At 53.4% G+C, this 121,896-nt stretch overlaps 6 protein-coding genes across 34 annotated transcripts in view; 3 read left to right on the forward strand and 3 right to left on the reverse strand.

The window, feature by feature from the left end:
- UBALD1 (UBA like domain containing 1) overlaps positions 1-4,621 on the reverse strand; it is a 5,746-nt gene extending 1,125 nt beyond the window's left edge. The window contains exons 1-2 of the mRNA XM_010992736.3: positions 3,726-4,621; positions 302-364 (exon numbers count right to left, since the gene is read on the reverse strand). Coding sequence (XP_010991038.2) covers positions 302-364; positions 3,726-3,845 — 183 coding nt within the window. The 5' untranslated portion in view covers positions 3,846-4,621. The remainder of the gene's footprint in view (positions 1-301; positions 365-3,725) is intronic.
- A 4,716-nt stretch (positions 4,622-9,337) lies between these two features.
- On the forward strand, positions 9,338-54,252 carry MGRN1 (mahogunin ring finger 1). 7 transcript variants are annotated; one of them, XM_064478410.1, is made up of 19 exons: positions 9,338-9,575; positions 25,722-25,840; positions 27,318-27,406; positions 27,866-27,940; positions 28,065-28,211; positions 29,475-29,592; positions 34,678-34,744; positions 35,528-35,577; positions 37,246-37,293; positions 38,431-38,499; positions 39,663-39,822; positions 42,492-42,601; positions 44,785-44,850; positions 46,354-46,580; positions 47,158-47,257; positions 47,575-47,620; positions 48,926-49,024; positions 51,240-51,284; positions 52,670-54,252. In XM_064478410.1, exons 1-18 carry the CDS (start codon positions 9,488-9,490, stop codon positions 51,278-51,280), a joined length of 1,719 nt encoding a protein of 572 aa, XP_064334480.1. In that variant the 5' UTR covers positions 9,338-9,487; the 3' UTR covers positions 51,281-51,284; positions 52,670-54,252. The 7 variants fall into 7 exon arrangements, with proteins under 7 accessions (XP_064334480.1, XP_031303547.1, XP_064334479.1 ...); XM_031447687.2 differs by lacking the exon at positions 51,240-51,284; XM_031447693.2 differs by lacking the exon at positions 27,866-27,940 and having other exon boundaries at positions 9,339-9,575.
- Positions 54,253-56,309: 2,057 nt separating this feature from the next.
- NUDT16L1 (nudix hydrolase 16 like 1) lies at positions 56,310-62,182 on the forward strand. 9 transcript variants are annotated; one of them, XR_010377656.1, is made up of 6 exons: positions 56,311-56,512; positions 56,591-56,851; positions 57,593-57,823; positions 58,690-58,862; positions 61,252-61,355; positions 62,052-62,182. XR_010377656.1 is itself a non-coding variant. In XM_010992706.3 (4 exons), exons 1-3 carry the CDS (start codon positions 56,315-56,317, stop codon positions 57,812-57,814), a joined length of 681 nt encoding a protein of 226 aa, XP_010991008.3. In that variant the 5' UTR covers positions 56,311-56,314; the 3' UTR covers positions 57,815-57,823; positions 58,690-58,990. The 9 variants fall into 9 exon arrangements, 4 of the variants coding, with proteins under 4 accessions (XP_010991010.2, XP_010991008.3, XP_064334492.1 ...); XR_004135539.2 differs by lacking the exon at positions 61,252-61,355 and having other exon boundaries at positions 62,052-62,112; XR_004135538.2 differs by lacking the exons at positions 61,252-61,355; positions 62,052-62,182 and adding an exon at positions 60,672-60,810.
- ANKS3 (ankyrin repeat and sterile alpha motif domain containing 3) lies at positions 59,199-85,615 on the reverse strand. Of its 7 annotated transcripts, none has more exons than XM_064478412.1 (17): positions 85,461-85,615; positions 82,485-82,875; positions 80,102-80,300; positions 79,784-79,905; positions 78,640-78,721; positions 69,832-69,967; positions 66,536-66,694; positions 64,596-64,733; positions 63,984-64,090; positions 63,471-63,638; positions 62,032-62,156; positions 61,420-61,561; positions 60,809-60,981; positions 60,424-60,509; positions 59,900-59,983; positions 59,645-59,736; positions 59,199-59,550 (listed from the first exon to the last, which is right to left on the reverse strand). In XM_064478412.1, exons 2-16 carry the CDS (start codon positions 82,652-82,654, stop codon positions 59,657-59,659), a joined length of 1,971 nt encoding a protein of 656 aa, XP_064334482.1. In that variant the 5' UTR covers positions 82,655-82,875; positions 85,461-85,615; the 3' UTR covers positions 59,199-59,550; positions 59,645-59,656. The 7 variants fall into 7 exon arrangements, with proteins under 7 accessions (XP_064334482.1, XP_031303543.1, XP_064334481.1 ...); XM_031447683.2 differs by having other exon boundaries at positions 63,984-64,093; XM_064478411.1 differs by lacking the exon at positions 85,461-85,615 and adding an exon at positions 84,553-85,012 and having other exon boundaries at positions 63,984-64,093.
- A 28-nt stretch (positions 85,616-85,643) lies between these two features.
- Positions 85,644-102,941, forward strand: DNAAF8 (dynein axonemal assembly factor 8). 8 transcript variants are annotated; one of them, XM_031447684.2, is made up of 11 exons: positions 85,644-85,898; positions 86,568-86,655; positions 87,507-87,664; positions 88,139-88,267; positions 90,584-91,000; positions 92,680-92,797; positions 94,341-94,482; positions 95,364-95,507; positions 95,937-96,053; positions 96,686-96,952; positions 99,891-102,941. In XM_031447684.2, the coding sequence occupies exons 1-11, from the start codon at positions 85,761-85,763 to the stop codon at positions 99,982-99,984; spliced, it is 1,812 nt and encodes a 603-aa protein (XP_031303544.2). In that variant the 5' UTR covers positions 85,644-85,760; the 3' UTR covers positions 99,985-102,941. The 8 variants fall into 8 exon arrangements, with proteins under 8 accessions (XP_031303544.2, XP_031303545.2, XP_064334487.1 ...); XM_031447685.2 differs by having other exon boundaries at positions 96,873-96,952; XM_064478417.1 differs by having other exon boundaries at positions 96,873-98,201; positions 99,891-99,974.
- Positions 99,094-107,887, reverse strand: ZNF500 (zinc finger protein 500). 2 transcript variants are annotated; one of them, XM_010992703.3, is made up of 7 exons: positions 107,691-107,887; positions 106,539-107,036; positions 104,776-104,959; positions 104,509-104,576; positions 103,401-103,509; positions 102,062-102,175; positions 99,094-100,975 (listed from the first exon to the last, which is right to left on the reverse strand). In XM_010992703.3, the coding sequence occupies exons 2-7, from the start codon at positions 106,938-106,940 to the stop codon at positions 100,383-100,385; spliced, it is 1,470 nt and encodes a 489-aa protein (XP_010991005.2). In that variant the 5' UTR covers positions 106,941-107,036; positions 107,691-107,887; the 3' UTR covers positions 99,094-100,382. The 2 variants fall into 2 exon arrangements, with proteins under 2 accessions (XP_010991005.2, XP_010991004.2); XM_010992702.3 differs by having other exon boundaries at positions 103,401-103,512.
- Between the last annotated feature and the right edge of the window lie 14,009 nt (positions 107,888-121,896).

Consider the following 121,896-nt stretch of genomic DNA (forward strand, 5'->3'; position numbering starts at 1 on the left):
GGGGTGAGCATCCCTTTCTAGGAGGGCCCCGTGCCTCCGCTGCCTCCTAGGGGGAGACCTGTACCCCTTCCCTGGATGCACCCCAAATCCCAGGTGGTCCACCAGCCGGGAGCTCAGAAAGGAAAGGTGTGGTGCCCAAGATGGGTGGCCCACTGTGCCTGCTGTCCAGCCCCAAGGAAGTCCCATCCCAGGAGCCCCTCCACGGCTGAGAGCCACTGCACCTTCCTCAGGCCTGGGCGGCTTCCCCCTGCCCCAAACTCGGAGATCCTGCATGGCTGCCCTGGGGCTGCCCGGCACTTACCATCTGGTGGTGGTGGTGGCTGTAGGGGATGTTGGTCTCCTGAAAGAAGGCGCTGAGGGCCGTCTGCAGGAAGAAAGGCCGACTTTACCCTCAGGACCCCTGTGGCCCTGCCTACTGAGTAGGAGAGATGAAGTGCCTGTCAGCCCTGGGCAGGTCCAGCGGTCAGGGAAGACCCTCGTGTCATTCCTGCCACCTGGCCGCCAGGGGCTTCCAAATCATACCTACCTGGTATCGTCATTGTAACGTAGGGGCCTGTCTCATGCGGAAAGACCTCCAGGAGATTTCAACCTGACTGTTACCAAGACCATGGTAACAAGTCCCTACTCCTCTCTGAGCCTCAATTTCTTTGTCTCTGAGCCAGAAGATGGCAAAGGCCCCTAGGTGTTGAAGAGTCTGTGACCCTTCTACCCCTCTCCTGGGCTGAACAAGGAACCCTGCCCTGGTCTGGTCCTCAGTTTCTCCATCCACACCACAGGAGACTGGACGAGGTGGACTGCAGATTCCCCTCCCTTGTAGCAGTGACCTCCTAAGATCCACAGTCCTGCTGGGAGAGCCGAAATTAAGTAGGATGGTCTGGGTTTTGCACTCCTGTCCTGTCACCTGAGCCCTCCTTGGAATGCTCCCAAGATGATGGAGCAGGAGGAAGGCAGAGGTGAGGTTTGCACCCAGGATCCTGAGGAGGGGGTGGCAGCCCATCTAGTGCTCATCTAGTGGCCCTGGGGGGTTGGGGGGAGGGGCTCCAGGGCGGCCTCCGCTGGTGTTGGTGTGTCCTGGTTCAGCCCCTGCAGGAGGGGCGTCCAGAAAAATAAAGGAACCAGCTGCTCTTGCGAAAGCGCTGGGTGAGGGAGCCCGTCAAGTGTGCGAAGGGTCTGCAGGCGCTCTGCTCTGTCCTCTATTGATGCTCCCTCAGTCTCGCAGCCCCAGCCCAGCCCCGTCTAACATCCTCCCTACTCCCAACACACCCGAAAATCCAGTCTGGCTCCCAGGGCTTACTCTGGGGGTTTCATTATTAAAGTAAATTCAAATGAGTTATTCTGGGAATTTCCTGCTGGAGACGCCCTACCCTGATGTCCCCAAACACGAGTGTGGAATCTGGGGGAGGGCCTTGGTCTCTAAGCGCCTCCTTGTGACACGCCCCCCCCCCAGGAGACACACCAAACCATTCCTCCCCCAAAAGCAGCTCCAAAGGCCACTGCTGTGTATGAGGATTCCACAGAGAAACGGTTGCCCCTTTCCTGCCTTCTTAATGCTCTCCCAATCATAAAACACACTGGTTCCCTTCCCCTAGCAGCCTTCTGTCCTCATCAACACCCAAATCACAGAGAATGTGACCTCAAAACATGGCCTCCAGCTGGACCAGCCCTCAGCCCAAGTATGCTGCCAGCCAGGCGTGGAGGACACAGAGGGGAATTAGCCATGAGGAACCCCACTCACTCTCAGTAAGAGATCTGAGATCTGAGTGTTCAAAACCCATTTCACCTTAAGTGAACCTCCATACTCTCTGTATCCCCATTTTACACATGATGAAACTGAGACTCAGGGAGCCTGGAGCACAGGGCTCCTACCCTTTGGGGCCACCAGAGCCTCCTAGTCTGCATGCTGCACCTGCCTCTCCTAAGATCAGAGTTTTTCCCCAAGCATTTCAATCTTCAAAGCTACATTTCCAATTCCTGTGACCAAGCGACACCAACCAATGCTACCTGAGTGACTGCCTAGCTGGTACCAGGCTCTGTGACTGGGCTGAGAGTGCCTACAGGCAGGGCCCCTTCCCACCAGACACCTTGCCTTCCCAGCCCCAGGCAGGGAGGGAACCATATATGCAGATGTGGGACTCAAGCAAACTGCCATGAATGTGGTTTTGCAAGTTTTGCCACATCCAGCTCTTGAAACAAACGGGCTGATTAGGGAGCTTCCTGCAGGGTGGGGCTGCCAGGGTTGGGGGCAGCTGGCCATTCACTCCTTAGAGGTCAACACCCACCCACCCAGGTACAGCTGAGAAAACTGAGGCCAGAGGGTGGGACCTGCCCAGAGAGACAAAGTGGCCTCCCATCTTGTGATGTGAGGACCAGCCCGGGGTCAGCTGTTCCCCTAAGACCTCTGGTAGGAAAGTGAGCAAAGATTCCTCTGGGAGTACTGGCTACCGTCTCCCCTCACTGTCCCAACATTCAGGCAGGATTCTGATCCCTATCCCACTCGCAGGAAACTCCAGTCTCCTGCCTCTTCCCTGTTCCCCTCTGCGGCCCAAAACTTCCCGGGGCTGGCTCCTCAACGAGAAACTGGGCTCCTAAACCTGGACTGGACACAAACTCTACAGGCTGGCTGGGGCTGTAGCCTTACACCTGTGAGAGGCGGAGCTCAGGGGCTCTGGCCTCATCCCTAGATACCACCCTGGGTTATTTCTGGGGTGGCTGAGTTAGTGAAGGCCAGGTGGCCTCTTGGCAGCACAAGAGCACAAGGCCTGGACACTACTGCTCCCTGAGTCAGGGAGGCCTGCGGCATGGGGGCCTGGCTGGCTGAGAGCTACTGAACCGCGTACACCATGCCATGCACTGTGCAGGTAGACTCGTCAGCCAGCACAGAGGAGGGCACCCGGACACGCATCTAGAGCGGGGTACACAGATGCACACCTGCAGCTGTTGTGTGGGGCTCCAATACACCACCCATACACTCGTGTGTACGCACGTGGGCACCGTCTGCAAAACGGCGACGTGCGTGTGTACACACAACACACACACGCCGCACCCGCGCCCAGGGTGGACTGCGTGTTTACACACACGCCAACATGCCCACACGTAGTGTGGCGCGTGCGTAAACACAAATGCACATGTACGTGGACACGCGCCGCCCAGCTGCCCAGCAGGCACGCAGACTCTCAGACCCACACACGCCGGTCGGCTCCGCCCGCGGGCCCGGGGCTCCCTCATCCCGACCTCGCGGGTCCCGAGGTGGGGGAGACGCGGGTCCAGCTCAGCCCAGGCCTGGGGCGTCTTCCTTCCGGCCGTCCGCCCGACTGTCCGTCCGGGCCGCTGTGCCGCCCCGCCCTGGCCGTTACTCGAACAAAAAGTGTGTGTGTTGGGGGGGGGCCCTCCACGCAACCCGACCGACCGGGGACTTGGGGGGCGGGGATTCGGGGCGCTGCGGGGCAGGCTGCCCCTCCCGCCCACACCGAGCCGGTGGCGTTTCCGGGGGCCGCGTAGACGCGGCCGCGCGGCCGGGCCTGACCCGCACGCCGCGTTTGCGCGATAGAGCCCGGACGCCGGGGCGCGCGACCGCCGGGACACCAGGCCGAGTGCGCGGGCCTGGCCTCAGCGGAGCGCGCAGCGGCACGTGTCCGCACGTGTCCACACCAGCCCGCACACAACCCGCAACCCGCGCCTCCAGGCGTGACGGACACCCGCACCCGGGCCCCGGCCCGACAGCGCACCTCGAACTGCCAGTGGGCCGCCTGCAGCAGCTGCTTCGCCTGGTCGGCCGCGCAGCCCGCCGTCAGCACGAACTGGTTGATCATGACCTGGTGCTTGAGCTCGTCCATGTTCACGGACATGGCGCCACCGCCGCCTGCCCGCTCCGGCCTCCCGCCGCCGCGCGCTCCTCCACCTCACGCGTCCACCATTAGCGAGCCGGCTCCGGCTAATACAAATATTTACTGTGGGCTCTGACTCACCGTGCCTCGCCTCGCTCAGGGCCGCGGGGGGCATGCTGGGAGATGTAGTCCCGCGCCGCTTCCGCAGCACTGGACGGGAGCTGCGGGCCGGGCCCAAGGTATGCCTTAAAATTTGGGCGCCTACTGTGTGCAGAAGCGGGACGTGCACGTTGCTCTGGAGGCATCCACACTCCAGTCCCGGCACTGACGGGGGTCAGGAGGCGGGGGCCACAGACCGTGCATGAGTGCAAACACCAGCGAGCGTATTTGCCAAGACCCCAGGACCCCGAACCCTGCTGTGGTTAGCATCCCTCCTGTGTGGAGTGAATGCATCCTAGGGGAACGGCGGGGGCTAGGGATTTTGGTACAAATCGGCAGCACTAGGGCCGTAAGGTCCCAAAGACTGGCACACAGTAGATGCCTACAAATACTCGTTCAGTGAATGCATGAACCTGCCCTTTAGTTTTCTGCCCAAAGTCACCTCCTCCAGGAAGCCTTCGAGCCTTCCCCAACACACAGCGCAAGCTTGTATCGCCCACTAGGCCAGGCACACAGTAGGCCCGAGGAAAGTCTGAGAAAGGGATGGCGCCCGCGATAGACAGCCTCGACAGCCTTGGGGTGCGCTCTCTGAGATGCTCCGACTTTCCCACGCAAAATTTCGTGCACTTTGCCGGAAATCTCAGCTTTCAGCGTGCGGGCGCCAGGACCGCGCGGAGCCAGTTCCGGGGCGGCCCTGAACTCCTATTCCCAGAATGCCCCGGTTTATTTGCATCGTTCCATCCTGAGTGACGTCAAGTGAGTGAGGCAGTGCTTCGGCCTATGGGCGGTCGCGAGGTGTTAGGACCTGGCCATATAAGGTAAACAATGCTGGCGGTCCAATGAGGCGGCGGCGGGGGCGGGTACTGGGTCAAGGCGGGCGGGGGTGCATCACGTGGAGGGCGGGGGCGGGTCTGAATTGCGCGGCGGGTGGGGTGGGGTGTTGTGGACTGTGTTTACAGCTCCGCACGCGCTGCTTCCGGTTGACGTCGCGGGTCGGGTTTGTGGGCCCGGCGGGTTTGGAGCGGGAGGGCAGGTAGGGAGGCCGGGAGAGATGTTGGGCCGAAGTCCCGTTCGGTCACCCCCACTCTGAATGACCTTATCCCCGTTCCTCGCGCTCCCTGGTCTCCAGTTTCATTAGTTGAGCAACTATATCTCGGACCCTTTCTCTGTGCCTGGCTCTGACCTGGTCCTGGGTACAGAGAACAAATTCTAGACGGGTTAGCTGGGGGTGGGGTGGGGGAGCGTGTCGAAAAATCCCAAGGACAGATGTACAGTTGCAAGTGTGGAAAGTGCCCTCAGGAAGCAGGCACGGGTCCTGGAGGTGGTGGGTTAAAGGCCATTGAGGGTTTTAGTACATCTGATCCATTGTCCCCATTAGGATTACTGTGGCTGACCAGTGTGGAGACCAGATGGTGGCAGAGAGGTCCAGTACGGTTCAAGAGATGTCTTGGGTGTATCTGGTTACAGGGGAGTCTGTCCCTGCCCAGCGCCTCAGAATTGGATTGAATGGAGGAAACTGTCCCTCATTAAGGAAGTGGGAAGAGAACCTGCAGTGCTCTCCGAGGAGCCATTTCTGGGTCCCTCAACTCTTCTAGGGGTTCTGGCTTTGGCTAGTGGGAGGAGGATGATGGAGGACTGGTGGACAGGGACTGAAAGGTCCCAAGGTTATGGGGCCGTGGGGGAGGCTGGGGCACCGGGTTAGCTGGGAGAGGGAAGGAGCCCTGGAACTGTCGAACTGCTAAACTGCCTCTAAGGGCTGGAGTTCGGAGCTTGTCCTCTTCCAGGTGGGTGCCTCAACCCTGGCACAAGTCACGTCCACTTAGGAAATAAGGATTCAACCCCTTTCTGTTATGTGGGGATCACTCAGGCTCCACTACTTTTTGCAAACCCTTATGGTACCAGGAGATTTTTGCTCTTATTAAGAGTGGCCCCTCACCTTCACAAAGCATTTTAAGCATTAATTAATGTGGGCAAAATGCTCAGTGCACAGCACGTGGTAGGCAGCTCTGAATGTGGTTACCACTATCACTATTACTCCTGGGAGAGCAGCAGGACATGGTGGAAGGTGAGTAGGTTCTGTAGTCAAAAAGACTTTGGTGACAGTCTTGACTCTTCCACTTAAGTAGTCTGGTGTTGGGACAAGAACTTCCTAGCTTCAGTTTCCTCATTTGTAGAACCAAAGGTAAGAAGAGCTCAGAGCTCTCCCAGGACTGCTCTGGGGGATTAATCCCTGTGAAGTGCTCAGTATGGGCCTGGCGCTTAGAGCACCGTTTCTAGCACTCACCGTTTTGCTTCCATCTGCACTATTCTAGGCAACGCAAATCCCATTTTACAGATAGGGAAACAGGCTGGAATCAAGCTCTCCTTACGCTCTTGCCAGTGTTCATAGCCAGCGGCAAAGAGCAGGCACACGTTGGGCCAGCAGGGTCTGGGCAGGGCTCACGTGGGGTGGGGAGCTTTTTTTGCTCAAGGAGGCAGGAAGTACCATCACCCTTTTCCTCACCCTTATCTGGGCACCACTCAGGTACCTGCCCAGACTTGCCCAGCCCAGAAGGAGCTCTTGCAAGCCAGATGGCTGGCTAGGGTGGGGCAGATGGGGCTAGCAGGAGCGAAGGTCACCCCTCTGGCCTCCGCGGCCCCCTCAGCTAGCTTGTTTTCCCAGGGGCAGTAGGGAAGGAAAAAACAACCTTGTTTTCAGCCACGATCAGCCTGGCTAGTGAGTGGACTTTGGATTTCTTAGCTCAGATGGGGCCTGACAGCTGGGGCCAGAGGATAGTGGGAGGAGGGAATAAAGGGCATTTCTGGCAGTGCCTCACCTTCCCTGAGGTCCGGTGAGGTTGAAGGCCTTGCCAAAGTTGGCATAGCCAGTTAATGCAGGGCCTCCTTCTCCCTACCTTTATTCCTTCCATCACTCCACAGACGTGTTTATCAGACATCTACTGGATGTCTGGCTCTGGGACCACAAGAAGGAATAGGCAGGGATCCTGCTCCCTCAGAAGGCTGGAGAAGAGGTCCAGCCTTGAGAGACTCACACCAGGAAGCCATGAAGTGCGCCTGGAGTCTTTCCTTACATTTCAAAGGACCTATTGCTAGCTGGCTGAGGAACCTTGAGATCTAGCCACTGCCTCACTCCTGACCTCTGTTACTGAACTCTCCTGCCTACTCGATTCTAGCCACGCTGGCCTTTGAGCTCATGGATCTTACTCAGCTCTTCAGGGCCTGCTACCCCAGGGCCCTTGCACACACTGTTCTCCCTGCCTGGAACCTGGGCTGACCTACCCCCTCATAGTTTGCCTGGTTGGCTCTTACTTATATTTTAAGTCCTGGCTTAAATGTCACCTCCTCAGAGAAGCCTTCTCTGACTTGCCTATCAATAGTAAGTCTCTTATGTTATTTCACTTCATTCCCCCATAGCAGCCACCACATTTTGTATTTATACCCTTGTTCACCTTTTTAATGTCTGTTTCCTCACTAGATGTTCCATGTCTGGCAGTTTCACGATTTCCTCACTAGATGTTCTGTGTCTGGTGGTTTCTCGATTTAACCTCTATTGCCTGGCTCTTTGTCTGGCTCATTGCCTTTCACGTAGCTGCATGATAACTATTTGTTGAATAAATACATGAATCAGCCAAGGTGTTGACAGTAGAACCAGTATCAAATCAGAAAGGGCCTGTTTCCCAGCGGGGCATGGATAAGCACAGAAAAATACACCTGAAGTCCAAAGCTCTATTAAGAGGAATGTTTCACTAGTCAAACATCCAGCTCATGGAAACGACTGCCCTGGCCCACAATCCATATGGAAGACAAGCTCTTAGGGTTATTTTTCAGGCGGAATGTCAGGGCCCTCAATATTCTCCTTCCTTCCCCCCAAACAGGGAGACCAGTAAACTGAAGTCAGTGTTGGTATATTTGAGTGTATATATAATTCAACAGTGTCGTGTGATTCAACAGAAAGAAATTTAAAGGGAAGAAGCGATGGGGTGGGGGTGTCTTCAAGCCTATCTGGGAGAAAGAGACATGAAACCTGGCACTGGGGCATTCCTGTCTGGGGGTGGGGGAGATGTGTGGGAGGTGGGGGTGGCATTAAAAGGAGTGGCCTGGTTCAAATTCCAGCTTTATTACCACTTATCTACTATGTAAGCTGAGTGAGGTACTTCTCTCCCAGCCTCTTTCCTCTTCTGTAAATTAGAAATGCAAACAGAACCTACAACAGAGAATTTAAAAAGACAGTATTTGCATACCCCCCAACAGCAATGCCTGGCACATACTAGGTGCTCAGTAAATGGGGAACTTGTTTGTGGAATCCCAAGACCTGGGATCTCCCTTATAATCTAATAAGTCCCTCACTTCCTTTATTACTTTTGCCTTCCCAGTTTCCCCTGAAAATAGGAAGTTTGTATTCTGCATTCTGGCCTCTAGAAAGGTGTAGGATTCACTTTAATGTGGACTGTGGTGAATTTACCATCTGAGACTGTTAGCCAGCCTCTGCCCTCCCTAGCTCCTTTCTTAGTAGAAAAGGCTTATCTTGGGAAGTCACTTTCTTCTTATTACGACCGTTTCTCAACTGAAAAGGAGGTAAAAAACATTCTTACTTGGCATGCTTACAGAGTTTTGCATGAGTCAAAAGCCAGGAAAGTACACTGCAACCTGCGAGGAGGCTTTACCTGTAATCCTGATTCTTGTAAACTTGGGTTTAGCACCCTTACATGTGGCCCTTCGGTCTTTATGCCTGTTTCCGTATCTGTAAAATGGGGACAGGTCTAGTGCCTATGCAGGGCGGGGGGGAGGCTGTAAAATTATGCCTTTAAAGTAATTGTTCTGGACGTGGAACGGGAGATATGCCTAGAGTTTTGGAAAAGATGCCTCGCTTCTCCTAAGAGCACCGCTCGGAGTAATCCTGGATTCCACTCCGCCACCCCCAGCTCTTTCCAGGTGGCAGGTAAAGGTCTGCCCTCTGCTGGCCGGGCTAGGACACTAAACCCTGGGAAGTGGCGAGAACCGTGGTAGCTCGAGGAAATAATTTCAGAGAGAGAGTAAATGGAATGCATTGGATTCCTAGAATGTTTATGTATGAACAGATTATGAAAAGGCTGAAGAGTTATGATGTTAGTCTTGTGCTTGGAATGCATAAGGGAAGGATAATTTGCGGTGCGGTTGATGGTTCCTCCCCTCTGGATTCAGGTCCAGTTGGTTTGTCCCGGAGCGTTTGTCAACAACTTCAGCGAGCCTGGGCGTGCAGCATCCTGGGAAATGTAGTACTTGGCGGGATTCGTGAGCCTCTGTCCGGCACCCTCGGCGGCGAGGGGACTCCATTTCCCGAGGTGCCTAGGACTCGGGGGGCGGAGAGCCGCCGTGGCGTCGGGCCGGGAGCCGAACCGGCGGTGGGGGCTCGGAGGCCGAGCGCTCGCGGCCGTGGGCGAGTGTCGGCGCTGCCTGGTCCGGGCCATGTCCTGGTGAGGACGCCGCCGCCCCCTTCCTAGCCTCGGCCCGGCTCGCTGCGCACCATGGGCTCCATCCTAAGCCGCCGCATCGCGGGCGTGGAGGATATCGACATCCAGGCAAACTCGGCCTATCGCTATCCCCCGAAATCTGGTGAGTGGCCGCCCTGGCGCCGGTCCTAGCTTCCGGCGCGGACAGCGAGGCGCGGGCTGGAGCACTGGGCGGGCGGCGGGGCTGGGGCGCCGGCCTCTAGGCGGAGGGTGGGCTGGGGGCCCTGCTCTGCCCGCGGCCCTTCCTGCAGCTTCCCTACCCGGAGCTCTGCGCGCCCTCCACCCGGACCCCGGGGCGTGGGTCGGGGAGAGGGCTGACTGCTTTGTCCCGGCTTGGTGACCTTGGGTCAGTCGAGTCGCCCCTGCGTGCCTCGGCTTTCTTGGCTGCACAATGGGGAAAACTCCATGGGAAACCCCCAGGGCCAGGGTGAGGTTCTGGGGCGCGACGCTGGCGAGGGCATAGCACGGTGCCTGCGCTTCTCTTGTGCTTACAAAGTGGTCGTTGTTATAAGGATTGTCATCACGCCATGGCCGGTTTTCGCTTTCTTTGGTGGCTTCGTTTGAAGACCCAGCTGGTGGTCCCATCTGGTCAGAGGCTTAGCTCTCCTGTGACCTGGCGCGCGTGTTTGGTGGGTGGGTTGGGGGAATGAGGCTGGGCCCAAGGAGGCATTACAGTCGTTGGGAGAGAAGCAGGGAGTTTTTGCTGGAGAACAGAAGAATGGTTGGAGGGGACCTACCAGGTTCTCTGGTCTTCTTTTCTGTGACTGAGAGGCCTGGGCCACCAGGAAGGAAGTGACTTTCCCAAGGTCTGAGAGGTGGATGGAAGCACACATGGGAGCAGGACCAGGAGTCAGACTCCCATACGCGTTGTACCCAGTTTCTACTGCCACTAATGATGAGGGTGGCCTGACCTGGAACTTTAGTTTGGGTTCCTCACTTTCCATCTCCTCCTCTGGTCATTTGCTGGGAAAAGAGAGAAGAAACAGGACAGGGGATTTGGACATAATGGAGACTTTCAGACTGGGGCCTCTGATCCTGGCTTCTGAAACATCTGATCTGCTGTGGTGGTCTTCTAGGCTTCACAGTTGACCTGTGGGCAGCCCCCAGGCCAGGTTTCCTGGGAGTGTGGTCCAGGACCACCTGCTCTCCCCCTTGGAGAAGGTTGTTTAACATGTGTTTCCCAGGCCATGCCTCAGACCTGCTGTGGCCTACAAACCTGCATTTAAAACATTCTCCAGGTGAGTCTGATGTCCACTCAAGTTAACTGCTCTGCCCTCATTTTGGAAAGTGAAGGAAGGCAAGTGTCTGGGACCACTGGCAATAAAGAGGGTGGAGACCAGCACAGTTTGGGGCAGTCGGAAGGTAATGCTAGACAGAGGGCACTCTTTCCTATCTAGCATGGGAGATGTCTGTGTCTGGTGTGGGGACCCCCTGGAGGCTCTGTGGGCTGACATCCCCAGATCTGATGAAGCAGTTGTTTGAAGTCATCCTCTTCCATCTCTGGTGTTCTTCCAGCCTGGTGATCTTAGGCAAGCTGCTTAGCTCCCAGGTCACGGTTTACTCATCTGTAAAGTGGGTTGATCCCTCTCCAGTGCCCAGAACAGTGCTTGGCACCTAAGAAGTCCTTGAAAAATGTTAGCTGCTGTAATGGCTTAAGAAGGAAATTAGGTGATCAACTCAGACTCTAATAGCAGTTAGTGGTGGGTTGGCAGAGGTATCAAAAAGTTTAAAAGGTGGTATCTCCTGTCACCTGGGATTAGAGCAACTTGGTGTCCCTTCACTTGGGCATTTGGACAAAATCACAAGTACAAGGCAGTTACGGCATGGTTTTTGGACTCTGCATGGCAGACCTTGTCAATCAGTCAGGACCCCATTTTCTGCCAAGCCTAGACACCCCAGTCAGCCACAACTGATCGACTGGGTGGGTGCCATGGGCCCCCTTGGTTCTGCTGTCAGCAACAGCAGTGCTCTCCTAGGCCTGTCTAGTCCAAAGGCTGTCCTTTCTGCTTCCTTGTCTCTTGGGCCACCTTGTTCCGGGAGGCAGTTGGGGACCTAAGCAGTGTTCTGGGAGGCAATGGGAGCCTAAGTATGTTTCCCCAAGGGTGCATTGGGGACTGAAGGAGGGTTTGAGATGATTTTAGGGGAGTCCCCCATGAACTGTTCAATTGATTGTTAATCTTTCCAGGTCTCTGTCAATTTGTTGATTATGTTAAGGAGAAAGAATGATTGAGTGCTAGTGTTTTCTTTAACACCTCTGTAACACTGTCCATTTTTTCCCCAGCTTTTTTGCAATACAATTGACATACAAATTGTGTGAGTAAAGGAGTAGAGTGTAATGATTTGGTATTTATGTATATCGGGAAATGATGACCACAAGTAAGGTTACTTAACACATCCATCACCTCACCATTACCTGTGTGTGTGGGGAGGATTTTTAAAATCTCCTGCCCATATTTTACTTTGAAACTTCCAGCAGGCACCACAGCAGCTTTAATAACGTTTGCTTTGTATTCATTGTATTTATTTATTTTACTCTTAACAGCTTTGTTGAGGTATAGTTTTTTTTTTAAATTTATTTATTTTTTGGGGGGGTAACTAGGTTTGTTTATTTTTTTACTGGAGGTACTGGGGATTGAACCCAGGACTTTGTGCATGCCAAACACATGCTCTACCACTGAGCTGTACCCTCTCCCTGGGTCTTTATTGAAGTGTAAATTATGTGTGATACAGCTCATTCTTTGTAAACCTACGATCTGGCAATTTTTAGTAAACTTAGACAATTGTGCAGCCATCACCACCATCAGTTTTAGACACTTCTGTCACCCCTCAAAGTTTCCTGCCTTGTGCCCATTTGCAGGCAGTCTCTGTCCTCACCACCACTCCTACCTCATCACTGATCTGCTTTCTGTCTTTAAAATTTGTCCTTTCTGGACATTTCACATAAATGGACTCATTCAGCATGTAGTCTTCTTTGTGTCTAGCTTCTTTCACTTAGCAAATTTTTAAAAAATATATTTTCATTGAAGTACAGTTTACAATGTTGTGTCAATTTCTAGTGTACAGCACAATACTTTAGTCATACAGGAACATACAGACATTCGTTCTCATATTCCTCTTCTCCATAGGTTACTACAAGATATTGAATATGGTTCCCTGTGCTACCCAGTATAAACTTGCTGTTTATCTATTTTATATGTATTAGTCAGTATCTGCAAATCTCAAACTGCCAGTTTATCCCTTCCCACCCTCTTCCCGTCACCGGTAACCATAAGTTTGTTTTCTATGTCTGTGAGTCTGTTTCTGTTTTGTAAATAAGTTCGTTTCTCTCTTTCTCTTCTGTTTTTTGGATTCCACGTGTAAGTGATATCACGTGGTATTTTTCTTTCTCTTTCTGGCTTACTTTACTGAGGATGACAGTCTCCAGGTTAGCAAATGTTCTTGAGGTTCATCCGTGTTGTACTTTATTGTAGGGATCTAGTACATTTTGTTTATCTGTTCACCAGTTAATGAACATTTGGGGCGTTTCCACTTTGGGGCTGTTATGAATAATGCTGCTGTGAGCATTTGTGTGGTGTGTTCGGTTCTCTTTGGTGTATACCTACGAGTGGAATTGTTGGGTCACGTGGTAACCCTGTGTTTAACGTTTTGAGGGACTGCCAGGCTGTTTTCCATAACGGCTGCTCCATTTTGCATTTATTCCCATCGGCAGTGTGTAAGGGTTCCAGATTCTTGTCAACACTTATCATTGCCTACCTTTTTAATTATGGTTGTCCTGGTGGGTGTGAAGTGGTATCTCACTGTGGTTTTGATTTACATTTCCCTGATGACTGATAATGTTGAGCGGCTTTCTTGTGCTTATTGGCCATTGCATATGGTGTGTGTGTGTGTGTGTGTGTGTGAACACGAGGAGGGGAGGGGAGGGGAGGGAGGGGATGGCTGTTTTAGTCTTGTTCATTTTTTAAAAATTGGATTGTTTTCTCATTGAATTGTAAGAGTTCTTTATGGATCCTGGATGCAGCGATGCAGTTCATTTATCAACTCTGTGATTTGCGGGTATTTTCTCCCAGTCTGTGGTTTGTCTTTTCAGTTTCTTAGTGCTGTCTTTTGAGGAGCACAAGTTTTTTTTTTTTTAAACATTTTTTATTTTTATTTTTTTATTTTTTTTAAACATTTTTTATTGAGCACAAGTTTTAAATTTTGGTGAATTCATTTATCGATTTTTTTAAATGGTTAATGCTTCTGGATTTATATCCATAAAATCTTTGCCTAGCTCAAAGTCATAAAGATTTTCTCCTATTGTTTTTCTTGAAGTTTTATAGTTTTAGCTCATACATTTAGGTTTGTGAGCTGTTTTGAATTAACTTTTTTCTTTTTTTTTAAATTTTTGGGTTTTGGGGGGTAAATAGGTTTACTTATGTATTTTAAAAAATTATTATTATTATTATTTTAGTGGGGTTACTGGGGATTGAACCCAGGACCTTGTGCATGCTAAGCACACACTCTACCACTGAACTATATTCTCCCCGAAGTTAATTTTTTTCCATGTATGGTTTGGAGTGAAGATCTAAGATTTGAGGGGGAAGGTTTTGTAAATGGATTTTCACTTATTTCAACATCATTTGTTGCCAAGGCCATTCTTTTCTCATCCGTTGCCTTTGCACCTTCATCAAAAATCAGTTGACTGTAAATGTGAGGGTTTATTTCTGCAGTCACTTTTCCTGCAGTCACTTGCCCCTGTTACACAGCTGGCTGGTCCCCCAGCCGAGGGTCAAAGCGGGTGTTAGGACACTATGGCTGAGCTCTTTAATAGAAGGCTGGAGAGGAGACCCCAGAGTGCAGCAGGGACCCACAGGAGTGCCTGGTCGTGGGCGGCTTCTGCCGTGGTTTGGTTATTCCTCCTCCCACATTATTATTGTTACTTGTGTGTCTCAAAGCGACGTGGGCTGCCTGCCCTGATGTTTGGGGACAGGTCACTCAACAGAAGTGTCAGGAGGGGTGATCAGCCCTGTGACCCACCAACCCTGGGAGTGGGGGTGAAATACGCCTCACACCTAAACCTCGTGTGTATCAGATGTGTGTACTTTCAGAGTGTTTTCGCCTCCTTTATCTCATTGGAGCTTTGCCATGTCCTTGTAACACTAGACTTTTGTCCTGTTTGGCAGAAGAACTAGAAATCAGACTGAGCCCTTTATCTCTCAGCACTTGAGCCTGCACACAGTAGGTGTTTAATTAAATGCTTGTGCCCCAGGCCTTACAGAAAGCGAACCCCCTCTCCCTAGTGTCCAAGCTGCTCAGACTGAGCGGCATCTTATACCCTGGAGCGTCAGGTGCGGTCCGAGGACTCCTGGGCCTGCCGCCACGTGATGGGGGACCTGAAGCATGTGCGGGAGACTTTGGGTGTGTCTTTTGTGTTGGTGGCCGTCTAGAAACGTCCTCTCGTGAACACTGCTGCCAGTGTTGGGTTTACCTTTTCTACAGTGAGGCCTTGCCGACTCTTGGTTTGTTTGGCATCTGGAGGGAAGAACCATGGCAGGCGTTCTAGACGAGGGAGAACTTTTTGTGTCACGCAGGATATCCTTTGTCACTGGGGATGTTCTGGGCCCCTGGGTCCCATCGCTGTCCCGAGGCAGTGAGCTTGTGCTTTGAGCCCCATGGTCAGTGGTGGTGGGGCAGGGGATGGGGAGAAGGGGCTCCACCTGCACACGGGGGTTTCACCTTCCTGCTCGGATCCCGGCACCATCGTCACTGGGAGCCTGCCACCTGTGCTTCTGCTCATGTGAGCTCAGTTTGGATCCTGTCAGTGTGAGAGCTGTATAAAAAAGCTGTGTTTTCAGAGGTTCACGTGTTAGATTTTAGGTAAAAACAACAACGAAACAACACAAACAAAACCCCTGTCAGGTGGCCATGGAGGTGGGCATCTGGGGACCTGTTTCCCTGAAGGAGAAGCCATAGGTTGCTTGGGTTTAGAAGCCTGCCGCCGGCACTTGGGCCCTGTGGCCACTGGGGCTGAGGTTTGCCCTCTCACCTGCCCTCAGGGTTTTGAGTGGCCTGGAGGTCCCCACATCCTTCACCCAGCTCCTGGGCTGAGATGCGCTCTCCTGTTGGCCAGCTGGCTGGTGGGCCTTTCCTCCTGTGCTGGGATGTTGGCCATGGCGCCGAGGGCCTGGCTGCCCAGGATCAAAGGGTTACATTTGTGCGTGTGTTTTCTTCCTTACAGTTGGGGTGGCTGTTACTGTGCTTACAGCATGCCCTTCCACAGACAGGTGCGCACAGCCGGAGCTCAGTTTAGCACCAGGAGAGCGAGCTCACCATGTGGGGTCCTTTGCCACCACCCTGCCTGGAGAGCTGCAGTGAGAGGAGCACCGGATTCTGAGTCCAGAGGCCCTATATTAGCGACTTGCCCTGTGGCCTTGAGCCGGTCATTTGCTTTCTGGCCCCAGTTTCCCGACTCCCTGAGGTTAAGTTAACCTGTGGTCCCCTGGCATCTTTCAGTTTTGATTCTGCGAGCCCATGGGAGCTGGGCAGGGGGCGGGGCCAAGCCCCCGCCCAGCCGAGCCCCATGTTTTTCAGTTCCCTGGAAGTTTCCTGGGAACGTCCTGCTCTTCCTGGATGGCCCTGTGGGCGGTGACCACTGCTGCCTGCCTCACCTCCCAAACCCAGTGTGGGCGGGCAGGCTCTGGCATGGGGCCACATCCAGTGGGCACTTCCCATGTGTGCTTCCATCAGGCCTCACATTTTCATGTTGTCCTGTAAAACGAAGTGCAGCCCCCGCCACGCCTGCAGTGTTGGAGTCAGGTTCAGTGAATAAGGGTGGGTTGTTCAGTTCTGCCAACTGCCCCTAGTCTGCCTGGCTCCCTGGAGCTGGGGAGCCAGGCTCAGTCCCTTCCTGTGCCCTGGGGCCCGCACCCCTGGTGTGGTCATCGGCCTGCGCTCATAGCTGGGAGGGAGGTGAAGGCTTGGGAATGACTGACACGGGAGCATCTGTCACCCTGTGTCTGCAGTGGTTGGAAAGAACCCATTTCTCACCCTTTCATCCCACTCGGTGTTGACTCGGCCGGCCTCCTGAGAGGGGTGCTGGCTCTGTCCTGTCAGCCCTGGTGTCCACTGTTTTGATAACTGCCACTTTGTGTTACCTGGATCTCCTGCCCCTGTGGTAGCCCTGAGTGACTAGGCTCCGGCGTGCCTTTAGGGGGAATCGAATGAAGGAATGGTACTCAGTTCAGTGCTTTAGAAAAGGTATGTTCTATACACACGTGTATATTTACAATCCGAGCGTGCCATACTGAGGAAACGTACAGATAGTTAGCATTCTGCTTGATGAGCTGTCGCCAAGTGGGTGGGTTGGAGTAGAAAGTGGCAGCCCCTGGTGCCCCTGCCCAGTTTCTGTCCCCTCCACCCTGGGGAGCCCCCTCCTGACTCCACTGGAGGGGAGTTTTGCCTGTTTCTGAGCTTGGTGTGAATGGAACTGGACGGTCCTGGCTCCAGGCTGGGTGATGAGAGGCCCTGGTGCTGTTAGTGGGGCAGTGGGCGATTTCCTGTCGCTGCTGCCTGACACTCTAGTGTCTGCTGATGCACCGCGTGTTCATCCGCGAATTTGCGTGTAGGGCACTGGGGGCGTTCCTGGTTTGGACTCTCATGAATGGTGCTGCCACGGACACTCCTGTACCCAGCTTTGGTGCCCACGACTCTGATTTCTTTGGGTGCATTTTTTTTCACTTTTAAAAAAAACTGTGGTAAAATACACATAACAGTTACCACCTTACCTGTTTTAAGTGTGCAGTTCAGAGGCATTAAGTACACTTACACTGCTGTGTAGCTGTCACCACCATCATCTCTGTCATCCCCGTAACTCTTTGTCTTGTGAAAATGAAACTGTCCCCACTGAACACTAATTCCCTATCCCCTCCCTGGCAGCCACCACTCTGCTTTCTGTGTCTGGGTCTTGACAACTCTCAATGCTGGGCAGTGGGTGCTGGCCCCCTCGTGCACGTGGGCGGGGTCAGCAGCTTTTCCGGTTTTGTGGCGGGGCTGGGCCCCTCCCCCTGCCCCCCTGCGCAGAGTTGGGTCCCATGGCCGCTGTGTTCTTGCCAGCACCGGCTAGTGTCCTGTGTGCGTGTTCTGTTTTGCTGTTTCTTTTCCTTATTAGCCATGAATATCTTGCGGTAGTTTAAGTTTATTTTTCCCTGATGACCAATGAGGCTGGACACCTTTTTGTATGTAAATTGCCATTCATTTCTCTTCCACTTCTTGTGAGATCTTTTGTCTACTTAAAATTTTTATATTGGGTTGTCTCTCTTTTCTCACTTATTTGCAGGAATGCTTTTCCCAAGTGCCTTTTATTACATTTTGAGTTCTTTGGAGGTTGACTCTGTGGCATTTACACCAACTCGCTTAGGCAGGGATGGAATGCACTGGAGGCCTAGGGGTGGGGTCTCTGGGACCCAGGGAGGGGAACCAAGCATTGGAAATCGTGATAACCAGAACGCAGAGTCCTCTCTGGCCTCAACGTCTTGCTGCTGTGACAGGCATGAAGCCGACTTCACCCACTGGGGGCCCTCAAGGACCAAGTCCTGTGGTTCTGGGTCCAGTTCCATGGGGGGCAAGAATCTAGGGATGGCCCAGTACGGTCAGGTGTCCACTGAAGCCAACCAGCTGTGTCCAGGGGCTGGGAGCTGTGTGCTCTGGTGGAAGCTGGGGCCCAGCCCTATGGATTGTGAAGGCTATGTCCAGAAAAGAGATGAAAGCTGGGGAAGACCCCTCACCCCAAGATAGATGGCTACCACACCTTACAGGAACTCAGCAGACCAGAGTCTTTGCTTAGTCACAGCTGTTCTCAGCTCAGGTTCTTGCCTCCGTGCAGGGGCGAGCCTTTTATTTGCTATGTCTGCTGTGGTAAGGCTTTCACACTGCGGGGAGGTTGGGAAACACGTTTATCACATGTCTTTTCACCTGTGCAAAGCTCTTTCGAATATTCAGCTTCTGTAGCCTCTGGGCATCCCCAGCTGTCCTCTATCTGCAGTTTGCAGCCAGGGTGGTTCACTGAGGCCTCGTGTTACAGATGGGGACGCTGAGGCCCAGGGAAGTGGGGCTATTCTGAGTCTCCCGCCCGAGTGTGGGGGGCAGAGACGCTATTCTGTGCGCACGCGTGACCTCGGCCGAGTGGGAGTGGCTGAGCAGGGACCAGGCTCACAGGCTAAGGGGCTGTCCCCCCTGGCAGGGTTGTCTCAGGGACCTGGAGATGCTTTCTGAGATCAGCACTCTGTGGACGGTGACATTCTGATCTCTGCTGGGCGGTGGGGCTTAGCAGCAGTGGACGTCAGGAAGCTGGTCATTGGGAATATCTGTCCTGATACAGAATGAGAATAATTTTAAGCGAGTGGAATCACTGAACTGTTTCCAGCCTTCTTGCCTTCCCGCTTGCCCTCCATCGAGTGGGAATGGCACTGGGGGTAGCTGAGCGAAATCCACGCCCAGTGTCCCAGGTCCCAGGGCCAGCTGTGTTTCTTAGGGGGCCCTAGGGTATCCTTATTCATGTCATGGTTTACCCGGCAGGATTATCGTGATTTATAATGAGAAATACATAATTTGGTCTTCATCCATTTCTGGCACAGAACTCCACAAACCCTTGGAATTTCCTCAGCAATGAGTGATAAAGTGAAATGGGTGTCTTCCGATATTCTTAAGAAACCCCTTTCAACCACACCTGAGTTTGTATTAACGCGATGACTTTTGGAAGCACCTGAGGCGGGGGGCTGGTTGCCAGTGGAGCCAGCCATGAGCTTGGAGGGCTGGAGACTGAGGTGCTTACCTGTGGCCAGTGATTTAATGTCTTGCCTCCATAAAGACGCAGAGTGGCCAGGTTTGGAGAGTGTCTAGGTGGGTGAACACATGGAGATGCTGGGAGGGGGCACGCTCAGGGAGCTGGGGGTTTCTGCAGCCCTTCCCACACGCCGTGTCCTTTGCATCTCTTCCGTCTGATTGTCCCTGAGCCGTAGCCTTTTTAATAAGCTGGTCATCTAGTAAGTGAATTGTTTTCTTGAATTCTGTGAGTCACTCTAGCAAATTAATTGACCCTGAGGAGGGGGTCCTGGGAACCTCCTATTTATAGCTGGTGCGTCAGAAGCTCAGGTGGCCACCTGGAGTTGTGATTGGCATCTGAAGTGGAGGAGGGTGCAGTCATGTGGGACTGAGCCCTTCACCTGTGGGATCTGACGCCGTCTCCAGGTAGTGTCAGGACTGAGCTAAATTTGTAGCCTCCCTTCCCCGGCAGTGTGCACTGAGAGCTGGACAGCTGCTTGGTGGTGTTGAAAACGCACATCAGGCTGGCGTAGTTGAGGACGCAGCTCTGGGTCAGCACAGCTTTTCAGTGAGGACGCCACCTTTTTCTGATAGTGTGGCCCCAAGCGATTACTTGACCTCTGTGTGAGAACGTGGGCATGGTGTCAGCCCCTCGGAGACCTGGGGGCCAGAGGCACGGCTGTGTTGGATGGACGTGGAGGGAAGGTGGGCGGCTGCTGAAGGTTGAGGTAGGAGGCGAGGGGCGGCAGGCCTGGGAGCCACGCGCAGTATGGGTGGTGGTATGGGTGGGACTCTAGGGGGTCTGGGGATTGAGTGCAAACATCCCCCTTGCGTTTTAATTAGATCCTTCCAGGGACCACCCTGGCTGGCAGTCTGGTCTGAGGATTCTGAGGGTTTCCTGCCACAAGGGCTCTGCCTCTGGAGATGTCTCTTCACTCAGCTCTTGGGCGAAACTAGGAGTGAATGAAGCCATGAAGCTGCCCTGTGGCCCCGGTGGTGGCAGTGGCAGTGGCTGTCCCCTCAGGGATGCTGGGTGGCACCTGGCCTGCCTAGCTCCTTTCCATTGTGGGTGTTTCGGAGGTTGGCGGATTTGGGTGCGGATGCTTCTCCGGGGTTCAGATTTGGACTCTCTGACCCAGTGGGTCTGTCTTAGTCCATCTGGGCAGCTGTAACAGAACACCACACTCTGGGTGGCTTGTAAACAATAGACATTTATTTCTCATGGTTCTGGGGACTGGGAAGTCCATGACAGGGTGCTGGCAGATTCTGTGTCTGGTGAGGGCCCTCTTCCTTGTCTGCAGACCACTGTCTTCTCTCTGTCCTCACATGGCGGAAGGGGTGAGGGGGCTCTGTGGGCACTAATCCCTTTCATCAGAGCCCATCCTCATGACCTGATCATCCCCCAGAGAGGCCCCCCTCCCAACACCATCACACTGGGGCTTAGGTTTCCACGTGTGAACGCTGGCAGGAACACAATCATTCACTCTATAGCAGGGTCCCAGACTCTGGTCTGCTGATAAACTTGGGTTTTAATAAAATTCTGGGTGCGTGCGTAGCTGATGTTTTGGTGGAGAACAGGTTTGAGCCATGGCCTTCATCACTAGCTTTGTGACCTCTGAGCTCAGTTTCCCGCATGGAAAGTGGGGCCAGATCTGTCCCCCCTCAGTGGGTTCAGTGGGGAAATTGGGCTGGGGCGCTGACTCGGGGGCGTGGAGGAAGACCCCTGGGGGCTGTGGGCTTGGTGTCTCCTCTCTTTCTGTCTCCTATCTTACTTTTTTGTCGTTGCCCCCCCCGCCACCCCATTGTCTTGTCTTTCTGTTTCCCTTTTCTTTGTAGCCCGTCTTGGTCCAAGATTGTTCACACATATAGATGCACATATATGAGCACACACACCACCCACGTGCAAGACACACGTGCGCACACAACCACACGTGTGTGCAACACACCTACGGACACACCACACACACAGACCACACAGACGTACACATGCATACGCGTACTCATACACGTATACAGGCACACACCTGCGAGCTGCTCCAGTCCCTTGGATGCATGTGTTCTTCCTTTAGAAAAAACATACCAGAAGGCACAGAGAGTAATACAGGGAACGCCCTCCACCCAGCGTCCACGGTTAGCATTTTTCATATTGTGGATGTGGGCACATCCTTCCGCGTTTGTTTCTTCCTTCCCCACATGTGGGTGTCCCACCATCTGCGCTGCGGGGCTGCCTTGTGCTAAGTTCTCATGTCCTCCACGTCGGAGTCGTGTTCCTTCTGCGTCTGCTCCGCGCTGATGTGCGGAGACCCGGCCCACTCCTTTAACTGGTGTGTGGTCCCGTCTCGTCACTGCCACACTCTGTTTGTCCCTTTTCATTGAGGAACATGTGAGGTGTTTCCATCTTTCTATGCTGGAAAGTCTTGTATTGATCCCCATATTGTGTGTCTGCAACCAAAATATATACATAAATTAAAATTAGAATCTTAAGAGTGAGAATTTTTCTTCTGGTTTGCGTGGCCATTACAAATACCCAGTTGGTCAAAACATCACAAATATTACAGTTTTCATAAGTGACAAACATAAATACTGAAAAACACTGAACGTATTATCTGACGTGAGTGGATGGGCTGCTTTCCCCGCAGTTAATTCATGTAGTCACAGCTGAATAGAGCCTGTTGCTGGAATGAGACAGGTCAGCATCTATTCTGGTTCCTTTTTTCATTTTAACTTGAGAAACTTTTTCACATGAATCAAGTAGATGAGAATTAACATGTTTGATTTAGCAATAGCATCCAATTCCAAATTATTTGCCAAAAAAAAAATCACATAAAGATCTAATACCAGAAAAATATTATTGATGATTTACCAGCTAACAACTTACGTCCTTCCAGCTCCTAACAGCAGCTTTATTGAGACATAATTCACATACTGTAAAGTTTATCCTTTTAAAATGTACAATTCAGTGTTTTTTTTCCAAGAACATGGTTCCAGTTTTGTGATTACACAACCACTGCCCTAACACATTCTTGTCCCATGTGTTCAATCTTTTAAAAACAATTTTTCTTGTTTTAAAGTAATACACATTAATTTAGAAAATGTATAAAATACAGTTAAAGACAAAACAAATGAGAACATCTCATCAATTGCCTGTTAATCTAGAGGTTTTAGTTTGTAGCCTTTGTACCTCTGAAGTTATTAACGCTTCAGACTGCACTGAGACGTGGGGGCCTCCCGTGTATAGTTCACCGTCAGGTCGTGGAAGAGCTGTGGAGGAGAAGAAAGCAGAGAAGGGGGTCAGGGGAAGTTGGGGGAGGTTGCCAGTTTTAAAAAGTATGATCAGAAAAGGGATTGTTGAGATAGAAACGTGAGGTCAAAGGATCCAGGCAGACTTGGGGAAGAACTTCATTAAACAGACGAAACAGCATGTTAAAAGACCCTGGGGGCAAACATGGTCTGCACTGTCTAGGGCCTCACAGGCCAGGGAGGAGTTTGGGACTCATTCTAGTGTGACTAGGAAGCCACCAGGAAACTGTGAGAATGGGATGTGGGAAACAGACTTTGGGGCTATGTTAGTGGGGAGACCCGGGGAGTGGATTGCAGTAATCCAGGCAGGAGATGGTGGTGGCATTGACTAGGGTGGTGGCCAGGAAAAAGTATTAGAATCAGGAGCCCTTGGAGGGTCACCCAGACTGGATTTCAAAGCCCATGGTGATAGTTACCTCTTGCCGAGTAACAAATTCAAAGTGTAGCCATTTATATTTGATGTTCATTATCTCATTGTTTCTGTGGCCCAGGAGCTTGTGAGTGGCTTAGTTGTGGGACTGCAGTCAGCTGGGGTCTGCTTCCCAGGTGGTTCCCTCATGGGGCCAGCAGGTCAGTGCTGGGTGGTGGCGAGGGGCCCCCGCTGGTCACTGCATGGACCCCTCCCTAGGGCTGCTTGAGCGTCCTCACCACATGGCAGCTGGCTTCCCCCAGTGCCTTGGAAGTCTCACTCCATCATTTCCAGAGTATCCTGCTGGTGACACTGGTTACTCCTATTCAGTGTGGGAAGTCTGCCGAGAGACACAAGTACCAGGAGGTGAGAATATGGGGGCCTTCTTGGAGGAGAGCTACCTCACCTACTTTCTACTGGTGGAGAAAACCCTGGGGATTTGTTGGCCTTAAAGGTCCCCCAGGAGGAGGTTAGGTCAGGATTTTCCAGGTCAAGGGCCTGTCTCCACACGGAAGGCCCTGCAGGGTCGGCCAAGCTGCCATGCCTGGTGCTGCCCTCTCCCAAGCCCTCCCTCCAGACCAGGGCCACAGCCTTTGGATCCACCTCAGAGTCTTGGAGCAGCGTGGAGGGCCTATCAGGGCTGAGGACCAGGCCCCACCACGAATGCTCAACATATGGGACCTCACTGGCCAGTCTGAGCAGTCACTGGGCTTGCACACACCCTCTCTCATGTGCCACTGCGGTCCGACTTGTTACCCAGTGCCTGGTGCGTGGGGCTTTCCCTGTCTGCCCTGCTGTATGTGCCGTGGTAACGATCTAGTCAATCTCGGCAGACAAGGTGGCTCTGAGCTGGGTTCCCCTTAAAGCTTCCTGCCGAGGCATCTCTCACCTACCTTGTGATTTGGGCTCGAGGTTGGGTGGACCAAGGGCCAACCAAGACTGCAGCTGGAGTCCAGAGACCACCAGTGCCCCAGGCCTGGTGCCTTGCTCCCACCCGCCTTCCAGGGCCAGTGTGGGAACGATCATCATATTAAAATGCACTGATGCTTTCAGTGTGGGCACTGGGACCATGGCAAATCTCAGGTGATTTTGGAAGAGTCCCAGAGCGTCCCTGTATCTCAGTCTTTTCATTAAGAGCACCACGATGGTTCCTGTTCAGTGAAAAGGTGTAACATGAACAGAACGTCTGGGCTCTGTCCCTGCCGCACCCGCTCCCGCTGGACTTCCTGGCAGCTTTCTGGGCGTGTCCTTTTGACCGTTCTGTGTGTGCTCACAACTCGAGTTATGCGGTTAAGCGTGTGCTGTTGCCTTTCAAAAGAGGTTTTGGAATGCGCTCAACGATTGTTCTGTGATACTGGCTTTCAGGTCTGTTGACACTCTTTAGCAGCTATTGTATGATGTTCCATGAAATCGGGTGTTATATTTACTTAACTAGTCACCACTTTATTCTCTTTTCTCTCACTGTGGTTGGCTGTGTCTGGTTCCTGGTCCACATGTGGGTTGGGGTTACGCCTAGCCTGTTAGGTGCTGGCTGTGTTCCCTGCAGGCAGAGCCATCAGGCTGGACTCCTGGTTCTGGGCCTCCCAGCTTAGGCAGCCATGGCTGTGTCCTCCGTCGCCAGAGCTGTGGTTCTCAGGAAGGACACACAGATCCATGCAGGGCACCCACTGTAGCTATAAGGGCCCAGAATTCCCTGTGGTCCACAAAATTCACAGGGTCCTGGTCCTGTGGACACCTGGCCTTTTTCTGGGTCCTCTGTGCCAGAGAGAAAGGGCGGACCGTGGGCAGGTGTCAGATCAGGAAGCTTGGGAGAGGTGGTCCTTCCACCGTTTCCCCAGCAAGGCTGTGAGCTCAGTTCTTTGAAGCTGAGCTGTGTCTGACGCCTTGTATCCATTTATTTCTGTGAGAAGTGAGAATTCAGTACCTAAGTGTGCCGTGGACATACATCTTCAGTCTTCATGGAGGAGGGGATCAGATGTGAATGAAGTGAAAACTCATCCACATAGTTTTAAACTGTGGCATTGCTTGGGGCTCGGATGCGGGGGCTGATTTAGTCTGTGGGTCAGAGGAAGTGTATTCGTTTTCTGTGCTGTCATAACGGAGTGCCACAGACTGGATGATTTAAAATGGCAGAGTTTATTCTGACAGTTCTAGAGGCCAGAAGTCCAGAATCAAGGTATCGACAGAGTTGGTTCCCTCCAAAGCTTCTGTGGGGGTGGTTCTCTGCCTCTCCTTGCTTCTGGTGGCTCCAGGCGTTCCTGCCTTGGAGCTGTGTCCCTCCCGGCTCTGCCTCTGCCGGCACACGGCTTCCTTCCCTGTCTGTCTGTGTCCAAATCTCCCTCTTTTTCCTTGGAGACACTGGTCCCTGGATTTAGCACCCCCCCCATCCAACCTGACCTCCTATTACCTTGATTACATCTCCAAAGACCCTGTTTCCAAATAAGGTCATGTGCACAGGTACCAGGGGTTAGGATGGGGCCATGTCCTTGTAGGGAGGCACAGTTCAACCTGCTGCAGATGGAGGTGATGTTGAAGGGGGGTGCTGGATGTGTCCAGCAGGAGGGAGGAGTGGCCCAGTAGAGGGGAGGTGGGGATGGGTGCAGAGGTGGGGTGGGCTGGGTGGAAAGGCTGAGGCTGGTGCCTGGAGCCGGCCTTTCTCAGGGCTGAGCTTCTCGGCTGTGAGACGCTCCCACTGGGCTGTGTTGAGCCCCGTCATCTACAGCTGTGTTTCCTTTTAACCAGGAAACTACTTCGCCTCGCACTTTTTCATGGGAGGTGAGAAATTTGACACTCCCCACCCTGAAGGTTATCTCTTTGGCGAGAACATGGATCTGAACTTCCTGGGCAGTCGCCCGGTCCAGGTGGGTCTCTGCGGGGCTGGGCATGTGGGCAGTAGTGACGAGGCCCCTGGCGGTGGTGACGAGGCCCCTGGCGGCGAGCAGGCCCCGAGAAACCCCAAATGAGGCAGAGGTGCCAGCCAGACGTGTGTGTGGGACGTGTGCCTGAGGTGTGCCCCTCTGAGAGGCCTGCCCCTGGCGCTGCCCCCCCGGGAGGCTGGATGGCTGAGATGTGCACTTCGTACACTGCTGTTCATTCGTTCAGCACACATTTGGCACCTGCTGTGTGCCTAGGACTCTTTCAGGGACTGGGGACAGAGGACAGACTCTGCCCTGTTTAGTGTGAGGGGTTGCAGACAATAAAGAAGAGAACGGTAAATTAAAAAAAGCCATGGATGCCCCCCAAAATTAAATAAAAGTTTAAAAAAAAAAGAAGGAAATGTTTGATGGATGGAGACTAGGGAAGGAGAGAAGTGAGGGCCCATCGGGGTTGCTGAGCAGGGATTGGGTTTTGTATCTTGAGGTGACGAGTGTGAGGTGTGATGAGGTGATGAGGTCCTCAGTGTGAGCAGGGGGCCAGGTGGGAGGCCCTCTCAGGAGACACTGGGCCCTGTCTGCTGAGGCTGCCGAGTCCTGGGGAGTCCCTGGGCCTGGTGGGGGATGGGTGGTCTCTAGGCTGTTTTTTGCCATGGAGCAGCTGGTTGACATGAAGTTCTGATCCTTTAACCGATGGGAGGCGAGGGGCCCAGGGCCGAGTGCTGGCCGCTCCCACCCTCCCGAGTCCATGAGAGCAAGAGCAGAACCTCGCCTTCCACGTCTTCGTAACCTCAGCTCCGGCCCAGTGCCTGGCTTGTGCAGGTCTCCTGTAAACCTGTCGTCTTGTGTAACTTTCACCTTGAGACCATCATAGAGTCTCCTGAAGTTGTAAGAAGTGATGCAGAGAGACTCCATGTGTGTGCCCTTTACCCGACTTCCCAGCGACAGCGGCTCGTGAGACTCAGTGTCTCAGTGCGTTGTCACAAGCAGGGGACTGACAATGCGCACACGCTTCGCACATGCCACCAGCTTTACAGCACCCGTGTGTGTGCGTGTGCATGCTTGTGTCCCTTCCAGAATCTGTGCTGACCATCTTCCTTGTGTGGAGGGTCCACCTTGTTCAGAGCAGCAGTGGGACGGCAGGAACACGGCCTGAGAGCCCGAACCCTAACCACTGCCGCCAGGGACCCTTGAGCCAGAGGACACTAGCGAGGGGTCCTTCCTGGAATTGGGGGACTGTGGCCACATGGCCGGAACCCTTTAGGGCACTTCTGGTCCCGGCTCCCCCACGTGCTGACCGGGTTGCCTGTGGCTTCTTTGAGGTAGATGAGGATAGTGCCGTCCTGTGGTCAGTGTGAGGGCCCAGCAGTACCAGGCAGGGTTGTGACCGTTGTTCTGATTACGCCATGTGTTCTCTCCCCCGCCATGCCCTGGGGGTTACCTGGAGTTGCTGTTTATCTCCTAGTTTCCTTACGTCACCCCCGCCCCCCACGAGCCGGTGAAGACGCTGAGGAGCCTGGTGAACGTGCGCAAAGACTCCGTCCGGCTAGTCAGGTAACCCTTCACCCCACCCTGTGGGGCGCTATGCCCCAGGGCCGTGATGCTTGGGAGGAGAGGTGCTGAGTGGCCCCCACCCCCACCCCCTGTGTGTAGAGTCAGGACTCACCTCCCAGAGCTGCCCCTGCGTGAGGGTGGGAAAGGGAGGGGCCAGCAGGATTCGCCTGTGGAGGTCCAGCCCTTAAGCCAGGGTCTCAGCCAGGCACCTGTGCCCCAGGGCCATGGGCTGTATCTGGAGACAGTCTTGGTTTTCCCAGCTGGGGACTTGTGCCACTGGCATCTGGGGAGCAGAGACCAGGGGTGCTGCTGAGCACCCTGTACGGCACAGGACACCCCCACAGCCAAGAATGGTCCAGCCCTGAATGTCGGTGGGTTGGGAACTACTTTAAACTTGGAAGACATGCAGCATCTGGGGCTGCCTCTAAACCGAGGACTCATCTCCTTTCCTGTGGGCAGGAGGCAAGGGAGGGAGGACCCTGCGTTGCTGAGCCTTATTGTCCAAACAGGAAACAGCCCTGCATTCCTAGAAAGGTGGGACACAGCCAGGAGTTGACTCTGGGGGCCCCTCGGCGGGGGTGGTGTGTGCGGTGCAGGATGGGGATGCCCTCGCAGGCGTGGCCCCTGACCTGCCCCTGTCCCTGTGCGTCCTCGGCAGGTACAAAGATGGTACTGACAGCCCCACTGACGACAGCGAGAAGCCTCGAGTTCTCTACAGCCTGGAGTTCACCTTCGATGCCGATGCCCGGGTGGCCATCACCATCTACTGCCAGGCGGTGGAGGAGTTCCTGAATGGGACAGCTGTGTGAGTCCCCTGGGGCCTGGCAGAGTAGGGGTGGCAGGCTGGCCCAGCAGTTCTGCTTCTGTCTGTACATTGTGTTTGAGCTTTCAGGGATTTTATTTGAAATGAAGGCCCTGCTGGCCCCCAAAGTTGGAAGTCTGCAACTTCAGGAGGACTACAACAGGGCTGCCTCCAGGCTGCAAGGCCAGACCTGGGCAGGATGAGCAGAAATGTGCCCGCTTCCGTCCTGTTGGAGAAAACCCTTTGGAGGCCAGATTTGGTCTGGAGAGTGGGGCGGTGGCTGAGAACTTGGGCTTTTGAGTTCGTGTGCCAGCAGCCCCTCCCTTAGTGCCAGTCTCAGGCCAGACATGCCAGGGCCCTCGAGAGCATCCTTTGTCCCAGAGACTGAGGGAGGCCCCAAGGGTAGCAGGTGTGTGTAGGGTGGAGGGGGGCGGGTAAGGGTCATGTGTTGGATTCCGGCATAGGGAGATGCCAGAGTTTATCAGGATTAAACATTTGGGCGCTGCTGGACCCAGCCCTTCCTTTCCTGGGGATTTACCTTGGGGATATGCTTGCATGTGCGGCTAAGATGTGTGGAAGAGGGTTCTGGAAGCTTTGTTTGGAATAGCAAGATGTCGGGGACCACCAGGTGTCCACTGTTGGGGGCCTGACTGAATCACTCAGAGTAAAGCTGTGGGAGTCCACACAGTGTCCTAGAACATGGCACCTCATCTGAGGTGATTCTGGGACAGCTCTGGGTGCCGCGTAGTGAAGGGCAGAGTGTAGGTGGACTGCTGTTTGAACATTAAAGAAGAGACACTGGCGCACACAGGCATGGTTAGCCTTGGCTTCCCCGGCAGTGATGTGTGAGTTGCGGACAGCGCAGAGAAGCAGGTGGCTTGGAGCAGGCCTGAGGGCAGGGAGCTGGGGTCCCTTTACACTGTGTGCATTTTAGTGTCATATTTATTCAAAAAAGTCAACAAACCATAAAGACCAAAGGGAAAAGTGTAGCCAAATCTGGAAAGATAATAGCTGTTGGGCGGGTGTGGGCTCTGGAAGGCCCTGCTGGGTCAGAGCCGGTGCTGTGAGGGACACGTGGCCGTGCAGGCTGGCCTCTGCCCCACCAGAGAGGGGCTGGGGCTTGCGTGGTGGGGACCTGCCAGTCAGGTTTCTCCTGGGTCCCCAAGAGGCTAGTGGCTGCCAGCCAGTCTCAGTTCCTGTGCGCTGGGGGGGGGACGGGGTGAGACAGAGTGTTTGTCTCACCGTCCTTTCTTGCTGCTTCTTCAGCTACAGCGCCAAGAGCCCAGCCCTGCAGTCCGAGACCGTCCACTACAAGCGGGGCGTGAGCCAACAGTTCTCCCTGCCCTCCTTCAAGATCGACTTCTCGGAATGGAAGGACGACGAGGTAGTGTCCTTGCTGGGCCCCATTCCCCCGGGCCCCCTGCCTGAATTCCTTCCCTTCAAGCGGGCGACACAGCGGGGCTTGTGCGCTCAGACCCCTCTTGTGGTTGGTGAGCGTCAGGGGCGGCTGCTGACCGGGGTCTGCATGCTCAGCCCAGCCGGGCGTGCCAGGATCGTGGAGCATGGTTTGGTCCAGGCCTTGGCTGGACTGGACGATTGCGGATGGCTGGAGCAGCGGCAGTTAGAGGCTCCTTACTGGGCTTTGGTGCAGTTGTCGGGGCCACGGGACTGCAGCGTGGCAGGGTGCCTTCCATCTAGTGGTTCCGCATAGTTAAGGACGTGGAGGATGCTCATTGCAGCTCTGTCTGTAATACTAAAATTGGAAGCCAGCTACGTGTCCACCACGGGGGGGTTGGTTGGTTTACCGATGTTATGGGAACCACCTGTGTGCATAACACTGGCACCATAGCTCTTCCGTTCTGGGATGAAATGCAGCCCTAAAGCAGCTGATGGAGCTGTGTCTCCTGGGCTTGGAGCAGATCATGATGCAGACATACCACGAAATCTCATGTATGTGACGGCCACAGACACACACAAGCCGTCTCCACAGGTACACATGTGTGTATGTAATCCTTGAGGAAAAGCCAGAGAAGATTCCCATCAAGCTGAAGACTGGCTGCCTCTGCAGAGGGTCGTGGTATGAGGAGGAAACACACACACACACACACACACACACACACGCACGCACGCACACACACAATACGTCTACAATGTGAGTGTTCATACTGTGTACACCTCTGACTTATAAAAAAAAAACCCAGATTATTAAAGTATAATTTATATACCATAAAACTCACCCATTTTCAGTGTGCAATTCAGTGATTTTTAGTAAACCTGTGATCACAGCCATCACCACAATCCAGTTTTAGGACATTTCTCTCCTCCCTGCAGGATCGCTCGTGCCCAGTGATAGTTAATCCCTGCTCCCACCCCCGGCCCCTGGTTCTAGTCTGCTTTCTGTCACCATAGTTTTGACTGTTCCGGACGTTTCACGTGGATGGAATCAGGCAGTATGTGACCTTTCGTGTCTGGCTTCTTTCACCTGGCTGAATTCTCTCTCTTTTTTTTTTTTTTTTAGTAGAAGGTAGTCGCGTATTATGTTACTAAAATACGCGAGGGGGAAGGATTGGAGGTAGCGGGGCATGGTGTAGTGTGGAAGGTTCTGGGTCACGGGGACATCAGCCGTGAAGGCCTCACCCTGGTGGTTGCTCCCGGCCGTGTGTGCTTGCTGGTTGAGCAACAGAAGCCACCTCTGTGTTACTTCGGTGAGAATGCTGGGTCTTAAGGGAGGGTGTGCGGTCGTTGGAGTCAGAGGCAGAGCTGTCGTTGGAGTCATTGCAGCTCTGTGCAGCAGCCTTGTGCCGTCAGGATGGTCCCATCCCTGTGGGCACCACCAGTTCAGATGCCCTGCAGGTGTGTCTGGTCCCGCCCACCCTCCTGTGAATGGGGAGGGAGATGGGGGCTGGGAGGGCAGGGAAGTGAATGCTCCTGCCCCTGGTGATCTGTGGGGTGGCCAGGCTGAGGCTGCACCTCAGCTTGGTGACCTCTGTATAGTCCAGTCTCTTGGCATTTTGGCCCCGAAACAGACCCCCTGTACATTTGCAGAAGTACTGAGTCAAGCCAATGGTTTGGGTCCCTTGTCCTGGGGGCCTACCTGACTCGTAAGCCCATCTTGAGTGCTGCATAGGGGCACCCCCTTTCCTCCCTCAGTGCGTCAGGGAGCCCGCATCCCTGACTTGTCAGTGTGTGGTGCAGTGGGGCTGGCGGGCCGCCACCCTGGGCCTGTCCAGCCTTGTTATCCCAGGACCCTGTCCTCGTCTTTGCCCTCTCTGAGTATCACCTCAGCTAATGTGTTCTTGAAACCAGCTCAGTTTCTGTTACATGTGTCTTTTTACTGCAGTGGAACCACAGTGACATGCAGTGCACTCACAGTGTGTGACCACTGTGCCGTTCTAGCACATTCTCATCACCCAGAAGGAAGCCCTGCACCCACCCATTAAGCAGTCACTCCCCTTCCTCCCTCTATTGCGGGTATTTTTAAACGGAAACTTCATTAGTCATTCCTATAGCTGGGAAACTGCTAAGCTTTGCCATAAATAGAAGGTTCCAGAAATTAAGCTTACGGAGAGCAGACCGGTGCTGTTACGTCCTGGCATGACGTCATTGCCTGCTGAGGGCGTTGAAGAGGGTGTTGGCAGGTGGTTGAGACCTGGTGGACACTCTGGCTTCAAACCCAGGTTTCTCTTTATCCCAGGGTTTCTCAGGCTCGGTGCTCCTTTGGGTCCTGGTCATTCTTTGGTGGGGACCGTCCTGATGTCCGGGGAGAGCTGGGGTCATGGTGCCCCTGTCATCTCCACCTCTGTCTCTTGGCCCAGCACTGGGTCTACCAGTGTAGTCATCCACTGGGTTTGCAGAGTCAGCTGAACGAATGCCATGTGTAGGGTGCTGCCCTGGGCTCTGGGATGACACGTGGTCCACACTGTTCGCGGGAGGTTCCTGGAAGGCTGCTGCAATAGAGCCTTCAAAGCAGCGTCTGTGTCAGGACCTTTCTGATTGCAAGTGACAGAAACACCTCAGTCTGGCTTAAGAAAACCAGGAATTTATTGGCATAGGTTCTGAAAAAGCTGGACGGCTTGTGGTTTCCTCCAGGGGCCTGTGTCTTCAGGACAGGTGTACTGCTTCTGAGCTGACCGCACGCTACTGCTGCCCTGCAGACCAGTGGAGTGATGGGTGTGGTCCTGGCCCGGGTCCCAGAGTGCTCAGGTGGACGGTCCCAGGCCCCGCTCAAGACAAGGCATACTGTCCCCCTGGCCAGGCCACATAGATCCAGGGTGGGAGAGGAGTTGTTCCCAAATTTCCCCAAGGAAAGTTGGGGTGCTGCCACCTAAGAAGGGCACTCGAATGCTGGGCAGGCAGACAACAGCCATTTGCGCTTTTTCAGTAGGGTTTGGACGGATCACGGCAGGAGGCCCGTGTTGGGTCAGGCTTGATGAGAACAGTCTGGAGGACTGAAGTACCAGGTGGCCTTTCCCAGGAGCTGAGAGAGCACAGGTGGGCGAGGCCTGGAGGCGACTCTGACTCTCACTGTGCATGAAGCATCGGGCAAGTTATGCCACCTCCTCGAGCCTGGCTTTCCCATCTGTCATCTGGAGGTGGAAACAGCCCCTTCCTCTAGGCTGGCTGTCCAGGTCCACACGGCAGGGGTGTAGAGGGCTCAGCCCAGGCTCCCCGCTGTGAACCCTGCTGCCCAGGGGCCCGGAGAAGAGAGGCCGGGGTCACCACCTGCTGGTGGAGCCCCCATCACTCCTCCCCAGACCCACGTCTGTTACTCCCCCTGTCAGCTGGCGCTGAGGCCACACTCAGCGAACCCGGGAGAAAGAAAAGGCAAAGCACATGGCAGCTCTTCGGAGCAGGAGGCCGCCCACGTCCATGCTGATGGCCACGTTCCAGCAACCGGTGGAAGCGCAGGCGGCGGGGCTGCACAGCACGGGGCGCTGCTCCCCTTCCAGCTCTGTCACCCGGAAGGCCGCTCCTGGCCTCAGTTACAGCCTCTCAGGGCAGCGCCTGAGCGCTGCACCGGGTGTCACTGTCATTGTTACCATTGGGTGACGTTGGATTGGTCGTCGGCAGGATCACTCCATGTGCGCTGACGCAGGGTGGGGAGGGCAGAAACAGCGTGCAGGGGGCCCTGTCCCCAGGATAGTCGTAGATGACATGTGACTCCTGTCTCAGGTGATTTCCCACAACCCTGTGGGTCACTGAAGAGCAAGGCAGGAGCACAGAAAGGGGGTCCCTTCCTCTCCCAAGCCCAGGCTTGTGTGGTGCTTGGATAGGCCTGAGCACGTCCCCTACCTCCCCGCATGCAACTGTATGCACACATGTCCCCACCAGGTCAAGGGCGCTGGAGGCCCTACCCTGCGTGGTCCTGCGAGGCCCTCCCCGGCCACCTCCCTCCTTGGCCACCCACCTCCTTGGCTGTCGCTGTCTGAACACACGCAGCATCGAGTGGCTGGTGCTCACTGCGTGCTCTCCCAGGCACCACACTCAGGGCCTTTGTGTAGGCATGACTTCTGTCCCTTTTATGTGGATTGGGTAACTGAGGCTCGAGTTGTAGAGCCAGACCCGAACCCAGCCGGCAGTGCTGAGTCTGCCCTGTCCCAGCACCTGGCCTCTCCAGGCCCTGCTGCCCGCTGACAGCTGGGGACCTACCTGGCACCTTCTCCACGGCGGGTGTGTTCGGCTGAGCACCTCTCCCCATGGGCTCTGTGTGACCTGCCCGTGGGCCCCGTGGTGAGCAGACGTGGAGGCTGTGCCCGAGGGGACACGTGGGTTGGGGAGGGGCCTGCAGCCGGCAGGGATCCCCGAGGGTTTTAAGCTGGAGGAGAAGGAAGAGGGAGAGGAGGTTTCTGGGTGAGCTCGGACGAACCATGTGGCCTTTTTCACTTTCCTTTCGTCATTGTTTGGGGTCGAGCCAGGTACCTTTCTTCACAAGGTTGAACACGGCATCTCTGTGGTACCCAGTACACCCATGCCCAGGGTACACCCAGCAGAGTCAAAAACGGGCTCAGGCCCAGGCAGCAACCCTCACCAGAGCCCGGGGGCAGCCCAGTGTCCGTGGGCGGGTGAATGGACGTGGTCAGGCCGGGCAGGGATGCTGCTCGGCCTGGAGGAGGACGCGGCTGTGACCTGGTGATGCTGAGTGAGAGAAGCCGGGCACAGATGATAGTACCGTGTGATCCCATTTCTCTGAACATTCCGTAGGGGCCAGTCCACACAGGAAGCAGGGTGGAGGCTCTGGGACTGGATGCCGGCTCCTGCTAGGGCTGCCGGAGATGTTCTGGGAACCGTGGTGCTGACGGTCACGTGACCTTAATGGATGTACCTCATGACACTGAATCTCAGATCACAGATGTGCCGTTTTCATCTGTTTTACCACAGAGAAGAAAAACGGCATCTGTCTCTCCTCAGCACTTTGTTACCACGACGCCTCCTGCTCACTTTGATCATTCTTGCCTGCTTTTCTCCTCAGTTGAACTTTGACCTGGACCGGGGCGTGTTTCCAGTGGTCATCCAGGCCGTGGTGGATGAGGGGGATGGTGAGTTGCCTTCCCCTCCGTTCTCCCTTCCAGGCACATGGACCCACGTGGAGGGGCCACTTCCCAAGTCCCCTCTCACATCAGTCGGCCGGGGGCAGTTCACTCCAGAGACAGTGGAAGATGGCTCAGCCCAACAAGCAGGTGTGGGGCTGTGGGGCTAAGGCACCGAGCGCTCCATCCCCTCTGGGCAACGCTGCCCCTGAGCCTTCTCGGCTCCCCTTCCAGCTCCTCCTCCTGACTCAGGCACTCCCAGCCAGCCTGTCTCCTCCCGCTGTGGCAGAGCCACGCTGACAGCAGCTAGACAGGCCTCCGGTTCTGGGGTCCACCCCGCAGGGAAGTGATGAAGACAGTTAGCAGGGAGTGGCCGGGCCCTGTGCTCTGCTGCTGGCCTGTTGGATCCCTCCCCGCCCCTCCTCCTCCTGCCAGTCCTGCTGATCTCTCCCTTGCCACCACCACGGGCTTTGGGGGTCCCAGGCCAGGGCACAGATGCTGGAGCCCTGCCAGGCCCAGGCTTGTCCCCCAGCTCCTTGGCACCGCCAAGAAGTCCCTCCGTTTGCTGAGTGAGAGCTGGCCGTGGGCAGTCAGCAGTGGCAGCTCTGGGGGACAGTGAGGTGTGGGTCGGAGGGAGCCATAGGGCCCCCCAGGCAGAGGAAGGCGAGATGAGGATGAGCCCTCCAGCGGGTCTGGACTCTGCCTGCAGGGGAAGGAGAGATGCTGGAGAGAAGCAGCCCAGGGCGGGGGGCCAGGGGCCAGCTCTGACCCCTCTCCCCTCTCTCCTGGCAGTTGTGGAAGTGACTGGCCACGCCCACGTGCTCTTGGCCGCCTTTGAAAAGGTAAGTCCCCCCTGCCCCTTACTGTCCTGGTGATCCCTCATTTGTCATTGTATCCTGCATGCAGTAGGTGCCCCATGAATGCTGGTGGGGTGGACGAGTGTCTGCCATCTGCCTAGCACAGCCCTAGACATGCAGGCTCTCCTGAGGTCCCCAAGCTGGGTATGCCCTGCATGTAAAGAGGCCATTTACATCGAAGGCTTCACTTACAACTACCTTTATGGTTATGTGTGTTTGAACTTAGGATTTGCCCCTTTTTTCCACGTAGACGTGCATCCCCAGGCCCTTGGCTATTGACGTTTTGTGGCCATGTTTATGATGTGTGGTGGGGATGTTGTTGGTGAGGACGGTTAGCCTCACCGCTGGCTCTGCATTAGGGCACCTTGAGTTCTAGGGACAGCCCTTTCACTGACACTGTTGTTCCTGGGGGCCAGCCAGTTCCCTGTGTCTGTCCACACAGCGAGCGAGTGCCTGGCTGTATTGGGACAGGATCTCTGCTCGTCGAGAGCCCTGCTGGCCACAGTTGGGCGTGGCCCCTCTCTGAAAGTGCCACCCCCAGCCCCGCAGTGGTCCTTGACATTGGCCGGCGCTCTGCAGTTGTGAAGTATTTTCAGCACCAGCCTGTAGCCCAGGTGGACAAGGAGCAAGGACTCTGTGAGGAGACCAGGCTCAGACTTGTTCTGAACGTCCTGCCGACCCCTGGTCTCCTCGGCCTGGTGTGTATCTGCAGTCCTGAGAGCCTGAAGTACAGAGCCCAGCTCCTCCCTGTGATCCAGGTCTTTCTGGATCCCCCAGGGTATCAGTAGAGCCGGGCCTGGGCCCCCTCAGGTGAGGCTAGGTCTGTGCGCCCCCTGGTCTCCCAGGGCCATGGTGATGCCAGTGCCCGGGTAGAGGTGGCCCTCTCCCTCTCTGGGCTAGCCAGCTGCAGGCGCCCCAGTTCGGCCTCGTCGGAGGCGACAGTCACTGTTTCCCCATCATTGTGTTCTGGCGAGGCATTGGACCATCACTGGCGGACGTTCCATTCTGTGCCTCTGGTATAGAGCTCAGTGAGAAACTGCCTTGTTTTTGGAGTGCAGCGCACTAGAAACTTCCGTCGGAACCATCAGCCTCACAGGAAACTCTGAGTGTTGTTCTTGATCAACTCAGAAGGGGTAGCTGGTGAGCGAGAGTGCAGATCTGGTGCCTTGGCTAACTGCGTGGCCTCGGAGCCGGGTGCCTCCCTAGATGCCCCCGGACTGGTCTGCTCTGTCGTGTCCCCGTGGCTCTTGGAGCCTCGGGCCTTCCTCTGTGCGTGGATGTGCGGCGTCCTTGTGCCGTGTTCACGTTAGCCCAGGGAGTTCTTGGAGGGCTAGAACTGTTGGCTTGCTCTGCTTCTTGCCTCTGGGGGAGCATCTGTCCATTGCCAGATTTTGGCTGATGGTGGTGAACTTGAGTGTACTTGGGAACTGCCTGGGAGAGCTGGATTTTTTAGGTCTGGGTAGGACCTAGGAGACGGTATCTTGGAAAGACTCTGGGTGGTTTTGAAGCCAGGTCGGGGTCACACCTTGAGAAACCCCGGCCTTGCTCTGAGTCTTCTTGTAGTCCCTCCTTTTTTTCAGCTGTGGGTGTGGGTTGACTGAGAAAAGGACGTCAGCACAGCCGAGTTAACCTCTGTGTCTTTCTCCCCTGCAGCACGTCGATGGAAGCTTCTCCGTGAAGCCTTTAAAGCAGAAGCAAATTGTAAGTCCTTCAGAAGAAACATTGTGAGCCCTTTTGATGTGAAAGGCACGCATGCACACATGACCCAGTAGTCTCTGTGGATTATTCTCCCTGGGCCACCTTGGCCGCTGTGGGCCCTGGGCTCCGAGAGTCAGGGTCAGGGTCACCTGCATACCCGCCATGTACCTGCATTGACTGTTGTGGCCCTGAGTCTTGTCCGCCTTGAACTTAGTGAGAGTTCAGTAAATGTTTGCTGAATGAACAAATGCCGGATGGAGGGAGGAAACAAGAAACAAACGCTGCAGCCTCCCCTCTTCCTATTCACAAGTTGCTGACGATACCTCCGTGTGGGGCAGACTTGGATTGACTTAGTCCATATTTGAGAGGAAGGATGGGATATCTTGGAAGCAACGGGAGCTGTAGACCAGTACAGCCTTTTTCTGGGGTCGGTGATCCCCACGGTCCAACACCAGGAAGAATTATCCCTAGTGGGCTCCCACTTAAGTACCGTGAGGGCTTAGAGGATGGGGTCCCCTGAGCTGTACCTGTGGCCACAGTGGGGTCTGTTTCAAAAGCCGTGATTATTAGGTTGTCCTTGTGTGAAGCTGCTCAGGTGCGTTGGTGAGTTTTTTAAAAGAGGGGTCAAGAGAACTCTGGCAGATCCAGCCCTTGGGGGTGACAGGAGGGCCAGAGACCCCCGTGATAGCCAGGACCCTGGTGTCGGGAGAGCTGACCTGCAGGGCTGTGGCTGTCAGGACAGATGTCTGTGGTCTGTGAACTGTAAGAAATACAGTAGCTCAGACCACTTCTGAACACAGTCAGTGTGAGGCCCGGCTCCGGTCACTCTCGTGGGGCTGGTGACAGGTCCAAAGTGGTTTTCCTCTAGGCTTAGGCTGGGTAAGGTGGGTACGTAGGCTCCAGGCCCTCTGGGGTGTGCAGACGCCTGGCCCAGACCAGTGCCCGTGCTGCCTGTGGGCGGGGCAGGTGGCTCTTTTCCCCTCCCGTCGCCAGTGATACCTGCTCCCTGGGTTGTCAACCACGCCTGCCCCAGGACCTGAACCCGGCACCCAGGAGAGGTTGTCGGGCCAGGTGGGTGCAGAGGAGCCTTTGGTGGGGGTAGGGGGTGGGCAAATGCCCAGACACCCCTCTGCTCTCCAGGTGGACCGGGTCAGCTACCTGCTGCAGGAGATCTATGGCATTGAGAATAAGAACAACCAGGAGACGAAGGTACGCACTCGTGGGGCTGCTGGATGCCGGGCTGAGCTCGCTCCCCAGTGCTCCTCCCACCTGTGAGGAAGCGCGCCCGCGGAGTGACCTGTCCGGGGCCCCCTGTCCTGGCCAGGGGCCCGCAGATAAGCAGATGAACTGGTTTCCTGCCAAGCCTTCCCCTGGAGGCCCCAGACTCCAGCACTTTCCCTTAAGCGTTAAGAAGTTAAACCGAGTCTATGGGCCATTTTGTCCTTTTCCCAGCAAATTCACCGGCTTGTTACCCTCACTGGGTTGCCGGCTGTTAGGTGGGTCAGGGCGGCCTAGGAACGTGGGGCCCTCCTGCCTCAGGCATAGCCCGTGCCGCCTTGGCCTTTCCCTCCCTTTTCATTCACTGCACCCGCCAGCCGGCTCGACCTCTGACTCCTGTGACAGGAACCTGGTGGCCCACAGAGCCAGGGAGTCAACCTGTGCCTTTGTCATCATCTTAAGGCACGAGTGAAACTGCCGCCTCTTCTTAAGAATCTCTGGAGTCTCATGCCAGCTTCCACGACGGCTGGAACTGGCTGGAAGCCGGTGCTCTCTGCCCGGTTCGTGTGTCTGCACCAGAGGTCGGCCGACTTCCTAGAGGGCCGGGTCTTTGTCGTCCTCAGCCTCAGGCCCCGCAGCATCTGTCACTCCTGCTCATCCACCCGGCACCACGGGTGTCACAAAGAAGCAGCCACAGACATACAGGAACCCGGGGGCAAGGCTGTGTTCCAGCAAAACTTTGTTTCAGAAACAGGTGGCAGGCTGGACTTGGCCAGTTCATTTTTAGGCTGTTGCTGTGTCTTGATCCAGAAGCTACTACTTTTATTTTCCAGAAACTGCCGTTATTTAAGGAAAACATTTCAACAACTTACACTTGCCTGATTTTTTTGTTTGTTTGTTTTGACCAAGTAAACGCGCCTCCTCGGAGGATTTCTGTCCAGTACCGTCCTCCCACGTTGCCTCCTTGGTTCAGAGTGACAGGAGACCTGGGTTCTCCCAATTTGGGGGCATGTTAGGGGAGGGGCTGCCCTGCTCCTCGGCCACCTTCTCTGCCCCATGGGCCTCCCTGTGCCACCACATCCCCCCCCGCACCCATCTGGCCCCTGCCTCTGGCCTCGGGAGCCACAGACCCTGGGGCTGGGGTGTTCCCACAGCCCTCGGATGAGGAGAACGGCGACAACAGCAGTGAGTGTGTGGTGTGCCTGTCGGACCTGCGGGACACGCTCATCCTGCCCTGCCGCCACCTGTGCCTGTGCAACTCGTGTGCCGACACACTGCGCTACCAGGCCAGCAGCTGCCCCATCTGCCGGCTGCGTGAGTGGGGCTGCGGGTGCGGGGCGGCGGCAGGGAGCGCGAGGCACGGCGGTTGGCATGGGCGGGTGACACCCATGGCCACGGCGGTGGCAAGTTCTGCCTCCCGGAAAGTTAGGCTCAGGCTGAGCGTCCAGGAGGGGCTCCTGGGCAGCGTGTGCCGTGAGCCGCACAGTCAATTAGTGAGTCAGATCTTTATTTTAAAGAGTTCGGTGAGAAATTACAGTGAAATGAAAAGTGTGCTGCGTGTAAATGATCAAGGAATTAAATTTGGTTTCCTCGAGCATCCAGACCCTCTCAGTCAAAAAGTCATCACGTCGGGACTAATTCAGATTAAAATATTCCCTGATAGAGAGGATGTAATGGTTCTCCAGGTGTAAATCCTGCTGGTGAGGGGTTGGGTGTTGGGGGGAGAGCGCCCTCCTGTGGGATCTGAGGGACATTTTCTTTCCCGAGGCAAATGATGGCTTTTTTTTAAAGCAGAGATAAAGACTATCAGATTTAAGTCACTTTCAGAAATAATGGATTGGTAGATATGAAACTCTTAAATATAAAGTTATCTCTTTATGGCTACATTTAGTTCTTGGATTCATGACTGTTGACTATAAAACTTCTTTTTTAAAAACAGTTTACAGCTACAATAAAATACTTCAAAGCAATTAATCAGCAGACATGGCCTTAGGAAGCCCTGGAGGGAAAAAGGAAAGTGTTTTAAAAATAACAAAGCTTAGGTTGATTTTTTTTAATGCAAATTTGATCTTTATAACAAAGTGTTCTTTGCCCTATGAATATGTTTAGCATACTCAAAAACCTAACTTGGACTCAATAATTCTATATTGGTAACATATCATTTTACTTTGTCTCCCAATTTGATTTACTTTAGTTGTTTTTAGTGAATTACATTCCAGGTTAAAGGTATTCTGTTGTTAGTATACACAGAGTAGACAAATGGAGGGCATTTTAAAGGCATTTGTTAAATCATATATATTTCATTAAAATTTTTTTTCTTCTAGTTTTATTGAGATATAATTGACTTACAGAACTGTATAAGTTTAAGATGTACAATGTAATGATTTGATTTACATACATCATGACATGATTATCAGTTTAATAAACATCTATCTTCTCATATAGATACAAAATTAAAGAAATAAAAAACCATTTTTTGTGATGAGAACTTTTAGGGTTTACTCCCTTAGCAGCTTTCATACGTACCATGCAGCAGGGATTGTACTTAGCGTGTTGTACGTTAGATCTCTGGTACTTATTTATCTTATAGCTGGATGTCTGTACCTTTTGACCATCTTCGTCCAGTTCCCCCTCCCCGCACACCCACCTCTGGTAACCACAGATCTGACCTCTTTCTGTGTGGTTGGCTGGTTGGTTGGTTTTGGATTATAACCGACCTACAACACTGTTTAGTTCCTGTTAAACAACATAGTGATTTTTTTTCTTGTGCATTTGGAAACAATCACAATGAAGTCTAGTTACACTCTGTCACCATACAAAGATATTACATAGTTATGGATACATATTTACATATGACTGTATTTCCCACACTGTGTGGTTCAAACCTGTGACTCATTTATTTTGCAACTGGAAGTCTGCACCTCTTCATCTTACTCACCTATGTCTTTCCTCTCCCCACCTCTGTGTCACCTGGTAACCACGTGCTTGTTCTCAGTATCTGTAACTGTTTCTGTTTTGTTATGTTTGTTCATTTATTTTGTTTTTTAGATTCCACATGTAAGTGAAATCACAGAGTATTTGTCATTCTGCATCTGTCCTATGTCATTTAGCATAATAGCTTCTAGGTCCTTCCGTGTTGTTGCAAATGGCAAGATTGTATCTTTTTCTGGCTGAGTAATAGTCTATTACATGTAAATATGCCACATCTTCTTTATTCATTCATCTGTTGACAGGCTCTTAGGTTGCTTTCATATCTTGGCAATTGTGAATAGTGCTGCAAAGAACATGGGGTGCATGTATCTTTTCTAATTAGTATTTTTGTCTCTTTTGATAAATACCCAGGGGTGGAATTGCTGGGTCATATGGTAGTTCTGTTTTTTAACTTTTTAAGGAACCTCCATCCTGTTTTCTGTAGTGGCTGCCCCACCAACATGACATGAGGGCTCCCTTTTCTCCACTTCCTCCTCAGCACTTGTTACTTGTTATTTTTCTGACAGTAGTCATTCTGACAGGTGTGAGGTGTGGTTTTGATTTGCATTTCCCTGATGGTTAGTGATGCTGAACGTCTTTTCATGTGCCATATGGAAAAATGTCTATTCAGATCCTCTGTGCATTTTTTAATCGGGTTGTTTGTTTTGACATTGAGTTGCCAGTGTCTGGGTCAGACTGTGTGCTTTTAGTTGGCTGACAGGTGTAACTTGCAGCTACATTCACTGTCTGGTGTACAGTCCAGGGTTTGGCAGGTGAGAGGCCGGCTGTGCCCTGCCTGCCACCCCTAGAAGCTCTACTGGAGCGGAAGCCACGCTGTCTGGGCCTCGCCTTTCTCCCTCCCTCCCTCCCGGGGCTGTTCTGCCTCTGCCTCGGAAATGTGGCTTGTCCTGGGAATGCTGGGGGGTGGGTGGGTGGGGGTCAGTGTCCCTGAAACTTGCGGGTCTCGGTGGTGCTGTCCCGTGCTTGACGTGAACCCCGTCATTCTGCCGCAGCTTTCCGGGCCCTTCTGCAGATCCGAGCGGTTAGGAAGAAGCCTGGAGCCCTGTCCCCCATCTCCTTCAGCCCTGTTCTGGCCCAGAACATGGACCACGACGAGCATTCTGTAAGTGCCTCTTCCTTCCCGCCTTGGAAGGTGTTGGGGTGGAGAGAAGAGGGGTCTGGAGGAAGCCCCCGGCCATCATGCAGGCCCCGCTTTCGTGTTAGGACAGTGTCTGGCTCCTGGTGGGGTGGGTTGGTCAGGAGGCCCTGGTGGTGTGGCCAGGATGGGGCTGTCCAGGCTGTGCCCTCAGGGCTGTGCCATGCCAGGACCCAGACTGTCTGGCCAGCTCCCCCGCTTGCCAGCTCTCTGGGCCTCTGGCTCATTTGTCCAGCAGGCCAGGTGTGGTCCCAGCAGGCAGCTGTCAGAGTGTTGGGGTGATGCAGGTCGGCCCAATGAGCCCTGGCTTCCGGGATGCTGCTGCTTCTGCCAGTAGCAGATCATGTGATGCAGGGGGCCTTCCTTGAGTTAGAGCCATGCTGTCTGTCACCTTCACTCCACCAAGCCAGGCAGCCAGGGGGACTCTGTGCTCTTGGGGAGTGAGGTGTCCTCCAAAGGGTGACTGTGACATCCTCTGCCCACTCCTGGCCCACCTGTCTCCTGCCTGGGTGCACAGGAGGGCACCCGGCAGCCATCCACTTGGCTTGCTTCCCAAGAAGCTGTGTGTTAGACCTCACTGCAGCAGCCGAGGAAGTCAGACTTGGGCCTCAGGGACCTCGAGAGCAAAATGGGCAGGGACACAGACAGGGAGGGAGAGAGACACAAATGCAGAGAGACATGGAGAGAGGACAGGAGACAGATGGGGGCGAGGTTAGGAAGGGAGAGCAGAGAGATGGGCCAACAGGGAGAAAGGAATGGAAAGAGACACACACAGACGGGCATGGGGGCTGCAAGGGTGGACACATGGGGGCAGAAGGACTGAGGACGGACGTGGGGCCGGCCCGGCTCGAGCTCCCGGGTCCCAGCTGGCTTTGAGCGTTGTCAGCCAGCAAGCCCGTTTTCTTGGCTCTTGATTGAGGTTGTTTGGATCTCGTGATTCTTAAAGGCCCTGCCAGCTGCCTGAAAAGGGAAGAGAAGCAAAGCCCTTGGGTTGGCACAGCCACAGACAGGCTCCTGCACTCGGCCAGCGGGGGTGGTGTGCTTGGCCCAGCGGTTCTGAACATGAGGTCTTTTAAAAGTCTGGGAATTTTGTCTAAGACAGATTTCTGGCTTTTCTCTCAAATCTGAAGGTGTGGTCTTGCCACTGGATGGGGTTGCCCCTTGGGGTTGGGGTGCCCATTACCTCACTTCCCCCCTCCCCTGGGCCAGCCACACTGTTTAGCCTCCTGGGCCCCTGTTGACACCAGGCCCTCCAGCCATTTAACATTAGACTTGGTTTCGGAACAGAGCAGACTTTCTACAACAACACGTTTTTGGGGGAGAGGGGACTGGCACTGAGGTGTGATCTGCCCCTGAGGGAGGAGTCTCACTCTAGTTTGGAGGAATGGGCCTGGGTGGTGGGGTTTTATTGTTGCCTGTGTGCTCCTCTCCCGGTTTCTGCCCTGGCGTCTGAGGGTCAGGCAGGACCCTCCTGTGTCTGTCCCTCTTGTCCTGAAAGCCGAGGTGCCTCCCACAGTGCAGGGCAGCCTGGGGCGTGGATGGTAACCTCACACATGCCAGAGGGCCAGCGCCCCCTCTCTGGAGTCTACGATTCCAAGTAAATGGCCCTGTTCTCTGCCATGCTCCCTGCACGAGCAGCCTCCCCGAGGTCCCAGGGAGCCCAAAGGAAATGTTTTCTCTAGTGAGTCTGTTACGATCACTACAGGGTGGGGGTGATTGGGGGGTTTAGCTCCACTTTTAGGAGTTAGACTTGGTGATTAGATGAGACCGTGCTGAGCCTCAAAGAGGTGTCCAGGGCCTCAGGGTCCCTTCTCTGTGTCCAGTGGAGCCCACATGTGGGGAGGACCTGGCCACTTCCATGCCCAGCCTGTCCAGGACCTGCTGCTTGGGGTGACCCAGACCAGGGTGGCCCCCAGGGATGGAGACCAACTCTTTTAAGAGCTGCTTGGATGTGCAGGCCCAGCCCACCCAGGCCCTGAGGCAGAACCAGTGCTTGGCCAGGTCCCCGTGATTCAATGTGTTGAATTTGCAAAGCGCTGGCTCACGGCATGCCCAGAGGCCAGCGACCAGGGAGACCCCATCCAGCCAGCACCAGCTCCAGCGCCGCAATGGGGTGGCAGCGGTAAAACCTATGATTTTTATCTTGACAGTGTCCCTTTAAAAAATCAAAGTCGCACCCTGCCTCACTGGCCAGCAAGAAACCTAAAAGGGAAACAGTAAGTGTGTTCGGCCCCATGGCTCCGTCTTTGCCCCGCGCCCTCATCACTGCACCAGTGACCAGTATGGGAAGTCACTCTCACCCCCAGCTCACGTGTTTGGTTAATTTAATCTGTCAAATCCACTCTCCCCATTCCCAGTGTCTCTGCCCAGGAAGGGAGTTTTGTGGAACAAGCAAAGCTCAAGGTCTGTCGGCAAAAAGCCAGTCTCGCAGCCCCGCCGGGCAGCAGCGCCGGCCCCGGGCACCCCTGCTCGCCAGCTCTGCTTCTGCCCATGGTCTCCTGAGCACCCTTGTTTCCCTTTTTCTTCTTGCTGGCAGTGGGGTGACGGTGGAGGTGGAACTCAGGCCGCCGCTCTTGTGCCCACAGCATCCCCGTGCTTCTTGTCCTGCATCCCTGCTCTGCGGGCCACACTCTTGGTTCTCTCCCACTTGCCCTCCATCCCAGGGAGCAGGCTGGGGCCAGGCAGGCCTCTGCCGAGCCCCAAGCCCCCTTGGTAGAACACAGAGGGTCAGGGTCACCGAGGGTCAGCTAAGAGAGGGGTCTTCTCCTTGTTTCGAGGGGCGGGAGCGGCTTTAGAGTAATTATTTGCCTTTAAACTGAAGGCCTTTGGGAGTGAATGCAGGGGACCCAGGGGGCGCTTGCTGGGGGCAGGAAGCTGCCCCCCACAGCCTCCCTGTTCCCCAGGGTCACTCTATCACCTCCTCAAAAGGCCAGCTGGGCAGGTAGGAGCCCATGTAGAGAGCTGCCCTTCACCTTGTTAATGAAGAGTGAGGGCAGGTGGCCACCCTGCCCAGTCCCATGGTGCCCGAGGCCTGACTGACGTCTCCCTGATGTCTCCACTCCCCCTTTGCTTTAACCCTAAAGCAAGGCTCAGCCTATTGACTTGATCCACTCCCAGAGCGGGCAGAACTAGTTCTGAGCAGGGTGTCCATTAGATTCACCCGGAGTACGTGTCAGCCCTGCGGCTGCTTGTCCCAGGCCACGGGGCTCACAGCCCGGCCGGGCCCCTGTGCCAGGCAGGGCTCCGCAGGCAGGTCCTCTCCGGCCTGGATCACGCATTCCTTCTGGTTTCTCCCACCTCTGCCATGGCTTCGCTCCCCTCCTGCTCCTGCCACTCCTCCCACTAACCCTCTCTCACTCTCTGCCCCAACCAGGCAGGAGCAGAAAGCCAGGTAGGGGCTGGGGTGGCCTTCTGAGTGCTCTCTTTCCCTCCGTCCTGGGCACCGACTGGGGCACTTGGGCGTCCAGGGCTGCATGCTGCAGCTGATGGCCGAGGGAGCCCTGAGCAGGGGTGTCTGATGCTGCTCTGGACTTCTTGGCACCCCTTGAGGGAGGGGGGTATGAGTCCCTAGAAGGCAGAGTGGACAGGAAGTGATCAGAGAGTAGTTCTGGGGAGTAGACCCTCCCTGGAACACAAGGTCAGTGTCTGGGGCTTTGTCACTGTGGGCAGTGGGCAGGGAGCCTGATCGGCCAGTCCCTCACCTGCGCTTGTCCCTGCAGAGCTCTGACAGCATCCCGCCCGGCTACGAGCCCATCTCCCTGCTCGAGGCGCTCAACGGCCTTCGGGCCGTCTCCCCGGCTATCCCCTCGGCCCCCCTTTATGAAGAGATCACCTACTCGGGCGTCTCGGATGGCCTGTCTCAGGCCAGTTGTCCACTCGCTGGGATCGATCGGATCATGGAAAGCAGCCACCAGAAGGGCAAGCCCCGGAGCAAGTCCCCTGACAGGTGAGGCCAGGCCAGCATGCCCCCCAGGAAAGGTGTGTGGGACCCTCCAGGTACATATCACCCTTGTTTGTGACCCTGAGGTTGGGCCCACCTCGCTCGGTGATTACAGGGTCCTCATCACTGATCAGTGACCTTCAGGGCCACACAGTAAGGGTCAGTTGTGGTCCCTTGGACACTTGGAGGTACCTGTGACCAGCCCTGCTGTTTAGTCTTTCCTCACATGCGTGCTGGTTTTCTAGAAAAGTGTAAAGGAAGTACAGGTTCTATAAAACCAGCCACCGGCCCTGAGCCTTATACGTGTGGCAGAGACTCCGAAGATACAAAGGGAAACAGGAGGAAACATGGGGACCTCTCCTGCTGCTTCCCCAGCGCCCCCACCCCCAAGGCTCTACCCTTTCTCTGGAAACAGTGCCAGGTGCGGCCTGTGGGTGCAGGTGGCGGGCGTCCTGTTAACATACACACGGGGCAGGGGGTGCTGTTCCTCAGGACTGGCACACTTCCCTGGCTCCCCCAGGGCCTTGGCTTGGGTGGGGTTGGCGTGGCTCATCCACTTGTCCTCCGCTCTCTCTGTCCCCAGCACCCTGCGGTCCCCATCGTCCCCCATCCAGGAAGAGGACAACGCGGAGGCTCCGCCCCCGCCGAGTGGGGCTGGGCTGGCGCTGAGCAGCTCCCCCGAGGTGAGGCCCCCACCCACGCTCCTCCGTCCTGCCCTTGTTTCTTCTGTCCCCACTGCCCGCCTGCTGTCCTCCGGACCCTGGGCCCCGCCCTGCCACTCCCTCGCGAGTCTGCGCCGGCTGCTGTGACTTCTGCCAGCGTCGGCGTCCTCGTCTGCGGGGCGGAGCCCTGCGGAGGCTGCAGGGGGCGCCGCGGGAAGCATAGGTGGTTGGTCCTGGCCAGCGTGTCCGGGACTGGACTCACCCTGCAGCCTCCCCCGGAAGCCCGATGCCGGGCTGTCAGCTCTGGGGCTCCAGGCACGTTCTCCTTTGTTTCCTAGAGCTTCACCACAGAGGAGGTTGACGAGACTTCGTCCCTAAAGCAAGGTAAGCCCTCTCCTCCTGGGGCTCTCGTGCCCCGGCCGGGGAAGAGGCGGCGCCTCCGGGGCTCTCTGCAGGCTCCTTCGAGCTGTGCTGGCCACCCTCCTGGGGTCACACACTTCAGTTCCTACACGATCTCACAGAGAACAGCCCCTGGCCACTCCTGGTTTTCCTTCCCTACCTGTCTGTTTAGTGGTAGCAGCTCTTCTGTTTCCCGCCAGGGGTGTCCTGCCCGTGCCCACACCCCACGCCCCGTGCACGTCCTCCTGGCTCGGCCGCCCAGCCTGGCACAGCCAGTGGCCAGGGCGAAGGGGTGCAGCTTAGCCGGGCCCCTCTCCTGCCCGTCCCCTGTGCAGAGGGCCTTGAGCCTCTCTCCTCAGCAGAGGGCTTAGCACATGACGGCCCCCCGGGGTCCAGTCCCAGCTGCTGCTGCTGTGCACTGACTCTGAGGGGGGATGACCCCACCTCTGCATAGTGGGGCATGAGGTGCCTCCCAAGCCTTCCTCTGCCAGTTGGGGAGATACTGTTTCTCTGCTGTCACGGTCCCTCCTTCCTGTGCTGGGCTGTTGAGGAGGCTGAGGCTCAGGGTTGGTGTCAGCAGAAGCCGAAGGCCCCTTCCCTGAGAGTCAGAGCCAGGAGGTGGCCACAGTGTGGTCAAGGCCCCCAGAGCAACCTGCAGCTGCTCTGTGGCTGTGACCTTCTCCCTGCCAGTGGCCCCTGCGCTGCCTGCAGGTGTGGGCAGGACCTTGGGCCTGGGTGTGAGTGTGGGCACCCGGGGCAGGGTGCCCACCCAGGTTGGGGTCTGCTCTGGGAACACAGTGCTGTTGCTTCCTGCCCAGCATGCAGGGCAGGTCGCTCTGCCTCTCAGGCCTCAGCTCCTTCACCTGCAGCCAAAGCTCCTTCCCTCCTGCACGTAGTGCGTACTGGGACCAAGGGTCTGGGCCCCTCTTCTGCCCAAGGGGATGCCCCACGAAGACAGTGCAGGTCCCGGCTGAGAACTGATGTGTGAGGGAGAGCAGCCGCACATGTCAGGCCCCCTGCTGCAGGCGTGGGGGCCAGAGGGCTGTGCACCCCACCTGCTCATCCAGGGAGAAGACAGTTAAATCTGTAACCGTTCCGTGTTGTCTTTTAAACGAGGGTATGTGACCTTTTTTTGTATAATAAAAACAAAACAGCCCCATGCTGAGAGGCAAGAGAGAAAGGAAAGAAGAAGAAAACAGAACATCTGTCTCTGGGTCCTGGGAGAGCAGAGGGGTGAAGGTGTAGTCCGGGCCCCAGTGGCTCGGTCCCTGACTGCCCCCTCCTCTGCAGGGAGCCGAGTGCCATCCATTGAGAACGTCCTGCAGGATGGCAGCCCTGAGCCCTGCAGCCGTGGCCAGCCGGGCGCACCTGCCGACATCTACCTGCCAGGTGACAGCATTGGCCCATGGTGTCGGGGGGGACGTGCGGTGGCTCAGCTGTCCCCATGGCATGGGGACCTGCTGTCTGCTTAGGGAGGGGCTGGCCCATGGGGAGCCCCCTCCGTCTCCCTGTCTCTGATCCTATGCTCCTTCTGTTGACCTGCAAAGCACGGCCAGGCCGGGGTTCCATAGTCACCTTGCAGCCCCTGACTCTTGGGGGCAGCACTGTTGGCTGAGACCCCTTTTCACCCCAAAACCAGCTCAGCCTTGGGAAGGCGGAAGAGGCTTCTTGTTTAAAGCCAGGCAGGCAGATCTGGTCCCACTGCATCGCTACCTTTCTTCACCTGTGGGCTGTGCCCGGTGCCCCAGCAGCAGGGCCTCTGCCACAGGCAGCTGCAGACAGAAACCTGCCTGCCCGCCCCAGGTTTGACAAGGGCCACTATCCTCCACCACTGGCTGGGGGAGCTGACAGGCTTCATGGTCCCCGGGGAAGGCAGCACGTCCGGGCCAGGGTGCAGGACACAGGCCAGGGCACGAGGTGTGAGCAAGGCTCAGGGGCATGCAGGGCCCCCTCTTCCAAGGCCTCTGCTCAGGGCCCTGTGGCCTCAGCTCTGCTCTCTGTTCCTCTGGGTCAAGATCCTCAGTTTCAGGGCCTGGGCCCCAAAGACGGGGGACAGGCACTGGGGGCTCTCAGACATTTGTGCCCGGCACCTGCTGTAACATCCCATGAGGTTCTGTAATCAAGATAAAAAGCCACGTTGCCCTCAGAGAGCCTGGCTCCTGCCTTGTGACTGGGAGACCCCTTCTCACCCCTGATCGGCCCCAGGAGCCACCATTGCCTGGTCCCCTGGTCTGGGCTTGAGAGGCTGTGACATGCTTTGGTCTGAAAGGGCCTCTTGTCCCTGGGCTTCTGGATGAGCAGTGGCCTGTGCAGACAGAGGGTCCAGTCAGAGGACAGGGGGTTACCAGGTGTGAGAAGGGAGGGCAGAGATTGGGTCACTGACATACAAGAGCCTATCCAAAGGAACCTATGGTGAAAGCTGTGTCTGGGACCTTAGATAAACACAGAATTCCAGCAAGTTCTTTCAGACGACTTAGTATTGCATTATGATGAAAACCTGGGTGGGAGCAGAGGGTCAGAAGAAGGACTCAGCTTCCTGGAGCCACAGGTGTGAGCCCTGCTCCTGCAGGGCGGCCCCTGGGTGCGGCAAGGGGCACCCTGACCCCACACGGCCTCTTTAGGGCCACCCGCACCCCTCAGCCCTCTAGTGGCCCGCGGAGCATTCAGGTGTCAGCAGGTCAGGACAGGCCACAACCAACTGGCCCAGCCCACAGGTGAGACCAGCACCTCTGGCTCTGCCCCCAGGCAGGTGTCTCGGGCTTCCTTTAGCGCCGCACTGGGAGCCGAGACAGTTGGCTGTGGAGGTGGTAGAGGAGAGGCCTCAGGGGCCGAAGGCCGGCCGTGGGGCCTGATGGGGCGGGAAGGTCGGGTGCCGTCACGGCTCCTGGGCTCGGCGCCGGCTCAGCGCGCTGCCCGCTCTGCAGGGTGGGGCTCATTCTTGATGTCAGAGCAGAGAGGAGGCTGTGCCGTTCCATCCTGCATCCGCTCCCCGCGAGCACAGCTGCTCAGCACCTGGGGCCGGGCAGGGGTCCTCGTGGTCGCGCTCACCTCTTGAGTCACCCACGCCCACACTGGCGCCCTCTGTTCTCCTGCCTTTCTCCCTTAGCGGGAACCCTGCGCATCTCCACATCTGTGTGTGTGTGTTTCAGAATAGGGGGACACACTCGGTCTCCACAATTGCACAGCGCCCCCTGGTGGATGGAGCGTAATTAGTAAAGCTAGTGTCCCCTGTGGATGGGAAAAAAGGAGGTGGGAGGAAATCCATAGAACGGTGAAATCCTTAGATGTGTGGCATCCCAGCAGCCTTGAGGGTGGTGGCCCTTCCCGGACCTCACCCTCCCCCGGGTTCTGCCGGCCCCTACACGTCCCACCCTGGGCTGAGTTCCTCTGCACAGCACTGAGCCCAGTGCTGTTTCTCAGATGTTTTCGGCGTGTCTTTTTTTCCGTGTCAGCACATCTGTTTGTGCGGGCGTTTGTTTCCACTGTGTCCTGCCCACCCCCAGCCCAGCACTTTGTCCTAAAGCCGGTGCCTCTGCCCTGGAATGTGCTGGCCCCTTCGAGCGCTTTGCTAACCGAGCTTCCGTCTCTCTCCTCCTCTGCACAGCCCTGGGGCCCGGCTCCTGCTCTGGTGGTTTAGAGGAGTAAGCTGGTACGTGATGCCTTCACACAAGTGGCGGGGGCTCTGCGGGCGGCCTCTGCAGGATGCCAGAGAGAGGACCCCAGCCGCCCTCCCTCTCCTGCTCCTGCTGGGGTTTCCTTCCCATTTTCCGGGCTCCTTCCACATCCATGTCTTCTCCAGGCCCTGGATTCTGAATTCAGAGCTCTCCAGACACCGCTGCGGAGGTCCCCTGAGAGGTGGTCCTGGGGGTCTGATGTAGGCTTTTAGACCCAGAGGATACTCCATCTGAACCAGGTGACCCAGTCAGGCTCTTGCAGCCTCGAGGGTCCCCAGGATCAGTGATTCAGCCCCCAGCTGAGACCCTGCTGTGGTTGACAACTAACCTGTCCCTCCACCCACCTCTGGAACCTTCTGGAACCCCAGCACACTCTGATGTCTGTGAGGTGGTCTTATGAGGTGGTCTCCCCACCTGACAGGGAGGTGCCCTCTCCCCAGGCAACCCAAACACGTTTTTACAGGAGGCAGTCCCGAGAGTACCACCAGAATAGGCAGATGTGTTGGGGACCCCCGCCCCTCCTTCAGGTGACGTCAGCCCCTCCAGGAAGTCTGGTGATGAGAACCTGGTGCCTTGGTGGCCGCACAGGCCTTGTCTTACTTGAACCTTTCTTGTGACGAAGCTAACCCTCTACTGAAGTAGGACCCAGCACTGTTACAAGGGTGGTCCCAGCCTCAGCCACGGGAGATGCTGAGTGTTGCCATTTATGTAAAACTTCCAGAAATAGGAAGCAGGTCTGACTCAGCCACCGAGAACTGCATGGCAGAGCTGGCTTCCCGTGAAGAGACCCTTCACAGAGTCGCCAAGTGTCCGTCACAGGCTGTGGGGGGCTGCTTGGTTTGCCATTTGAAGCTGCCCTGGAGCCCTGCGTGCAGGTGGTGGGCGGCCCTGGAGGTGTGCCGCCCCCCCTGCTCCCTCCCCGCTCCACCAGGGACTGGCTCCTCCCAGCATCCTGTGAGCGCTGCATGGAGTTGACAGGAAAGGCCTCTGAGGAGGGCAGGCTGGGGCCCCTGCTGGGTGCACCCAGGTCCCAGCCACTCCCCTCTGCCTGCGTTGGCTGAGTTCCAGCCCCTATTCCAGGGGTAAAATCGCCACAGAACCGCAGCTGGTCAGAGCCCAGGAGCATGAGTGGGTGGGGAACCCAGGGGCCAGCAGCCCCAGGCACCCCATTGCCTTCAGTTCCAGGGCTGCGGTTCTGTTGCTGGCACCCAGGGGTGATCTGCTCTAAGACGGACAGGCTGGCTCACTCTGGCCACATGGCAGGGCTGCTGGTGGGAACCCAGAGCCTGGCGGTAAAGGGAGCAGTGAGGCCAGACAGTTAAGCCAAACACGACCCTCCTCTCTCTCTCTCCCATTGCAGGATGGTCCACCTCCATGGAGACGCCCCGCAGCCTCCACGCCACCGGGCCCCCTCGGCCTCCACTTGGTGGCCCCAGTCCTGACGCCGGGGCCACTGAGCTGACCCCACTCTGAGAGCCTGGCCAGGCTGGCAGCATGGAGCCCTCAGCTCCTCAGACTTTGCCAAGAGGTTGCCCGGACTCCAGGGTGAACTCTGGCCTCTCCTGTCTGCACGCCCTCATGGTCACTGGCTCCAAGGGGCCACGTGACCCTTGATTGAAGAGCACAGTTGACTGTCCCCTCTGACAACCCCCGTTTTTTACGGTTGACATGTTTGTAAATGGTACAAGATGAAGGACAGTGGTTTCCTGTGCTGGGAGCTGAGCGCGCCAGGATCTCTCCCCAAATGTCCTCCCCACATGCAGCCTGGATGGGCCTCACCCAGCCCAGGGGGTAGATGCTCAAGAACTCAGCAAACCCGAGAGTTTATTGGCAGGTGAAGTGCTATCTTCCCAGGCAGTGCCAGGGGGGCCTTGTGGGAAGGAAGTGCGGTCCGAGTCTCACTCAGTCAATGAAGGAAATAGTGCCTGTCCCCTCCCCATGTGCTCAGACTCCCTCCCTCTCCCCCTCTCCCAGCCCAGCACCCTGCCAGGCCAAGAGGCAGTGAGGCAGGTGGGGTCTGGCTGTTGTCAGCAGTTGTGTCCAGGGGCCCCTCTCTGAGCCCCACACCTTCTCAGAGGCAGCTTTGCCCACATCGGACCCTTGGGGTGGGGGGCCCCGCTCGGCGCTGCTGTCCACCTGCCCACCTGCCTCAGGAGGGCCTGAGCGGCTCTCAGCTCCCTCTCTAATGGCACTTCACATTTTTCTCTGATGTGTTCTGTTTGGGGTTTCTGCATTCTGACCTGCCTGGGGGCAAGGGTCCCATCCGTGTTTTGTTTTTTTTTTTAAGATAAACCTTCTGGGCAACAGAAGGGCAGAGGGGACACTTGGCCCTGATGCCCCCAGGCGAGAGTGGCCCCAGCAGGACCTTGAGCCCGGTGGGTGGGTCTGCAGCTCCTGGGGTGCGACCGCTTTCCTGGCAGGAGGGAGACGGGCCCACTTCCCAAGGAGCTGCCCTGGGCAGGACGGTTCTGGGGCGGCCGGCAGCACAGCCGGAGGCCTGTTGAGTGGGAGACTCGGGGGTAGACAACTCCTCTTCTCTCCAGTTGAGCCTGTGAGCAGAGGCCACACTCGGGGCAGCCTGCCCTGGCTGCTGGCTCCCTGCCTCCCCTCCCTTCCCACCCACCATGTGCCCCTGGGTGCACGGATGCCAGTACACGCACACGTGTACACACACACACACACACACACACACACACACTCTCCCTCTCTCCCTCCCCCTCCCCCCCTCCCTCTCCTCACACTGACCACTTCCCTCTCCTCACACCTCCTCAGCAGCCAGTGCCCTGGCCTCTCACTAACGGTATTGGTGCCAGTAACTCTGAAGGACGGGACGCAGACTGCCCTGTCTTGGACTTACATGTGCTATCATTTGATGTACTCTGATTGGCTAGTTTTTGTTCGTTTTTAACTGTATATTTATAGTAATAAAATCATGCAGCAATACCCTGTCCAATCCTTCGTCCGTGCATAACACCACAAGACCGAGGCTGCTTCTTGGTTGGGAGGCAGGACAGCTGAGTTGTGGCGGCTCTGACACCCTCATGGCAGTGCACACGCCCCCTTGTGGCTGCAGCCTCCGTTACCTCGCATGTAAGATGTCGGTGACCCACGACTTCCAGGAAGGCGTGAGGACTGCTGGTTATTACTCTTGTGGTCATTGTCATGATGTTCATTGTTGGGTTGGAGCAAAAGGGAGGCACCCTTGGGACTTGACTGTGTGTCCTGAGCAGGTGGGAGAGCCCAGGGCCTCCAGGTGTGTGAGTCGCTGCAGCCACACCGCCTGCATCCCACTGCTGTAAACTGAGTGCCTGCTGTGCCTGCAGAAGGCAAAACGGGCAAGGCGCCTGGGTGTCCTGGTCAGTGAGACACCACACAGGTAATCCAAGTCTCCCCAGGTCTTGTTACTGTTAAGAAGAGTCAGCAGGTAATGAGACGAAGTTAATTTAACCTGTGGTTGGGGAGGGCTTCTCTGAGACTTTTCGGCTGAGCCCTGAAGGATGCTAAGGAGCTGGCCCAGAAGAGCACCCCAGGCAGCCATCCCAGCAAGTGCAAAGGCCCAGAAGCAGGAGTGGGCCTAGTGTGTCCACCAAGTAGCTGAAGCATCAAGAGTCGGGGGCGGTGGGGTGGAGACACCCTGTGGGGGCAGGCAGAGTTTTAGTCTAGGAACAATCACAGGTTTCCAAGCAAAGGAGCAACTTTCTCCAGCTGTCACGTGAGGAACGGATTGGCAGGACAGGACAGGTTTGGCTGCCAGGATGCTGGAGCCCAGCCGGGGCCCTCTGCTTGGCCTGAGCTCCCCTGCCTGGTGAGCAGGGAAAGGCTGGCGCCCAGAATGCCCACTGCAGCACTGTTCGAACCACTGCTGGCCAGCGGGGCCCCTAGCTCTGTTGTAGACATCGTTTCAAGCAGCCTCCTTTGGTTCCCCCAATGCAGGCACTTAAGGGTGGAACCAGTGTTCTAAGCCGACTTGTCCTACGTCAGGGAAGGCCTGCCATCCTTGCTGGTGCCTGGGTCTGGCATGTCCTGGTGTGGGAGAAGGGCGTTTAGTGCCACATGGGTTCTTGCATGGGCTACACTGGCTCTCCCTCCTCACTGTCCCCAAATGACCCAGCTCCTTTATTAATAATGTCTATGAGCTGGAGGCAGGGTCCTTTCTGAATGAGCCCTTCCCCTTGCTGACCTCCCCGGAATGTGGCTTCCCCTGCCAGCTGTGGTTGCCCCAACTGAGCCCTGACCCCTGGCAGAGAGCCACGGTGGGGGAAAGGCTCCCTCTGGGTCCTTACTCCCCGTGGACAGAACATTGACTCTCCTGACAGAGCACCACCTTGGACCCATAAGTGAGCTTCTGGCAGATCCTGCCAACTCTTGCCTGCCTTCTGCCCCTCTCGCCTCCTGCTCGGTCCCACTTAGGGCAGCCTTCCCTGTGCCACAGAGCTTACTCTCACTGCACCACTCTCCCAAGGGGCTGGTGCATGAGGGGCACCAGAGCAGGATTCAGGGAGCAGCCGCACTACTCTCCCTCGGACAGTTTCTGATGCTTTCGAGCCCCACAACTTCATTCCGCAGTTCAGAAGCCGGGTAAGTACCTCATGCCCCCTTCCCTGGAAGCTTCGAGGCTTTCTGCTGCGGACATTGGGTAGGAGATGGTGGGACTCTAGGGTGGGATCCTGGTTCTCACGAACTGCTGGATGCCCTCAAGCAAGTCCTGTTCGTCTCAGTGCCGAGTCCGCACTTGGCTCCCGCCAAGTGGGCTGTCGCATTGCATCCTGGCTCCTGTAGTTTTAGGGAATGGTGGGCGGGGCCCGCTCGAGGCGCGCGGCTATTGGGTGGACGGCTGGGGCACGCACCGCCTTTCCCTTTGCGCACGCACATTCCGCCTTGCAACGACGCGTCGGAGAGCTGCGTTAAGCTGTGCCCTGATACACGCCAGCGATTGGTGGAGAGGCGGGGCTCTGGTGCGCAGCTGCCCGCGGATTGGCCAGGCGCGGCGGAGGCGGGCCCGCGCATGCACTTAAGAGGCAGCGCTGGGGCAGCACTGGGTACTGGCAAGATGTCGACGGCAGTGGTCCCTGAGTTGAAGCAGATCAGCAGAGTGGAGGCGATGCGCCTGGGGCCAGGCTGGAGCCACTCGTGCCACGCCATGCTGTATGCTGCAAACCCCGGGCAGCTCTTTGGCCGCATCCCCATGCGCTTCTCGGTGCTGGTGAGGACATAGGCAGGCGGGCGGGCGGGGACCGGGCGCCACTCGGACCCGCGTCCGTGACCCGGAGCTCCCTTGCAGATGCAGATGCGTTTCGACGGGCTGCTGGGCTTCCCCGGGGGATTCGTGGACCGACGCTTCTGGTCGCTGGAGGACGGACTGAACCGAGTTCTGGGCCTGGGCCTGGGCTGCCTGCGCCTCACAGAGGCCGACTATTTGAGCTCGCACCTGACCGAGGGCCCGCACCGCGTCGTGGCGCACCTGTACGCGCGGCAGCTGACCCTGGAACAGCTGCACGCCGTGGAGATCAGTGCGGTGCACTCGCGCGACCACGGCCTGGAGGTGGGGCCGCCGCCCGTGCCCCGCCCCCCACCCTGGGGTTTGGCTCTGGCCCCGCGGAAGGCACCGATGGGTAACACGCCCCCCTGAGGGTCCACCAACCGGGCTGGGAGGGGTGTCGCTGTCTCCAGCATCGGGTTGGGGAGAGGGGCTAGGGATCCGGGTTGGGTGGGAGGCAGGGGTCGGGTCAAGGGCTCCCTCGGGGCTGTGTTCCATCTGCCTTGCTGCCTGCCATTGCCAATCCTGGGAGTGGGGAGTGGGATCAGAGGGAGGATGGAAAGGGGCGGTGCCTGCTCGGGAGGTGGGACACTTAAGAGCAAAAAGAGGATCTTGCAGGTCTGGGTTCATGAACCAGGTCCTACGGTGAGGGAGGTGAAGGCTTTTTGCCTGGGGGTTTTAGTCTGGAAGGGCTAGGAGTGACACTTGGGGTGTTTAGGATTACCAGGTGTAAGAGGGAGCATGGGGTGTGGACTGGGGGGCTTCCTGCCAGCAGATGGGGACTGGGACTAGAGGGTGGGATGGAGGTGCATGGGGGTGGCCTTGAAAGTTGCTTGGGGAGAAGTGGGGCTGTACTGCTCTGAGAGAGCTGGCTGGCTTCTGCCTCATCTGACCCTGCCCGGGTGTCCCATTTTGTCCTTGAGAACCTGGCTCTTTCCCCTGGCCTAGCAGCTCAAAAGCCTCCCCTCCTGCCAGGGTCATGTTATCCTGGGGCCTGGCCCCAACCCTGGTCTCCTCTCCATGCAGGTGCTGGGGCTCGTGCGGGTCCCACTGTACACCCAGAAGGACCGAGTCGGTGGCTTTCCCAACTTCCTGAGTAATGCTTTCATCAGCACAGCCAAGTACCAGCTCCTCTTTGCCCTCAAGGTGCTCAACATGATGCCCGAGGAGAAGCTGGCTGAGGCCTTGGCTGCGGCCACGGAGAAGCAGAAGAAAGCCCTAGAGAAGCTGCTCCCATCTTCCTCCTGAGGTTGCGCTGTGCGTCCTGTCGTCCTCTCTCTGCTTGTTCCCAAGGGCTGAGGCTGGGCCCTCACTTCCAGTGGGAGTGTATCTTCCATCATGTTTCTGTGTTTGCCCCATTCTGTGTGGGGGAGTGCGCATCCTGTCACCTCCACTGACCTGAGCAGTTACTGGGTGGTGGCCTGGGTGCGCCCACTCAAACTCTCCTTTCATCATGGGCTGTGGAGCCCCGGGTATGGCCCGATTGCCCAAGGGGGTAAGTGCACAGGCACTTGGACCCTGGAGAAGCTGGTCTGTTTTCACAGTAGACTTGGTTCTAGCAGAGGGCAGCTCTGGGTTGACTCCTTCCTGCATCCTGCCCAAGTCAGCCCCAGGGCCTGGAGAAGAGCCGGCCTCGGGTAGGATGTTACACTGTGATTTTTTTTTTTTTCACACACTGTGAATTTTGGTTGTTAGCTTCACTTGCAGCAAAACTTTAAAGCAGCTTTACTCCCTTGGGTTTGATCCCTGAGGACAGTCGGGACCCAGCTGGAGCTGGAGCTGCTGGAGTCGATCTTCGGCTGCTCTGTGTGTTCTTTGGTCCTGGCTGCAGGCTGAGGGCTGAGTGCAGGAGGGTGTCCCCTTCCCCACTACCCAGTGATCTGCAGGCAGAGGCTGGGCCCAAGACTGGGGCTTGGACACCATTCAGAGTGGCGCTAAGGCAGGCCTGTCCCAGGTGGGGGTGCTGGACACCTCCCTGTGTTTACTGTGGCGCTACCAGCCATGAGTCTCTCTGGGACTGACCATGCAAGGCCCCTCTCCTGATCCCAGTAGCTCTGGTGGTACCTGGGCTGAGCCCGCTGCTCCTTCCTTTGCTTTGAAAGCCTCCCTTTTTCCATCTTCAGCACAGTCTGCAGGCAGCTCTGGGAGGTAGTCTGGCAGCACTGGCCGAGTGTGTGGAATGACAGCATAAGAGCCACGTGGGACAGGAAGGTCACCACTGGCAGTCTCCTACAGCCTTATGTCTGGAAAGACTCCTCAGTGAAGCTACCAGTTTCCACAGTGCCAACCTGGCCTGGTAAGGAAAGCAATGCTCTCAGCCCCACCCGGGCGTCTGTCCCACCTTAGAGTCTTGATGAAGCGGCCGGCACTTGTGGGCAAAAACACTTCGCTCTGTAAATAAAACATCTGTACCTTTCGCCTATACTTTCTGAGGCATGCTTTGCTCTCTGGGTAGCTCTGTAGAATTTTGGGGTGCTCTGAGCTGCAGGGGATGGACGTGTGGGGCAGTAAGGGTCCCCAGTTGGTCCTGCTGTCAGTGTTCTAGGGTGAGGGCCCTGGCACGGGTCTCCTTGCAGTGGTCTATCAATCAGCCAGTACTGGAGGCCATGTGACCAGAAATGAACCTCTCACCAGCCAATCTTAAATTTTATTTTCCAGCAAATGGCATATGCTGCCCAGGTGCCCGTCCCCATCCGTCAGGGCAAACTCAGTGTGGTGCCTGTGGTGTGTGGGGCTGCGTTCTCCCCAAGGCCCTCCCTGCTCCGGGCCTTAATCCTAGGTTCTGGACAGGAGACCCTCGTCCTGCCTCAGAGCAGGCCTCGCTGCCCTCACACCAGCCACAGCCCCGTCCTGCCTCTGTCTGCTGGCTGCTCCTGGGGCCTGATCCTCTGGCCCTGCTGGGGGCCCAGCTGCTGCGGCCGCCGCTCACTGCCCTCCTGTCTCCGGGCACAGCTTCAGGGTGGATCCGTCACCCCACGTCAGCTCTGAGAAGGGAAAGGGAAGACTCCAGTGGGCACTCGCTCAGCTGCACGGCAGGCCCTCCTCTCCTGGCCTGGGTCCTGGGCTGACGACACTCACCGTCCCTCCCGGCTAAGGTTCCCGCCAGTTCTCCTTCCCGTTGAGCACCTGCAGCTTCTCCAGGCTCTGGGTCACCGAGCACAGCACTCTCCCTGAGGATGGGAGCAGACAGTGACTGCTTTGCAAGTCTGGGGGGCGAGCAGGGCACAGGAATGGGTGGCTGGGGATGCTGGGGGGCTGTGGCAGGCTCTCCCTGTTCACCGCATCTGGCCCTGAGTGCGGGCAGGAGCCACGAGCTGCTGCCCAGAGACTCACCCATCTCCCGGACTCGATCCTCCAGTGCTCCTGACAGCTCAGGGAGGCTCAGGGCCTGCAAGGAGGCCTGCCAGCCTTTGGCGTCTGTGGGGCAGAGGGCTGGGTGGGCCCTGGGGTCTGTGCATCTCTTCGTCCTGAGCCACCTTGACCAGGGGACCCACCCAGCCGTCAGTGCCGGCACCACCCCCTTGTTCCATCACAGCTTGTTCTCCCACTTGTTGACCAAAGTGCCAACTGCCAGTCAGGGCCTGGCATGGGGAGTGAGAGTGTGAGGGTCCCTGCCTACTGCTAGGCTATGCCTCAGGATGGCCCCAGTGTAGGGCTGCAGGTGTCACTTGAAGTCTTGGACGTGAAGGACCTCTGCCTCCCACCGTCAGGAGGGACGGTGAGGACGTGGGCTTGGGCGTGTGAGGGGACCTGGGGGTGTGAGTGTGATAATGGTGCTGGGACAAGGGGTAAAGCCTGGCTTGGAGAGGCGTCTTGCCCTCCACATGCCTGTACCAGGGCCAGGATGCTGCTCTTACCAGCTGTGGGGAGGGCTGGGCCCAGGGTGGCCCCAAGCGGGTACTGGTCCTGCCTCACTCGGGCTGACAGCTCGGCTTGACAGGCTCTGTGGGACATGAGAGCAGGTGCGGGTGAGGGGAGAGGCCTCGCAGGGCCAACACCCACCTCCTCCCTGTATGAAGTTGGGCTCTCGCCTGCCGGTGAGGCCCAGGCAGAGAAGGACCCACTTGGGGTGTGCAGGTTCTCAGGGCCCCTCTGCTGCCTGCAGGGAGGAACAGCCAGAATGAAATGGGTGGTGGTGGTAACCCCAGAAGGCCCTGAAAATGACCCCTTGATTGAAGAATCTGGAGGAAACGATGACTCAGCCTGGCCCTGGCCCAGGGGGCAGCTCAGATGCCCACTCACCGCAGCTGGTCCAGGATAAGAGCAGCGTCCCGGGCGAGGGCCCAGGTCTCCTGCAGCTGTGCGTGGACGTTCTTGCGGGCGCCGTCCTGCTCCAGCAGGCAGCTCTCCACCACGGCCCGCAGCTCCTGCTCCTGCGACACCTGGCCCCGCATGGCCTCCACCTCCTCACAGCGCTGCGGCGGACAAGGTGGCAGGTGGGGCAGGCAAACGGGCTGGGGCACTTGGGGACACCAGGCCATGACCACTCAGGCTGCCCACACCCCTGCCCCCAGATTCCATCTCCACCGTCTGAGTGCCTCATTTCTCCTGGCCTGGAGGGGCCTGTCTCCTCAGTGTCCCTACTCTGGGTCCCTGCCTGCGAGCCCCACGGTGTCCCCGCTGGCTGCTGTGCCCCGCCTTCACCCTCTCCCCTCCCAAGTGCCCATCTGTGCGTCTCCCTTCAGCACGTGAGCTGCCCTGCTCCCTGCCTTCACTGTCCTGTCTCCCACCCTGGCTGCTGCTCGTGGACTCTGGGCGTCTGTCTCCACGGCTGCGTCCTTCACTGCAGGTGTGTGTCAGCAGACGCCCCTCTTGGCATTTCTGCACATCCCTTGCACCGGCTCCCCACTCACTTTGTGCAGCTGGATGGCGAGCTCCTGCATCTCAGCTTCCAGCCGGTCAGCATAGGCCAGCTCCAGGGCATCACTGGGGGGGCGGGCACTGCTGTGCCAGCGAGCAATGGCAGAGGTCATCTTCCTCTTGGGCCCAAACAACCTGCGGCGGGGGGGTGAGAGAAGGATGCGGGTGGGCTGCCTTGTGTGTGGAGGCTCCATGGGCCGTCCTACCAAGACCGTCCCCTAGAAAAGGCCCAGCTTTGAAGGGGGAGAGTAGCTCCCCGGGATCCTGCAACAGAGGACACAAAGTAACATAAGGAGTTGTGAATTGTGACAAGCCTCCCCGCTCTGGTAGGGTGGCCTCCCTGGCTGCTGCTTTCCCTGGACAGGGACCTGTGGATGACTGTCTGCCAACTCCGAACACTCAAAAGTGAACAGCAGAAAACATCTGGGTGCCCTGAACACAGAAGTGTCCACTGGGCCTGCACAGGACGTCAGCCAGGAGTGGCAGACAGCTAACCGCAGGGAAAGAGCCGGCCTCTGGACAGGGCGGCCCTCCACCCGAACGCTAGGAGCTGCAACCCCAGCCGGTCCCAGGGCGCTTTGGCCACGGAGGCCCCGTGGACTCACGTAATGCCGATTTCCTTCAGGTCGCTCTCGGTGAGGGTCAGGAAGATGCGGAGGTCCACGTCCTGCTCCTCGAACACCTGCAGGTACTTTAGACAGCCGATCTGCTCCAGCAGCGTGGCCAGGTCCTAGGGGGCAAGGAGCCAGCGTGGTGAGAGGGCAGGTCAGAACACAGGTGGGCCCTGGAGGCAGGGGCACAAGACAAGGCACACCCTGAGGCAGGTCCGCAGCAGTGACTCCCCAGCCTCTGCAGACCCTCAACCAGCTTCATCTCCCCTTCACCTGGGGGAGTTTTTGCTTTTGCTGATGTGGCATTCTTGGCTGAGTTTTCTTTCACTTCTTTGAACACGTCATCCCCTCTGATGAGAAATGTCCTGTTAATTTTCTGGAAATGCCCTTGGATGTGCTGAGTCACTTGTCACAAGATTCTGTGTCTTCTGATGGTCTGTGATGTGTCCAGATGTGGCTCTGAGTTTGACCGACTTAAAGCTCATTCAGCTTCATAGATGCGCAGATCCATTTCTTGATCAAATCTGGGAAAACCTGGCTATTTTAAAACATTTTCCCTGCTTTTCTCTCTCTCCTCCCTAGGAGCACCACTGTGGTCTCACAGGTGTTGGGTCCTTTTCTCCATTCTTCTTCATCTCTCAGATCGGAAGACCTCAGTTGAGCTACGGGAAGTTTTCTGATTCTCTCTTCTGCGTATTCAAATCTGCTGTCGAGCCCTTCTAGTAAAATTTTCACTTCAGTTACTGTATTTTCAACTCCAGAATTTCTATTTGGTTATTTTTATTTCTATCACTTTCAATATTTAGAGATGGTTTCTTTTAGGTCTTGGAATATATTTTAAAGAGCTGATTTAAAGTCTCCAGTCAACATGTGCTTAAGGCCTCGAGAGGCCAGCTGGTCACCGGGCCGGGAACACAAACCCTGGGGAGAGCTCCCTGGGGGCTGTGAGGAGAAATCAGCAAAACCACAGGCTTTAGGCGAAGAGCAGAGCTGTGACTTGAAGTGATAAATAGCAAATACTTGAAACACGTGAGACAGTTGAGCTGCTGATGCACCTGTAACCAAGTAACTGCAGAGCCAGCGCAGCCACGATGACAAGAAGCAGAAACCACAGTTCTCGCTGAGCGCTGGCTGCCACCTGTCACTGCTTCATTTGCATCTTGTCACTGTTGCCAAAAAGCAGCTCCACGACATCGGTCCTGTGCTGCTCCTCCCCGGACTCGGGAAGGCTGGGCTGAGCGTGGAAACCAAGGGGACGGACAGAAACCCTGCCGCTGGCCCCTCTCGCCATTAAGCATCCTCTCCGCCCGAGCAGCTCTATTGGTCACTTGGGGAAGAACCACCCCACTCTCGTCTCTCAAATAAATGCCTCACAGATCACAAAAGCCCCGTCCTTTTAACAGCATACCCACCAGCTTCACAAGTGGTCTTACCTGGGGTCCTGAATACGGGGACCTCTCAGTCTGGGGGACAGATCCCGGGGAACAGGAAGTCCCGGTGCCAGGAGGCCACTGGCTGTCACTACTGCTGTGACGGCTCTTAGTCTTCACAAAACTTTTAGTTTGTTTGCGAACTGAGCTTTTACGCGCATGATCCGAATCCTGTAGTGAGAGATTTGTTTAAAGTAACTCCGAAGGGCTCACAGCTAACGTGGCTGTGTCCAAACTCTGCTTTCCGCCCCACAGCTCTAGCGTCTGCGTCGCCATCTGTGCCATTTCCCTCACGGGCTGGGTCAGGTTTGAAACCCTTCATGAAACCCCCCCGCCTGCCACACAGAGGCCTCCCTGGTGACTGCCTCCAGGGTCCCTGGGGCACAAACCCAGCGATGCTCCAGGTACGTCCAGGCACAGCGTGGACGCAGTAAATCCTTGTAGCAGACCCGCTCACCTCAGCTGACGCCAGGAAAGGGGAGGGAGGTGGGAGAGCAAGAGGGGGGAGAAGGTCACCTCATTGCTCTCCAGGGAGGCCTCGCTGCTGAGTCCCGGGGCCCTCGCCAGGGCCTCGCTGCTGCTGCTGCTCCGCGCGGCCCCGAGGTTGGCACAGAAGGCGTGCTCTTCTGACAATGGCGAAGACGAGGACGCCTGACCACAGGCCTCGCCCGTGGTGACTCCCCCGAGCCCTGCACCAAGCTGTTTCCTCCGCAGCTCTCAGTAGCTACTGTTTATTCTGTTCATGCTGACTGCCTGGCCAAGCCCACCCTCTACACTTGGCCAGGTTGTGTCTGCTCTGGTCACTGATAAATCCAAGCATCTGGAACAGTGCTTGGCACAGAGGGCACTCACTAAACAGCTGGTGAAGGGACCATATGTGTAGCATACAAGGACATTTCCTGAGGGCTTACCAGTCAGCAGGCTAAACCTCTGTCTGGAGTGACCCCCCCATCCTGTCCGGAGACGCCCTGGGCGAGAATTCTCCTCACCTGTCCCCCTGCTAGATTCTCTGACTCTCCTCACGAGAGCCAGAGCCTTCTCTAACTTGCCCCCTCCTCTGCTGGATGGACTCATCACAGTGCCACGGCCCTGCTGGACGGGTGTGTGTGTTGGGGGGCTGGCGCATACCCCGGCTGCTGCTGCTGCTGCTCTCCACGTCCCGCTCGTTGATGGGGGAGGTGACGTCCCTGTAGCAGAGGCCCCCCTCTTCCAGGGGGTTCTCATCGCTGCTGTTGAAGGTGACATAGCCCCGGGGAGGCACCTGCTCTGTGGACAGAATGGGGCACGTGAATCTACACACACACAAAAAGCAAGACAAGATCTTCCTTCCAAATGCAACCGCCGCTTTAGAGGAATCTTGGCCGGTGGGGGAACCCAGGACGCAGGCCGGCAGGCAGCTCGTAGTGACCAGCTTCTCTACTCGCCCCAGTGGCCTGGACATAACTGTGCAGTCTGCAGGGGAGGACACGGGCTCCGAGAGGTGAGGGGCCAGTTTGTGCCCGACAGCGAGTGCACAGTGGAGCACGGCCCGGCCCAGGCTGGTGCTCTCAGCATCACCGTGGCTTTTCCAAGAGAAAAAAGGAGATTCCTGAGCCAGAGTAAAACTATCCCATGAGGGGTTCCTTTCTGCTGGGTACATCTACCCTCACACACACACCGCGGCCACGCCCCTGTGACCTTCCAGCACAGGGCGCTCCACCTCAGGTCAGTCAGCCCAGCCACAAGGAGGACTGGCTGAGTAGGAAGGTAAGAGGCCCTGGGCTAAACATGACCAGCAGCAACACCAAATGCCGTCACCTTTGAGCGCACCTGTCTGCGAGGAAACAAGAAGCGGCAGAACACACACCAGAGAGTTTAAGTGCAATCTTGCTCCTGTCCCTTCCCCACGGAAACTGCATTTGCATGAAAGCCCGGCTGGTGGGATCACAGGTGATGTGTTTTCTTCTTTATACCCTTCTATAATTAAGAGATTTTTCACAATCAGCACATGCTCTTTATCATTCAAGTGTTTTTTACCTGTTGGCAAAGAGGACATATATACACTTGCTGGAAAATTTAAATATCACAAAGTGTAAGAGGAAATACAAAATCTCCTGAGATGCCACAACTGAGACACAGCTCCGGCTGTCACTCTGGTGACCACCAGCTCCTCTGTGGTGCATAAACAAGAGCTGTACGGATGGACGTCACCATAGACTTTTGGTAACTTGAAGGAATTTTCTATTTAAAAAGCCTTGGTGGTGGGTCTTTCCTACGCCCCACCCGACCTCAGGCAGGACAGGGGTGTGGGCTGCTCAGAACAGACTCTGCTCCAGCACTGTGCTCCCACTCTGCCCCGCCAGGACGACGGGAGAAGGGAGAAGGTGGGCCCAGAGTTCCCAACCAGCACCAGGGCCCCTTCCAAGGGTCTGAGAAGGGAATCAAGTTCTCACATAGTCTTGACTGAAACACACACACCAGCCTGACTGGGAGTCGGGTCCTCCACGCCCAGCGGCAGACGCCCACTTGCTAGACCAGCGGCCTGGCCACTGACGAGTAACCCACACGTAAGTCTGCTCATTCAGTCAGGCCTGCGGCAAGAGAGCATCAAACCCAACTCACGCCAAGAACCACTGGCGCCCGAGCTCCCCACGAGCATCGCACTCAACAGTCAGGAGATCTGGAAACTCGGGTCTAGGGCTCCGGCCCCCCGGGGGTGTGTGCCATCCGACAGCTCTCAAACCCATCACTTTGAGGAAAGCGCGCAGGGGCAGAGTCCTCCCCAGGGGATGTGGCATTTCCCCCTCTGACTGAGCCACCCACGTGATAAATGGGTCTGACCTCAGCTACATTTCTGCTCCATGAGAGAATGTTCTATTTTTAATTTTAACCAATGAAAAGGAAAATCAAAGGATGAACCAAAACCCAAGAGTGAGCCAATAACTGACGTGTCGCCATCCCTATGATCAGTCCTGAGTCCCTGCGCTGCCGCTGCTGCTCCCACCTGGCAGCCCACACGTCAGGAGCCTGAATCAGGACAGAATCCCGGACTCCAGTGTCAAGGCCACCAGGGGCCGTGGGCCGCTCACCATAGCGAGGCTGCTGTGTCCTCCCCCCGAGCCCGATGGCGGTGATCCTGGCCAAGGCTCGCGGCCCCTCGTGGATGCTGAGGCCCTTCTTCCGGCAGGGCCTCTGTCTCTGAGGAACCGGGCAGGATTCATCCGAAGAGCTCAGATCTTCAAATTTTTCTGTGGGTCAAACACCAAAATTAAGACAGTTTATTCAGTGATGGACTAATCTAGTAATCCTCATAACGAACTAGAAGAAAGTCATTGTACTTGGTTTTCTTAAATTGAGAAGAAGAAAAGTATTTCCCAGGATGTCACCTGTGAGAAATGCCCCAAGGCCGGCCCACCAGGATGCCTGGGGGGTGGCAAGCTTGCTGAGTATGATGAGGGGTTCTGTTCTCATCCCTTTCTCCGTCTGGGTTTCCAGAATTTCTTACAAGCCTGTTTTACGTTTACAGTCAGAAATAAATTCTGTTCTAGGCTGAAGTGGCAAGTAAGCCCCACCTTTTCATAAACATACAACAACAGCAGTCACAACTTCCTAAGCAATTTTATGTTCCCAACATGAATAACTTCTTTTAATTTTTTAAAATTTTTTGCGGGGAGGCAATTAGGTTTATTTTTATGTATTTACTTACTGAATGGAGGTACTGGGGATTGAACCCAGGACCTCATGCATGCTAAGCACACACTCTACCACTGAGCCTGAACAACTCCCTCCCTGAACAACTTCTTGGGAAATAAGCACCACCTGACGGCTCTGTTTGCTGCTTCATGAAATATTTCAAATCACCACCCATATGAGCTTACGAGCTCAGTGTGCGCACAGCCGTTAGCATTTTATAGCTTTTCTCCATTTTCCATATCTCATCACACCTAGAAAGCAAATTTCGGGGGTGGGGGGTGTTGATCTGTAGAAAGCTCCCATTGGTAAGATCTCATTTTGGAGTTGGTGAACTGGGGTGGAGACACACCGAGGAGTCCCTGTTAGCGCCGCACCCCTGTCCTCACATGCTGGTGTTTGTTACAGAACAGTCTTGTGGCCAGGAAGGGAGCAGGTCGCTCAGGTGTGAGCTGAAGCCTCAGCCCAGCCACTGTCGGGAGAGTGAGGGGTCCCTGGCCCGTTTCCAAAGCCGGCCAGTGACCCTAAGTGGTCCAGTCAGTCCCTCCCACGCCAGGATGGCCACCGCCAGGGGGAGCCTGGGTCCGTCCAAGCAGAAGCTGAGGGAGTCACAGAAGATAAAGGTACAGGGAGGTAACTGAGGAAAAGGCAGCTCCCTCAGCCTGAACCTCCCGACACGTCCTCTCGAGCCTGCACAGTCAGCAGAACGGACAGACCCACACGCACCCCAACTCCAACACGGCCCAGGCGGCGGGGACCCCGCCAACATCAGCATGCCTCCCTCCAGTGAGGAGGACACGGACTCGCACTCCAGCAGAGGCTCCTTGTCGCTCACCTCGCTCTCTGCACAGAGACGAGCGGGTCTAGGAAAACGCCACACAGAGAGGCGAGGGCAAAGACCGGCCCAGGTGGATTCACAGGAGAAGCCCCCACAGACCACACGGGACCAACGCCACAGAAATCGTTCCAGAGCACAAGAGGAAGGGGCCCTTCCTAGTTCTTTTTATGCAGCAAGTATAATATTGAGACCTATACCAGATAAAGGCAGAACAGCAAAAACTACAGACCGATGTCACTTGTGATTAAAATAATAAATAAAATGTTAGCAAATGGAATCCAAAACCACATTAAGTAATGCACCAAGTGGGATTTATGCCAAGAATGTAAAATTGGTTTATTATTAGGAAACTCATTAATGCAATATATTGTATTATATTTTTTGTGAGAAAATTCACAATCATCTCTATAGATGTTGACAAAGCCTTTGACAAAATTCAACACTTATTCCTCTAAGAAACATTCAAGAATATAGGAAATGACAGACACTTTCTTAAAATGCTAACACATATGCAAACCTTACTCTGAAAGCCAGCATCTTACTTAACGTGGCATTTCCTCTAAGATCGGACAACAGTGAATGCCCGCTTCCTCCACCATATTCATCAGGGCACTAGGGGCTTCAGCAAGCACAACGAAACCAAAGGAATGAGAGGTATAAAGATCTGAAAAAAAGTAGTAAGTCTGTCTCTATCTGCAGGTTTTATGGTAGTGTACCTGGAAAAAACTAGGGAATCAATGAATAAAACTAACTCAGACAATGAAAGAACTCAGTCAGGCAGCAGAACATAAAACTGGTGGACAGACATCAACCGCCGTCCTCTTCACAGGCGACAGGCAGTGAGGGCTGGGGTGGCAGCCTCGAGGTATAACACGTTTACAGCAGCAACGAGGAAAATCAGACACACAGGAATAAGCTGAAGTTGTATGCAAAACGTGCATGAGGGAAATTTAAAATTGTCCTGCAGGACATAAAAGTACACTTGAACAAAAGGACAACTTAACAGCATGAAGAGGTTGTTAATTTACAGATTTTCCACAATCTCAAAAATATCAACACACTGTCTTTAAGGAGCTAGACAGGAGGATGCTCAAGTTCATACCAAAAATTAAGTGAGCGGGAGCCAGGAAATGTAGGGAAAGGGAAGCTGCGAGAAGGCCAGCCCTAGCAGGTGGTCAAACATGTCAGAAAATGCCCCTGTCGTTTACAGACGTGTGTACAGGGTCCGGTGGAACAGAACAGGAAATCCAGAGACAAACCCGGACACAAAGGGAAATTCAGACTATATGATAAAGATGGCCCCTCAGACCACTGGGTAGAAATGGACTTCTAAACAGATGATGGATGCTAGGACAACGGGGCAGCCAGCTGAAAAACCCCACCTCCCTCCACACGTGAAAATAAAGTGAATGATCGGTGGTCTGCATGTAGAAAATGAAACCAGACAAGAACCAGAGGAAGACGGGCAAATTCCTGTACAACCAGGGCACAGGGAAAGACTTCCTGTGACTTAAAACCCAGAGGAAATAAAAGACTGATGAATCTGACTACTTAAAATTAAAACATTTTACATGGCGACACCTATGAGCAAAGTCAGGAAAGGAAACCCAGAGCGAGCCCCTCTGTGAGCTGCCCTCTGTCCTGCCCACTCGCAGCCTGGCCATCCCGCTCTGCTCTCCGCACCCCTCCCCTCAGCCCAGCGGGCCCCCACCTTGCTGATGAGATGGAGTCATGGGGTGGGGGGCGTTGAGAAGGTCTCGGGCAAAGCTCCAAGGAGCAGTGGGAGCCCGGGAAGGAGGAGCCTCCTCTCTCTCGGTGACAGGATGACAGCAGAGGCCTGGCCGCAGATGCCGGTACCTGGGCTCCGGTAGACGCTCTGGGGCAGAGACGGTGAGTGGGCGTCAATCAGCCCCACGATCTTCATGTGTCCGTACTGCCTGGCCAGCATCCGGGCTGTGGCTCCACTGTGGTCTCTCGTGTCCACTCTGACTCCCTGTGAAAGTTCGGGAAAGAAGAGTTAGGACCCTACCCTGCAAAGCACCCTGGCTTCACTTAGGGGCTGTGGACCCTGGAGATGGCCAGCTTCTTCCCCTACGACCCCAGAGCCCTACAAGGAAGAGGCCAAGGCCCTAGCAAGCTCCCTTCTAAATAACACCTTTGGCTTCTGACGCACACTCAGCGGGGAGGGAGGGCGGGCAGGCTGCAGGCTGCTGGGCCGGGGAGCCCAACCTTCACCCTCTGCACCTGGCATGTGGCCCACTCGCTCCATCTCTCCCCACAGAGAAAACTGGGGACAACAGATTCACCAGGGGGGCAGCCTTTAAAAACCACAATCGGATCGGGAACACCACCCTTCTGAAACAGAATTTGGTAACTTTTATCCAAAGTCCTAAAAAGTACTTATAGTCTTCAGCACAACGTATTTGCAGTAATAAAAACCTGGAGATGACTTCCATGCTCTGGGGGAGTAGAGAGTCAGCTGTGTTACTGCCATAAATGCGGGTATTTACAAATAAGCAAGTTATAACCAACTTTTTAAAAGGACCATGATACAAAACTGCCTACACATTATAGCTGCAGCAAAACCAGAGACAAACCCAAAACGTGTACAGAAAGTAATACTGGAAAGAAATATGCCCCAACTGTTGGCGCTATTTTAAGCAGTAAGATAACGGGGATTTTTTCACACCTTCCTCATCTTCTGTATTTTCTAAAGTTACTAGGAGCATGTTTACTTCTGAAACGGGAAAAGCCCAGAAGCTTCCCACTTTTAAGAGCTCCAGCCGTGCGGTCTTACAGCTAAGGCAGAGCTACCAGAGCCCATGCTCCAAGGGCAGCCCAGCAGGAGGCAGCTGGGGCTGGAAGCGTGCGTGGTACTCTGCCCAGCCGTTCCACAGGGAACTCCGCCTCGGGAAGTGATGAAGGATGCACACTAACATGCAGGATCTTCCCTGCAGCACTGAAGTGCAGTGAGGACTGCAAGGAACGCATTCACAAGGGGATTAGTGAAATAAGTGAGAACACACCTACAAAAGGGAACACCGCCCCCCCATTTATGAGACAGGTCCAAGTGTATGCAGGAACACGGGCAGGTGTGCGTGAGACATCGTTAAGAGAATTAAAGCCTATTATAACTTTTTGTATACTGGAACTCCATTTTGACTTAAAACATGTATCTACAAAAAACGAGGATACTAGACAATGTGCTATATCTCTGGGTGATGGGATTATGAGTGATTTTTGCTTTCTGTTTGCTTAACTGTACTTTTTTAAATTGAAGTACAGTCAGTTTACAATGTTGTGTCAGTTTCTGGTGTACAGCACAATACTTCAGTCATATAGGAACATACATATATTCATTTTCATATTCTTTTTCACCATACGTTACTACAAGATATTGAATACAGTTCCCTGTGCTATGCAGTATAAACTTGTTTATCTATTTTCGTAACTGCAAATCTAGAACTCCCAATTTATTGTTTCCCATCCCCTTCCCCCTCTGGTAACCATAAGTTTGTTTTCTATGTCTGTGAGTCTGTTTCTGTTTCACAAATAAGTTCGTATCATTTTTTTTTAGATTCCACATGTAAGCGGTATCATATGGTATTTTTCTTTCTCTTTCTGGCTTACTTCACTCAGATAACAATCTCCAGGTTCATCCATGTTGCTCCAAATGGCATTATTTTATTCTTTTTTATGGCTGAGTAGTATTCCATTGTATAAATATACCACTACTTCTTTATCCAGTCATCTGTTGATGGGATGATGGACATTAGGTTGTTTCCATGTCTTGGCTATTTAAACAGCTGTTTGCTTAACTGTACTTTTTAATTCTTTTTATAGCAAGTATATATCACTTGTATAATAAGTATTTATATATGTGTACTCTTTTCCCCTAATCTGGAAAACTATGATCAACTGACTTGATTGATCTTGGTTGAGCCAGTACAGAAGGTGATTATCATACTTCCCTCTGGTAGGAAAAAGCTGCATTTTTACAACAGCCTAACTGAGCTTTACTTTCTATAATCCCCCACTTGCCAGAGCTCTAGTTAGAAAACTTCAGCCTTAAAAGATCATTTCTAGGTAGGGTAGGAGGAGAGGAGGCTGGACGAAGGTGGTCAAGAGGAACAATCTTCCTAGGGGGAGGGACAAGACAGGGGTAGGAGATTAAGAGTTACAAACTATTACATATAAAATAAATAAGCTATGGGGGGAGGGTATAGCTCCGTGGTAGAGCACATGCCTAGCATGCCTGAGGTCCTGGGTTCACTCCTCAGTACTGCCATTTTAAAAAATAATAAATAAATAAACCTGATTACCTCCCCCCACCAAAAAATGTTACAAGGATAAATTATGTACAACACAGAGAATACAGCCAAAATTTTATAATAACTATAAATGGAGTATAACCTTTAAAAATTGTGAATCACTATGTTGTACACCTATAATGTAAAATATTATACATCAATTATACCTCCAAAAAAATTTTTTTTAAGTACAAACTTCCAGTTGAAAGGTAAGTAGAAAATAGGATGTAATGTACAACATGATGACTATAGTTAACACTGATGTGTGTCATCTAGGAAAGTTATTAAGAGTAAATCCAAAGAGTTCTCATCACAAGGAAATACATATAGAGTTTTTAAAACTGAAGTACAGTTTGATTTACAGTGTATGGTGTATATCATAGTGATTCAGTTATACATATATATATATATTCTTTTTCATTGTAGGTTACTACAAGCCATTGAATATATAGGAGGACCTTGTTTATTTTATATACAGTAGTGTGTATCTGCAAATCCCTAACTCCCATTTTATCCCTTCCCATCTCCTTTCCCTGGTATTGGTTCTGTGCTGTAGATGAGTTCATAGTGTCCTTTTTTTCCTTTTTTTTTTGGATTCCACATATAAGTGATACATGGTATTTTCCTTTCTCTTTCTGGCTTCACTTAGTATGATAATCTCTAGGTCCATCCATGTTGCTGCAAATGGCATTACTTCATTCTTTTTTGTGGCTGAGCAGTATATATATACCACATCTTCTTTATTCAATCATCTGTCAGTGAACACTTAGGTTGCTTCCATATCTCAGCTATTGTAAACAGTGCTGCTGTGAACACTCGGGTGCATGTATGTTTTCAAATTAGTTTTCTCTGGGTATATGCCTGGAGTGGGATTGCTGGATCATATGGTAACTCTGCATTTAGTTTTTTAAGGAATCTCCATGCTGGTTTCCATAAAGGCTGCACCAAAATACATTCCCACCAGCAGTGTAGGAGGGTTCCTTTTTCACCACACCTTCTCCAGCATTTATTGCTTGTGGACTTTTTCATGACAGCCATTCTAACTGCTGTGAGCTGATACCTCATTGTAGTTTTGATTTGCCTTTCTCTGATAATTAGCGGTATTGAGTATTTTTTCATGTGCTTATTGGCCATTTGTATGTCTTCACTGAAGAATTGTTTGCTTAGGTCTTCTGCCCATTTTTCACTGGGTTGTTTGCTTTTTGTTACCGAGTTATATGAGCTGTTTCTGTATTCTGGAAATTAAGCCCTTGTCAGTCACATGGTTTGCAAATATTTTCTCCTAGTCCGTAGGTTATCTTTTCATTTTGTTTATAGTTTCCTTTGCTGTGCAAAGGCTTATAAGTTTAATTAGGTCCCATTTGTTTACTTTTGCTTTTATTTCTACTGCTTGGGTCGACTGCCCTAGGAGAACACTGCTACACTTTGTATCAGAGCATGTTTTGCCGATGTTCTCTTCTGGGGGGTTTATGGTGTCTTGTCTTATGTTTAAGTCTTTAAGCTATTTTGAGTTTATTTTTGTGTAAGGTGTGAGGGAGTGTTCTAGCTTCATTTATGTGTATGTGGCTGTCCAGTTTTTCCAACACCACCTGCTGAAGAGACTGTCTTTTCTCCATTGTATATTCTTGCTTCCTTTGTTGAAGATTAAATGACCATAGGTGTGTGGGTTTCTTTCTGGGCTCTCTATTCTGTTCCATTGATCCATGTGTCTGTTTTTGTGCCAATATCACTCTGTATTCATTGCTGTAGCTCTGTAGTAGTCTCTGAAGTCTGTATATATAGAGATTTATATCTGTATGAGACGATGGAGGTAAACTCAACTTACTGTGGCAAGCATTTCACAATATACTTAGGTCAAATAATTATGCTGTACACACCAAACTTAAACAGTGATGTATGTCAATCTTATCTCAATAAAACTGGAAAAAAAAAAGATAATTTCTAGTTTCAGTTTGATAGAAGGACCCAAAGGTTTCAGCCAGAACAAAACCATCTTTACTGAAGGATTTTAAGTAGTATTTATTTTTAAGCCTGGAAGACTTCAACTTAAGATGATACTGGGGGGGGGGGGGGGGGCAGTAACACGATTCCTTAGTAAGAAATGAGGGAGAAAACAGAACTGACGACAAGAAGGTCCCTGAGGAAGGAAATATTAGCATTTCTGTCTATTTATCCTTTAATTTTTTTTCTATTTTTCTTCCCATTTTATAAGGTATATCATTTATTACTAGAGAAGAACATGATGAGAATTCATCTTAACTGACAGGAAAGTGGGACACAGAGGTGTGAGACCATGGACCAGCGCGGCGGGGGCGCACTCCCCGTGAGGAGGCCACAGCTCCCTTCTAGGAGAGTTTCAGCCCACCCTGCCCCAACTGAGCTTGGGGCCTGGTCCCCCTGGGACGAGGGAGACGGGGTGTGCAGGAAGCAGCCACAGCCCTTTCCTCCCCTGGGAAGAGCATGGACGTCCGGCCTTATCCAGTTCTCTACCTCACACGTGGAGCCTGGCTCTGGGGCTGGGTCAGGGACCCACCCCACCCCTCTGGCTCCCTGGGGTCCACCCACGACTGAGCACAGGAAATCTGCAGGGAATGAGGAGCACGCACACTGGGCTAGCCAGGCGGCCTCCCAGAACTGAACACCTTGGCCCATTAGCCACATGCTCCAAGCTGTGCCCGTCGGCCCCTCAGCCTGAAAGCGACCCCCTAGAACTGACCAACACCTCCACTCCTGATGAGTGTGCTGGAGTAAGGGCTCACTGTTGATTCCCTGAGTTTGATACTGTATGTGATGATGAAAGAGGAAATCCTTGTTTTAAGAAACACATACTAAAGTATTTAGGGGGAAAAGGGCATTATGTCAGCAACTCACTTTCAAATGGTTCTAAAAACATAATATGTATGTAAGTAGAGACTAAGAAAGAAAATGAAGTGTAATGCTAACATCTGGGAAATCTAGTGAAGTTACACACATTCTTTGTACTATTTTGTAACATTTAAGTCTGGACTTATTTCAAAATTTTAAATTCAGAAAATTTTCCAAAAGAAATCCAGTATGACTTGTTTTCCCTCCATACAAGGTGCCCACACACCATCTCAGACCGCTCGGGGAGTAAAGGCACCAAATGAGGATGTAACCTGTATGGGAGACCAATGCTGTGAAGGCTCTGATTTTCTAATACTCTAGTAGTTTTTAAAAGGAGAGTGTAACTGTCCTTCTGATGTCCAGTTCTACCTAGAGGTTATGCTTTCACAGTCTGGGCTCCTACCCATCGACCTTGACCTTGTGCCATGTCTCAAGGAGGCTGAGTATGTGTGAGTGAAATTACTTTCAAAGAAAATTATTTTCAGAAAAGGAAGTCCAGATGGCCAATAAATACATGAAAAGATGCTCAACCTCACCAGAAATCAAGGAAAGGTAAAAATCAACAGGAGACCACTCATCTGACACCACGTTCCAGGGGTTTGGAGAGTACAGGAAATGAGTGCTATGTAAAATACCATCGGAAGAGTATGAGCTGGGACACCTATGGAGGAGAGCAAGGTGCACACTCTAGTGAAGATGCACCCACCCTACACACCCACAATTCTGTGCTGAAGAACACAACCTGACCTCCTGAAGAAATGCCTTCACGTGTGCTCTGGAGGACAGATAAAAAATGCCAACTGCAGCACTGTTAGGAATGGTAAAGTGGACACAACTCAAGTGTCTGCTGAAAGAAAAATGGAAAATATACTGTATTCCTACATTCAATAAATACAGAGCTGATAAATGAGTGAACTCATCTATAGGTACTGCACTTTACTGAATGACACGTACAGTCATTATATAAATATATCACTTATGTAAATCTTGAAGATATATAAAACAAGTCTATGTATTGTTTAAGGACACACAGCATGCGATGAAAGTATAAAGTGAGGATAAATCTTAGCAAGTTTCTCCTAGGGCAGTCTACCCACGCAATAGAAATAAGAACAAAAATAAACAAATGGAACCTAGTTAAACTCATAAGCTTTTGCACAGCAAAGGAAACTATAAGCAAAACAAAATGACAACCTATGGAATGGAGAAAATATTTGCAAATGATGCGACTGACAAAGGCTTGATTTCCAGAATATATAAACAGCTCATACAACTTAATAACAACCCAATCAAAAAATAGGCAGAAGACCTAAACAAGCAATTCTCTAATGAAGACATACAAATGGCCAATAAGCAAATGAAAAAATGCTCAGTATCACTAATTATCAGAGAAATGCAAATCAAAACTATAATGAAGTATCACCTCACACCAGTCAGAATGGCCATCATTCAGAAGTCCATTAATGATAAATGCTGGAGATGGTGTGAAGCAAAGGGAACCTTCCTACACTGCTGGTGGAAATGTAGTTCGGTGCAGCCATTCTGGAAAATAGTATGGAGATTCCTCAAAAAATTAAAAATAGACTTACCATATGATCCAGCAACCCCACTCCTGGGCATATATCCAGAGGGAACTCTAATTTGAAAAGATACATGCACCCCAATGTTCACAGCAGCACTATTTACAATAGCCAAGATATGGAAGCAATTTAAATGTCCACTGACAGATGACTGGATAAAGAAGTTGTGGTATAGTTATACCACAGAATACTACTCAGCCATAAAAAGAATACAATAATGCCATTTGCAGCATGGATGGACCCAGAGATTGTCATTCTAAGTGAAGTAAGCCAGAAAGAGAAAGAAAAATACCATATGAGATCACTCATATGTGGAATTAAAAATAAATAAATAAAAGGCAAAAAAGGACACTATGAACTCACCTACAGAACAGAAACAGACTTGCAAATATAGCAAACAATTTTATGGTTACCAGGGAAAGGAGGTGGGAAGGGATAAATTTGGTAGCTTGAGATTTACAAATGTTAGTCACTATATATAAAAATAGATTTAAAAAAATTTCTTCTGTATAGCATAGGGAACTATGTTCAATATCTTGTAATAAGCTTTAATGAAAAAGAATATGAAAATGAATATATGTACGTATGTGCATGACTGGGACATTGAGCTGTACATCAGAAATTGACACATTGTAATTGACTATACTTCAATTGAAAAAAAAAAAAAAGAAAAAGAAAGTAAAAAGTCAGGGAAAGGAAAGGTACAGACCAGCATCTGGATAGTGGTTACCTCTGGATTCATGTGGGTTACTTGTACTAGCATTATCTTCTGTACTATTCCAGGTATTTATAGTACTTCATAATTTCAGAGTCATAATTCTATTGCTGTGGACAAAGTTCAAGTTGGTACAAGTTGCTCTTTGTTTTTTGTCGGGGGAGTTATTTTTGGCTTGCAAACAACAGAAATTTATTTCTCAGAGTTCTGGAGGTTAGAAGTCTGAGATCAGGGTGCCAGCATGGTCAGGTTCTGGTGAGAACCATCTTTCAGGCCGATTTCTCATTGTGTCTTCATATGGTGGACAGAGGGCAAGAGAGCTCTCTGGGGTCCCTTTTAGAAGAGCACTAATCCCTTTTATAAGGACCCTCCAACTTACTCTTTGGATGGCAATTTGGCAACATCCATGTTAAAGCTATATTTAGGCTACATCCAAAATTCCCACCTTTAGTACCAAACTGTATAGACGTGGCCATACTTGTGTGGAGATGTTTGTGCACAGATACTCCGCACAGCACCGTGCATGATGGCAAACATGACCTGAGTCTATCTGCAGACCACTATGAAACAAACTGACTCATCCCTACAAGGGAACTGACTGGATTAACTATGGCATGGACTATACATGGAATACCGTACAAGGGTAAGATGTCTAGGGCATATTAAGTGATTTCTCAGAAGCTGCAGGGCAAATACACAGTAGAACCCCACTCTGTTCAAAACAAAAAGCCATGTGTTTACAGGTATATACAGAAATACTTTCTAAGTAGAAAACCCCCGAGTGTCTCTTTATCAACCAAGGGGGCATGTTGGGGAGGAACAGGGGTGGCTGGGGAAGGAAGGAAGAGTTCTGCCTTCTTATTCTACATACATTTTTTTAAGTGATGGATGATGAGTGCTATGTACTTTTTAAAAATATTTTTCCATACCTTTCAAATAATTGTATTTTCAAAATTCAAAAAAAAAAAAATTTTCAAAAAGGAATAGATATCTATATTTACTCACCTCTGTACCCCTAATGCCTAAGCACCATTCACTACTTGGCATCAATAGATACTCAAGGAAATATACTGAATAAATGGATGAAGAGCAGTTATTTCCATGCAGGAGCAAATTCTGTTATAGTTTATACTTCAGTGATATGATTCCTCACTTGCTTTGACTAAATTATAAGGTAATAAACAGGGTCACTTACATGATTCAGAAAATACTGCACAATTATCTCATGTCCAGCGGCAGCTGCTTCCATCAAAGGGGTAAATCCATTTATCGGCTCCCTGCAAGATCGAGACTACAGTCATATCGGTGGCAGAGAGTTCTTCCAGGCAGAAGTAATCTGTCTCCCATCCTTGCGCCTTCTAAGCTGTCTCCACCTGCTACTGCCTGAATCTCCACTTAATCACAAGCAAAAAGCAGCTGTCACCCTTCCTGGCTCACAGACAGCTAGTGCCTCCTATCCACCTATCCAGAGTTCAACACCCTCCAGGAACTCTCCCCAAGGCTCCAGGGCTGACAAGCCACCCTGCCCTTACTACACCTAGTGTCTGAGGCTTGTTTTTTGTGCTTGGTTACAGTTAACTCAGCCCTGTCTTCAGAGTGCCTCCCAGTCTTCACTTGCTTCAGATCCAGAAGACAAGAATCAAGCTAACTACTGTTTTTATCTGTTCTAAGACCCACAGTTTTCACATTTTGGCATCGCTGAAGTCAGAACGTCAAAAAACGAGTGGCACTTTAATCAGCAGCATTTTTTTCTTTCTTAGGGGCACGTGGCCCTACAGTGTGGTACAACAGATGACACCAGCTAGGGCAGTGGCAGGTGGATGCTGTGTTGGTACGTGCTTTGTTTGCTGAAAGAGGATTATTCATCAAGACATGCTTCAGACAAAAATGCTATTTCCAGCTTATAAAACTCATGACCGTTTTCAAAGTATTGCCTCATCTGAGACACACAGAAGGCAAGAAAGAGAAAGGATTTAGCACTTAACACATGTCAATTCAGTGTCACTTGCTAAGTCAGGCCCCTGGCACACAACAGGACATGTGATCCTTCTGACAGCTCTCTGACACAGGTACTTATGTACCTGTTTTCAGATAAAGAAATGAGGCACAGAGAGCTTCATGGGCTGCACCCCGTGTCACCTGACAGGTGCATGGAAAAGCCAGGACGATCCCTGTGCCTCCACGTCCGGGTGGGACTGTCGCCTCCGCCCCTTTGTCCTGATCTGTCAAACCGAGGTAGGGGCACCCTGTACTCTGGGCTTAGCTGCCTTGTCAATTGCCCTCCTCAGAGTCAGACGTGATTGCCCCCCTCCTCAGGCCACTTAAGACCTGGTAATCACCTCACATTGGCGTTCGCTCCACTGTCCAAAAGGAACTTGACCATCTGCTGGTGCCCAGCGCTGGTGCAATGGAAGAGGGCCGTCCAGCCCTGAATGTCCTTCATTTCTAGCTCAGCACCTTGCTTCAAGAGAACACAGAATGCTCGTTACGGCAGTGTCTCCTCTGGGTGAGGCAGGCGCCCTCCAGGCCGTCACGCTGGAAGAATGGAAGTGAGTATATGCGCACACGCATGCGCACACTGTGGCCTACAGTGGTTCACGTCTCTGCAGAGCGGCCGGGGGCCCTCGGGTTTCTGGCCTGAGCCTCTTGTAGCTCACCTGGAGGAGGAAATAGGCGATGCTCTCGTTGCCACAGCTAGAAGCCAGCATCAGCGGAGTCTGCCCTTCCGGGGTCGGCACATTCACACTCACCCCTGCCTCGAGCAGCAGGTGCACGATGGTATCGTGTCCAATGTAGGAGGCATACATCAGCGGGGTCCAGCCACCACCATTCTTCTTATTCAAATCTAACTCTCTCCTAAACAAACGCAAGACATGCTAGACCTGCCAGCCATCTCACACGGGAGGTGTACCCAAGCCGGTGGCGAGGCCAGGCCGGGAGAAAGAGCTGGAAGGGCAGACAGGAAGCAGCACCCACCAGCCCACGTGTCACGGGGGAGAGGAGATGGCTACATTTGCTGTGCAACTGCCTCTGCAAACACCTTTGAGTGTGTCTGCCTCCTCTGACTGCTGGTTCCCATCTGTGCCCTCCTCCTATCCCAAGGCTGCAATTCTCTTCTTTCTTCCCACCAGCTACATATATAGTTCCCAGCCAGGGGCGATTTTGCCCTCCAGGGGACAGTTGGCAGGGCCTGGAGACATTTTTGGTTGTCACAACTGGGAAGGAAAAGTGACTGGCATCTAGTGGGTGGAGGCCAGGGGTGGGCTCAACACCCCACAGTGCAAAGGATGGCCCCAGAACACAGAATGACCTGGCTCGGGCTGTCAGGAGTGCTGAGGCTGAGAAACGCTGACCTGGAGACTTGACTACCTTCCACCAACAGACCAGAGTCTGTGAGTCCGGTGCAAAGGGGAGAGGAAAGAGGAAGGGACTCAGATAACGGACAAGTCCCACTGAAAATGATTTCTCCTTTGCCCTCCACCATACAGAAACATTCTTGGAAAATCCGTGACCAAAGAATCCTACCTTCCTCACTGATTTCCATTACAATTCAGGAAAAAAAAATGTGGGTTCCCCAACTAAGAGTCTGGGATCAGGGTACAGAAATAGCAACCCTCTCCAGAAGAATCCTGCCTGGTTCAGGCCCCAGCCTTTCCCCTTCCACAGTCCTCACCTCCAGCGGAGTTACCAAGTGACAACTGACCCCCACAGTTCAGGCCTGTTCCAGGTACGCACACTAAGCGACATCAGACGTTTATTTTCCATCTGCTAGCATGTTCTACACTGCTGCTGGCACTGGCCCACACAACCATTCTACAGGGCCTGACTCCACGCTGCAGAGGCCGCCACTGGCTGGGAGAGCCGTGTGGAGACCAGTTCATCCTCACTGCACCAACTCCACTGGTGGGCACAATTCCATGTGAACACAGAGAAGCCCACCCCTTGGCAGAGCACCTCTGGGGCTCTTACATGCCCCCTTCAGCCGAATCCTCCCTTCTGATGTGTCCAGCCCCTCCCCAGGTCCCAAGTGTGTGCTCACTGTGCACCAGCGTCCACAACCACAATCAGAACACAAACGCTGCCCCTCACCTTTGCAGAGCCATTCTGGACTGTGGGTTTTACTGCACACCCAAAGGCTTAACTGCCTGAGAATGCCAAAGGAGCAGGGCTACAGGTGATGACCCTGTCAGTGGGATGGGCTGCCTGCACATCCACTTGGTACAGGGGTACCAAGTGCACCTCTACTCAACTGGCCAGATATTTGTAAGTGATGGCTATGACCTAGGAACCAGAAACGGGGCTTCTACGAGGCTGTGCTTTGGCTCCCCAGACTGGAACTAGAAAAGGCCCAGGTAGGTATGAATGTAGGTTGTTTCTCCAAGTTACTAATGAGATGGTAACAGTGAGCACAAAGCGTGGTAGACAAAAGTGGGTGGAGATGAGAAGGCTGATCCCTTTTCAAAAATTACACTGAGCATCAAAAGTGTACTCTGAATAAGAAGGAGCTAAGGGCCACAGCCGAGGGCCTCTGCCATTGTATCAGGACATAACATGCACGTAAGAGCTGTAAAAACGGTTTATGGGTGGTTAGTGCAGTCCTCCAGGGGAGAGAAACCCCACCTCCTCTTCCACGGCAGAAGTCGGGGGGGGGGGGGGGAGGTGTGAGGGATTAAAATGACCCCTCTGGGTAAAGAAGACTGGAGGGCATTGCTTTCCATCTTTATTTTTGTTTTCTTTCTCTGGGCATTTCTGTATTTAGGGAAAACCATAAAACTACCCTGGTTAAAGTTAAGCCTGAAATGAAAAGTTTCTAGCCTAAACGAAAAAAAGTTTAAGGCATCTTTTTCTTCCTAGGAATCAAAACAGCCTTCCTCATTGGCGTCTGGCATAAATTGTCATTGACAACTGGCCAAGAGGGGCAGCCATTATTCTAACCACGTGTTAAGAGGCCCCACTGGCTCTGACTGGTGGCTCTACCTGGGATCTGAACCACGGGGCTCAAAAATCCAAGAAGGAGGAACGTTTGCCGAGATCTCTTACCGCTGCACGCATTCTTTCACCACCTCATACTGGCCGATGGAAGCCGCCGTGTGAAGATCCAGAGGGACAGCCAGCTCCTCCCGGCTGACCTGCGCCCCCCGCCCGTGCCACATGGACAGGCTGTGGTTCAGGAGCTCTGGCTCGCTGGCTTCGTCGCTGAGCTCCGACATCGCTATAGAGGGAGGCGCAGGGGTTGGGTAGGTCTCTCCCTCCTGGCTGTCCGGGGAGTGAAACAGGATGGTCACACTCCTGACTGTAGCGGGCGGCTACGTCACTGCCCTAGTGGGGCTGCCCAACGTAGCCAACTCCTGGAGCTGACGAGACCGCTTCCTTTCGTTAGATACTTTACGGTTGGGGCAGCTCCATCATGCTAAAACTGGTGAGCTTGTCACTAGGCAGAAAAAGAAGAACGCATATCATGAGTCAAACTGTGGCGTATAGTTTCCTTCATCAATCCCCAGGACCGGTGTTCTAGAAAGGGAATCCTCCAGGAACTCAAGGAGCCTCACAACCTCTTGGATGGGCAGTAAAGAAAAGGTATTTTGGTCAGTGGACTAAATCAGCTCTTAGGTGTGGTGGGAAAGAATCCTGGATTTGGAATTAGATCAAAATTTAGCATCTCCAACCTAGATCCTCACTGTCTAATGGGGACATAGTATCTCAAAGGGATGCTATTAAAAACATGGGAGATAATAACCTATAATGAAAAAAAATATATATATATATATGTACATGAGAGACTAACACAACATTGTATATCAACTATACTTCAATAAAAACATTTTTTAATTAAAAAAAATGGAAGAATGGATAAACAAACAGTGGCACATTCATACAAGGGAATGCTACTCAGCCATGAGCAGAAGGAATGAACAGCTGATACACACAACACATGAATGAATTTCAAACGCACTGTGCGAAGTGGAAGAAGCCAGACTCAAATGCTGCCTTCTGTATGATTCCATTTATAGGACTTTCTAGAAAAAATAGAACTAAAGGGTGGAGGACAGATCAGTGATAGTAGGGGCTCAGGGTGGGGGAACCACAATGGTATAAGAGGCAGTTTGGGGGTGATGGACTTGTTCAATGGACTTCTTCAATCTCATTTGGTGGATACAGGACTCTACCTATTTATCAAAATTCATAGACCTGAACATCAAAATGAGTTACTTCTATTATACATATATTTTAAAAACAAATTTTGAAAAAAATGAAAACAACAGCATAGAAACCAGGATGTTCAGTGAAGGTTAATTGACTAGGAATCCACCTATGACCCCCTTGAAAGTGGGGGGGATGGGGGAATGAGACAGACTGGTAAATTTGTGGGGTGACACTTTCCTTGAGATGGAACAACAAGCACTAGGATGAAGAGCACTTCATTCTGGGAATACTAAGCAATCAAGCCCAAGTCATCAGCTGCCTAGTAGAACCCTTAGTCCAGAATGTGACACATTTATCTGACACATTTTGGACATCTGTCTCCTACTCTGGGTGGGAAAGAACAAGGATGCAAGGGCAGAAAAGGAAGAGAAGGAGAAAACAAAGAAAGCCACATCCAGTTCAGACAGCCTGAAGGTTCTAGAGTGACTCACAGGTGCTATCAGCACCTCAGTCTCTCCTAAAGAAGGCTTCCAAGCCCCAGGTGACAGCCAAGATGGCCAAACAACAAACAAGCCACCAATCAGTGGGATAAAGAATCTGTTCTATTACTACATGTAAAACAGATAAACAAGGACCTACTGCACAGCACACGGAACTATATTCAATTTCTTGTAATGAGCTGTAATGGAAAAGAAATTGAAAAAATATATATGTATGTATATGTATAACTGAATGGCTTTGCTGTACACCTGAAACATTGTAAATCAACTACATTTCAATAAAAAATAAGAATTACAAAAAAAAAAAAAAAAAAAAGAAAATGTGTTAGCCCTTGCCCAGAATATGTGTATATGTGAGGGATCCTGTAGTTCAGCGCCAAAGCTCTGCTTCCTGAAACCACCTCCCACACTGGCAGGGCCTGAGATCAACCAGCTTTCTCACTTTGCAGGGGGGAACCTCTAACCTGAACAGTCCTGGTGGGCACAGAGCCTTGACAGGAATCCAAACAAGCTGAGTGTCAGTTCAGCTCCCCTTTTAATACACCCCTCAAGTCTTCTTTGGGTGTATCTCTTCTACTCCGAATTCCTCCTCCATGATGGGGCCCATGTTATCTCTCCTTTCATTGGAGGCTCACTTGTCTGACACTCTGCAGAGCTATGAGGGGCAATCAGAACCAGACTCCCACTCAAGGGGCCCATGGAGGGAGAACGCAGATGCCAAGGACCCAGGAAGCTATTACTTCCTTTATCACGTGCCACGTGCCAGACGCTCTTCAATGATGGGTATTCGTTATGAACAAAATGATAATGTTCACGCACACACTCACGCACATATCACGGTATACTTGTAGAAAATGTCTTTTGCTTATCGCTACAGAACTTATCTTCAGGAAGAGGCACTAGAAATTCGATCTTTTAATTTCCATTCTACCTTTGTGTTCTGACCGTTCTATAAAATGTAAATTATCCGTTACTTTTAAAATAAACAAAAAAATTAAACTTAAAAATAAAAATGATATCGGTGGTCGACAGTCACGCCCCCAGGGAGGAGTTCTGTAAAAGCCCGAGGGCACCCCGTCCCGCCCCTGGGCGTGGGCCTTCCCCGGGGACCGGAGTATTTTCCCAACCTCGTTCTCAGGCTCCGGGGAGGGTAACCTAGGGAACCACCCGAGCACCTACGGCACTGACGTCCGTTGGCGCCTCCTCCCAGTAATCCTACACTGCACGTGGCTTTCTGCTCCCAGCTCCTCAGCCGCAAAGCGGAAGCTCGGAGTCGTAAATTCACGCGGCGAGCCAGCCGCACGGCTGGGACGCCCCGGGGGCGGGCAGCAGGTGCCGGCACCAAGCGGGGCCGGGCCGCCGCGGAGCCTACCTGCGCTGGGCCTCAGGCCCCAGGCCGCCCTGGGGCCGCCGCCAACGCCGCCAGGCCGTGGCCGCTTGCCGCTGGGCTCCCTCAGCCGTGTCCGCCCGGGCTCCCTCCGCGCGGGCCGTCGCCACAGCGCGCGACCCCGCGGCCCCGCTCCCGCCCCGGAAGTGGTTGCGGGAGGCGCGGAGCACGCCGGGACGCTCGCAGGTCCCCGGGGCTGCTCCCGGCGCTGTGGAATTAGTTTGTCCCGCACCCGGACCTTCCGGTCAGCTCGCCCGGCTCGCTGTGTGATGTCCGCGGCAGCCAATGAGCAGGGAGAATTCACCCTGCCCCGCCCCTCCACTGGCCAGAGAACCAGTCCTGTTTCAGGAGAGGCAGGACGCGCCAAGTCCCGAAAGAGGAGCAGGGGGAGCGGTGGTGGAAATCAGTTGGCAGTTCAGTAACGTAAGAGTCTGCTGAGCGGGGATCCGAAGGCGGCAACAGCCTCAGTAATTGCGGAGGCTGTTTATAGCCCTGTCGGGACCGCGCGGGGAGGGGAGGCTGAGGCCGGAGGTGAGTGGCCTCGGGCCTGCCGCAGCTGCAGAGATAAACGTTGGGAATTGGACGGGGCAGCAGAGAAACGGGCTGGGGGTCGGTGGGAGGACTCGCGATGAGCTTTCGTGTTTCCGAGCTTTAGAATTTAAAAGCCTGACCCGGGAGGAAGTTGGCGTCTAGTTGTTATAACAACCCGGCGGTAGGCGGGGCCAGGGCGGGGCTAACGGTCTGCAGCCCAGAAACGGACGTGGAGGCGGAGTCAGGATTCGGAGGGACTGGGGCTGCCCTTTGGCTGGGTGAGCGGAGCTCCTCAACCTGGCAGGATGTACCCCTTGTCTGCTGGGTGAAGGAGCTCCTGAGGACCCTTCACGGCCTGGTCCGTTGGCACCGCATATTCCAACAACTGAAATCTTCTCCAAACATACTGGGCAATTTTCACTCCTCTGAGTTCTTAGATGATCTTCCCGCAGCCTGTAATGCCTTTTCCTCCCTTATTGCATTGTCCTCCTGAAGAATTTATCAGTCTCTGGCAGTCCACTTCATCCGAGTGATTTTGTTGCCCTCTGATCTGCCCTGCAGCCAGAGAACACCCCTGATATATATACCAGATGTGTCCACATCATGCCGTTCCCAGGTCATGGTGAACCAAGCTCCTGCCCCTGCTCCTGTAAGCACAGAAAAAACAAGAAACCCCCACTCACTTCTCCTGCTGCTTCCCTGGTAGGGGCCAGGCTGGGGTAGGAGTGTTCTTTTCTCATTTTATTGTTACAGAGTCCTCTCAGGCTACAAGTGCTCTGAAGCACCATCACCCCACATTTCTAAGCCCCCTTGACCCCTGAGGGACTGGCCTTTCTCCTGTTAGACTCTGGGATTAAAGGTGGGGGGTGTTGGTTAAGTGCCTGGGTATAACGGGTTAATTTGAGTGTTAACGCCAAAAAAGTTTCCTGGGGACTCCAAATGTCTCTAGTCTTTTCCTTTTGTAAGGGGGCAGTAGAGGGTAGTCGGGCTTGAAATCCCCTCTGACTTTGATACAAATTCTGTCTTTACCTTTACTAATGGTATAACCTCTCTGAGCCTATAAAATGTAGATAATAATAGTATCTATGTTTTATGGGATATATATATACAGTTTGTAGGTATCTGTATATATCATATATGTGTATCATTCTATGTATCATATATATATACCTACATATCAAGTACATATATCATATATCAGTACATGCATCTATATATTAATATATCATTATATACATACATCTGCAGGCTCCATACTGCACTACACACACACACACACACACACACACACACACACACACACACACACACACACACACACACACAAAATGCATGGCACTTCCTGGCACTCAGTAACAGGAACCTGCAGACCAGAAGGAAAATGGAATGGGAGGTCTGCCAATCTGTTTTCATTCCCCAAGGGGTGGTATATGCTTTGAAAAGGCAGCCCCCTGAGTTCTTGAGTGAGGGGAGCCCCACTCATTCCATATCCTCTGCAAGGCTCCTTGGATGATGGTGTGCTGAGAAGCATCCCTTCAGCCCCAACCCCCATGACATCCCAAGACAAAGATGTGGGGCCGTCACTGTCCTCTCCCTGGGACGCCATCATGGAGGCCATTAGGGAGCAGCTCCCAACCCTGGACTCGGATTCTTCCTTGGTAAGCAAGTGCTTTCTTCTGACATCTTCCTGGACCCCCAGTGCACTTTCCTCCCATGACAAACATGATGCTGACCAAGAACAACTTTAGCACTTATCAGGTCAGTGTCACGTAAGTGAAGTACCATGGCTCCCTGTCACAGAGGAGTGGAGGACCACACTTTGCTCTTTCAGCTGCCACCTCACTGCCCTGTTCATTCAGTTCCAGGCGTATGCAAGGTCTTAGGGGTGGCAGGTACTTGTAGAACCAGGAGTCCTGGATTTCACCTCCACCAGGTGGTGCTGCAAGCCCACTTCTAAGTCAGCAACAGGGACCACCATGGCAAGGCCCTTTGGGAGAGAACTGATCTCCACAGACGGCTCCCCAGAGAACAGCAGGACTGGATGGGGTGGGGCAGGGTTAGGACAGGTGGAAGCTGAGGCCCTCCTGCCTGCCTGCTGCTGTATAATCCACAGCCCTCTCATTTGTCCACAGTCAGACTGTGAGGAAGAGGAGCTGTTCATCTTCCAGCGAAATCAAACTGCTCTGATTCCAGATTTGTCAGAGGAACTGGCTGAAGACTCTGCAGGGGCCTTGGTCACTACCTCAGGGTCTCCTCCTGAGGTCTGTAGGATGCCAGCTGTGGGGATCCACGAAGCTGGGACCCTTCCAGCAGAATAGGGTGTGGGTGTGGGTGTCCATGGCCCTCACTGGACTCTAACAGCAATGTGGGTCTAAGGTTAAAGGCCCTGGTCTAGCATCTCTACACGCCCGGGCCTTTCTCCAAGTACAGCCAAGGAGTTCAGCCACCAAACATCTAACAGCTTTGTGTACATCACACCCCCAGGAGCCCAGCATACTTAGGACTGGGGGTGGGACTTTATTTTCTATCTGATTTTGCCCCCTGCTCTTCCCCTCGACCCCTCAACACACATACACCCACCTCCCAGCCGACCCATTTTCTACCTGAGCTATCTGAACCATTGTCACAATTTACTGTCATAAATGCCTCCCTTAACCCAGCTGGCTTCGGCGTCATCTGGCACCTCACAAAATCCTGCGCTCCCTAAACATTTGTTGATTGAATAAGGGCAACAGTGGGGATTCAGAGGTAAGAGGTACCCCTGGCTGGGGAGGTGAGATGAACACAGGAAACTAAAAAATGCCACAGCACGCTCTGTAATTAAGTATCGTAGCTGCAACCGTTGCCAAATGTCAGAGCGAATTTTCTATCTTGTCTCCCTCTTTCCCAGGGCCCCAGGTAAGACCAAGAACTCCTGCTGAAAATTTATGGCTTAATGCTTAAAATTAACTGCTGCCTTGATGAATAGGATCCATCAATGGGCTTTTATCACTGGGCAGGCCCCCAACCCATCAGGCCTGTCCAGGGGAGCCTAGCTCAGTTATAACTGCTAGGACTAGCTATCACTCAGTGACCAGGGGAATGGGCGGCAGGGCTGCCAAAGATACATAGGCTGACGTTAGTTAAAGTGGTGGAAGGAGATTTTATTCTGTAACTACTGACAGCAGGAAAACAGCTGAGCTCCAACTGATCTGTGCAGAGGCGACTGGGTGTTTCCAAGGGAGAATGAGGGAGGGAGCTCGGAAGAGTCAGAAAAGTGAAAAATCACAAAGAGCTGGGCAGTGAAGAGGCGATTAGACCAGGTGTGTCTGCTGGCTGGCAGATGTGGAAGTCAGGAGCCTATCCTCCCACGGAGAACGGAGACAGAGGCCTTGTCCTTCCTGATTTGTACATTTCTAGAGAATGACTCTCAGGTCCGTGAGAGATACTTCTGGGTTGTAAGAGACATATATTCACAGTTATAAGCCCTTTTTAGTAAATGCTCCAAGAGAGGGAGGTCAGGGACCTAGCATCAGGTATTGGCTAGAACAAATAGTAAATCCTCCTGGCAGCACTGAGTACATCCCCAGGCAGGCATTTTAATGGGGGGCTGGGGTCATCCTAGCCTTATGCTGGTAGAAGCCATGCTAGAGTTTGGAGTTTGGACAGAGTGGGTATAGGTGGAGATTCTCCAGTTCTGAGCACAAGCACTGACACATGGTCATCTTACAAAGCCAGGGTGTGTCCCCTTCCAGCACCATAACAGAAGTCACCCACTCCCTCAGCCATGCCTAGAAACATATCTGAAATAACCCCAAACAATTTCCAGGACTGCCAAGACCCCTGGTTAGTTCAGTTGGAACCATGTCCACGTCACTTTATTTTGTGTTTTCTTCATTTCCACAATTACCTTGATAACTCTTCTGGACGATTGTTTTTTATCTTGGGATGGGAAAGTCTGTATCAGCTCACAGGAGTTGAGGCCGTGGGCTCGCTCTGGAGACAAAAGGCCTGGGGTCATCTTGCCCACCTCTAACAGCTGTGTACCTGTTCACAACAGCCAAAAGGCAGGAACAACCCAAGTGTCCATCAACAGACAAAATGGATAAACAGAATGAGGTCCAACCATACAACACAATATTATTCACCCATGAAAAGGAACGAAGTTCTGATACATCCTGCAATGTGGGTGACTTAGAAACATTAAGCTAAGTGAAGGACACAGAAGGACAAATATTGTGCGACTCCATTCCAGTGAAATATTTAGAACAGGAAAGTCTATAAAGACAAAAAGTAGATGAGAGTTTACCAGGGGCTGGGGGAGGGTTTCCATTTAGGGGGATGAAAAAACTTTGGAAATAGTGGTGATGGTTGCAAAACTCAATGAATGTACTTAATACTTCTGAACTATACATTTAAAAATGATTGGGGGGAGGGTGTAGCTCGGTGGTAGAGCACATGGTTAACATGCATGAGGTCCAAAAAAAGGAAATGGTTAACATGGCAGATTTTTATGTTCTATACATTTTCTATCGCCACGACGACTCCCTGTGGTATGTTTTGAGGCTGCTAACAGAGAATGCCTGTTTTCTCCCTAGCCAGCTGTGTGGCCTGTGGGACCCACCCCAGATGCCTGGAGGGAGTGGACCACAGGGACCCAGGATTCAGCCTCCCTGGAAGGAAGGGCCTGTGTTGGGCCTTTGCACTCTCTTCTCAGGATGCCTGCGGAGACCCACGGATTGCAGAATCCCTGGTGGCCACAGGGAAAGTCCACCCTCTCTGCCCAGGAAGCAGGCCTGCAGACGGAGCCCCTAGGCGCTGCCTCACTGGCCCAGGAAGGCTCCGACTCTGACAGCCGCAGAGCCCTCCGGAGGGAGAGAAGGAAGATGATGGAGAAAGACATACTTCACAAAGTCACCTGGGATGCCTGGGACCCAGCCTGCTGTGACCTGACTCAAGTGAAGGAGATGCCACCAGAGCAGCCCCGGGAGGGACTGCCGGTGCTCTCCCTCCAGGTAGGCGTCCCCTCAGCCCAGCCTTCCTTGGGGCGTGGGTCCTCCCCGGGCCAACTTGAGGGCCAGCCCACTGTGCCTGTCAGTTTCCTTGGGCTGCAATAACACAATCTCATAGACTGGGGGCTTAAACAACAAAAGTTCATTTCTTACAGTCTGGAGACTGGAAGTCCAAAATCAAGGCTCCATCCCATTCGATGTCTGGTGAGAGCATGCTCCCTGATTCATCTGGAAGCAGTGAGGGAGCTCCCTGGGGTCTCTTTGTAAGGGCACTAATCCCATTCCTGAGGTCTCCACCCTCATGACCTAATCACCTCCCAATGACCCCAACTCCAAACACCATCACATTGAGGATTAGGATCTCAACACATGAATGTTGGAGGGACACAGACATTCAGTCTATAGCAATGACCTGGGCCTGTGGCACTGGATCCACCATTAGGCAGGCAGTGCTACCAGTCTCAGGGGTGTGTTGTCCCAGCAGACAGACCATCCTCAAGTAGAGTGAAAGAGAATGAGTAAGAGCAAGGAGACCCCAGCCTTCTTTAAAAACAGAAAACAAACAAACAATAAAACCGAATCCCAAGCCTGATCATAAAGACACGTGAAATAGACAACAGACTTTGACAAAGCATAGTTTTCCAAACATTCAAGTTCTCATTCTCATACAAATCGTGAACCCCTGTGAACGTTGTATATACTTAGCTCATTAACAAGAGAACCAGCAGGATGACAAAGCTGATTTGAAGAGATTAGAGAAGCTGGGATTTTGTAAAATGGGTCAGGGGGAGTAGAGGAAAGGAATGCAGAAATTAAATTGCTCCGCTAAGTACAAATCAGTCATAGCCTCCAGGGCAACTGAACTGGTGCCTTTGGGGTTATCTGCTCTACTGGATGGAAAAGAAAGCTGTCACACTTGTCAGTTGTACAAAATTGTAAACTAAGTGAGCCCCAGTCCACCACGCAAACCAGCCTTTCCCTAGAAGATGCTCCTGCATGACGTTGGAATGTCACAAAATTCTCTTTTTGGCCTTATTTATAAATCTTGACAATTCTTTTAACCACTTAGAGAAAACTGACATCAAGGTGGACGTGGAGATCATTTTCACCAATTCCATTCTATCAACTCCATTTTTTTCCTGAACCCTTTTATTTTCCCACCCCTGTGGGCTACAAAGAGCTGCAAGGCCACACAGAAGACACATTAATTGCTGTTTGACGTCCTCCCCGTCTCATCACACCACTGCCCCCCAGCACCCTCTTCCAAGGCCTCCAGCCCAGCACCTACCTGCCTTGAACCATCTGTTTCTTCAAAAAGCAAAACATTTTAACCTCCCAATGTTTTAAACCTGTATGAACCTAAATAGTTTTAAAATGACACTGGGTTTCATCCAAGTCAAACAATGCCTTTGTGCGAGAAAGAAAAGTATTGCCCAAAAAAGGCATAGGAAGTGGGGGGCGAGAAAAGTAAGACCTGCCTGCCCTGAAGGAGGGCGAGGGGGTTCTCTGCAACCCTTGGGGTTGGGGTGAGTGAGCCGGTCACCTGCTCTCAGCCCTGGTCTCTGCCCAGGACACCCCAAGATGGCTTCCGGGGGCCGTGGGGGTCACAGCAGCTGTGAAATCAGGTGCTCATTCCCCCGGAGCCCTGCGGCAGCCTCTAATCACCACCTTACTTATTTCAGCAACTTGAAGAGTGGGATTTGGATCAGGTCCTTCAGAGTCTGACAGGGCGAGAGGACGACCAGGGAGACGGTGCACCTGGAGCCGCGTGGTGGGCAGCCAACCACTGCCAGGGCCAAGGTCTGACCTTGAACGCTGGGGGCCCAAGTGCATCCCCCACAGCAACTCCTTCTAGAGCGTCCTAATAAAATCAGGTTGTGGGCTGGGCACGGGCGGCCCTGCCGCTCGCCATGTCCTTTCAGCTGCTGGGCCCTCACTGCCCTGCACACCCAGTTGCCAGTGCTTCCAAGACTTCATTAATTCATTCACTCACTCACCCATCCATTCACTCACTCACCCATCCATTAAACACATGACTGCCTGCTCCATCCCAGGATGGGCCGGGCCTTGGGGATATGAGAGGCCTTTCAGACACAGTCCCTGCCCTCAACCCAGGGCACTTCCCCCCTCCCCACCTCCTCAGACCTTCCTCTTTCTCTCTGGAAGCAGAGTGACCCTGAATTCTGTGCCCCTTCAGCCAGATCCTAAACACAATCCTACTTCCACTGCCTCCTCATTTACCAGAGGAAGACAGGGATGGGATTCCACACTGCACGTGTGGCCTTCCTGGCTCTGAGCAGTTTTGTAAAATAAAGTTCCCAGTCCCCTCCCAGCCCTCTGGCCCACAAAAGGCAAGTGGAGGCAGGTCTGAGGCAAAGGAAATGTAGGGGTTCTGGCCTCCAGTTCCAGAGCAAAGGCTCCTTTGTGGCTGACAGCCCCTGGTGCTGTTTTAATTTAAAAAATTGTTTTTATTTTTGGGGGGAGGTAATTAGGTTTACTTATTTATTTATTTATTTAGAGGAGGTACTGGGGGTTGAATTCAGGACCTCATGCATGCTAAGCATATGCTCTACCATTTGAGCTATACCCAAACCCCTAAATGGGGTTTTGTTTGTAATCTAACCCTTGAGAGCAGGATATTGAGAAACTCACCCTCCTGCAAGGTGGGGCAGGTCTGGGGGACTGGAGTCGGCACCCCTTTTTTGGCAGGAAATGTGGCAGATCTGTTCTCCACTTAAAGGCACATAATAAGCCTTCGATCAGATTTGAAAAGGCTGTCCTAAACACACCCTCACCCAAGTGGGTCAAGGATGTTGACTGCAGCACTGTTTATAACTGTGAAAAAGTAGAAACAGCCCGAATGCAGGATTCAACAGGAGTCTAGCTAATCAGTCACCCACAATTCTCTGCAGCTCAGTGAGGCGAACCTATCCATCCATCTAGTCTATATATCTCAACACAGAAAGATGTAAAATATACTTGGTGAAAAAAAATCTATAGATGATCCTATTGCATTTTTTAAGAAGCAAACACACAGGACTATTAATGATGCTTCCCTCTGACACATGGGACCGCAGAGGGGAAGTGGGCTACACTGTTAACAGGAGGTGCCTCCTCCTTCCCAGGGTTCACACCCAGCTCCCTGCTCGTGAAGACACGGCGCCCCTCGCCCTGCGGGGCTCACAAAGGCTATGAGCAGCTGAGGGTTGGGTGGGCCTAGGGCTGCCCCCCGGCACTTCTTCGTGCATAAGCCCGGCTCATCCGTGAGGGCTCTTGAAGCTCAGGCTGTTGTGAGTCAAAGGGGGGCTGTGTCCCCACTAAGCAGCGTCTTCCCTCCCCACAGACCACACCGAGCAGAGCACCCAGGACAGGCTCATGGAACAGCTCGGCCTCCTGTGTGCCACGCAGTCCAGAACCTCTTCCTCTGCCCGGAGGGCGCCTGCTGATACGCCCCAGGACAGCAAGCAGGAGGAAGCTGGAAGCAGGTGGGACTTCTTGCCAGCCACAGCCCCTGTCCTCTCTAGAACTGGCTTCTCTCAGCATTTACTGGGCTGACTGTGGGCGGGGCACTTGGTGTGTGTTTCTTTCATCTCAAGAATGTGATCAGGTAGGTTCTCCTTTTACCCCCATTTTATAGATGGGGAAACTGAGACTCAGAGAAGTTGACTTGCCTAGGACATAATTGGCAGAGCTGGGACTCAAGCCCCAAAGCACCTGCTCTTTCCCCACCCCATGGGAACCCTCCCTTCACCATCCACACAGCCTCCCCGGAGTAGGGCCCTGCCTCTCCAGCCACCACTGATCGGGCCAGCTCTGAGCATCCGACCCCAGCCAGGCCTTCTATGGTGAGAAAGGCTGAAGCTGGGGGGCAGGATGGGCAGAGGTGGGGACAGGGCCCTAGGGTCCCTTAAGGCCCAGCTATACGCCTGCTCTTCTCACACTCTGGATGTCCCACTCTTTTGAGGAATCTGAAAGCCAGTAAGCCCCTTGCCTGAGCTAGTTGGAGCAGGCTTCTGTCCCTGACAACCCAAGTGTCCAGTACAAAGGCCTAGGCCTGCACTGTCTGGTCAGCAGCCACTGGCCACATGTGGCTGGTACAGCTGACAAACTAAATTTCTAAGTTAACTTTAATTAGCTGAAATGTAAATGTAAATGGCTACTTATGGCAAGTGTCTACCATACTGCAAAGTGCAGATACAGAACGTCTGATCATCATGAAAGTTCTACTGGGCAGTCCTGGCCCTAAACCTCAGGACCTGCCTCAGAGTCCTGCACAGGGGCGCCCAGCCAGTGACAGCCATGCCCAGCACAGGTCACAGGGTGATCACTGGCAAGTGACTTCTGCCCCCTGTTCCTCTCATCCCAGAAGTGCTTCTAAGGGGCTGGGCATCCACGCTGATTTGGGCCCGAGGCTGGCGGAAGACATGCGGCTAAGGAGCCCAGCAGAGCCTCCCACCGTCTTCATGGATCTGCGGCTGACGAAGCCATCAGCCCAGGGGTCCTCGGGAAGGTAGGAGCACAAAGGCTGTGAGCGGTGACAGCCTCGCGGCAAACCCGCTGCTTCGCATTGCCATGTTGGCAGGCAGGTCCTGGGAGCACTGCCCACTTGAGAAGTGTCTTTAGCTGGGAACTGAGCCTGGCCCACAGTCCCACTGGGTTGCAGCAGCAGGCCCTCCCCACAGCGAGGGAGGAGCTGGAACAAAGGGAAATTATTCCAGGCAGAGCCCTAAGCAGACATAACCTAGGCTGGGGTCCTTGGCCCTGGCTGTGCCCCTCCACCACCTGCAGGAAGCCCAGTGGCCCTTTGGTTTCAGCTGTCTGGGCTTTGGTTTGCCTGCCTGGCCCATCTTCCTGCCTTGGGTCACCAGGGAGGCCTGGGCACTCCAAGTCTGGGGGCGGCCTGGGGCATGTCCAGGCAACCCCCTTTTCTCTCCCTCAGCTCCAGCTCCCACTCCAGCTGCAGCTCCAGCTGCATCTCCAGCTCCTCTGACAGTGAGGAGGAGGGAGAAGAGGAGACAGCAGCTCTGAGAGACCAGCGGGGCCCGGCCAGGCTACGGTAAACACAAGGGGGCTCCCGCCGCCTGGGGATGCTCCCCTCTGCCTCAGCAGCAAGCACCCGCCTGGCACAGCTAATTCTGGTGCTTTCAGCTCTGTGTCCTGCACCCAAAGGGCCAGCACAGGAGGGGGTGTGGGGGCGGGGGGGGGGGGGGCTCTGGGCGGTGGGGAGGGTAGCCCAGCATCGTCTGGCCTGGCTTGCTGTCCTCCAGACAGCCCCAGGGACGCCTTAGCTCACTCTCGAGAAGGGATAACTACATTTTCTTCCTGAAAAACTGCTCTCAAATTGATTTGCCCCCTACTAGCGATGGGAATGGAAGTGGAGAGAAAGTACAGGGGTGGAACAAGCGATGCTTGTTAGCCAGAAACGAAAGGCCTGGGTCAATTAAGTGAAACGTCCAGTTCAGGGAAGGCTCAAGTCCTTCATGGCCACGCCGCGGTCACGGGGTGAATCTGTGTCGTGTGTTCTGCAGTCTCTGTCATTTTTGGAACCGCAGAGCCCATGGATCACAGCCTTTGGGAACATCAGAGTCTAATGCATCTTTTCTCCAATGTGATATGTGACCAGGCATTACAGGAATAAGGAGGGTAGAAAACTTTGGGTTGAGAACGGTCACACAGGTTTCTTCCCAGAAGCCTAGAACACGCTGACGTGCTCTGTGACTCGGCAAGGACTGGGAGCCACAGTCCTTACTCTGAGCATCTTCAGGAGCAGCGGACACACTCTGGCTTTCCCCTGCTCATGTCCCGTTTCTGTGGCAACGCATTAGGAGGTCGGCTCCACGTGGTGTTGATGGACGTTGCTTCTCTTGTGCCACAGGGACTGTACCAGGAAGAGTCAGCTTCTCCAGCAGCTCAGGGCATTTCGGAAGGCAACGGCTCAGCCCGAGCTGCCTGCTGGTGAGGGTCCCAGCAGCCAGAAGGCTCAGGCCCCTGGGGATACAGCCGAATTCAGGTGTGGGGGGAAGCAACATGTAACACTCCGGGCAGAGAGGCAGAGCGCCCAAGCCAGACCCCCAGGAGGAAGTCCTGGGGCCCTGGGGGAACCTCTTGGGTCAGGGACAGTCATGGAGGCCCTGGCGCCTCCCCTGGGCCAACTGTAGATGCCTCCAGTAATGGATGTGAGAAGGTGAGCAGACGATCTAATTTTCCATCGACACCTGAGGCCCTGGTGGCCCCCTCGCTCTCCCATTTCCATTGGAACGTACCTTTGCAGCACAGGGACCTTCCAACTGTGGATCTGGCTGCAGCCCTGTGAGAATTCAGTCAGAACATTTTCATGCACTGAGAGCAAAGATGCCAGTACAGATGTGTACACACAGCATGATAACCCCAGTGGCCCCAACCCTCTGAAAAGGGACCAGAAGGAAACACCATGAAGACAGTGCTTTTGTTCTGATACTGGGACTACAAGGCTTTTTCACCTTTTTCCATTTCTGCATTTTTTCTGTTTAATATGCATCTATTACTTCCAACATACAAGTTTTTTTTTTTTAAACTGTAAAACATAGTTAGCAAATTTCAGGTCTTGAAAGAGACCTTAGCTTGATTTTCTGGGTCCTGGATGTTTGCTGTTTTGTGTTCCTAAATTAATACCACAAACACACGCATGCACACACAGAGACCAAGTGGACTTTCTGATAAAGGGGTCCACTGAAATTTGCTTTTGTTTAACCAAGACACAAAGGCACATATATGTTTCAGGTCCTTCCAAAGTAAAGGCGGATTGACGTTCAGTTGTAGGAAGAATGTGTATGTTCTAACAGCTGAGCCTGTCCCTGTGGACAGCGGAGCAGCGTCTACCCTTGTGGATAAGTAGCAAGAGCTGGGAGCCATAGAAGGCTTTGCTGTCTTGCTCAACATTACTAGTATTACCCCCAAGGCCCTCAATTTTCTGTAACTGCTGTTCTCAGCCCAGCTGCTCTCAACAGGCTGGAGCCCTGATCTGTGGCACCTCTGTTCTCTCTCTAGCTTGTTTCCAGTATCTCAGAGCCTCAGCCCTCCTTGGCCCCACCTGCTCTGTGGGAAGAGCAGAGCCATCATCTCAGGCCCCCCAGGCCATGGGATCAGGCAGCCTGCAGGGTCATTGGCATCTGGGCACGTGTTCCAGAGTTTAGCTGGAGTCACCGCCAGCTCCCATGCACTAAGGGTGGGTAAGGACCTCTTCCCATCCAGCCTCTGCCCAGCCTCAGCCACCGGCAGCCAAGTTGGGACCACAGACTCCACTTGATCTGGCCAAGGGGCCTCACCAGCAGCCCCCCTCCCAAAGGCATTTACATTGTAAGTCAGATGTGAGACGACTTTCACTAAGGCCACAAGAGGCTGGGGGGGATGGGAGGGGCCTCTCCTGCAGGGGCCAGGGCCAGACTACCATCACCTGGGGGCCCCAGGCCGCCTCCCACCTGCAGAGGCGCCCCCCCCACCCCCACTCCAGGGCACATACAGCACTGGCAGGGCTCAGGTGCTGGACAGAGCAGCCTAAACGTGGCACACAGCCTCCACGGCAGCCGCCAGCTGTCAGGGGCAAAGGCTATTTTATAAAATTTCCATATCCCCCCATCTCTACCCCTTTTAATGGCAGTAAGTTCATTCACGAAGTTTCCCCAACAGTGACAGGAAGAAGCCTTTGTTCCAAGTTCAACTCTCTGAATTACTGTCTGTCAAGGCAAGCTGGGACGATGAGGTGGCAGGAGGTCAGACCTGGGCTGAAAGCTGGTTCTGCCACCTGGACAGGGTTCTTCAAGTTCTCAGGGCCTCAGTTTCCATCCATGAAAAGAGAATCATGAAGGACCATGAGAGAGAATCAGGGAACAGGCATGGGATGGGCCCAGTTCTCAGGCCAGGCAAAGGGCAGCCACCTCCAGCATCAGCCTGGACATGAGAGAAGTGAGCCTGTGAGGGGGAGATGGGCGGTCGGTGACGCTGCCCTGGCTGGTTCTGGCTGGGTACTATGTACCCCACGAGCTACCCCAGAAGAAAAAATCCACCCCTAAACGAGGTGACTCCATTCTCCAGGGAACACACAAGACAGAGCTCAGGGGCCAGAATAACTGATGTCATTTATTAAGAGAACAGAAAAGAGCAAGTCACACACCCTGGAACCTGGGTTGTGTGAAAAGCTAAAAATACAGTGATTGGATGAACAGTCCCTGGATGGAATATTAAGGAACTCAGTGATTTCAGAGCTGCCCCACAACTTCACTAATGACCCAACCAAACAAGGACCCTAATCGCTCCCCTCGGCCACTCACAAGACTAGGGATGTGAACAGGTCAGAGAGGGACATCCACCTCAGAAAGACAAAGTGGGGCAACCCAGGCCAGCCTCTGCCCTGGAACATGGCCACTTGGGCTGGAACAAAGGCAGCCCTAGTGCCCTAAAGTGGTGAGGCCACAACCCTGGGCTTCCTGGCGGGCTGGGAGAGGCTGGAAGGTGGGAACTCAGGGAAGCATCCCCACACCGGCCAGCCATCCTGCAGAACAGCCTGGATCTGTGAAGGTGACCCACAACTCACCCATCTCCTTACTAACACCACTGTGATACCAGAAAACCCACCCTGGCTACATTTTGAAAGTGTGGCAAGCTTGTGGGGGAAGGTGGGAGATGGCCCAGGGAAGGCTGGGGTCCATAAAGCTGCAAGCAACTGCAGCCACTAAGCCTTCCCCCAAGGGGGCTGAAGGGTGTCCCCCTAAATCATGTCCAGAACCTCAGAAGGTGACCTTAGTTGGAAACAAGGGTGTCTCCCTAAATCATGTCCAGAACCTCAGAAGGTGACCTTAGTTGGAAACAAGGTCTTTGTAGATGTAATTAGTTACGGTAAGGTCATTCTGGATTAAAGGTGCCCTAAATCCAATGACTGTCCTTGTGAGAGGAGACGAACGCGGAGGCGCACATGGAAGAGGCCATGGGAGACAGAAGCAGGGCTGGAGTGATGTGCCACAAGTCCAGGAGCACCAAGGATGGCTGGCACCTCCAGGAGCCAGGAGAGGTGTGGGACAAATCCTCCATCAGAGCCTCCAGAAGAAGCCAGCCCTGCAGACACCTTGATTTAAGACTCTGGCCTCCCAAACCATGAGAGAATAAATTCCCGGTGGTGTAAGCCACCCAGAGAGTGGTCCTCTGGCCGCCCAGACGCGAACACACCTGTGGTGTCCAGCTTCCTCCCTTGGCCTGGGCACCCCAAATGCCCCACTGAGTGTCCTCACGCTGGCCCATGGGAACAAACGGAGTCTGAGATGCTGGCTCCGGGACAGAAACAACTCTGGTAGCTTCCTGAAACAGCAGGCCCTGGTCCCGGGGAGGGGCGGGGGGCGTCCTGGAGACCCGGGGTTCAGGGCGGGGGCTGCTCCCGGCAGTGTGTGCGCTGGTGCTTGCGCAGGTCGGTGCCCCGGCGGAAGCCCTTGCCGCAGACCAGGCACGCGTGGGGCTTCTCGCCCGTGTGCGTCCTGCGGTGCGCGCTGAAGTGCGAGCTGTTGTTGAAGCGCTTCCCACACTCGGTGCAGGCATACGGCCGCTCCCCGGTGTGCGTCCGGCGGTGGATGACCAGGCTGGAGCTCTGGCTGAAGCGCTTACCGCACTCGGTGCAGGCATAGGGCTTCTCGCCCGTGTGCACTCTCTGGTGCGTGCTGCAGTTGGAGCGGTCGCCGAAGCGCTTCCCGCACACCTGGCACTGGTAGGGCCGCTCCCCCGTGTGCGTGCGCTGGTGCTTGGTCAGGTGGGACGTCTTACTGAAGGCCTTGCCGCACTCGGGACACGTGTGCGGCTTCAGGACCCCGCGGGGCCCCGCTCTGTCCAAAGCCTGTTGGGGTCTGGTCAGGCTGGGCCCCAAACCCCGACCATGACCCGGGAGCGCTTGGCCCCAGCCCATTCTCATCGGCGTGTCCTCCCCGGCGTCCTCTCCGATCTCCACTCGCACCGCAAGCTCTGAGACAGAGAAAGCACAGTCACTGAGAGTTCCACAGGGAGGCGGAAGGGAAAGGGATGCTTCTGCTAAGAAGGAAGGCATGGGCCATGGAGGGCGATGCACAGCGATGCCTTCAAACTCCCCCAGCAGGGAGGTGTCAGTCAGAGCCCGATTTCAGGAACTAAAACCATGGCCAGACACTTGCGAACATACAACTTGGCTAATCCTCACATGGCCTGTGAGGTGGTGCTGTCACTGTCCATTCACACATAAGGACGCTGAGGCACACTGACCGCACAGGAGGGCCCACACTGACTCCCCCAGCACGGGGAAGTGTCCCTGCTGAGACACTGGCCACCCGACATCCGGCGCGGGCCCTCCTGGTCTCCCCTCCTGTCTCCACACTCACTCTTACAGGAAGCCAAGCCTGGGCTTGAGCTCACGTTCACCTCATCTGTACAGCAGAGATGATGATGGAACCAGCGCACTGGCCTTTGGTAAGAAGTTTTAAAAAGGAAGCCTGAGTCTGGCAGTTCCTCAGAAGGACTGAGCGACTCCACACCCCTCCCAACCCCGTGGAGACCCAGAAGAGTGAGCGCTGCTGGCTGGGCAACCCTTGGGGGCATCGGCCTCGGCCCCTACCTGGCCTGGGCTCCCCTCGCAGCCTTCCTTTGGGACTAGGTCCCCTGTTGTGCCTGCATGCAGGGTGCCGTCCCAGCCCGATATGGAGCGACTCTTGCTTTCTATACTGAGGGCTTTCTGGCCGAGCCCCAAGCTTTTCTTAAAGTCTCCCATCTCCCCTCGCCTTTTCTTCAGGCAGGGTTAGCCTTTATAAACGAAAGTTCACACCCACCCGATACGCCCCATGTGAGTATGTTCGTATCGCCCGCGTCGCTTTCATGCCAGGACGGAAGAGCTGAGGAGTCTAGACAGAGACCACATGGTCCGTAACTCCTGAACTACTTACACTACCTGGCCCCCTTCAGAGAAAGTCTGCTGGCCCTTGCCCTCGAGCTTGAACTCCACGAACACAATCAGTGAAATCTAAACTCAGGAGAGGGAGAGTCTAACCTGGACTTCTGCCTCCTCCTTGCAGACCCCCTCACCTGAGCCGGCGCTGCCTGAGACTCCCCTCGGCCCCAGGGCTGCACAAGCCGGGTCCTGCTGGCCTTCCCCTCGCCCCTGCTGGGCAATCAGACAGGGCCTGGGAGCGAGGAGTCCTGCTCACGGGAAAAGAGGAGAGAGGACGTGAGTGTGGCTGGGACAGAATGCAGACTGCAAAGGTCCTCTCATGAGGGAAAAGGGGCATCAGGAGGACCCATGGGAAAGCTCGATGCCCCGAAAGAGAGGTGGAAGATGCTCTGCTTCTGTGCAGACTCTGTTCCCTCTGAGGGAGAAAAAGTGAGGAAACGGCCCAAGGCTCTCCCTGGTTCTGGGAGGGAAATCCCAATGCCCTGAGGGGTCTAGAGTTTCATCACCAAAGAGATGAAGTGGCCAAGAGTTACAACACATAGGAGGCGACAGACAGACAGAAGGCCCCAGAGGTCCAGCAACAGTGAGGATAGCAAACCAGTATTTGAGGCAGTAAGAAGGTTTCATCTTCATTCATTCCATTTTAGTTTGAAAAAAATGAGGATGTAAAAGAAAGTGTGTGATGGTTAATTTTCTGAGCCAACTTGGCCAAGCTATGGTGTCACTGGTCAGCCACCACTCTAGAGGCTGCTGTGCAGGTTATCTTGCAGATGCGATTAACATCTAGAATTAGCTGACTGTAAGTAGAACAAACTACCCTCCATATCGGGGTGGGCCTCACCAAATCAGTTGAAGGTCTTAAGAGTGAAACTTGGTTTCCTGGAGAAGAAATTCTGCCTCGAGATGGCAGCCTAGAAATCCTGCCACCTGGCTTCCCGTATGGATTTCAGAAGTGCCAGCCTCCACAATCATGAGAGCCAATTCCTGAAAATAAACCTCTCTTCACACACACAACTGGTTCTGTTTCTCTGGAAAACCCCAACTGATACAAAGCAGGGTCTCGATTCCTTCAGAAAATGTTTCGGGGAGTGAATGAGGGTCAAGAGTGATAGGATGAGCTGAGAAGGGACAGGATGAGGCAAGGCCATGGGCAGACAGGGGGGCCTAGTGGCCGAGCAGGCTGCCTAGAAGACCTGCCAGGGAACACCCCAAGCCCACTGAACCATCCCCTGGGTGCAGGGCCCATGAATTCCTATTTTTAACATGCTCCCAGGTGATTCCTCAGGCCACTAAAGTTTGAGAACCAGCTCCTGTAGGTGGGGGAAGGTGCTGAGCAGGGAGATGGCCTGGGCCTCGAATCTTAAAGACCAACAAACACCCACAGCCAGCCCAAGGGAAGCAGCCCCCCTCCCTGAACCAGGCCCATGCCAGAGACACAGCACGGTGTGTGACGACGGTCTCCCCGCACATTACCCTCACACTCTGGCAGCACGCTGCAGCTGTAGTCCTGCTGAGTCAGGTCCAGGCACCCCGACTCCTCCTGGGACAGGTACACGGCCATGTCCTCCACAGTCACCGGCACCTGCTGGAACGCTGCCCATTCAGTCTCACGCCACTGCCCCTTCAGGGTGGGCCAGACTGGTGGGCTCCCCGGGCCCCTCCACTCGTGTCATGGCAGGTTCTCCTTACCTCACGCAACATCCTTCCCTAACCACCCTCTCCTTTCCATGTGCTGTTACCCCACCCCCTCCTCCCAAGCTCAGCTCAGACATGGCTGGATCCTGCTCTTCGGGAGGACACTGTGGCGACCAAGCTCTGACCCACTGCTACAGGGCAGGGGTCGTGTGGACAGATGTGCTGCATGGAGCAGCTGGATCCACTGCGATCTCAGCCACCGGGGCCCATGCTCCTTGGGGATATGAGTTAGCAGGCCCTGCCTCAGCTCAAGCCAACCTTGGGACCCAAATGGGGTGACATGTGCACTTCGTGATGCCTCTAGGCCAGAGGTTCCCAAATTTAGCACCAGACTGGTCTGGGATCACGATTAACACCCAAGCAAACAGCATTAAGAAGAGGCAAATCCACAGAGACGGTGGGTGCCAGGGGGCTGAGCAGGGGGAATGGGGAGTGACTGCTAACAGGCGTGGGGTATTTTGGTGACGTGATGAAAATGTTCTAAAACTGACTATACTGATTACCGCAGAACTCTGTAACCAGACTAAACGCTGTACACTTTAAATGGATGAACTGTATGGTATGTGAATTATACCTCAATAAAGCTATCATTGAAATAAACAAGCAAAGGAGGCTGATTCCAGGCTAGGGCTGCTGGAAAAATCTAGTTTAACCCAGATACCAGGAGATTCTAACATATATCTGGGTTTGAAGTGACTGCCCTAGCTCACTGTTGGGACCCCAGAATCCTCCAGAATACACCTAATACTCAGGTGGCTTCTGAGAGAAAGTGAGACTTCCGAGGAGGTGAAGGTCCGCCTTGGAAACCCAGGCCACTAAATATAAGTGTCCTTGTATCAAGGGCGTGGGACGCACGAGGATGCTGCAGGTCGGAATGCCCGCTCACCTGGGACCAGGCTGAGAGGAAAGACGTGGCCAGTGCTGCTGTCTCCTGATGCCGGGAGGTCACTGGGCCTGGGGAAAGAGCAGAGTTGCCCACCCATGCGCATGACAGTGAGGGCTGGACGGGTCCAGCTGCTCTCCACCTACACCCAGCCCCACCGGGAGCCTGCCCACCCCCATAGGCATGCAGGCCAGACCCTCTGCCAAACTCCCAAGCCTTCCCCTTCCCCAGTGCAGGGCTTCTCTTCCCTCGAGATGGGTGACTACTCACCCCTATTTGGCCAGAGCTGGGGGCCTCTTTTTGGTCCATGGCTCAGCTGTGCTGGGAGCTGCTGGCTGAAGTACTGAGCCCCTTTCTCCAGGGATAGCTCCTCTGGCTGGGCCTCTGTCTGGCATTTCAAGAACCAATCCCCTGTCCCATGGGGCAGTATATCATCAGGGAGCACCTCCAGATCCTGCGCACAGACACAGATCTGCCCACCAGCTCCCAGGAAGGGGGGAAGCCCACAGGGTTCCCAATCCCTCCTGTCTCAAGCACCCAGGCCATCCTGTTCCCAGGCTGTCCCTCACCACCTGGGCTGCCTTGTCGTGTTTAATGGCCCCTGCAGCCCTCCATACGTCTCCATCCATCCAGCCTCCAGGGAGAAGGCATGTGACCTGGGAAAGGGTCAGGCTTCCAACCTGGGGGAAGGGAGGCCTGCTCCACTCCCGAGACTCAGCAGTCTCTCTGCAGTCTCTCCCCGTCATTCTCTTTCAGTGTCAGTGTCACACTCTCACCCTTCCTTCCTTGGTGCTCCCAAAAGACCGGAGCTAGAAGGGTCCCAAATCAGGTCTTGTTTTGGAAATTCAAGTTATTGTACTTACTACGTTTTCTGAAATCGTCTACAGGCCCTCTGGAGTTATCTGTTTCCTAATTCCAGAGAAGGTAAACGAGATGTGCTTGGATCTGAGTTTACTGAGCTCTGCAATAGTTCTTTGTACAAGACACATCCCCAGGGAGCCATAAGGTGAAGGCCAGGGACCCTATCTCAGGCTCAATGTTCTACATCTCTGAGAGGAGACAGTCCCCAGAGGTTATGGGGTGCACAGTGACAGAGGGAAGTCATGTCAGGAACCCCAAATGCCAAGGCTGGAGGGGCTGAGCAGAGCTCCCAGGTTCTTGTTGGCCATCATGACAGCAGGATTTGCTTATTGCACTCAACTCACCTTGTGGTCCAGTTTTGGGAGGGGGGTGTAGGGGGCTCTGTCTGTCCTGCCAGATGCAAAAAGACAGCAGTGTGTGGCCACAGATGCAAAACGACAGCAGTGTGTGGCCACCTGCAGGATTTGCCAAGTATCTAATTAGGAGGAATTACTCTATCCCAAGCAGAAGAAATTTGTAAGGGACTTCCCACTCCCCAAATGTGACTAGAAGAAGTTGGAGCATGCTCTAGAGTGGTGGAAGTGCCCCTTACCTGCCCTGTCCTTGTCCAGCACAGTAGCCATTAAGCATGTGTGATGACTGAGCCCTTAGAATGTAGTCAGTTCGATATACAAATTATATTTTTAATTGTATTTAATTTTAATTTAAAAAGCCATACATGGCTGGTAGCTACTGTATTGCATGACACAGCTCTGGAGAGACCGGGAAACATCTGGGGACTCTAACCAGGGCACCCGCTAGCCCCTGGTCTTTCTTCCCAGTGATCCTCCCTCCGTGGGGATCTCTTCAACTCCCAAGGCCTGCCTTGGAAGGTGTCCAGTCTCCCATCAAATCTTATGGCTGGCTGTGTTGGGATCGTGTTAATGAACCAATCCACATAGCTCAGAAAGGGCTAATGAGGCTACAGTAATTAATCAACAGATGGACACCCACTGGCCAAGACTGAAAACACTCTGCAGTTGCCTTGTTCAATTCGCAGTGCCCAGGCAGCCCCAGGTCCTCCCAATAACCAAGGCTGGCCACGGCTCCAGAGCCCAAGGAATATACAGATGTGGACCTCAGCAGCAGGGCCCCATTTCCTCACCTCAGGGCCAAAATGCCCCCCACCTCACCCGCTGCCTTTGTTTCCTGGGCTCCCGCTGCAGCCCTTCCACGAGGACCACGGCCTCCTCACCGCTCTCTGGCTGCTGCTCCCGCACCCGGGCCTGGATCTCCCCTGGCAGCACCGTCAGGAACTGCTCCAGCACCAGCAGCTCCAGGATCTGCTCCTTGGTGCGCAGCTCAGGCCGCAGCCAACGGCAGCAGAGCTCCCAGAGGCGGCTCAGGGCCTCCCGAGGTCCCGCCACCTCCTGGTAGCAGAAAAGCCGGAAAAGCTGGCGGAAGGTCTCGGGGCTAGGGTCTTCTTCCTCTAGGGAGGGCTCCTCTTCCCAGCAGTAGTCCTCCTCCACCTTCACAATCAGGATCTCGTCCTGCTCCAGGGATGGCGGGTGCTGGAGGCCGGGAGAGGTCGCCATTGCTCCTGCTGGGCCTTGCTCCTTCTCTGGCCTGGGAATTAAACCTGTCTCTCCCTAAACCTCTGGCCAGACACTGGGAGAGATGTTTCCAGGGCTCTGTGGAAAGACAACGAATTCATCTAGGGTGAAGCACTGGGGCTGGATAAGCATCTATACCCACAAGCCCCTGCCCTGGCCCCAAGGCCAACTTGCCCTCATTGGCAAAAGGAAAGGATTTAAGTGGGTCAACCTTGCTACTAACTCCTTAATTCTCAGGAAAGGTAATCAATCTCTCCGGCTCTCAGTTTCTTATCTGAAAAGAAGAGATGGTAACACCACCTACACATAGGCTGCTGAAAGGACTAAACGGGATTTTTGGAAAGAGCTTGTTTAGCACAGTGCCTGGAACACGGTCAGAGTTGGAGAAATGCTGAGTTTTCAATATCAAACATTTTTGGACAAGGTCCCTGGGGAAATATGGTGAGAACCAGGGGCCCTTTTGCCCAGAAGGACGCAGATTCTGTCCCAGTCTGACCCCTGATTGTGGGCTCGGCGAGCCTGAAGCCCCTCCGAACCCCACTGAATGGTCACTAAAGATCCTCCAACTCCAAGGTCTTGGGAGGGTTAGGACTCCCTGGCAGGGCTGCTTTTCCGTCTGGTCTCTTCTCTATGAACAGTGAGCAGTGACCCAGGCCGAGCATAAACCGGGCTTTGGCGCGGGCAGCGGGATGTAAGCTCGAGCCGGGACCCCGCGCCCTCCCTCGCACTCACCCGCAGCGCTGCGACCCTTAGGGGCTCAGGGCGCGCCCGAGGCGGCAGGCCAGGACGGGAGCGTAACAGCAGACGAGGTGGGCTTGGCGGGCCACAAACGAAGACCACAACCCGCAAAACAGAGACCCAGGACGGTCGCCGGGGCCACTGGCTGAACCGCCCTGAAGCTTGAGAACCAGGCCGCGTGGGCGTCCCAAGGCAAGCATTGTGGGTAATGTAGTCCTCGCACCTTTGAGTCAGCTGTGGCGAATGGGAAGGCGCCTTGGAGGCGGGTCCACGGGAGGCCCTATGGGTAGCATAGTCCTCGTACGATTGGTTGAACTGACTGTCAGTCTTAAAAACGAGGTACGTAGCTGACCCACGAGATGCGTTGTGGGTAACGTAGTTCTCCCCCTTGCTGAGCCGCTTCCCGGGGTAGGTGGGTGCTGGGAAGCTTTGTAGGCGGCAATGGTACCCCCCGCACATTCAGTGAGCATGCGCGAGCGCTCGGAGGGTCCGCAGCTTTTGGGACATGTTCTCTACTTCCCTTCCATTCTCCCTCCCCAGCTTGAGAAAGTCCCGGTGGAGGGGACCCTGAACTTTTTTACTTACATAGTACTACGTATGTGCTTTGCAATTATTAAATCAATTCATCTTTGAAACAACCCTAGGAGGGAGGTACTATTCTCTCCATTTTACAGATGAAGAAACTGAGGCACAGAAAGTTTCAATAACTTGCCCAAGGTCACTCACACCCAGTAAGTGCACAGCTAGGGTGCCATTGGAACCCAGGTGTCTTAGCCCAACTCCTTGATTTTAGAGACTGGAAAATGAAGACCCACAAAGTTACTTTGCTTGGTGCAACTTGGTTATTTATTGCTTAGTTCTTTCATGTGTTTACTTGATCAACAAATATGTATTTATTAGGCTCTGCTTTGTGCCAAGCAGGCCCAGTGAAGAACAGGAGGTGAACTGGACAGTCGGTCCTTGGTGTTCCTGTGGAGCTTGGGGGAGGGAGCCGGGAGGGTCATGGTGAGGGTCGTGTGCTGGAGCTGAGTGGTGAGAGCTCCATAGACATCATCACTGACATAACAGCCAGGCCATCCCGGAGCCCTTCAGCCCTGGCATCCCCAGGCTAGCGCTTTGCCCAACCCTCCCACTGGCATCTTTCTTTTCTTCCAATGCTGGTCTCCATCCTCTCTAACATTCCATTATTTCCCCCTGCATCCAATATCCAGGTTTTCTTGTGAGCACACAGGCAGAACAGGACACTGGGCTGCCTTCCACTGATATCTGGAGACCATCCCTCCCTAGTGGGAGGCATCTTTAAGGGCAGATGTCAGATTTCAGGATAGTCTTATGGTGGGGCTTGAGGGAAGGCAGGACCACATATGCCTCCTTTTCTCCTTACAACATGAGGCTGCTGGGCAGGGAAGCTGGGATCTTAGAGGGAACCAAGACTAAGTGTGGAGCTGTTCAGAGCACTGGCGCTCAAGCCCAGCACGAGAGGCCTGCCATTCCACTGGCTTCAGGGGGAGGGTGTGGAAAGGGCTAATTTGAACACGTCACAGGTGGGTATGTGGCAGGGGAGGAAGAGAGCATAGACCAAGGTGGCAGAGGGAAAAGGAGGAAAACAGAAGAGGGCAATGGAGAATCTGAGGGAGAATCAGCAGGCTCTATAGAACTGAACAACAGTCTGGTTGCAGGACACCCTGGGCTCCATCTGGAGGGACAGACAGGTGCCAGGACACTAGCATTTTCAAAGCTGCCCCACACCTTCCTGTTTCTAACTGCCTTCTGGTTAGTTGTGGGGCCCTGGATTTCTGTCTCTTCATCTCTTTGGAGCCAGATGTACACAAGTTAGCAAGTTTGTGTAATGACCAAGGCCTGACTAACGTGGTCCTGGCCCTCTCCTCTCTGGGAAGTTTTTGTTGACTACAACCAACAGAGATTTAAAGGATAAATTTCTACTTTGCCTAGGATTTCTGTCTTAATTCTCTTTCAAGGGAGACACGAACATTCAGTCCATAACCAAAGTAAACCAGGATGAATTTGGGCCTACACTGATGGACTCCCAAACCAGTGTTTTGAATCCTGCCTCGACCACTTATTCACTGGATAAGCCTTACCTTTGCCTCATCTGTAAAATGGGGATTGTCATAGCTCCAATTTCTGAGAGCTGACAGGCAAGATTTGAGGAGACAGTGTTTGTAAAGGACGGATGACGATGTCCAGCGCTTAATAGACGCTCCATGAACATTAGTTCATGATTGGCAACCACACTGGGATGGAGTCTGCAGGTTTCAACCTGTGGATCTTGGCTTCTCGGGGCCATGGAGTTCCTGTAAGAGGTCCACAAACCATTCAGGCCCCAAGCATCATTTACACTCTGAATGAAAAGTATGTATAATTATTATAAGTATATCTATAATTATATATGGCTATTTATGTTTATACATGTAGCTTGTTCTCATCGTGTTTATGTTGTTTACAAAAAACAGTTTGAGTTAAAATGGCAGCCTCACACTCACGGAAGTTGGCAAACAACTGGGAGGCACACATATATCCTCCTCTGAAGCCAGAGAGGATGATCATCTTCAGACTGATGGCTCGTAAGGTTCATAATCCACAACCACATACTGGGCATTGGTTCAGCTCAGGCTTGCTCTTATGACTTAATTATGGCTGGGAAAAGATGCTTTGTGATCAAGGACTTTGAAGGTTTGAGTCATCTTTGGTAGCAATTCCCCAAAGTCCAAATGACTGAGAACCAACAATTCAGTGCAAGTCAAATAGTTTAGCTAAATTATCTAGGAGAGTCACAAGAGAGCTACAGTTTTCAAAAACTGATATGTAATGGGTCAGTTTTTTTTTTTTTTAACACTTTCTCTAAGTCCTCTCTGAGCTAATGATAAAGGCTCATGTTTTTAAAGCACTTCCTGAGTCCACGGATCTTGTGTTTTGACTGTGCTACTTAAATCCTCAGTGACTCTTGTATCATGGTGACCCTCAATTTAGATGAGTAAACTAAGGCTCAGAGAGGTGCAGCGCCCTGCCCAAGGTCACACAGCTAGGAAAGTGGAAGAGCCGAGGCAAACTTGGGAAAGTCTGCTGAAGAGCCTGCTGTGCAGACCGCTGCTCTGACAGCGAACTTGAACGGCAGCCGGGTAATTTAATCAGAACCCTGCCTAGGAGTAAATATACTGTTTCTCAGAAGACTCGGGTTCTGTCCTAAGGTTCTCTTTTGAGGTGACCAACTAGGGCCCCTGTGGTCTTCTGACACACCAGGCAGATCTTCTTGGCACATAATAGACGCTCAGTAAATATTTGCCGAATGACTGAATAAATAAGTGGGTGGGATTTGTTCTTCAGACACTCACTAGAATTAAATGACACAGCACGTTAAAATACTCTGCTTTAGGGCGAAACACAGGCGCACTTGGTAGACAATAGTTCTTTGTTATTATATCCATTAACAGAAAGGATGAGGGATAAGAGTGCTTGCCGGGCAATGCTGTGAAATCTCTCCTGGGAGTCTGGCTGTTTGTGGTCCATTATGACATTTTAGACAGACGAGAAGATACACCGATGAACAGGGAGGCAGGAGAGGTCAACCGTGCACACCTCAGTCCACTCAGCGTTGGAAACTGTCTTTTCCCTGCAGCCAGTAAGTCAAGTGAGAAGCAGGTGGGTAAGAACAGGCATGCAAAGCATGAGGATTCCTTTGAGGGAGAGCTGCTCCCAGAATGAAGGCATCACGGAGGAGGGCTGCGGTATGGAGGAGGAAGGGCCATCAGGCATGCTCGGAAATCCTCACCAGCGGGGATGACGTCTGCTAAGCTCTCCTGCTTGCGGTCGGCCCAGATGAGGCTCAGAATGGGGTGAAGGTGCACACACTTCTCCTGGGAAAAACACAGGGTCATAGTCTGCTCGGGCTGCCACAGACTGGGGGCTTAACCAACAGACGTTTGTTTCTCACAGTTCTGGAGGCAGGAAGTTCAAGACTAAGGTGCCAGCAAATTCGGGTGCTGGTGAAGACTCTCTTCCTGGCTGGTGGATGGTGCCGTCTCTGTGTCCTCACTTGGTGGAAAGAGCAAGCGATGTCTTTATTCCTTTAACCTGAATTACCTCCTTAGCCTCTGTCTCCAGATATAGTCATTCTGGGGGTTAGGGCTTCAACAAGTGAGTTTGCTATAGTGGGGAGGCAATTCAGTCCATAGCACACAGCCAGATCCACACACACCAGTCCCTGGAATGCAAAAGATTCTCCTCAGACCACCACCCACTCCAGACCTGGGGTCACCTGCTCAAACACCCACAAGGGCCAGGGAGGGAAGGCAAGACTGAACTTTTGACACAGACACACTTTGCACACCAGACATTCGGGAATATTCTTGCTTTCCATAAAGACACGTGCACGCTCCCATTTTTCTTCAAACATGTGTCCCTCTTGGTCTTTCTTCTGTGGTACCATGTGAGAGCCACATGAGTGTGGGGAACATCTCTGGACAAGAAACACAGCAGCGCGGGCTTGACGGATGGAGCAGATGCAAAGCCTCAGTGTCAGGGCCAGAGGGAGTTGTGGGGGATGCAGGCCCTGGGCTGCCAGTCAGTCTGATTGCTCCCCAGAAGCCAGACTTCTGGGTGTTTAGGTGAAAACTCCCAATTTGGAATGTAGATTCAAAATGGGTTTAAATCCTCTGTGAGATCAATAAAACACACCAACCCATTCCTGGGCTCTGTCTGGTACAAACAAGGCTACACAGGCAGACCTTGTTTATTGCACTTCGCTTTATTGTGTTTTGCAGATATTGCATTTTTTTACAAATTGAAGGTTTGTGGCAATGCTGCATTGTTAGACGATGGTTAGCATTTTTTAGCAATATTTTAAAATTAAGGTATGTACTTTTTAGACATTATGCTATTGCACACTTTATGACAGACTACAGTATAATGTAAACATAACTTTTATATGCACTGGGAAACCAAAAATTCACGTGACTCGCTTTATGATATTCTGTTTGTTGCAGTGGTCTAAAACAGACCTGCAACATCTCCAAAGTATGCCTGGTTACACAAAGAATGACGCAGGTGGTGATAGTGCTATGAAGAAAAACACACCAGGGGGAGGAGAAAGAGCGGCACAGTTGCTCTTTCAGGTAGAGAATATTTAGAAGAAAGGACCATTCCTTCATCTGGGCTCCACCTAAGGGAAGCCAGCATCTCCTTGGCTTCAATACTTTCTCCAAAGGCTTTCTTAGAAAGGACAGAAGACCAGAATTTAGAGAACTAGTCAGAGGTAAAATGTCCATCTTCCTCCCCAAAAATCTGCTGTGGGCTGAAGCCAACCAAGCAGAGGAGAGCCAGCCTGTGAGAGAGACAGAGACAGACAGACAGATGGACAGAGTGAGAGAGACAGAGACAGACAGACAGATGGACAGAGTGAGAGAGGCATAGTGGAGGAATGGGCTTCTTGAAGCACTGCTAAAGAAAAAAATTATCCACGTCACTTGTTAGGAACCACCGTAGTGGGATTTTATAGTGGAGAGAGATCACATTCAACTCCAAACACAACAAGGAAAGGGAAGGGATTTATAGCCAAGGTGCAGGGCTGGCGAGGGGGCGCATAGATGGAAAATTAGTGAGAGGAAACATCAGGGGTAAGACAAGATTCTTGCTGAAGGCAGGCCAGAGTGATCAGAAATCACCTGGGTTGGGGGTGCTGGAGGATGAGGAGCCCAATGAGGGGCAGAGGTGGGGTGGAGTTCTGACTCAGCAGGATTCTTGCTAAAAATGGACAACGCAGAAAGGAACGTGGAAGCCCGAAAGTCAGGGCCGACTTGAGAAGGCAGTTCAGAGGAGCCTGAGCAGTTTGGTCAGGAAGAGAATCTTTGCCACCACTTCCTGGGTAACCCAGATCCCCACCCCTGACAGAGAAGACAGCTCTGGAGAAGCAGAAGTGCCCTTTGGGGTTCTCCTTTCCAAAGGGAGAAGTTGTTCACGGTAAGACTGCAAGAGACATGTCAAGTTCCTTTGCCTACCCTCTGCCTGGGAGATAAAGGCCTCCCAGGTCATGGCACAACCCTTCCTCAAAACCCCAATGACTTTCAACCCCAATTTCTCATCCTGCCTGCTTCTTTCTGATTCAGTGATAATAATGGCCACCCATTCCTGAGCAGTAGGCAATATGCTTTTGCACTTCTTTTGCTCTTTATTTAGTAAGACCACAGGTACTGTATCTCTACTTTACAGGTTAAAAAAAAAATCTCTGAAGCTCTGAGAGTTTTTAAGTATTGAACCCAGGGAGGGTCCCATGGCTAGGAAGTGACAGCAATGGGATTGAGATTCACATTGTTCATTCCAGAACTCCAGGTCTAAGTACCAGGCTGATCCACTCCAGCTGGTAGTGTGAAGGAAAAGCCCGGCTGGGCTAAGAAGCTAAATCACAAATCTAAGTGTAACAAGTGTCGGATTACTGATCTGAGTTCTGCTGGGCTAACTCGTAAATCTAAGTTAATAAGTGTCGGTTTGCTGATTCCCTGTTCATGTTTTTGCTAGCCAGCTGGATTTTCAAAGAGACATATCTGACCTTGAAATGTTGGTTTGCTGCCTCACTGCCTCTACTTTTGTGATAATGATGTTGCTAAAGCTGTTCCATGCCTATTGGCCGAATACCCCAAGCTTGTACTTAACCCTATAAAACCTCATGCGCACGTCTTGGAGGTGCTCAGAGCTTAGGAGCAGAAGCCCCTCTGAGCCCGCCGGCATAATAAATCTGAGTACTCCAACCCTCCGAGTGGTGCTTGTTTCTTGGCTGGCCTGTCATTTCCGTAACAGTAGTAACATTGCAGAGGTCCTAAAGCCTGACTCAGCCGACCACCTGACTCTCGTCTTGTGCTCTTTGTTGACATCGTTCTGCGGTGCACCCAGGACCCCGCTGCCGCTGCCAAGAGAGGCCAGGAAAGGGAGGCAGTCCAGGTTCAAGCCCCACCTCTGCCTGGGTGGCTGCGACCTCGCGCTAGTCAACCGCCCCGCTGGACTTTCCGGGAGAGCACACCGGGGAGAGCGCACACCGGGGAGAGCGCCCCAGCGCACACCTAAGGGGAGAAGCGGCGCTCCGCACACAGTGAGAGCGCAACCGAGGACGGTGTCAGCTGCGGGAGGCGAGGCAGGAGAGGGATCCGAGGAGGTGGGCTGCCCCAACTGAAAGAATGCTCAAGGAGCCGACATGGAGCAAAACAGTGCTTTATTGCAGCACAAGGGGTTGTGCGTGCCTCAGGTGTACACTGGTCCTTACATAAGGCCTGCACATGCGTATTGTACATGGTTACCCCATGCTTACTCATGCTTATATAGTATCAGCGCATGCATGTATTTACTTCTTACACCATGCACATGCAAGTTGTTGTGAGCACTGAAGTGGGCCCCATGGCCTACTTACTCAGGACTGCTGACATTCTACCCGCTAGATCATGGGGATCCCGGTCCACAGAGCAGAGCTCTGCACCCAGAGACCACAACAACAATATAGGGAACAACATCCTATCACTAGACAGGCAGCTACGATGGCCAGGACAGTTAGACCCATCTCCAAGAGGAGGTTAGGGATGACCACAGTCGTTAAGGGGGCCTTGAGTTACACGGTCTATGTGATTTAGCTCCTGATCTATTTCTCGTAGCACCTCAGCTACTTCCTTCTGATGATCTGGTATGTAAATACAGCATTCAGTATGTAACATAGCGCGTGTGCCACCTTGGCTTGCAGTGAGAATGTCCAGCGCCATCCTGTTTTGTAATACCACCTTCCGCATTTGGGTGGTCTCATCTAAAACTCACCTACGGCCTTCCTCGTGATATTTACTGCAGCTGACAAGCGCTGAGCTAGGGCCTCCACCTGCAACTCTACACTGATGGTTCCGGCACCAGGCAGGACTAGTCCCAGGGAATAAAACCACCAAGCTGCACGCTTTTCACGGTGCCACCGGGTGTGAAACGGATACCAGTTCGCGGGGTGCTCCATTAAGGTGGGCCGGATGTGCCCGGGCATGTAAGCTTTACCCCAAGTACAGCACCCTGTCTACCTAGCCAGGAGGGAAGACCATCCGTGGGTGCCACATGCCCACAGATACCCTGGCGGCAGGAAATTGGTGGGTTTCGTGCCAATCAAACGCTACCCATCCCACCGCGTGGAGGCATTTACGTTGTGAGTGATGTTGGCACACAGCCTTTTGGGGAGCCACCCTACGGTGCGGTTTGGGGCCTCAAGTTCAAACCGCTGCTCGATACAGAAGGGGCTTAGACTTGTTAATTTTATATGAACACTATTCATCCACCCCTACCCATTCCATACTGCCCTTCCAATTAGGGGAGTCGTTGCCCCACTCACGACAGAGCGTATCTTCAGTGGTCCACTGCTGCAAGTCTCAGGGTGATCTTGTTGTCCTGTTGGTGTTTCATTAGGTCAGTGCGCTCCAGTTAGTTTCGGACATGGGGTGGAGGTGCCACAGCAGTCCATCCCCTGCGTCTATGGAAAGTTCAGTACAGAGCCAACAATGAGACGTTGTGGACTCGCACAAATGTGTGTGCCCAGGAAAATATGGTATTCCTCGTCACCCTGGACGAAAGGATAAAGCAGAGGTGGACACCATAACTGGCAAGTCTCTCCCTTCCAGGAGGATGCAGGCTACTTTACCGTCCTGGGAGAGTACAGTGGCAGGAAGGGCTGTCCGCCCTTGGCGCTGGTACCACACCAATCCTCCGGTACTGGGTTGGTTACACTTTGGAAGTGCTTTGGAGGCTATCAGCAGAATTGCCTAGAGTCGCAGGGCCTCTGCTCCCTTAAGAAGGGACACCCCCGTCCTTCCTAGGGTGACCTGTACATCAAAAGGCCATTCACAGGTTACCTGCAGGGCTTTCTTTAGCCTGTCACCCCTCATGGTTCTAAAAGGGCTAACCCGGGCCTTCAGCCTGAATCTGGCCCTTCCATGTCCATGTGTCCTGCTACCCCGAATTTAAGACCCTGGGGGCAGGTGATATTAACACGCACCCTACTATTGATATATTGGAGGCGTCCTTTACAGGCCCAATCTTGAGCCTCCTAATGGTCCCCTGTAATAACTTATCTAGTGGGCTCATACCTGTACGGCAGGGTTGTTCATTTAAAAGATGTACCACCTGTGACAGTACAATGTTCCAGCCTCGTCCTTGTGGTTAAAGGGCCCTTAATTTATCCTATAGTAGGCCGTTGTATCGCTCAATCATTCCTGCTGCTTGGGGGGCAGTAAGGCACACGCAGTGTCCATTTAATATCATTTTCCTTGGCCTATTCCTGGGTCTGTTGGGCAGTAAAGGGGGCCCCCTATCACTTTGTATTTCTAAGGGAGTCCTGTAAAGGCTTGTAAAAGTTCCAGTGCTGCGATGGGAGAGTCCTGCATAGCTTGGGGCACATGGTCAGCGAAACCCAGGCCAGTAGTGGTGTCTACTGCCGTCAGCAGGTACGGCAAGCCTGTGCTAGGAGAAATGGGCCTATGTAGTCTACTTGCTACACCTGCAATGGCTGGACCCCCTGTGCAATCATCCCCGCCTGCTGGGGCCATCGCTGCCGGTCTGGGTGGCGATTAGCACACCATGGGCATGGCTGCACGGCATTCTTGGCTTCAACTTGGCTCAACTTGCAGTCCCCGCGGTCGGCTGCCTGCCTCATTGTGTATGGGCCTACATGGCCAAGTTTCTTATGGAGCCAGGGACCTATGTTGGGTCCCAGAGACATGGCCTGTACAGAACGAAGATGGGCTAGCGTGTCAGCGGCATCGTTGCCCGGTGCCAAGGCTGGGAGGTGCCCTGGCACCTGGTAAATTGTGTACTGACTTTCTTGGCCTTTGTCCCACAATTCTTTCCACATATGCTGTCTCCATAGAGGTCAGTGCCCAATCATCTAGTCCTGCGTGGCCCATGGGGCAGCCATAGTGTGAGGCCTCGGTATACAGCCCAGCTTTCCGTGCAGAGCTGCAAAGGGCTGGATTCATACATTAACACCATCCATACTGCCAGTAGCTCAGCCCATTGGCTGGACTGGCCCTCTCGTCTCTCACACCAGAAGGCTTCGGTGGCAGGGTGCAATGCCATTGCAACCCAAGTGGGCAGACTGTCATTGCAAGAACCATCCATGTACCAAGGGTTCCCCGGGGGTGGTCCCTTTCCTTCGAGGAAGGGACCAGGTGTGGGGTCCACCCCCTGATGTGGGAGTGTCTGCAAAGCAGGTGCAACAAATCTCACAGGCCCTAACCCCTGCTGCAGCTCTGCAGCCAAGGGGCTGGTGGTGTAGTGGGCTCTCTGTTTTAAGTAAGCACCCCACTTAGTCAGGGTTGGGGTCTGCCCAGTCGTCAGTTGGGGTTGCTTTGCCCACATATGTATCTATCCTGCAGTGGGGTATGTGGTTCGTACCATCCGGGGCTCAGTGGCTGCTGAGGATGCATAAGTTGCTGACAATTGTTTCTCAATTAAGAAATAATGATATTCAGCCTGTTTCCACCGCTGAGACCAGGACCCTATGGGCACTTTCCGTTGCCCATGCTTTTGCCATAAGCCCCAACAATACACATCATCATCCACGCGGACTGTTAGCCAGAAGGGGAGGGAGGGATCGATGGTGCGCAGCGCCTGCACTTGGGCTACCGCCCTCTTAGTTTCTAAGAATGCATGTTCGGCTTCATCTGTCCAGTCCCAGACTTTTCCCTTCTTAATCAATTTATAGAGGGTTTATCTACTTGGGCCAGATGAGGGATAAACACCTGCCAATATCCCAGAAGGCCCAAGTAAGTCTGTAACTGTTTAACCGTGTCGGGGCGGGAATATGCCTGGATCTTGTCTATCACCACTTCAGGCAGCATTTTGGTCTTACCTGACCAGACAACACCCAAAAACTTGACAGAACATCCAGGTCCTTGCACTTTGTCCTCATTCACAGCCCACCCCCAGCCCGCCAGGGCTTCTTGCAGCACTGTGACACTGGTTTCTAAATCTGAAAGGGAGTCAGAGGTTAGCATTATGTCATCTATATAATGGAACAAACGAATAGTGTCGGGTTTGCTCCATGTGGCCAGGTCTTAGGCCACCAGGCTGTGGCACAGTGTGGGGCTGCACAGATATCCCTGCGATCATACAACAAAAGTCCATTGTCTTCCTTCCCAGGTAAACACAGACTGTCCCTGGCTCTCAGGGGCTGTGTCTGTAGAGAACGCATTGGCCAGGTCAACCACGTAGTGGCAAGTACCCAGTTCATGGGACAGCCGGTCCATCAAATCTGTTATGTTTGTCACAGCCGCATGCATGGGGGTGACTTTGTTCAGTTCTCGACAGTCCACTATCATCTTCCAGGAGCCGTCTGGCTTCCACACAGGCCACACTGGAGAGTTACATGGCTATGCGTTGGCTGAATAATACCGGCTTCCTCAAGTTTTAAGATAGTCCGTCCTATCTCACCGTGGCCCCCGGCAACTGATATTGCCTGATGTTCACCACTCGAGTGGCCTGTTGCAGAACCAGAAGTGCACGATGGGGGTGCCCCCGTGTAACTGTTTTCACCATGCGAACTCTCAGGTGAAATTCCCCTTGAGTCATCTGTATTTGCAATCCCTGTAAAATGTCTATGCCCAAAATATATTCAGCTATTTGAGGATACATGTACTTCATATGCAGCGGAGGGCAAGCGGCTAATACCTAAAGTCAGAGTCACTCATCTGGCTCACACTTGCTTGCCTCCGTATCCCTCTGTATCATGGTTCCCTAAAGCAATCTGGATTTCCATACAATAATGTAATGTAGGCTCCTGTATCTACTAATGCCAATATCCGCTACTTGTTCGTGGGAGACCAGTGGATGGTCAGTTCAACGTGTGGCCTCCGGTTGCTTGGGTTCCCCACGTTCCGAACGCCTCAGCCTCAACCCTAGTCAGGGAGGAAATCAGTAAGGGCCACCTCTTGGGCCTGTAGGAAGGCTGGCAACAGGGTGTATTGTTGCTCAGGCCATAATTTTTTCCACAGGGCCATCAGGACCTCCAATGGTTGGCCTTCCAATTTTGCATGGTCCAAGCCAGCCGCCAGCAAGTTGCACCATATTTGTCGGCGACTTACCTTCTGGGGCCCTCCCGGAATTGGAGCATTCCTCTTTTTTTCCCCTTGAGTGGGCTTCCCATTTTTAGTCATTGCACGGGAGGAGGCCATGGACTCACCTTTAGTCCTGGCAGCATGTACTCCCTTTTGGCGCACCTTTATGTCCCCTAGACAAGCCAGAGCCTCAGTTGCCTCATGTATGGGGTGGTCTACATACGGCGCTAGTAATGCTGCCATGATCCCAAATGTTCCCGCTGGGCCGTTAGCCAAAATCAAGTCTTTCATCCAGGCTGTAAGAACTTCTTCATTTGGACTGTGGAATTGCAAAGCAAACATAACTTGGCGCATGCCCATTTCTCGGACAACTTGCACTAAATCCAAATACGTGGTCCATTTGCTCATGTGTTCAGGTAAATCCCCTGCACTGTCCCATACAGTGTGTGCAGCAGCCACCAACCAGTTTATCAATGTATGGTTGCCGGCATCAGCACTAGACTGGGAAATGTTTTGCAGCCGTTGTCGCAACAAGGGCACAGTTGTTATGCTGGCCAGCGGGCCCATCTCCTTTGGAGATAGCTCAATCTGGTCAGCCCTATCATCCCAAAGGCGCAGTAGCCATGCGGGGACTGACTCACCCATACGCTGTTCACACTGCTTTGCTAGGTCCCACAGTTCCATCGACGAATAAGACGTATAGGTGGCTTGTTGAGTTGCCTGCCGTGGCCCTGCAGGCACTCCCCTCCAGTTCCCTCCAGTTCCACCTGCTGCAGCACCACGGGTTGTACACGCAGCAGAACAAGGGGGGCCGTGCTCACCACTCCCGAAGAGGCGTTGGAACTGGAGCCATGCAGGCATTTTTCTGTTATACTGAGTCTCTGCTCAAGTTCCTCCTCCTTGCGCTGTAACTGCTCCACTTGCACCTGTAACTCTCTATTTTCTCGGCTGGTGTGGCGTAAAGCAGTTGAAAACATCCAGGCTACCCTCCCTGCTGCCTCCCAGTGGGCCTGTGGGACGTTGTTTTCCAACAACTCTAGCCGGGGGCGCCACTGTGTCCCAGTCTTCAGGTGGGGCCCATGCCAGCAAATAGGCCGCTACTGGGTACCGTAAAGAGGTAGGGGGCCACAGTGTTTCCATCTGAGCTTCCCCGTCAGAGGAAGGGAGAGCAGAAGGGGCACTCACCTGATCCTGCCAACTACTATGCCAAGTGTCAGCCGCAGGAGGCTGGAGAGGGATCCGAAGAGGTGAGCTGCCCAACTGAAGGAATGCGTGAGGAGCCAACATAATGTGCAAGGAGCTGACATGGAGCAAAACAGCACTTTATTGTAGTACAAGGGGTTGTGTGCACCTCAGGTGTACACTGGTCCTTATATAATGCCCTCGCACGCGTATTGTACGTAGTTACCCCATCCTTATAATATCAGCGCATGAGTATATTTACTTCTTACATCATGCACATGCAAGTTATTGTGAACGCTGACCTAGGTCCCACGGGGGAGGTGACCAAGATGGAGCCCAGATCCACTGCAGCTGTCTCACACGAGGAAGGTGCCTGCTGGAAGTGGAACTCAAGGGCGCCGGACTGGGGAAGCAGGCCAGACTACACTTCCCGTAGTGCCCCGCACTGCGCCTGAGACTCCCAGGGGCAAGGCAGTGCAGTGCCGCCTGGAGGGTCTCCTTGGGACGCAGCACTGCCAGGGCCTGAGAAAGGGCTTAGACTGGAGTGGGCGCGACCTTGTCCTTGCGGAGGCCACTGGACAGTTCCTTACATACTCTCAGCCTCGGTCTCCACATCTGTGAATAGGGGACATTAACTCATTCAAAACCCTTTCATCCATTCATACATATATTTTTTAAAGCCATATATATATTTTTTGTATATACATACATATATATATTTATTGGTGTATAGTCAGTTTAGAATGTTGTGTAAACTTCTGGTGTACAGCATAATGCTTCAGTCATAGAGCCATATTGTTTTCTATTTAACTATGCTTTTATTATCAACATTTTGAGACATGCAGGAAAGTGGAAGTATTTTTATGCTGAACAACTATACACATAGTACCTAGATTTTGTAATAAACATTTTACTATACTACTTGCTTTTTTTAAATTGAA

Source organism: Camelus dromedarius, chromosome 24, assembly GCF_036321535.1.
Source record: "Camelus dromedarius isolate mCamDro1 chromosome 24, mCamDro1.pat, whole genome shotgun sequence".
NCBI lineage: Eukaryota > Metazoa > Chordata > Mammalia > Artiodactyla > Camelidae > Camelus > Camelus dromedarius.

Excerpts from the sequence above, each read along its gene's own strand:
- MGRN1 (XM_031447687.2), top strand. The coding sequence starts at position 9,488 with ATGGGCTCCATCCTAAGCCGCCGCATCGCGGGCGTGGAGGATATCGAC. Across the intron at positions 27,407-27,865 it reads GACTCCGTCCGGCTAGTCAG|GAGGCAAGGGAGGGAGGACC; the intron begins GTAACCCTTCAC and ends TCCTGTGGGCAG. Across the intron at positions 47,258-47,574 it reads CGCTGAGCAGCTCCCCCGAG|AGCTTCACCACAGAGGAGGT; the intron begins GTGAGGCCCCCA and ends TTTGTTTCCTAG.
- NUDT16L1 (XM_010992706.3), top strand. The coding sequence starts at position 56,315 with ATGCACTTAAGAGGCAGCGCTGGGGCAGCACTGGGTACTGGCAAGATG. Across the intron at positions 56,513-56,590 it reads CCATGCGCTTCTCGGTGCTG|ATGCAGATGCGTTTCGACGG; the intron begins GTGAGGACATAG and ends GCTCCCTTGCAG. Across the intron at positions 56,852-57,592 it reads CGCGCGACCACGGCCTGGAG|GTGCTGGGGCTCGTGCGGGT; the intron begins GTGGGGCCGCCG and ends CTCTCCATGCAG.
- ANKS3 (XM_031447683.2), bottom strand. The coding sequence starts at position 82,654 with ATGTCGGAGCTCAGCGACGAAGCCAGCGAGCCAGAGCTCCTGAACCAC. Across the intron at positions 69,968-78,639 it reads TGCAGTATTTTCTGAATCAT|GGAGTCAGAGTGGACACGAG; the intron begins GTAAGTGACCCT and ends GAACTTTCACAG. Across the intron at positions 66,695-69,831 it reads GAGCGTCTACCGGAGCCCAG|AAAAATTTGAAGATCTGAGC; the intron begins GTACCGGCATCT and ends TTTGACCCACAG.
- DNAAF8 (XM_031447684.2), top strand. The coding sequence starts at position 85,761 with ATGAGCAGGGAGAATTCACCCTGCCCCGCCCCTCCACTGGCCAGAGAA. Across the intron at positions 86,656-87,506 it reads AAGCTCCTGCCCCTGCTCCT|GCTCCTTGGATGATGGTGTG; the intron begins GTAAGCACAGAA and ends ATCCTCTGCAAG. Across the intron at positions 95,508-95,936 it reads GCCCAGGGGTCCTCGGGAAG|CTCCAGCTCCCACTCCAGCT; the intron begins GTAGGAGCACAA and ends TCTCTCCCTCAG.
- ZNF500 (XM_010992702.3), bottom strand. The coding sequence starts at position 106,940 with ATGGCGACCTCTCCCGGCCTCCAGCACCCGCCATCCCTGGAGCAGGAC. Across the intron at positions 102,176-103,400 it reads CGTGCTGCCAGAGTGTGAGG|GACTCCTCGCTCCCAGGCCC; the intron begins GTAATGTGCGGG and ends TCCCGTGAGCAG. Across the intron at positions 100,976-102,061 it reads CTCAGGCAGCGCCGGCTCAG|AGCTTGCGGTGCGAGTGGAG; the intron begins GTGAGGGGGTCT and ends TCTCTGTCTCAG.